The 144,179-nt window shown below is 40.6% G+C and overlaps 4 protein-coding genes across 5 annotated transcripts; 3 read left to right on the plus strand and 1 right to left on the minus strand.

Annotated features, from left to right (window-relative positions):
- Window positions 1-36,918: 36,918 nt before the first annotated feature.
- CD99 (CD99 molecule (Xg blood group)) lies at window positions 36,919-66,550 on the plus strand. Of its 2 annotated transcripts, none has more exons than XM_065626846.1 (11): window positions 36,919-37,289; window positions 57,177-57,212; window positions 57,573-57,623; window positions 58,079-58,111; window positions 59,667-59,708; window positions 59,856-59,897; window positions 61,267-61,335; window positions 62,592-62,627; window positions 63,153-63,263; window positions 64,073-64,129; window positions 66,266-66,550. In XM_065626846.1, the coding sequence occupies exons 1-11, from the start codon at window positions 36,950-36,952 to the stop codon at window positions 66,289-66,291; spliced, it is 843 nt and encodes a 280-aa protein (XP_065482918.1). In that variant the 5' UTR covers window positions 36,919-36,949; the 3' UTR covers window positions 66,292-66,550. The 2 variants fall into 2 exon arrangements, with proteins under 2 accessions (XP_065482918.1, XP_065482919.1); XM_065626847.1 differs by having other exon boundaries at window positions 64,076-64,129.
- A 5,597-nt stretch (window positions 66,551-72,147) lies between these two features.
- On the plus strand, window positions 72,148-96,855 carry XG (Xg glycoprotein (Xg blood group)). The gene is made up of 9 exons (XM_065655744.1): window positions 72,148-72,424; window positions 83,669-83,710; window positions 84,050-84,106; window positions 86,871-86,906; window positions 89,390-89,455; window positions 90,376-90,432; window positions 91,084-91,122; window positions 91,426-91,545; window positions 95,186-96,855. Exons 1-9 carry the CDS (start codon window positions 72,364-72,366, stop codon window positions 95,200-95,202), a joined length of 495 nt encoding a protein of 164 aa, XP_065511816.1. The 5' UTR covers window positions 72,148-72,363; the 3' UTR covers window positions 95,203-96,855.
- Window positions 96,856-99,489: 2,634 nt separating this feature from the next.
- Window positions 99,490-114,839, plus strand: GYG2 (glycogenin 2). Its single transcript, XM_065639727.1, has 10 exons — window positions 99,490-99,679; window positions 100,485-100,551; window positions 105,159-105,326; window positions 107,053-107,227; window positions 108,484-108,646; window positions 109,210-109,336; window positions 109,939-110,161; window positions 111,340-111,480; window positions 112,662-112,772; window positions 114,678-114,839. The coding sequence occupies exons 1-10, from the start codon at window positions 99,490-99,492 to the stop codon at window positions 114,837-114,839; spliced, it is 1,527 nt and encodes a 508-aa protein (XP_065495799.1).
- A 9,169-nt stretch (window positions 114,840-124,008) lies between these two features.
- LOC135996124 (arylsulfatase D-like) lies at window positions 124,009-142,782 on the minus strand. The gene is made up of 10 exons (XM_065647871.1): window positions 142,724-142,782; window positions 141,665-141,805; window positions 140,722-140,843; window positions 139,698-139,820; window positions 137,746-138,169; window positions 136,585-136,721; window positions 134,634-134,768; window positions 131,981-132,143; window positions 130,895-131,016; window positions 124,009-124,376 (listed from the first exon to the last, which is right to left on the minus strand). The coding sequence occupies exons 1-10, from the start codon at window positions 142,774-142,776 to the stop codon at window positions 124,009-124,011; spliced, it is 1,788 nt and encodes a 595-aa protein (XP_065503943.1). The 5' UTR covers window positions 142,777-142,782.
- Window positions 142,783-144,179: the final 1,397 nt, after the last annotated feature.

The following is a 144,179-nucleotide window of genomic DNA, read 5'->3' on the forward strand; positions in this document are numbered from 1 at the left end:
GCTATTAATGGAGGGAAATAGGCACTTTCTGGTGTACCATTCATTTCAGAGAGTAACTTTAGCATGAGCTGAGTCACTTGGTAGAAGTATCTGTTTCAGTAAATGATAAATGGAGTCTGGACAGATAGTTCAGATGTGTATGTCCACCCCTGGCCTGATGAATCACGCTCCTGGTGCCTACACTAGAGTGCCATATACACTTGGAAGAACAGCATGACCGTTTCAGGTGGCTTCACTTCTAATTGGGTATAACTGAGAAGCTAAAGGATAAAGCTGTCTCTACTCAGGAGGGAAAAAGCCACAAGATGTCTGGAGAGAAGAGATGGTGAGTAAAATTTCCTGAGATTTACTTCTCAGTTGTTCCACTTCCCAAACCCATGAATCCTGCTGGCAGTGGCAGCTGGTCCACGAGGGACTGTGGTCAGGGACCCTTTGCCCTGGCCCACAAGTTCCCTATGACCAGTGGAGCTCTCGTCCTGACTCCTCTGTGTGGTTTCCCCTCAAGTGGAAGGTGGAAAGAAGTTTTTGTGGGAAAGGCAGTGTGGTTGACTGCAGTAAGATCCTGATTCAGTGCTCTGGCTGGAGTCCCATAGGGCATACCTTAGAAGTGGCAGATGATGCAGAGCTCATTTCACGTTGATTCCTGTCATTGCTCGTACGTCAACATAGCTGATTTGTGTGGTGTTGTTTGCCTTGCTTTTCATGCATTTTCCTTCTTCTCTCCTTTTTCCTGCCCCAACTCCTCCTTCCCTCAGGGTTTGTTTTTCTCCACTGTACTGTAGGGCTGCCTGATCTATGCATCATTTATGCGGTAGCAGAGTCTTTTGGGGTTGTTCAAAGATTCATGGATCTCAGAGAAAATATGGTTTAAGGTGCACTGATCTTTTTACCTGCTTTTGTTCTACCAAGGATCTAAAATCAGTAAATGCTGTAACTGTTACTTAGAAAAGAGGAAATTAATACAAGCATGAAGTCATCTGAGTTGTAAATATTAAGCTCATTTTTTCTCCTTTGCATAGATTGTTCATCTGCTGTTAATTGACATGAAAGTTAGTTTAGCTGTACTGCTGTCCCTAAAGTTTTGCCTATGCGATAAATGAAATGTGTGGAGGAATATTCCCGGGAGAAGCCAGCTGGCACTGAGCTTGCAGACACCGAGAGCAGGGTGGTTACATGCACCTGCTGTATTTGGACCGATCTGCGGCCAGTGCTGACCTCTGAACCATGTCTGCAAATTCTTTGGGTGCCTGGTCAGGCTAAAACTGTGCCCTGAAAAGTTTTAAACATTTAACAATGTAAGTGATGCCTTGTGACATTCCCGAACTGTGTTTAATGTGAAGAGCCCAGATGTGGCCTCGATGTCCAGCCTAGTGTGACTGTCACCTGAGTGCCCTACTGCAGGGTCAGGCAGTAAAGGGGTGCTTGGCAATAAGGAGTCATGGGGAAAAGAAAACTGTGGAGAAACTATGCAGAACCCTGAAAGCAATTGTTACTGTTGCATTCTTAATCTTGCTACTCAGCTCATGAATTATCATGAATTCAAAATTTATGAAGGTTGAACCTTTATAAAAAAGTGACACTTTGAAGAAGAAATCGTAAACATTTCTTTTGTATTGATCTTATAAAACCACTCAATCTTATAATAAATTCTATAAGCATTTGGGAATGTCTGCAACAAACTATGAAAAACTGGTAGATTGTTCTGCCAATTAATTATGGAAAAGGTGGACATCTGGAATTATGTATCTGCTCAGATGAATATTCTATTTTGTATAAACTTAGAATTGGAAGGATTTTTTGATTAAACTGATTAAAAGTAACATTACTGCAACACACCTCTGTTAATTAATCTATTATTTCTTCTAAGCCAAGAGTTTTGTAAGCTGATCTTTTTAATTATTTGGGCAGCATCTACTGTGCTGAAGACAAAAATTGTCTGCTGTGAGAAGCTGAATTATTTCCCTGGCTTAAGTCCAGAGACAATAGTGTAAGTTTGAAATATGCAGAAGAGTTGATGAGATCTATGCTCCACTCCTCCATAATTGCACATTGTGAACATCTCTAGGGAGAGCTCCGAGGGGTTTTGTACGTGATAGAAGGGGAAAGGTAGTTTTACATACTATCCCATGAGGACTGAAGAGGTGTGTTTGGAGCTATTTGCTGTCTCTAACTAAAATGGACTTATAATGTATTTCAGAATGTTACCTATGAGCTTTGCTTGTCATGTATGAAAGAGTTCAAAGTAGGAAAAAGCAAACAAAACACAGTCAAAGATGACATTATTTTGGATAATCCTGAAGATTCTCTTGCTCCCTGCCAAATTAAAAGTCAAGAAGAATATAGCTGCCTGGTTGAAAGAAAGGTTTCATTAGTTTCTAGGACATTTCTGAGGAAGACAAAGGAAGTTTTACTAAAAATATAAGTAAAATTCAAAATCAGCAATTTGAGGTGCTATATTGAATGCCTATTGACATTAACTGGAACACTAAAGTCATTGAATGAATCAGGTGATTTGTCCTTGTGGGGATTATTTGAACGCATAAGGTCTAACATTCTTTCCGTGTTGCAGTGCAGATCACTTTGAAGTTTGTTAGATTTCAGGCCCACCTCCATATATTTCTTTACCAGAAGCAAATCAGTTCTTTGATGAGAACCCCTATGATTCCTGAAATCAATGGTTGTTTTCCCACCGATGTAGCACATTATAAAACACCACAGAAGATGCCATTTTATTTCCATTACTTTCAGAAGCATGTCTCCCACTGACTTCACTGATAGCAAGATGAGGTTTTGCTACAGAATACAGAATTCTCTTATGAAAGCAAGATCTGCTCTGACTTCAACGGAAAATTTTCCTGCTAATGGAGCATAGGATTGAACCCAATAAGATGCTTGCAAGAGTGGGTTTTTCACTTTGATGAAAAGAGAAGTGATGGAATAGCTTTCCTTAGCTCTTCTTTTATAAATAATTTCCTGCAGTGCAACAATATTTACTTTGGGAGTATAATTTAGTAAGCCAGAAATTGTGAAATATGAATATTAGAGCCTAACAGTCTGATTTACTTTAAATATATGATAGCAATCGCCTGAGCTCTTCCAACCTCCTAGATGCATCAGGAGTACTCTTAAATTAGACTTAGTCTCTAAAATAAAATAAACAAGTCTGTCTAGTTTTGTAGGGATATAATTTTAGTAGCTAGATTATTATTAGATATTATTCATACTGTCATTAGTATCATTCTTAACTTGGGGATAAGATCATGGCTTCATATTCTGTAGTTATGCTTGATAGTAATACTAATGTTACTGGTATGATTCTTAATACATCAGTAACAGAAGCTGCACTGTGTTTTCGGAAGAGGTTTCTGAATAGAGACATGATGCAAATATTTCTTGTTGCTGTCTGAACATTAAAAAGAACACCAGAATTTGGGGGGAAAAAAAGGCTGAGAATGAATAGACCCTGGATGGTATATGTTCCTCTATTAGAGAAGCCTGTAAAGGTGAGAATTTCTTAGGGAAACTATTGGGATTTCTCTAGTGGCTTTAATAGATTTAGAGAAAAGCCAACAGCAGGCGTCGCTGGAAGACCTGGACAGAGGAGCCCAGGGAGCTTTGACTGAGTCTGCTGTCAGGTCTCTCCCTCTGCAGAGCACTCACCCAGTTGACTCCTGAGTCTCATTCCCCAGACTCATCAGGCACAGCTCCCAGAAGCAGTTTCTTTCCCATTTCATGGCTTGATGCACCAGCTGGAAGTAGATCTTTTGATCTGTTGACCAGTCATACAGAGTGTCTCACGTCATAGAGTGAAGGGAGCACCTCAGAACCCAGCTCCCCGCTTTGGGCACATTCCCCAGTGGCAGGAGAGCTCCTTTCCCTCGCAGCGGGACATGCTGGGGTGGGAGCAGCTCCTGCAGCAGAGCCTCCCTTGTGGGACAGGAGAGCCCCTTAGGATGCAGTGGCTTCACTGCACGGAGCAGCTGCTGCGCATGTTGGAGGTAATTCAGACCTCATCTGGAATATTGTGTCCAGTTCTGGGCCCCTCAGTTCAAGAAGGATAGGGAACTGCTGGAGAGAGTCCAGCGCAGGGCCACAAAGATGCTGAAGGGAGTGGAGCATCTCCCTTATGAGGAAAGGCTGAGGGAGCTGGGTCTCTTTAGCTTGGAGAAGAGGAGACTGAGGGGTGATCTCATCAATGTTTATAAATATATAAAGGGTGGGTGTCACGAGGATGGAGCCAGGCTCTTCTCAGTGACAACCAACAGTAAGACAAGGGGTAATGGGTTCAACCTGGAACACAAGAGGTTCCACTTAAATTTGAGAAGAAACTTCTTCTCAGTGAGGGTGACGGAACACTGGAACAGGCTGCCCAGGGAGGTTGTGGATTCTCCTTCTCTGGAGACATTCAAAACCCGCCTGGACGCCTTCCTGTGTAACCTCACCTAGGTGTTCCTGCCCTGGCAGGGGGATTGGACTAGATGATCTTTCGAGGTCCAATCCCTTCCAATCCCTAACATTCTGTGATTCTGTGATTCTGTGATCTGCAGAAGACTTTAGTCTTAACCAAACTATTTTTGCAATTTGAGCACTAAATCAAAACAGAATATGGCTGTGGCTTTGATGCAGTAGGTGACAACTGTCAACACAGAGGAGGGCTTACGCTTCTGGGACTGTACTTCAGGGTCACAGGTTTTCAGCTTCAACCCAGCTGGGTATTCTAGTTTGAATGCAAAACCACTTAGATTCAATTAGGCCAAACTATAGGAAATCATTAAGAGCTTAAAGATTTCTAAATTAGATCTAGCTGAAGGATGAAACACACATTTTCACAGAGCAGGCACAGCAGCTGCTGGGGAAGTCCGGTGGGGCTGTTCCAGCTCCCTGCTAGTAACTCCCTTCTGACAGGAGGAAAAAAAGTTTAGCCAACTTGCGGCATTATATAAGATCTGAAATAGGGTTAGAATGAAATTACAATTGCAAAGTGCTAATTGAAGCATGGCCACAGTGACTGCTAGAGCTAATTAGGAAGGGACAGGATTCCTGTGTACCAGTCTCTCACTTGGGATGGGATTTGCCCCAGTTCAGGTTCTTCACATCACTTGATTTCCACTCAAAGCACCCACTGGCAGGTGGAGAGGTGTTTGGCTAATACAATTTTCCATCTTGGTATTTTAAATTAAAATACTTCAGGAAGAGGAAGGCTTACAAACATGCAGTATTCTTCTCTGATAGATTATTCAGATTGGAACACTGCTTTATTGCAATTTAGTGCCAGCTGAATGAGAAATGTCCTGCATTTGTACACAGGTGCATCAGAGCTCGAATGCGTCCAAGACAAAAGAAACACAAAGCAAAAAGGTTCCCTTGTTTTTTATATACTTTTGTATATATTAATTCTGTTCTGTATAGTATAGTATACTTTGAACAACAAAATAAAAAGCACTGCAAAACTCATTGTTACCTTCCTAAAGCTCTTTATGCTTTTATTTCTCTTATAATGTAGATACTGTAAAAGATAATCATATGCTATTATGGATGATTTATTTACATTTGTACAGTTCTTTAAAAGGGTAGGAAATGACTGTGTTATCATTGCAATTTTTAGCTATTTTTGCTATTCTACATTTGTCAGTTTAGCATGGAGTAGAGCAGCCAATGCTACTTGCTAAATAACACCACCTCTGTCTACTAAAAGCAGGAAATGGGAGGGAGGAAAGCTTGCATTAGAGGGCTAAGTACTGAGGAAAAAAATAAATCACAGCACAACTTCACCCATTAGTATTTAGTTTGAAATAAAACTAGTATCCTTTACCATTTCTGGGCTTGAGTAACATGTATATTTAGGTAAAGATTATATATACTTAGGTGTGCACAAAACTAGAGCCTGCTACTGCCTGAGAATTAGACCTATAAAAATCAATTCATATTGACACTGACTTGGAAGGAGTTGAAACTGGGAGGAGTTTGACCCACTGGCATCATTAACTGTCCAGGTTTTCCAGTTCCGTAATTTGAAAAGCATTAGAACAGAAACATACTAAATATTTGTTGACCATTTACACAATTCCTACCAACTCATTTTCTTCCCAGTATCACAAGTCTACGTAATTTTTCTTATTGTGTTACCTGTAATTGTAATTGATTTCCTTCCTCCCTCCCTTTTATAAATCATGCTTACAAAAATAAGGAACTGACTGTTGTCCTCTTGTTGAAATTATGTGATTTAGAGAGCTGAGATTGCTTGTAGAAGGACTGCTAGGAATACATGAGAGGGATGACTGAATGACAGAATGACATTGATACATTTGCCAACACAGTTTTTCTTTCCATTAGTAAATATCAACATTTGTAAATTATTAAATCAACATTGTAAGAAAAAACACTGTGCAGCTCAAGGAAAAAATAAGATAGCTTCTTCTGTCATGGGCTGATGTAACATAGCACCAGTCTGATGCAACTCTCTGCAGGAAATAAACTGAATATAATGATGCAATGATGATATCAGAGACATGAGCAGGAGGAAGTTTTTTAGATAGGTATCTTTAACGGCACCTAGGAGCCCAAGCCATATACCAAACTGTGACTAGATTAGGAGCTATATAGAGTTTAAAGACAGTTCCTTATCCAAAAAATTAGGAACTGTGGATGCTAGAGGGGATACAGCAATGATATTAGACTTGAACAGACCTTCTTATGAAATGCTTTATAAGAGAAGCATTTATAAGATACAGTTGTTTTACTCTGTTAGGCCAAAAAGAGATGACAAAGGAACAGGCAAGAGAGGGATGGTGGAAGGAACAAATGCTGCTTCTTGCAGGGGAAAGAGACCTTACCTGTATGTGGCTTCATGCCTGAAGCCTGGGGAGAGTTTGCCCTAAGAACACCGGCCCTTCTGGATGCTTCTTCAAACTTAAAAGAATTTTAGGAGTCTGGCTAAAATAATTTTTTTAAAAAGGGATTTTTTTCTTTAGCAAGTTTCTTTTAAGAAATTAAATAATGGTAGAAATTCAAGCATCATCAGAGTTTCTCAGTATAATTAATTAGCTGCCTCGAGACCTTCAGAATTTATTTGATTGCCCATCATAATTTCCAGAAAGGAGAAAAAACAGGCTTCCTTAAGCCAAGTAAAGGAAATGTTAGGCAGAAGTGTAATTATGAACTTGATCATATTACTCTAAATATCCATTGATTAATAATAAGTAAACTTAGAACAGGGGATGAAAATAGGCCAACAAAATAGAACAATAATATAGGTAAATATGGTTGCTAATGTCCTCACATGTTTGTAATAACTGTAGTTTTCCTTTTTGTCCTATTGGTAAAACAAAGAAAAACTAATTGTCTTAATTTAATCACCACATTTATGAGTTAGGATTTTAAAGCTTGTATTTTTTCTTATGCTCAAGCCAATAAACAAAAGCAACAAAAGCTGCACAGTAAGTTGACTTATGAATGTCAGTCACTTGGATGGCACAGAAGGACTTGACTGTAAACACCAGGTAGTCTGTGGAGGTGAGCGAATTATTTATTGAACCCGGTGCCTTTCTATCCTATAGTATTCTCTTGCCAAATTTTTTCTATGGTTTTAATGCCACACTATGTACTCCAAACAGTATGCTCAGTATATGTAGCAAGATCTTGGAGCATCATACAGGGGAAGCATTTTCTGGTTTGATTTTAAGGAGACGAAGCTTTCAACCTTTGATGAGGTTTTAATGAGTTACCTCTAGATGGCACTCTGTAAGGATACAAGTAAAAACACGGCAGTAAATCTTCCTCCAACTTGGCTTTATGCGTTTTGCTAACCAATTACTCCAAACTTGTAAAACGAGGACAAAATTACAATTTCCTCCTTTGGCAGCAGTAAGAGACAAAGGCAAGGAAAAAAAATAATATTCTCAGTGCTCTGTACACCAAATTAGGTTGGAAAGTTCTTCTTCCACAGTCAGTTTGGAATCATCTTTGCTCATTGTCACATGATCACTGATCACTTTTTTTTTTTTGATATCTTTGTTTATTTACAGATGATCCCCTCTGAATGGTATCGTGCTGCTGGCATAACTGCAACATTTATTGCTGAGCTGGTTTTGCTGCTGCAATCCCACAAACTGGAGGGAAAGCAACTCACTAAGTTTTCTGCCACTATATTATGTCTTATTTTCTTTGGTAAAGATAATATTAATAGAGAAGGATGCTTCATTGCTTGTTTCTGACACTTCACCAGCCCCAGGAGTTTTTTTCTTCCCAGTGTAAAAGTGTTATATTTCCATGAATCCCCTCTCCTTCATTTTTCTGTCATCCTCTGAATGCCTAACTCTCCAGTTATGCCAAACCAACAAAATTCCAGCTTAGAGGATTAAAAGAGGATGTGTATTTTTCTCTTCAGCCTGAATTTTGAGCATAACCTTGAGGACTACGCGTGGGATTGCAAGCGCATCCTCCTGCAGGCTTGGCTGCACCTCCAGGTGCCCAAGGACATGCCCGTGTATGCCGGCAGTGGGGGGACAGGCGGGCTGCAGAGGTGTGGTGCTTGCACAGGACACTCACTACTGTCCCCCGAAACCCTCGCTCAGAAAAGTGTCATCTGCAAGATGCCTTCACAGCTCATAAAATACATCTTGCTCATGAGTAAATGTATGTAGCCAGATGTGGTGTGTGAACAGCAAGATCTCCAGAAATCTAGAGTTTCTAGGCTTATTGTTATTAGCAGGTTCTGTAAACGGGAAGCTGAACGGTTATCTCCAATGGCTGCCCTATCTTTTGTGCAAGATAGTACCCAGTAATCGAAAAGAAAAGGAAGGAAACAAAGCCTACTGTTTCTAGGAAAAATCTAAACAAATCCTTATTTGCAAATACCTTCACCCAATGGGATTCTGGGGGCTAGAAAGGAACACAGCAAAACAGAAAGCAATGACTGTGTGACAATTGTTAGACATATTCTTGCAAAGAAAAGGTGTTAGAAGGAGAATCCCATTGTGAAAGTGTGAAAGGGGGACATAAGATTAATTTTTTTGGAGTTCAATTCACTGTCAACACAGCATGGGAATTTCACCCAAAACAGAAAAAAAATCCTGTCTCAAGGCCTGGGCAGGATCTCTAGTGCTCCGGAGAGCTGACCCACGTGCCTTTGACCACACTGCTGATGGTGAGGTGCCTCACTCCTTGCCCTCTGACCAGAAGTCCACATTGCCCAGAGGACTGCAGGCTATTGTGGGCTATTCTGGGATGGATTTTTCATAGTTGTTTGCATCTGGCAAGGACAAGTCTTTCTAATCTCTCAAGGAATTGCTAAATATCTTTTAAACACATTTCCACTAGCAGCTGCTGACACCAGGAACCACTAGGAATCATCAAAAGCTTTTGTCAAAATGGGGAAGAAGGAGGAAAACAAAAGACAATAAGGTTAAAGGTACACGCAGTTATACAAGCAAGACCCTTGAAATCAAACAAATGGAAAAAAACCCCACACAAACAATACTGTAATTCTAGAATCCCTCCCAGACATAAAGGTTGGCCCTCAGCTGTTCGAGTCAGTAAACAGGCTCTCAAGATCAAGCCACTGAAAGCAAAGACTAGCGCAGTGATATGTTTAAAAAATTGAAATATGCTTAAATAATGGATGTTCCAGCTCCTGTATTGCTCTTGATCAGCATTTTTTTTTCATTTTTATCACTTGCAGAAAGCCTGACTACTGTCTCTTGAGAGGCAAATAATATAGACTGTGTCTAGGAGAGCTGAGATCTAAGATAAATAGCTATCATCAGTGTGATAGAACCTAAGACAGCATGGCACAGAAGAGTTGGGGAGCTTCATGATCACAGTCTGATTATTAGTTTGGAGACTTGTTCTATCTGTGCTAGCTGTAAGAACAAGTATCTGTAAATATGTGGTAGAAAGTAACTCATTCTTCATATAATACCTGTTTTATGCTCTAGTGGAGCCAACTTAGTCACTGAAGTATCACTTACAGTGCTGGTTTTTAAAAAGTATTTCCACAGAATCTTAAATTGTGTATGCCTGTAATTATTTTATCATCAACATTTGTAAGTGTTTATTAACAACCTGCTTCTTGCAAACTGCAGTTGAAACCCAAGACCTATTCCTTGAATTGCTAATGTAAGGTGCTCTCAAAAAACAGTTGCAGAGGTTTCAGGCTGGACTTTCTGAAACAGTGGACAGGTTTTTCCGTAGTTTCAAGCAAATTTTTCAGGTGTGTTTATCCTGCAAATCCAAAAGTGATCATTTTCCTGTTTGAAAGTTGCTCACAGCTTTGCACTGAAAAAGCTGTGCACTGTCTTTTGTTGCTCTGTCAGTATTAATTTAAGTGAATGAAGACTTTTCATACTTCTAAGCCATACAAGACGCACCATTTCTTCTATTGCATTTGCTGATTAATGGCATGCGAAGCATTACTCTTATTAGATATTCTTACAAGTGGCTGTATTGAACTGTAGAGAGGGAAATATTCACACAGAGAATTTAGCATAATGCTCAATGCTGCCTGTGCTTTCCCAATGAGATTCAGAGAGAATAAGGTACTTTGTGATGCCACAGATGCCAGTGTTCAAAGTACAAACATAAAATAAGCATTTTCTGTGGGGAAATGCAGACGAGTTCCTAACTCTAAATGGAATCTGCAGATTTTTTTTTTCTTTAGCTAGAAAGGCTTTTGGTGCCTTTCAAATGTGAAGAGTAAGTGTATGGTAATGCCCTTTCTTCCTGGAGTTACTTGATCTACAGAGAACTGAAATTCAGATGTCCTCTTCACAACGCTCATATCCCAGGAGTGCATCCTGGCTAGCAAGATATACTCATGTGAGGTTCTCTCAACCTCTGTTGGTAGAACTTATTTAAAATTTCACTGGATAAGGTGGACAATCAGAGTTAGAGTGATACAGAAGCCTGCACACTGCATCTGCAGGAGGTATGGGGGCTGTCTTTTCTGAAGACAAGGAATTTCAATCATTCCATATGAAGTAAAAGAAAGAAAGAGAGAAAGAGAGAAAGAAAGAGAGGGAAAGAAAGAGAGAAAGAGAGAAAGAGAGAAAGAGAGAAAGAGAGAAAGAGAGAAAGAAAGAAAGAAAGAAAGAAAGAAAGAAAGAAAGAAAGAAAGAAAGAAAGAAAGAAAGAAAGAAAGAAAGAAAGAAAGAAAGAAAGAAAGAAAGAAAACAACAACAACAAAACATCCAAACAAACAAACAAAACCCCCCTGGGAAAAACAAACAAACAAACAAACAAAAAACCAACAACACAATTTAAAAAGATGGCAATGAGAGTGTTAGTATGAAAGGATAGCCTTCTGCACACTGGTGAGAGTTTTGCAATGCAGGTTAGAAATCTTGGTTCAGCTTCCTTTGACTGATGTTATTCTGGCTGCCTCATAAGGAAAGTCAGAGAAGGGAGAGATCACCAGCACTTTTTCTTCTCAAGTTTCCAGCATATTAAAAAGCCAATATGAAGAATGCTCCATTTCTGGTAGAAAGCATTTTTTATTTTCCTTTTCTTGGCCTATACTTCCTTTGCTTTCCTGGAATATGCTTGAAGTCCAGGACTGCCCTTCTACTTCAGTTCCTGCATCTCTCCCTGATTTCATCTAACATCTTGTAGCATTTCTATGTCTCAGTTTCTCCATGTAAAACACTATCTTGAGCTATCAGTAGCTACAAAATAATAAGAAAAGAATGAGGATACAGGAAGGTGGGAGAGTTGGTAGGGCTGTATTTCTGGAAATTTTATTTCAAAATGTTATTAAAAAATTTGCCAGTCTGTCCAACTCATTGGTAGCCCAAAGGAATACTCCAGAAAAGGGAGGTATTTTACATATGTAATATAAACTGCAAGGCCAGTTAGGAGCAGGAATTGTCATATATTCTTAGCTAAAGACAAAGAAGGGAGGGAGAAGGAGAACACTGCTGATAGACATAGCAGACAATTAGCTATGACGACACTTAGAGTAGTAAATTACATTATTTGCAGTGGCCTAGATACACTTTCTTCTGCTAGAACTAGAACTATTTTTTAAAATTCAGCATTACTCCATTCAGAAGCAGGTGGGGTTTGTAAAACTGGGAAAGCTGATTTTGGAAGAAAGAACTGTGAGTCTTTGGTATCAAGTCAGTTACAGTTTGGAAAGCAGAGGCTGAATTATGGGTTTTTCTGCTGTGATTTTTTTCATTTAATCTTCCATGCATAAAGCTGGATCAGGGCAGCTACCACTCAAAAAATGTCCCTGAAAAGATGAACAGGATTGTATAGACTGTTTTGTGTGCTGATGTCAGCTTCCCCTGCTAAGTTTCTACTTTGCAACTTCATCATAAAATTTTACACTGGGTTAAATTTTGGCATGATTCAGAAGAAGATGAGCCAGGAATTAATGAAAAGGAAGATTCAACAACATGATAATGGGAAGCTAATGTTGCTGGTGTTCCAAAAGCTGGGGTGGGGGGAAGAAGAGGAAGGGAAATGCTACCAGCAAAAGGCATTTGCTGTTCCTCACTTCTTCATAGACCTATTCCTTGCAACTCCAGTTCCCCAAAGAGATCACTTGATCACTTCCTATCTTTGACAACAAGACCAGTTGCTGCAGCAATTTCCTTACAGTCCAGATATCCAAAAACTTGCAAGGTTGTTGAATACTAACAGCTACCTGGAACCAAGTTTTGCTTATAAATTGGATTAAATTATAAGGCTGAATAGAGAAGAATTTGTATATCTGTAAGTTGAGTCCATCCATAACAAATGTTAGTAGAGCAGATCTCTTGTTTCCCTAACCAACAGAGGCATCCAACTCTGTTAAGCTCAGTCTCGCTACATCTCTGCTATAGCTGGATAGTATAAGAAAAGCTCTTATAAAAAAAAAAACAAAACAACAAAAAACAACCCACACAACAAAAAACAACAAACCCAACGCTGCCCTTGGCAATATACATTCATTACAGTGCTTGCACAGAACTCTGACTGTGTGTCCTTTTGCTCTTTACTTGTTCTCCAAGGAGTTAGGATTAGTGTTAACATGACATCTCAGCTAGCTCTGCTGCTAGTCCCTTATTATAGGTTCTATGCTGCAGCTGAGATGAGACTGCATGTCTTATTAAGCGCTGGCCATGTGAGGCATGCTAGGAAAGCCATAACTTTTGCGTTTATGAAACAAAGAACAATATCATTATCTTGTCCTAGAGTTCTCTCATAACAAGATTTTGCTGTACAAAATTGTAAGTGTTATTTCCTCCCTCCATCACTCTTCCAAAGCCTTACCTAACAGGCCACTAAAGTGATTTGTATAAAGACTTGTTAACCGTTGTTCCCTTACTATGATTTTCCCTTCAGGGCTGTGGAGTGTAATAACTTTCTGTAAAAAAAAAGCAAAGTAATCATGATTATTTTTCAGTACATCCTCACTACTCATACAAACCATAATTAATTATTTATCATGTAGACCCTACAGTCACCAATGGTGACAAATGCAAAGACAATGAAGTAATCACCTAATTTTGAGGCCTGTTTATGTCTTCAGCTCAAGGAAAAATTATCTGGCTGTAAATAGAGGTTTCTTTGATTTTAGACAGGACAGGCAGTTGTAGCTGACTTAAAAAAGCCTCAGGGAGGATACTTGGTGAGACACAAGCATGGGTCATTTGTTCCCCCTAATGATCATATAACACTTATGTATATAGTAACATGAGATAACAAGTGAACATTTCTTCATGCCCAGTGCTGAAAAAAGCATGCGTGGATAACTACTGATTTTCACCCCAGTCTTAAATACTCAGCCTCTGCCTATGCAGGTTGTTACAAACTATTCTGTAAATGGTCAAGTTATGTGACCTCTGTAGAATGGCTGGCTGCTTTTTTTCCTCAGCAGAATGTCTCTGTTATGTTCAACATTTTTAAGGGTGTTTCCTGTTTGGAAATCTAACATCACCGGCTGTGGCTTCCTGATAACCTCAGCATGCTCCAGGGTTACTGAGCAGGTCACGTATACATTTTCCATAGCCACAGCTTATAAGCAAAATTCACATATATAATGCTTTTTGCCGCACATTTTATTAACATCCATTTAATTATGGCAATGCTAATGGCGATCTCTTCAAGTTACAGAGTTCAGAGGCGGCCATGAGTACATAGTGTGACCACAAATGTGGGGGCCCTTCAAGATCTCATGTGACCTGAGGCCTCTTCCTTCTCTACCAGAGACGCAGCACACTCTCTTGCGTTCACCTAGTAGGGAGATCAGTGACTGGCTGTTGTGCAGATGTGGGGCTCCTCATGTGGGGTGGCTTAGCTTGGGGTAGAGTGTTGGGCCATAGCTGACTGCCTTCCCTCTGCTACAGCAGAGATCTGAAAGGAGGTTATAGCATGGAGGGTGTTGGTCTCTTCTCCCAAGTAGCAAGCAATAGGACAAGAGGAAATGGCCTCAAGTTGTGCCAGGGGAGGTTTAGATTGGATATTAGGAAAAAATTCTTCATGGAAAGGGTTGTCAGTCATTGGGACAGGCTGCTCAGGGAAGAGGTGGAGTCACCGTCCCCGGAGGGGTTTAAAAGGCATTTAGACGAGGTTCTTAGGGACATGGTTTAGTGCTAGAGTTAGGTTAGGTTGTGGTTGGACTCAATGATCCTGAGAGTCTCTTCCAACTGAAATGATTCTATGATTTCTATGCTCATGAGTCAGCTCCTGAGTGGCTGCAGTTTGCGGACCAGATTTTTATGTTTTAGTACCAAGGTCTGTTACAGTTTTTAGGTCTATAAAGGGCAAGACAAGTTCGAAACACCCACTACATCCAACTGCAAGATGTCTGATGAAAAACACGGGCACGAGCAGCTCACTGATCTTCTTTCTCTCAGGCTCCTGCATCCAGTTTGATTGTTTCTTCCAGTCAGGTGGAAAGAAGATGAAGCTTTGGAAGACTCAGGTGGTGTTGAATAGAGAAGCAGGGCAAGAGCACAGCCCAGAGCACAATGGGAGGTGCCCTGGAATGGGGAGGTGAAGAAGAGGAGCTTTGCTCAGCTTCCTTTCTCCTTTCCGTGGGGCTTCAGAAACCTTCCTCAAGATTGACCTCTGTTGGACTAGTGTTCTTAACAGGAAAAGTGAAGAACCCACTGCAGGAATTAGGTCACACAATCCACCTTCCTGGTAAATAACGGAAAAGGATCTGAGGGAAGGTATCAGTCAACACAGAGGGGTGTTTGCTTCCTTAAAGCCAGAAAATCCAAAGCCTATTTTTTTCTACTACCCTGCTCTTCTGATTTCAAGTATCTTGGCACCTTCAGAAACACTGGGAGGTATTCTTTTAATTCCACTTGGCAGATTACAAATTTTATTGTAAAATTTGACTATTAAAATTGAAAGTTCCTGTTTATTGATTATAACTTCTGACTTTCCCCTGTTCATTCAACTTTGACACAGCTGTGTCTTTTGATCAATATCCACTTTCTAGCAGCTAATCAGCTTCTAGTTCTTAAGTTCAGATTTTACCAACTGGTTATAATATGGTCAATTTCAGGAAAAAAAAAAAAAAAGTAAACTTTTCAACAAGCATTTATATATCAAAACCAAACACTCCAAAATCAAATCCAAATTGATCTCAGCCATCCTGGGCACCATTAAATATTAATTACTTGGTGGCCACTAGACCCATGTTGGTCTGTACTACACACCTCCGCCTCATGTTCTGGTGCTTTTACTCAGCTTAGGAGGCCTCTTGAGGTTATGTAGCTCTCCAGTACAGTCACGGATGGGAGGGCTGCAAGTACCAGTGCAAACAGAACACTCGGTGGTGCCCTGGTGCTGTAACACAGCTACAGACAAAGCCAGAATATTTGCAGATCTTTCACTTATACACCTCTCTTCTCAGTATTGTGGAACAATGAATTAGAGCAGCATGAATCTAGAGGAGTTCTGTTTGAAAAAAAGCTTCACTGAAGTCAGAAGAAAGCACAGAAATTCAGGTCTTAAAAGAGGAAACTTCTAGCTGCAAATAAGATGTCCTGTATCTACCAATGAATACAAGTAGGAACTAACCCAACAGAAGTAAACAAGTTCTTAGTGAAAAACCTCCTCTAGGTAATCTTGCAAAGTTAGATCAGGTTTACTTTAGTAAGGCATAAAAAGCCTTTCTCAAAGTCAATAACATCTGGTTGAGTAGAACCTAGTAGGAGCCTTCACTGATGCCTGCTGGCAGTTGGCAATACTATGTGAGATGAAGGAATTCATAGTAATCAAAGGAACTTTTAAAACTATGTTGTCCTTCTCAGAAATGACTAGTTATGCTTGTAGAAAAGTCAGAGGAACAAACTCCTGTAAGAATTATCTTTACTGACCCCTGCAGTCAAAGCCAAGCCCACTAGCAGATCTTGGAGGGTGGGGGGGAGGGAGTGGGGACAGAGGAGGGGGAAAAGTTTTGGGGCTTTTATCTGTTCATTTAATTCTAAGAGACCAACTCATTTGCACCCTTTCAAAAACCTAGATGCATCATGCCTGCCACATTACTCACATGAGGAGGAAAAAGTCTCCTGCCTCAAGGATCTTTATGGAATACTTAAATGAGTAGGGACAGATGTTATTTTAAAAAGCAAGCAAGCAACTTCAGGGTGTGGTATACATACACATGGGGGAAAAATTACAATTATGACAAACTGGAGATGGGTATGAATCACTGAAAGTTATGTGCTGGAATGCAGATTGCATAACCAAGAATTTGAAGCTTCCAGAAGAGGGAAGCAAAGAATAATTATCAACATTTTAAGATTTCAAAGTAATTCATCAACATTCTTCACTCCTGTGCCATTTTTTAAGCAATCGAACCATATCAACATAAGTGGAGTGACCCTCTCCTTAAAAGGTTATGATGGTGGCTGAGATTGGCTGTGGCTTCTTCCTAGAAGTAGTTGTTAGTTTTCATCACTGAGTTGAGCAAAGCCTGAGGAAATTCTTGGTTATGAGATTCATCCTCTCTGCAGTCTGGGTAGTTCATTTATAACCACTGTTCTGCTCAAGGGCTGGCTGTTAATTCTACTCCATGCAACTTTGCATGGAGTCTAGAGTCGATGTGACATATTTTTTACATAATTCAAAAATCTGTATATATTTTTTGTCTTAAACTTCAGCTTTTGGCATAATGTGGTTAAGGGACACTTTAACTTTTTTGTGAATTACAATTCTTCATTTCCGTGGTTTCAGAGAAACAGCTGAAAACAGGAACCATGAATGTCAACTACAGAATACAATAAGACAAAAAATGCACTTAGAAACATCTTATGATTTTAAGCCACTACCATGGGGGTTTTTTTGTAATCTAATACTTATCTGATGATCAGAATGAGGCTGGTCCTGAGCAGCCTGCTCTGACTAAGCCTGCTTCAGCAGAGTGGGGTGGACTAGGTGATTTCACCAGATGCCTTCCAACCTCAACTCTTCCGTGATTCTGTGTTTGCAATGTCAGACATTTTGTTATAATTTTAAAGGCGTTCGTATTATAAACACTAAAGAGACATATTGTTTTCTGTTGCTATGTGCCAGTCATTTCTCAAACGCCTTCCCCTGTGCATGAGTGCACGCACACACACTCACAAACAAACACACAGAGATGAGGCCCTTATCTTGTCTACATGAATAATGACTTGGGTATAATAAAAAGCACAACTGGAATTTCTTTTAAATGCCTGTGTCAGAATGATAATGTGAGCCAATATGAAGATGGCATTTCATTAATTGTGTTAACTGCTAGTCCACCATGTATCACTAGTTTTAGGACAACTCTTTCCAGCATTTTCTTTCTGCTCTGAGCACTGTAGGTCTAGGAAGAGTAGCCCACTTGCCTTTTATTGATCAGATTGTGCGTATTTTACAAGGAAGACTCAGATTTTTTTTTTTAAGATAATAGCATGGAGATTGTTTTGAATGCAAATACCTCGATGAAGCACACTTGAGATTGTAATGTACTTGTGGATGACAGTAGAAAGGAAATCTTATTCATATACAATTAACAAGTTTTGTTTTATTAAAAGATGTTACAGTATGTTCAAGATACTGACTGCCCAGCAAAGAAATCCTGCAGGAGAGAGAACACTAGGTCCAATTACAAAAAATTTGAAGTTCAGAATCCATAGGTATCATACTGAATGCCAAGATGATATTTTGAGAGAATATCATACATCAATTGAAGTTGTTTCCACCCTCTTTTTATAGAAATCCTAGGCTATCACAAAACTTGTCTCGTAGGTAGATCTTTTCTATTTGTAAAACAGCTGAGAGTCAAGGATATGCTAATGAAGAATTTCTCTGCCAGAACCACAAGCCTCAGGAATGAATGGCTTGCAGAGAAGGGTGAGCAGTAGTCAGGAAGCTGTGAGGAACATTTTGCATTTGTTGATCTTTGATGAATGTATTTTAACCCTTTTCCCATTCAAAACCAAGGACACTATTTCAAATTCTCAGGTTCTGCTAAATAACACAGAGAAGGAAAGGTCACAACCTGAAACCAAACGTCTTTCAGCATTTTCACTAGCGGTTCGCTTTATCTGAAAAGCTACTCAAACTGTTTAGCACAGCTGCTTGCATGAATATTACTCATTTCCTTGCTATGTAAACTTAAATGCTAATTGAAGTTGGGCATAAAGAAAATGTGCCTGTGGCGAAAGGAAATAGTCCTTAGATTATGGACTGAGTATTTGCAAACGAATGTGTATCTCAGACATCAAGACTAACATTTCCTTGATGTATTACGCTGTGCATTGCAGTGCTTCAACATCAAAAGTATACAAAACCCACTTAGCTGGTCCCTCAGCAGCAAGTCTGTGGCTGTAAATGCTACATTTGTTGAGCCTTCCAATAAACTTTTCATATTTAGCATCTGGAACTGAATCAGCTTCATCTAGCTCTTCCAATAGCAATCCAGCAATGTGAATGCAGTAAGCTTTTTGAAAACCATCATCTGTTAAATGGTAGGTTGTTTAATTTGACACATTCAATATATCCCCATGGAATGTCTTACACAATGACATCTACCTAATTTGCCACTCATCTAGTGGGAGTATTCACGTGTTATCATTTTACTGAAAAAAAACCCCAAACAAACCAAAAAACCCCAGTTCTTCTAGCTGCAAGGATACCTTTGTTGCTCGAAATTGCTTAAACTCTTTGTGTGTCCTTTTAACTTGGGAAAACAAAGCAGCATAAATGAACAAGGACCACAACATTAAACAGAGCAACCGATGTTTGTCCCTTGTCCATTCACATTAATCAAGTGTTAACAATGCATTCGTAGTAAATATTTATGGAATGCTTTCTCTTGCGCCCTGAGAACACGCTGTACTCCTTAACGCACAGCTAAAAGCCAAATGTTTCTCTCTGGCACTCTACCGTACTATTATATAGTTCTTCAATGTTTGTGTCTATGTATGAAGTGAAATTTTCTTTGTTAACCAAGAATAACTAATCATAACCAATAATAATAATTATTAATAATTACTAATTATTAATAATCATTACCAGTCCTTTTTACAAACATTTCTTTCTCCGTGCAAAACCAGCTGTAGAATCACTGTAACTTAGCTCTTCTCTCCGCTTTTACAACAGATTTATTTATATTTCTGGCATACTGACGACCTGAATACACAGGTTTCTACTGTAGTACAGGCCAGCTCCATGAAGAGGCATAAGCACTGGTCCCAGGAGTCATTCTGCATTTTACATAGTGACTGATTCGTGCAAAACACAGAAACAGGCCAAAGAGCAGGAACATATCCCCTGACCTCCCCTCCAGGCTAAAAGCTCCAAGCCCACCAACATACTCCTTCTCTATCCCTTCTGCTTCTTATACCCATGGGTGTTTTGTGGGAAGTTTTATTATAAGGCCTTGAAATGTGCTTCTCATCCATCCTACCTTCAGGTGGTGAAGACACAGACTATGAGGAACAGTAGGCATCATGCTATCTTAGTACTCCTGAATGATTTTGGAAGCAGCACAAGGGCAACTTACAGAAAAAAGCTAAAAGGTAAGAGAATACTCTACTTTCTTCCTTAACTAAACAGAAGCTCACATCCGTGTTATTTTCTCTAGAATGAAATTCTTACACAGAAATAAAAATTAAGTCTAAACCGAGGTGACTACATTCTAACTGTGAAAACCTCTTTTTCAGGACAGGAAGGAAATGGGATGATCTCCAGACATCTGTGTGAGTCATAACACACTAACGAAAGACAGATGGGCATGCTTATTCTCTGTGACTTTTTAAACTTCTCATTTGGTGTAACCATTCTCTTCGCTTTTTCCTTAATAACACTGACATGAGATGAAAACAGCAACAGGTCCCAGGGTGTTTGACTTAGATTTGCTATGATTTGTACAACTGTAACAGATAAATATTTCAGGATTTTATAGATTAGGACCAGATAAAGACAAAGACTTATATAAACCTGTGTTTAGGACTCCATTTCCTTGAATCCCGTTTTAAGAACATCATCCTGAGGAGGGGACTAGAAAAGCTTGGAGTCAGAGCTGTTCATACTGAAAATCTGCCAAAAGCTTGTCTGTCATTGTTGCTTCAAAATACATTTTTGGTAATGTGTTTCACTAGCCTCAACAATATATAACTACCAGAAAGCTACGCATGCATGGAAGAGCTGGAGGCTCAGCAATAAGGTTTAAATATTACGATTTTCCATGAACTGAAAGGAGATCTAACCAACTGCAGTGGAAATGGGCTGCTATTACCCAATCTTGCCTCAAGCACCAAGTTTCCGGCTTGCTAGTGCCACCAAGAAGCCAGGCTGTTACTTAATAACCTATTATGTAAGAGCAGCATTTTTCTATTCTGCCCAGTGTGCTGCATCCTCATCCTGGAAACACAAAACTAGCCCAGCTGCAGTTTGAGAGAAGAAAGGCTGTATCATACAACCGAGAGTCCATTGAGCAACAGATCCCCTTTCTTCAGTGGCAAGCCCACATTTGGACAGAGGTGTTTATGATTTCCTTCTAAGCCCATTATCTAAGGGAAAAACATATGAGGAGGGAAAAAAAGAAGAAGAGAGGGGAGGAGAGGAGAGGAGAGGAGAGGAGAGGAGAGGAGAGGAGAGGAGGAGGAGAGAACTGATTTTTCCACACAATCAGGTGGTGATAAATTGATTTTATTATCTGGATGATGTCTAGGAAGAACAGAAATAGAAAGCATCTCCACTGCAGCTAGGCTTGTCTTCGGCACTCCTCACAGAGGGGCTACTTGCAGCAAGGCTAGGGACTTAAATGGTCAAGATGCTTTACAAACTGTAGGGGCTGTAGGAGCTTGAGCTTTGTCATACACAAATACTGCAGCAGGGAAAGAAAGAGTACCTTCAACCTGGCAAGACTTATTTATTTGAACTTCACTGAGTGTACAGTCTTAAATGGATGGTATATGAATTCTAGTCACCTGGTCTTTTTTGGCCTCTATTAATACATAAATCATAACCCAGGAAAAGATTAGCAGCTGTTCCCAGTGCTGACAAGTGAGAATCCAGCCAATCAGGGTAGTACTCTGGGTTTCTGCTAGTTAAAAGCTTCTCAAAGGCTTACACTGATACAAAATTAAAGTCTCACAGTGGTGTAAAGCAGCAAGTCTCTTTCCAAGGGCATAATATCACAGAACCACAGAATGGTTGGGGTTGGAAGGAACCTCTGGAGATCATCTAGTCCAACCCACCTGCTAAAGCAGGTTCACCCAAAGTAGATTGCACAGGAATGTGTCCGGGCAGGTTTTGAGTGTCTCCAGAGAAGGAGACTCCACAACCTCTCTGGGCAGCCTGTTCCAGTGCTCTGGCACCCTCAAAGTAAAGAAGTTTCTCTTCATGTTTAGATGGAACCTCCTGTGCTTCAGTCTGTGCCCATTGCCCATTGTTGGGCACCACTGAAAAGAGTCTGGACCCATCCTCTTGACACCCATCCTTGAGATATTTATAACATCTATAATAATATATATATAAAATATATAATATAAACTGTTATGCTTGGCATTGTGTCATTCAACAGACATTTAGTCAATACCAGCTAGGAATATTCACTCTTATCTGAGGTTTTGAGGCTTTGGTCTGAAGTCTTCTACCAAATCCAGAGCATGCAGAAAACATATGAGAAGTTAGCTCCTCCATCTGTCAGGATAACACATACTCCAAAGTTGCTCTACTCCCAAGAGAAACTCTATGGAGGAAAGTTCAATCTTTGTTTGCCCAGCAAGTTCAGGCCCCTCCACAGCTGCGGCTGGGGGCTGTGCACTGCGCAGCGCCTGCCCCGCACAGCTGCCTCTGGCCCAAGCACACAGCCGGCATCTGCCGGGGCGTGCGGCAGGAGCACCGAAATACCGATGACTAACACTTGCCACTCACACCCTTGCATTACTTCCACTTTGATGTAGACAAGAGTGCCTCTTTCTGGTATTTTATCTTGCCGTACCCTCATTTCCAGAGGGTATTTTTTCTGACATGTTGATTTTTCTTATTTAGCATTTGGTCTTTTGACAAAAGTCAGCATTTGGTCCCCAGCAGGCAGTTTTAGGACAGCTGAAGCACTGTCTTAGCGGTCACAGATGAGCTGGTTATATCACACAAAAGCCACTTTGTGTCATGACTGATTTCAGATCCTCCCTATTTCTTATGCAGAATCCAGCCCTGCTCCCTTATAGACGCAAATAATTAAATTCTGTGCCTATATTTCCTTCTGGCTTTTCTGCTGGGACACGAACTTGTTCAGAACAAGCAGACAAGCTCAGGAGGCAACACAAAGATGTCAGGAACAGAACTTGCTACCCACCCTGCAGAGACGCTTTGCATTTCAGTGCATGACTGTCCCTGGCACTGAAGGGCCACAGGAGCCAATCTTCTTGCCATAACTGCACCCAGTCAAGGGCTCTCTTTTTTTCTCCCTTTCCCAATGAAAGTTCCCTGCTCGGACAAACCCTGGCTTGCTCTCTCCTGCCAACATTAAATTTTTAGATTTCTGTGCTTTTCTGCGTGTTTTGGCTTTGGTAGGAGAAGCGGCATCTCTATCAGGTGTGTGAGTATCTCTAACAAATCCGTGTTATCTACAAGGGTCCTGACTAATATCTGCTGAAGGATATTCCTCTTCACAAGTGCAGCAGGTGGTCTTACAGACTTTTATCTGGCTTTTGCACCGCTGTAGCCACATGCATGCAAATATGTGATAATCGTAAGGCAAACCTCAGAGGAGATAAAGGGTAAACATGATTACCTGCCCTATTTATAGGCTCGTTATTCTCTAAGGGAAACTCATGTACACACAGGTGTCCTGCTCCCAGAAAGCCATACTCGTTATGAAACACAATTCAAATATGAATAATTAACCTATTTTATTGTATCCAATTTGGGGCAAAACAAGGCTACAAATAGGAAGTAAACCCCAAACAAATACATAGAACATACTGAAACAAAGACTTCACTTCCAGATCAGTTCTGATGAGACAACCATCTTGCAGCTTCTGCTGCTATGAGTAAATCTGGCATATGTCTCCTTTCACTGACGGTGTTGCTTCTTGCTTTGGTGACAGCTTACTATTCACCTGTTTCTTTGAATATTTTATGAAAGTAAGATCAGGTGTGTCAAAAAGCATTCTTTATGGCTGCCTCTGCAATCATAAAGCAACTCTCCTGGGTACTATTTTCTCCTTGCTTGTGTAGGTGGACTCTTTACAAAATAATCATGCCTTCAGATTTTGAGCATCTGTGACTATAGTCCACGGACATAATCCACACAGGACTAGAGCATGTCTTGATTCCCAGTCACCATGATTATGGGACCTCCTGAAAAATGCTGCAACTCCCTCTCATGCCTAACTTTCCAGGACAGGTGTGTATCTGGGTCTTTACCTGACTTCAGTAACCATACTGGGATGGTGCTAAGTGGTATATCTGAAGCCAAGGAGAGGGAATCTCCCAGGCTCCCCTGGTAGAAACACAGCTTGGGAGACTGCTGACGGAATTTTTTTCATCTGTTTGAGAAGAAACTTCTATAAGTAAAGTGGGTTTAAGGAGTTGCTCACACTGCTTATCAAGAAGTGCATGTTTTCATAACAATTCAACTATGTTTCTGTTGTGCATAACTCTGTACATCTCTGCTTTCCCAAACACAGACAGCAGGACTAGCAAAGATGTACTTTTGAGTGGTGACAATGTAATCTGAATTTGAGACATTAATACTGCTTTTTTCCAGGAACACTGGAAGAAAAGTCCTTGTACTCTCTCTAGTACATATTAAAGAGCAAGTGAGAGAAGTGCTGAAAAACCTTAAGGGTGATCCCCTCTGCTACTGCCTTTTTCTGGACAGGTTTCAGTTTCAGTCCTGCTGCCATTGCTCTAAGTTTCCTCAGACTGCAGCTCCATAACATAGCTGCAGTGCCAGTGGACACTTCTGGGTTCCTGTTCCTAAAGAAAACAAAAACCCATCTTGGCTTTGCAGATGAGGATGTCAGCAAGTCTTCTTAATCCAACATGAGGGCTGGCTTCCTTCCCCGGTCCCTCAAAGGACCAAGTGCCATGACCAAACCTCTTTTAGAGCTTTCTTCCAGTGTGCACTTTAATTCAAAGAAAAGCTGGCACTGAATTTTCCTTCCTGATCTTCCTCATGACAGCAGAGGCCAACTTCACTCAGCCAATATCAGGAACCCTCCCTCAGCCCTGTCCTACTCTGAGATATATTTAAGCAACCAACCAGCTGCTTTGAACAACTGCACAATGTTAAAAGCAAACCAAATACTTTAAATTCTATGCTAAGCCTGTAGAAGTAATTAGAGAAATGTAATCAACATAAAAAGTCATGGTGAAGATGACTGTTTGCATATGTGCTAGAAAAAACAAAATGGAAATTATAGGTATTCTAGCATAGCGTTTATGAGAGAGATACAGAAACAAACCAACTAAGCACTATGGTACTGGTCTTAGAGCTAAAGATCTGAACATTTTTTGTCTTTAAACCAAAAATTTTGTAACCAACTGTTATTTGGGACTAGTTTTGTTAGTAAGATTCACAGCAGTTTAAGAACAAAGGTGCAATAGCCTGCAGCTGGAATTGCCTCATATTTTTCTAAGTTGCTTTTTCATACTGCATTTAGTCAGAAGATGACAAGTCCAATGCAAAAAAAAAAAAGTCAAAATTTTCAGCTTCAGTTGTTCACAGTACAAACTATGCTGACCTTTTCCAGACAATTACATAAAACAGCAATGATAAGCAGTAGGGATCCCTATTAAAATACAACCCACGGCTTTTGTGTGTGTGCATGCCTTCTTTTTGGCCCACAGCAATTGGCTGCACTGAAAAAGATTTTATGAAGAAAAACAACAGATATGATAAATTCCAACAGAAATCAGCTTCTAAATATGCAAGCATAACCACAGCTGATTCCAGCATTCACTTAATTCACCAGGGATGGTCTGAGACATCCTTTATCCTTTATGCTCAACTCAAACTGGGCAGGCTTGTAAAACCTCATTAATCTGTTTCATGAGTCATAGGCATCTTTGTTCTGTGTGTTTTGCTGAAGCTTTCCTTTATCTGACGCTGGAGAATGCGCTTTGTAAAAAGTTTCAAGCTGCGTGTACATTCTCTCTGGCACAGCTCATGTGCCCTACCCAAGAGACTGTGTTTTCCCTTACCACATATTGCTACAGTGAAAATCAGCTGAAAATCTCAAACAGGAAATCCCTTAACGTGACCGACCGAGTTGTGTTTGGGTAGTCCCTGCATTACAGCTTCCCAGAGATCCTATTGCTCATGCACCTTCCTATGGAAAAGCAACCTCTCCTCCACAGTTTGGAGATCAGATTTCAGCTCACTGCTACTCCTCTTGACTTCTCCAGCAAGAGCAGGCATTTCTGAGACATTCCCCAAATATCATATGAGGATGGCAACACAAATGAATGACTTTTTTTCTTGAAAACAGACTCAATGACACAATCAGTAATGTACGCACAGCCACACAGAAATGTGTCTGTCACTCCTTGCAAAAAACAAGTCCTTCTTCAGCTTCCGAAAGAATGTACTTGTAAGGATATAAAATTAATGATTTTCTTCCATTCTCCATTCTCTACTAAGGAATGTTTCTGAGCTCTTAAATAGCTCCACCCAAAATTAATGTTGCTAAGTAAATCAAGGGTCTACAAGCCAGATGCCTGAGAATTTGACCGAGTGATCAAGTGCTGATTTTTACTTTTCCATAAGATAAACTAGAAAACTTGAACAAGGATGTAAACTTAAACTTCTCATCTTTGGGTCTCAAGTGGTATTAGCTGAATAACTGACTATATAAATATATATATCATATTAGTTGTGTGTATAAGTTTCACTTTTCATACCTGAAAAATCCTTTATGTCATTATACAAGTGCCTCACTGAAGAAATGCTGATAGCTGGGGAGAAGACAATTTATGGTATACTGTGATTTACTCTGGTAATTAAACATACCTGGAAACCCACGGGAAGTAGGAATGTGCTAAATGGCAAAAGGCTTCAATGCCATTAATTTTCTAAACAAATAAATACTGCAAGTCATGCGACGATCTGCAAGAGTTGTATAAAAAGTTAAAAGAAGTTATATAAATTATTATTTGTAAATACAGATGAAGAGGCATGTGCAAGAACAGCACAAACACGACATTTAGCTGTTGCCAAGCAAGGATAATAAAACAGTAGAACTGGTGTGCTGAGCTGATGTTTTCTTTAAATCCCATTGTGTCGAGTTTAAAAAGTTCACTGCAAAAGCACTGGGCCAGAATAGAACTTGTCAGGTCTGATGCATGTTTGTCCAGTGCTTCACACTCCTTGTGCATCCTCTCCTGACCAGCACTACTTCTGAAGCAGAAAATTCATTACCGTAAGACAAAGAGATAAGCAAAGCTCGATTTTCCTTCTCATTAGCCAGCTTCAGGATGTGAACACTAAGGTTGGTGAGAAGACTTAATGCGGCAGAGAAAAATACTATGGGTCTGAAGGTGTTTCAAAACATTTCCAGCTGTGCTTAAGACAGTGAGGAAAAGTTTCTTCTACCTGCTTCTTCTCAGTGCTGTCTTCAGAGGCACAGGAGAGGAAGTGGGCAAGGAAGGCATTGCAGAGAGTGGCTGGTGGAGGGTGGGGTAGACTTGACGTCACTTTTGCACAAAGTTAAACTTCTGGAGATCAACGGACTGTTGTTGCTATGTCAGAGAAACAACACATTGTAAACATCTGGTTTTTCCAGTGGTGTCCGTTTTGTGCCACCCAGTTCCCCCAGCACTGGAACATAACGAGGCGCAGCTGAGGCTCAGTGTGCTGCACGCTCCTGCTCACTGCACAGCCTCTGCGGGGACGTTGCAAGAAAGTTTTGGTCAGGCTTTCAGCTCTGCTGACTTCAGCTGCAAAGGCTGCGACGTAGCCTTCCTGGTTCTGTATCCAGGAAGACAGAAATTATGGAACTTTCATGCCACCTGTGGTCTGCTCAGGTCATCCACTGCGTCAGTATTGGCTGCATCCAAGGATTGCACTCCAAACACTTTAGCTTGTTAAAAAAAATAGAGCTGAATTTTTATCATTTTAAGGATGTCAGTTCACTTGTAGAGCCATGGAAAGAAGTAGAGGAATCTGACAATTTCAAGATCACAAACCAGAAGTAGAAACAGGAATCTCAAACTGCTAGTCTCCCTGTGTGTATCACTACACAATCAGTATCTCTACTCAAAATGTGGAAAGTCTTCTTTCGAACTTTTACACAAACCAAAAATCATTTTGTGCATTCTGTACTCTAATATAAAAGGCAGTGGCACTTTGTAGGACTTGGCTACTTTAATTATGAAAGAACAGCTCATTCCCCACAGTCACACTCCCTAACAGAATATTGGCAGAGAGAAATTAAATGCACCTTTCTCTACTTTTCTGCTAAAGTTCATCTAAACCATAGGCCACAGCTGTGCCTAATGTCCCATTTTACAGTAGTGTCCTATAAGGACCCAAGCTGGCAGGATGCATCTGAAGAGAGGGGACTGAGGTGGCGAATGTATATTTGTCACTCAAAACAGAAATGTACACACAATTAGTTCTTGCTAATGAGCAGGAAGAAAGAAATTACACATTTCTGTAGTATTTTGTACATTTAAAAAGATTCCCCCTGGCATATAGATCAGCAGATGTCAACTGGAACTGAGGACAGTCTATAGTAAAATACATAATTGTGGTAGAAATGCCCTGGACAGATGCATAAACTTTACCTCTCTTCTGAGATTCGATATGATGAACATGATATATTCCACTTTCTTAGCTGGTTTTACAACACTGAAGTCTGTCACTGCACTCAAGAAAGTGCAGACTGAAGCATAACAAACCTCCTAAATCATGCGGGTTTGGCCTGGTCTTGCACAAGAAATGAGATACACCATAGTGAGTACCAATGCAAGATCTCATCGATACACACATTCATGCTTCTGATCCCTCCTCCACATCTGGTATCACTATGTAGTTTCAGCTTCTTTTATATCTTGGTTAGCATAAAGCTTCAGATGTCACATTACGAGGGTGTGGGGGAATGTTCTCCACATGAGTCTTATCTCAGCGTGGTCTCCCCTCTGATTCCACAGTACCAGACATAGCTGGGGGTGCCTGGAACTGAGGGCATGGCAAATTCCTTTGCTGGCTCCTGTCTAGAGCTCTCAGCAGACAGCAAGGGCAGGCTTAAATGACTTTTCCAATTACCGACATACAGAAGGAGACAAGACACCAAAATGGAACACTATATGGGGAAAAGAAGGTGAAGCAATGATAGGAAAGGCAAGCAGTAATAGCTTTGAGATTTTGAACCTGATAATAACAAGCCCTATATGTAAAAATCCGGCCCTATCAGGATCAGTGAGACCTCTCTCCAGTTCCTCGCTTCACCCCTGCCAAAAAAAGGCAGGAGTATTTGCTTTCATTTGTTTAAGCTTTCTGATACTACTCTGGGCACTTAGGAAAAGAGCAGTGTAAAAATAAATGAGTCAGAAAAATGGATGTGGGAATGACAAATCCATAAGCTACTTCTTTTCAAGTGACGCTTGCTTTCTGCCTTTCTTAAATTCTATGGAGAAGTTATTCATAGCTAGTGTTCCCAAGAAAGGTACAGTTATGCTAGCTTGTTTTACGAACTCAAATTCTGTGTGCTTAAATGGAAAATGCTGTATTGTTTGATTTAATGACTTTTCCCAAACTGCACAGACAGGAAAAGTGGGTGTTCCAGCTGTGTGGTTTGTATTTCACACACATACCATTTCTCCTTGTATTTTTTCTTTTTTTTTTTTTTATTTTGTAATGCAGTAAAAATATTAGATAATCAAGAAGATTATAAGTCTACTTCAATAAGCTGCACTTCTTTATTTTTTCCTTTAGATAATAAGAGGAAAATATTAGAAGAATCCAACATTCTGAATGTTCTTGCTCATCGTTACAGTGCAGATCTGCCTCCCCAATCCCAGTATTAGCAACAAAGTCACATACAAATAAGTAACTTTTTATTCATAAGAAGTCGTTTAAGGAAATAATAAACCAGAACTTGATTTAGGCTTGCTGTATGCCTTTCTTTTATATGTGCTTTTTTTTTTTTTTACGTGAAGGCAAAGGGCAGAAGAGGAAAGGAAACAAATTAATAGAGAATTGGAGGAAAACCTGTTTCCCTCTCTAGTGTGGAACCTGCCCCCCAATGTTACTCCTGCCCTTTGATTGACTTACTGACTTTAAATCACCAGTTTCAAAACAAAAAAAAAAAAATTCCAAGTATGAATCAACTGATTAATTTGTAAAATATAGTAGCACTCACTGTAAATTGAACCATGGAATAATTTAAACTGCTTTTGGTTTCTTCTCAGCTGGACCATGACAACAAATCAGCAACTCCTCAACTTTTCTTTTTTTTTCAACTCAGGCCAGTATCTCAACTTCCCCACCATTCCACCCTTCTCTCCACCACAGCTGCAAGGGAAAGGATTCAAACTGTCATCTTTTGGGAACCACACTCAGGAAATAACTTTGTTCACCAACAAAATCCATGAGGACAGCCACGCATTTCTGTGTCATGCTCTAAAAACAGCTCTGTGGGCCGAGGAGGGAGCCTCGTGAGCTGGCTAATCGGCATCACTGAGCACAAAGACCCAGACTGTCATCTGCTCCTAAACAGATGATGAGATAAACTGCAAGAAAGATCATAAAGCAGGAAATCCACTCTAATGCTGGAAATTATTCTTTAAAGAAGAATTATAAAGTTTTCAAAGGGAAATAAGAACAATGGTTTCCTACCCACCTTTTTAAGTACCCACCCATTAGGGAGGCATTTGCCTATTTGGATTTGTTTGTTCCAAAGACCATGCATGACCGGCAATGCTTTTAGTTCTGCTGGGTGTGAAAGAAGATTGATTCTGGGTATTCCACATATTCAAAGCATTGCAAGTTTTCTGCTACCTTTGTTTCGCATTCATTTATATAGCTCTGACTCTTTGAGAATGGGCAGTGTTTACCTGTCCTGGTGCACAGGCAACAAATTGAGCATCTTTCTGTACCCACACATGACTTAGTGACTTGAACTTCTTTGGGTCACTGAGTCCATTGCCAGGCTACACAAACACAGAGGCCGCTGTCTTTCAAACTTCCCCTGGGCCTGAAGCATTCATTTAGAAGTTTTAATCATAGAATCACAGAACGGTTTGGGTTGGAAGTGACCTTAAAGAACATCTAGTTCCAACCTCCCTACCGTGGGCAGGGACACCTTCCACTAGATCAGGTTCCACTAGACTATGTGTCATCCTCTCACTGCACTCCCTGATAAAGAGTCCCTCCTCATCTTCCCTGTAGGCCCCTTTAACGCCAAGTGTAACAACAGTACACTTCATAGCACACTGGAGCAGCTGCTGCTTTTATTGTGCAACACATGACTAAAATGGCTTACACCTGTGTGTAGATGGCTGAAGTTGCCAATGGCATTTTCCATAGCATCCCAATGAAGGATTCTTATAGTCTACAGGAGATCTAAATGAGAAATACAGAGATGGTTTTGTTTTGTCAGTGCAGCTCAAAATTTGCCCTGATGTGATGCATCTAGCATGTGTACACAAAAATCATTATGAACAAAATGCCTTCACAAATGGCTGCTAAATTCTTGCCATGTTTATCAGATCTGCTGCCTTCTTTCAAGAATCCAGCTATACACTCACTGTATTTATGAAGCCGAGCAGTCACATAACCCATGCTACGTAACAGAGGTAGACATAGAAATCACTACCACAAGTCTAATTGACAGCCTTCCTGTATCCCTGCATAGCAGAGGCTCCATATAACTGAGGAAGAACATGTTAAGGGTTGCTGTTGCAGGCCATCTTTGCTTGAAAGGGGTTATGCAGGAAATAAAACATCCCTCTGTTTCTGATAAAACAGAACAATGTTAAAAAAAAAAAAGTCATTCCGTTAATCAACAAACTGCATGTTCTATTATGGAACTAAATTTCGAATGGTATCCATGTCATATAATATACAGCTACTTTTTAAACAACATTTACCTAATGTCTTTTCAAATGTAGATTAGTGTGCAGAAAAACTATCTATAAAATCGTATTTCTTTTTATGAACTGTTATGAAAAACCATAATAGACTTTGGACATAGAAAGGTCTTTGGATAGTCTACAGGAAGTATAATCAAATTGTGTACAGATGTTACTGGAAGATTAAAAAAAAAAAAAAGAAGTATAAAGCTATCTGGAGTGAATCTGAAAAGGAAACAATAGCCAGCTGATAGTTAGAGCAGGAGAAATCTCTATAGTAGTGGAAATGGGATGACCTTTGAAGAAGTTGGGCTCTCAGTTGCCATAGACCTTGGTGCCTCACTATCCAAGCTGGTGCTTTAAGTCATGTAGGCATCCTGCAGTAATTGCTGCTACTGGAAGGGAAGAAGTGGTACCAACAGAGAGAAGGCACTTACGAAAGGAAAAGCTGAGGCTGACTAAGACCAAGTAATTGGCCTTTGCAGAGATTGTTCAGGATCTACACACTCCCCTCAGAAACTTCTTTCTGAAACAATCTTGGGGACTGAACCAGCTGTTTGTAGAGGAATCTTATTTGTTTCCTTAGGAAGAAACCCTTAGGCTGCAGTGTCTTAATGTCTCTTCTGCCCTAGAAAGCAGAGAGCATCAGTAAATAGCCTACAACAGGAGAGCCTGCAAACAAACAAACAACAAAACCTGGTGCAGTTTTTATAATCCTTAACCAAAGATCAAATGTGTGTTAACTATGTTTGTACTACATGCTTTATATTTCATCCTTTAAAAAAAAAAAATCACCACTTTTTGACTGACTGTACTATATCGGTTTGCTTGTGGCCCTAAAACTTCAGTGTGCTGCCAAAACAGTATTACGCTTATTTACAGGAAACTTTGCTGGTGGAACTAGCCTCTTCTTCTCACAGATCAAGTATGAAAACATTGGGAGAAAATAAGGTTTCACGCATTTGATTTTTATTTAAAAAATAAAGATTAAAGCAAAGCTTTATATCCTCACAGCAAGAAGAAACATGAAGATCAGAACCCATGCTTCCATAAATGCCATGACAGAAATGAGCACTGAAACTCTGCCTTTCATTTTCATTTCCAAATGATTTTAAAAAAATAAGAGAAGCTTCTGATGAAGAGCCTTCCAATACATGCTGTTAGATGAGGCCACAGCCACAACATCAACACATCCAAATATACTCCTTACATATGAGTATTCTTGGCGTCAGAAACAGTGTGCCTGAAATAAAAAGAGTCATCACAGACTATTGCCAAATTCTGGTGAACAGTAAAAGCAAAAAAGGCAACGTAATTTCCAGGGTTATTTTTGTACTCATACCAACTTCGTAACAGTAACCGAACATGTGTGTGCGTCAAAGACCAGCTTTCTACCACTGCTAATAACGCCCACCTCCTTTCTTTTTTCCCCAGTGCTGTCTATGCCCGTCTGCTTCACCATCCACTGGCAGTGGCTGTGGCCCTCTTCTTCCAAAAGGTGTCCTCGGGGATCAGAGCAGTAAGGTTTTACCTGCTCCATGAAGACTTTACTTTTAGCAAATACAAATCTATTTGTCTTTGCTTCTTTGAACATCTGGAGAGCTATGCTGTTTCTGGCAAGGTTGAAAGCTCATAGGTGAAAGGGGCAAAAAAGTTATGCAGAGGCAGGAGAAGAGCTACAAGGAATTTACTTCAGAAGAGGAATTGGAGGAAACGGAGAAGAAAGGCGCATTTATCTTCATAGCTCAGAGACAGCTGCAAAAGCAGCTCTTTAGCTGCTCACCTCACTGAGTTTGTTCAAATTTGAACAGTTTCACCTAGGTTTGCAATTTCCAGCCTTTATTGTGTTGCTATATAAGTCACATTTTTCTTCCAGCCAAACCATAGAGGCTGCATATCATTTAAAGATCCTGTTCTTTAGAATTAAGTCTTAAGGTAACCTTGTCTCTTTCCAAGGCATCTTCAGATCAGGTGAATGCCTGAACTGTTTGCAGAGGCTTCTCTATAGAGGCTATGGGCAGGACACAGACAGAAAGACCTGCTAGGACAACCATTGCAGGTTGAGTGGGGCAAAGATAGGTGCTATTGGAAGAGGTGGGTCTCCGATTATGCATATTACTCACACAATCAGATAACCAGCCCCAGTACTAAATTATTTTTATTTTTACAGATGAGTTGGCTTTACATGTGAAATGACAAAGCCTGGGTTTGTTTTCTAATCAGAGTTCCACACATAGAAGAGCTGGTAACCACAATGAAACTCATTTTCACAAGATGTCAGAGAAATCTTCAGAGCAAAAGCTTAGTAAGACTGAAAAATTAAAAAAAAAAAAAAACCAAACAAACAAAGAAAAAACCCACTGATATTCATAAATCTGGAAAATTTATTAGCCATAAAGTGGCTGGTGCCAGCAAACTGTACCCCTGCCTCAAGGACTGAACCAACTGGAAATCACTATCTCTAGTGCAAAGTGCAGTTATCTCACATCTGTTCTTACAGTAGGTTGCTTTTACTTCATCTGAAGACAGTTACTTTGACAAAGACTAATTTTTGAAACAGGAAGCTACAGGGCCCTGATCTGACATGGTAATTCCAGTGAAATAACTAGTCTCTCACTCTTAGTTCTGCAATCCTGGAAGGAAAAGAAAAAAAAAAAAAGTGGTTTGGTATGATGTGATTAAATAGTGAAGTGTGCAGTACTCTGAAGAATATTCATTCTTGGTTTTTTTGTCAAGAGAGCAACTTCTTAGATGATGCTTAACAACAGCTATAAACAAACACTGTTAAAGAACATCCTTTGAGCAACATTAATAATTTCCTGTGTTGTGCACATAGCATTAATGACTAGACCCATACTGCTGGGTTACACAATGCATGTGCTTATATTCAATCTACCTTCTAGTCTTGGAGTTCAGAAAAAAAGGAAGCTGCTTACAAAGATCAAATGTTGTCTCCTGTCATGGTTTAACCGCAGCTGGCAAGTAAGTACCAATCAGGTGCTCAGTCACTCCCCGCTGGTGTGATAGGGGAGAGAACTGGAAGGGTAAAAATGAGAAAACTCATGGATTGAGATAAAGACAGTTTAATAAGTAAAGCAAAAGCCATGTGTGCAAGTAAAGCAAAAGAAGGGATTCATTCACCACTTCCCATGGGCAGGCAGGTGTTCAGCCATCTCCAGGAAAGGTGAGCTCCATCACACGTAACGGTTACTTGGGAAGACAAACACCATCCCTCCAAACATTCCCCCTTCCTCCGTCTTCCTCCAGCTTTATATGCTGAGCATGACATCATATGGTGTGGAATATCCCTCTAGACAACTGAGGTCAGCTGTCCCGGCTGTGTCTCCTCCCAACATTTGTGCACCCCCAGCCTCCTTGCTAGTGGGGTGGGGTGAGAAGCAGAAAAGGCCTTGACTCTGTAAGCACTGCTCAGCAATAATTAAAACATCCCTGTATTATCAACAGTGTTGCCAGCACAAATCCAAACCATAGCCACATAAAAGCTGCTATGAAGAAAATTAACTCTATCCCAGCCAAAACAAGCACAACTCCATAAATGTTAATGACTGGAAAAAAACACCTCTAGCAGTTCAGGCCCTCCTGCTTACAGTCTTCAATGGACTTTCCAGTACTACTGCAGCAATACTCAGATATTTTAAGGGAAAAGCTTATCCTTAATTTAAAATGCAGCGTAATTTTAAGATTAATTATGTGTACATTTATTACTACAGTTAAGCTTTTTATTGCCTCAGGTTAAATCTAAATAATACTTGACTAGGCACTGTCAAGGATGAAGAAACATTACTATCAGTTTATGAACTGGTGACACTAATTCACAAACTCTGTGACTTTGCACTTTTCCAGCTGGCACGGTCCCACAAATGCTAGAAAAGAGGCATAGACCTCTCTGGGGAAAGTTTAGGCCTACAACCAGTGAATCTAAGTCAGCCATACATCTCCATTTACCTTCTAAATCACACGCTGCACATCACGGAACTACGGGGTGTCTCAAAAAGATGGAGATGGACCCAGTTTCAAAGTAGTTGCAGGGTCATCATCTTGCGAATGACCGAGGCTTGGGGCTGTTTGTGTGTTGGGAGAGGCATCTAGCGGTAATCATTTGAAACTCTGTGCCCCGTCCTTTCAAGTGGTAAGTTTCTTTCTTAGGTGGTTTGTGGTTGCAGAGATACAGTGATTTCAAATTGAGTCCATCTTTTTTAAACACCCTGTAGATATTGTTATTATTATTATTATTGAAAGGCTGAAGGAGCTGTGTCTCTTTAGCTTGGAGAAGAGGAGACTGAGGGGCGACCTCATTAATGTTTATAAATATGTAAAGGGTGAGTGTCACGAGGATGGAGCCAGGCTCTTCTCGGTGACAACCAATGATAAGACAAGGGGCAATGGGTATAAACTGGAACACAGGAGGTTTCATTTAAATTTCAGAAGAAAATTCTTCACAGTGAGGGTAACAGAGCCCTGGAACAGGCCGCCCAGGGAGGTTGTGGAGTCCCCTCCTCTGGAGACATTCAAACCCCGCCTGGACGCCTTCCTGTGTAACCTCACCTAGGTGTTCCTGCTCCGGCAGGGGGATTGGACTAGGTGATCTTTTGAGGTCCCTTCCAATCCCTAAGATTCTATGGTTCTGTGATTCTGTAATTATCCAGTCAATGGCAAGTGGAAACAGCATTTTGGAGAGGCATTTTTGTCATATGTGCCCCGGAGCAGCGCTCAGCACAATTGCGTTGACCTCGACCCGCAGCAGCAGCGCTTCAGGCTGCTACAACAGCACCTGGGGAACAGACTGGCCCTCGAATGACAGCATCCGACACTGGACGCAAAACGGCCATTGGAAAAGGACTTATAAGAAAACAAGATCTTTAACATCCATCTTCCCACACCTGCAAAATTAGTTAAGAAAACTGAGCACCGTACTGTGCACAGGTTTTACATTTGTAGCCTTCAGCCATGGGCCTGGGGTGGCATCGCTTGCAAATACAAGATTCAAAGCTTTTTTACGGATTTTCTGTCTGACTGGAGGAAAAGCAAGTTCGTTACGGTCAAGATTATTAAGTTTCCTGGTGTGTTTAGTGTTGGGTAACTTTTCTCCGGGAAAAGCAGGAAAAGAGAGGGCCTGGGTGAAGAGAGGGCAGCAGCGCAGGAGTGTGCGCTTCTGCTCTTGAAACCTGCGGCTGGTGTCAAAGCCCTGGGGCTCATTCCATCCAGAAAACGGGTCTCTTTGGTCCGGTGCCCCCTTTTTTTGTTACACAGGAGTGGTCAGGGCTGAGCAGCATCAACTCGCACGTCCCGCTGCCCCGCTCCTTCTCCAGCTCCCCGGAGCCGGGCGGACTCGGCGCGGCCCACACGGGAAACCCGACAGCGCGACGCCTCCGGCCCGCCGGGGAACAGGGCTCCGCCACGGCCTGCCCCTACCGAGGCGGCGGCAATGGCGGGTAACGGCCCGAGGAGAGGCCGCGGCGGGCAGGAGGGCCCGGCCCCGCACCGGGAGGAGTGTCCCCGGCGGGCCGGGCCGGGCCGGGCCTCGCCCTCCTCCCCCGGCGGCGGGCTGACAGCGCCCGGACTGACAGCGCGGGGCCGGGGCGTGTTCGGCGCGGCGCACCCAGCCCCGGGGCGCGGCGCGGCGCGGTGCTGCCCTCCGGCCAGGCGGGAGCGGCTGCCGAAAGCGGCTGTCAGGGAGCGGGCGGCGTGTGTGGGGCGGGCAGCCATGCGGCGCTGGAGGCTCCTTCCCGCGGTGGTGCTTCTCGCCGCCCTGATCCCTGTCAGAGGTGAGGAGGGGGCGGGCGGCGGGGAGCGTCCCTGCGGCGGAGCGTCGCTGCCCCGCCGAGCTTGGGGAGGGACAATTCCCCTGCCCTCCGTCCCCGGGGCGGGGGGCTCAGCGCTGCCGCTCGGCACGGAGGCGGAAAGGGGGGGTCGGGGGAGCGGCCCCGAGGGCGAGAGGAGCCCGGGAGGGAACCGGGCGGGTGCCCCGGCCCCGGCCGCCCGCGTCTGCCCGGGGCAGCGAAGCGGCGCTCTCTCTCTCCAGCCCTTTGTTTTTGTTTTTTGGTTTTTTTTTAATTATTTATTTGGCGTTTTGGTTGTTTTTCCATTTAACTGACTGGAAAAATATTGCTGAGCTTTCTGCCCGCCTCCCGCGCTGGAAACCCTGTCTCGTTTTGAATCTCTCGGGTGAATACGTGCTACCCGCCCCGGTAGGGCCCTCGGGTACAGGGCGGGGGAATCCCTGGAAGAGGCTCGGAGGGGTTTCGGGGCGGTGGGGAGCTCTGCTGGAGCTCGGCTTCCATTTTAGGAAAGAAAGCGGAGTTACGGCAATTCCAGGGCAACAGATAGTTGCTCACCAGAAAGTCTGGTCACACAATAGCCTTTAAAAGAAAAGAAAAAAAAAAAAAAAATCACTATGGCAAAACTGCAGGCTAAAACGCACCGGTGTATTTTCTGAGAAGCTTCTCACGGCTTCAGTGTGTGCCAGGGACGATTTTCTCGAACCTTGATCAAAACAGTGTGTATGGAAGAGCATGTTGGTATGTGGTATAAGGAAACAGTTTGGGCGGGGGAGAAAAGTAGCCAAGTTCGCAATATCAAGCTTTTTTTCAGGAGGAAGACTCCTAAACTAGAATATGCAGTGCAAACTGTCATTTCCCATTTATATGACTTATTTCTAAGATTTTTTTTTTTTTTTTTACCGTTAATAAGCATACCTGATGCTAAGCCTAGGTATTTTCTTTCAGGTGCTTTGTAAAAGTAACACCTCAAAACATAAATATCTATCTTTTCACTGTAAGAGAGAAGGAAAAATGCAGTAATACCCTCTCCTAGCTTTGACTGGAAGCTGTAGATACTGTGTGCAGGATGCCAGATGAGCAGAGTTTGGCATTAAGCCTGGTTTAATTCAATTCTTCTGCTGTGGCCTTATTGTGGTCTTAACTGCTAGGTTAGCAAAGCTGAGCTCTTCGAAAAATAGTACAATTTACAGTAACTGCTTTTAAAACTGACAGATGTTTCAGGCTGATAACACTGAGATATCGTCTTACTACTTATGTGGAAAACTTGCTCCTCTACCTCTGCAAGCATTCCTCACGGTCATGGACAGCAAGATCTAATAGTCTTTCTAAACTTTGTGCCAAAAAGTGTGGAAATGAAGAGAGTCTGTCCAGTTTCTGCATCACTAGAGGGAAGGTGCACAAAAACTGCCTTCAAAGGTTTTGTTTCAAATTCTGAGGAAAATGATGCTACTTTTTTAACAGATTGCTCTTAAAAAGCTGGTTAATTTGTCTGGGTACTGGTTAATGCCAATAATGTGAACCAATTAGAAAGGTTATAGTTAGTTTGGACACGTTTTCCTTAAACAAAATGTATAAGAATTTGAGAACTGTTGAGAATGTCAGCCTGGGGAGGGTGGGGCCCCCCAGGGGAATGTCAGATTTGTGGTGGTGCAATCTTAAATTAAAATAAAGGCAAAGCCTGAAATACATACTTTTGAAAATTAAAATTTCACTGTTAGTAAGCACCCTGTAGTCTGAAATTGCAGAACTGCTATAGAGAGTTAAGGACCTTACCTCACAAGCAATTTGGCTGTTGTGTGACAGTTTGGAGGTGGCTGGTTTCTCTGGCACTGCTTGCTTTCACAGTTCAAGCAGGTGAGTCTGTGCCTTGGGACTAAGAACTTCTTATGGGATCATGTATTTTAGACATGTGAAAGCTGTTAGTGTTAAAACAGTATTCAACATATCATGAGGATTTGAATGTATTATTAAGCAAGGGTGAACTTTGTTATTTGAGCTTGCTTAGAAAAAGAGTTTGCAGTTTTAACCTCAAAACTGGTATTCAAGTGTTGTCTCATTTGCCAAGTATGAGGTCTGCATGTCAGGCAAAGCTGTAATTTAGATATCATTGGGGCTGGATCCAGAGGAAGGTTGCATGTGAAATTTTATATTATCAGTTTCTTTAGGCAGTATAACAGCTTTCCTCTGCCGAGGAGTGGGATCTTTCCATTTCTGTCCTCCCGTGTTTGATCTGGTGCCCATCAGGGCCTGTGCTGAGATGATTCAGCTTGATAAGTCAGCAAGTGACTAATCTGGTGCATTGAGTTTGCTCTGATGGGTGTCAGAGCCAGCAAGAGGGAGTGGCAGGGCTGAGCATCGGAGAGTGCAAGTGAGATGGGGCAGGGGAGGAGGGGGCAGGAGCTTCTTGCTTTGCCTGGTTGGGAGGTGTGAGACCAGCTCAACCATCTTGCAGCTGCAAAGGCACCAGGTTAGCCCAGCATCTAATTTTAGGCATCTGCTTTTCGGGGGAAAAAAAAAAAAAGAAGAAAAAGAAAAAAGAGTATTAGGCAGGAGATCTTCTATATAATTTATATTAAGAGAGCGGCAGGAGAATTAAAAACAATAATACATGATGAGCAGCAGAAAACTGCTGCATGCAGACACAAGGCTCAAGAGTTTCCTTTATCTACTGTAGAAAGATCAAGGCATGAAAAACTCTGCTTGCTGAGGATCCTGAGTTTGGACTCTGGAATGTATGCTTTAAGTATCCTTTATAAGAACTGAGTAGAACTTGTTCTTTGAAACACAGTTGCCATAGGAAACAGTTGTGGTAGTAAATACCAGCAAGTGAGCAAAATGCACACTGGAAGCTGGGATATCTATGTTGTAAGATCAGTAGCCTAAAGTGATTTACAAGTGGGGAACCCTAATTCGTAAGATCGCTGTAATTACAGGGCTGTGAGCAAAGGGAAGGAAACACTTGATTTCTTGTAGAGGCAAGTCAGTGTTGAGAAAAATGACTAGTTGGGTGGAAGGTGGTGAAATGACCCTGTCTATCATTTAGTAGATGGAGCTTTCAGCTGGGGCAGAGTCGTGGCACAGGAACTCATGGAGACTGATCTCTGCTTGGTGGGCTCTTGAGTTGTTTGACTTTTAAATCTGATTTTAAAAAGCTAACAAACAAAACCCATAAAACCCCACACAACTTTCAGTTGAGCAATTCATTTTAGTAGCAGTGCATTTATGACAGCATGACCTTGAAAAGTGTAGCACGTTTCTCCATCAGTTTCTTCTAATTTGAAATGGGTAAGAGGGGTTTTTATGTGTTGGTTATTTATATAAAATGGCCACTGCACTGCTACATCAAAGTGACATCACTGCAACAATTCTTAAGCTTTCCGTAGTTACAGTGATTTAACTTGGCGAGAGTTAAGCATGACTCAGCCTACTGCCATCCAGCCAAGACCAATTTCAATATTTTCCTGATGTTACTCTGGTGCATGTGATAGGGTCACCTGCGCTTGAGAAAGGACTCTGCTTTAACTCTTGCTGTCTTGAACCTCTCACTGCAAACAACTTGTATTTCATCAGGTGATGGCTGTGTTACTGAAATGCAGCAATAATAGCAATATTCATCAGTTAAAATCACCTTGCCAGGGGCAAGCTTCTTTCTTTTAGCCAAACCGCTTTTCCACGCTCTGGCACGGGAACTTACTCTTTGGAGTCTAGTGAAAATGTTTTGAGACAATACTGTGAGCAGAACAGTCTCAACTCGGGGAATTTTTACTTAAATTAGCTTATTATCAGTTAACACAAACTTCTAATCATAGATTTGGGGATTGAGAGAAAGAAAGCAATCAATCAAACCCCTAATGTCCTCCTACTTTCTTACTTTCGGTTTAATCCAAACACCCCTACCCGCCCCATCTTGGCTTCCCTGGTGTTTGCTGCTGGTTCTGCCCAGCCCATCCCCTACTCCTTTGATGAGGTGATGGGAAGAGCAGGAAGGTCAAATGCCTAATGGTTTCTTACTGCTGCTGCTGCTTCTTGCTGATTTTCGTCTGCCTTTTTTTTTTTTTCCGCTTCTCAGTATTCCTGCCCCACTGAGGTCACTTATAGTCCCTCAGGCGTGGCTCTGCCCTGCTGTGGGTGGCCCACAGCTGCAGTCCCTCAGGAGTGTCCCTGCCCTGATGTGGATGGCTCACAACTGCTCAGGGACATACACTCTTGGCATGGAACCTCTCCCTCCCAGAGCACATCTCCAGCCACATGTCCCCTCTGCAGTCTCTCCCTCTGCAAGTCTCTCAGACCATCTCATGATGCGTCTCCTGCCCTTGCTGGCTGATGCTCTTTCTTACATGTGTGTTCAAGCAGAGACGCTCTGTGCTTCTCTGACCAGTTGAAGTTTTGGTGTCAGTGCCAACCGGACATGACTGTAAGTGGCATGGAGAAGTAAAATAAGATTATTTATCGTAAGTAACAGCACATACTTAATTTCATCGCCACTTTTCCAAAGGCTGCCATTACCTAATTCCTGGTCCTCAGGTGATAAGGACTCCTTCCTTAGGTATTCCAGTTGCTGTAGGAAGATAGACGTGAACTTGTGTCTCGATTCTAGTGTCCCCAGGGCTGGCTGCTACTTTGTCACCCAGCTGAACTTGGGGTATATAGTTTTTTGCAGGGCTGCTATGACAGGTTCCTACCTTTCTGTTACCTAGCTCCTTCTCAGCTTCACAGAGGTGAGATTCCCTTTTCCTTGAGTGCACTTTCAAATAAGCCACTGTACCATTCCACCTTTTGGATGCCTGGGGATTGGAGAGAATACAATACACCTGATTTGCTCCACAATATTCCCCTCATTCTTGGACAGCTGTAGTTTTGAAATGGCTGCTGCCATCTGAACCTAACCAAGGCTGCATTCCATCATGCCAACAAATACATTTGTTTGTTCCGTCTGTAGGCACTGCCTACATTTTCATTCCAAGCAGAAAGGTTTCTAGCAACCCATTACTACCTTTGCCACGGTGAGAACACAGCACCTGCCAATGTTGCTGAAGAGAAGAAAGCTGATCTGTTATACTTGCCAGGCTTCTCCAAACTTCCCTTTCTCCCATCGCACGTACTGGTTCATCATTCACACTTTCCATGTGTGTTGTATTATTCCACAGATCTCTCCTTGCCTAGTTCCTTGCTCTATGGCTTCCTGAGACAAGTCTAAGCTGCATTCTCTGCCCTGGTACATGAACAACGGTTTTGTGGACCCACCTGGCTAAAAATAGATTTCCTTTGTGCTTACGCCCTAAACCTATGCTGGCAAGTTGAGCTAACTGGTCAGCCTGGTTATTGTGTTTCTCAAATTCAGATGGGTTGTCAGAACAGTATGCGGTCTGGAGGCTGGGGCAGGAGAAGGCAGTGATTGAACCCAGCTCTGACTCTGCCTTGTGCTCACAGCTCCTCAGCTGTCAATGCTGCATCTCTGAAGGGCCTTCTGTTTGACTTGGTCATACCCTCTCCTTTTCTGTTCAGGAGCATCTGTAAGTGCCAGCATCTAGGACAGGTGCACGCAGAATTCCCATTCTTTCCATGCATTTTTCCCCAAGATTTACCATACTGCCGAAATCTTGGTATTATCTCTGGCCTTGCTGTTAATCCTACGGCATGCTCCCTCCAGCATGGTACATAGTAGGTCATTCCTTGGTCAACAGGGGCCCCACTAGGTTATCAGTCCCTGCTACCCACACCCTGCAAATTATTCCCAGTACAGAGAAACAGTGTTCCAGCTTGTGTATCTTGCCCTTTGCCTGTCTGTATTTATCAGATGCTGCAGGAGGTCTCTGTGCCATCTTGCAAAAGTACATAGTGGCAGCAACTTGGGACCAATACTGCAAAAGCTAGTGTTTGTAAAGTTGGTCGGTATCATAAAAAGTAGTTTTAGTTTACTTTTTTATTAAAAAAAAAGTCTTGCTTTCTCCATATGCTTGAAAATTTTAATCTGAGAAAGATCTCCCTTCTTGCTGCAGGAAAGCACATTTTTCACCTGTTGAAAATAAAAATGACTGTGGTGATACTTGTCATAAGCTCATTTTAAACTGGTTTAGTCTTTACATTTGATGTGACTGGGGAACCCAGGAGATTTTCTACAAAGAATTCCAAAAGTCATAAGGCAAATTCCTGTGACAGTCCAGAACTTAGTTCTTAGCAGTGTAAGGCCTGTTTACAATCGTTTTTCTAAATATAGAACAGTTCATTTAAAATACATAATTAACACATCAAATGCAGGAATAACTCTAACATGTTTTGGGAAAAAGGTCATTTTAAAAGAAAACATTTACATTTTAAGTCAAGTCTAATCACACAACATCATTGGCTGTATAACAAATGCAGTTGGCTTCCTTTCTACAAATTTCGGTCACCTGTGAAGAGTCCACCTGCTAAAAAACATCTAAGAAAAGGCATCGTTACCTCTACTTGTAAAAGGAAAACCTATCGACGGAGGTGACTCTTAGTTAACTGCAAATGTTACTTTTGCTCTACTTCCCTCATAGCTTGAGTCCTGTAAAAGCCTCATTGGATCTCTTGTTTCTTTGAAATTTTTCACCAGAAAAGGTATTTATTTCTTGGTGTGTGGAAAGTATCTGCAAAGCTCATTTCACTTTGAGCCAAAGAGCTTTTATCTAAGTAAAATCAAACTTTGTTTTCAGGATAGCAGTTGTTCTTTCATCAGGTGAATGTTATGACTCGGCATACAAGTTAATCTTTCCATGAAGTAAAAAGACTTTTTGATTAAACACCCATTGATTTCATCGGTAAAAATCTACTCAGCTTTTAATTATAGAACAATCTTTGTATGCTTTTTTCTTAACCATGGAAAATATTGCTTGCATCTTTTCTGCTGGTGAAAAAGACCAGTATTTTGAAGTAAAAATAAGGTGAAAATATTGTTAACATGGTATTTCCAGGACAGCAAATTCTGCAAGTCTGGTTATACTTCGCAATACCGGTACTATTATTGTTTTTATTATTGCCACAAACATACCACACTCTGAACCTTTTCTTTCTGGAAAAAAATTAGTTATGATATTTAGCCTTGTATTTTTCCACCACTTGTTTCTTCCCTGTGATTTGGAAGAAATATTAAACCTATGTGAAGACAGAAGGGGCTGGTGGTGATAGTTGTAGTAGCGTGATGTAGTGAATTAAAAATAAGTGAGGCAAATGTGTTGGATAGGAGACAGTTTTTATTAGAGCTGATGCTATTGTTGGACAAAACAGACAGCTCTGGAGGCACACGAATCCTTGTTAAATTTAGAAACAAGAAGTTTCAGGATAAGGTTTGGAGGAAGGGCTTGAGGAAGCCTATGTGGAAAGCTTTTGGATAAGCCTATCTTTTTTTCTATATTTTTGTCTTTATCTTTCAATCTTCTGCTTCTTCCCTCACCTCCAGCTATCCATGACTCTCTGTATTCTTCTTTGATGCCAGAAATCTCTGCCTGCCTCTGTATTTCTCAGTACATCTTGATGCCAGGCATCTTGCAATTGAATCCCAAATTCAGTAGTTACTTCACAAACTATTCCCTGCCCTCTCCCTCCCCAAATGTTGCAAATGGTTACACAGACATCACTTCTTTGGATCAGAGCTGTCCCTGCTTATCTTAGCCCTCCCCTTTTCATGAAAACTTGCCTTTTTCCTTTTTGCTATTTTGGCCTTCTCTAAAGGCCAGCTCTTTACTGTGCTCACTAAGCAGAGATGTGGACGTTTTCTCCCCAAAACTTCAGGCAAGAGCAGTGATTCTGAAGCTTGTGGCTGTAGTGAGCTGATGGCTTCTCTGCATTCAGACCTCTCTGCTCTCTCCTCTTCCTTTTCCCTGCCCATGGCTTCTTCTACTCCTTTCCCTTGGCTCTTTCCATTGCATCTTTGTCACTCTCTCCACTGCCAGTCCTATACCCAGGCACAGTTCCCTTCAGCTTCCAATTCTTACCTGTCCTGAGGACAATTTTTCCATCCACTCCTGCTGCTTTCTTGTGCTGTTCTACAAAATGGGTAAATTTATACTGCAGACTAAAATGTGGCATGTGTAATGGTTACCTGCAAGTGATAACGCTGGAATATAAAATCCGATTTACATTAGAAGGTGAGACAGAAACACAGTGGAGATGGTAAAACTATTTCTCAGAGTGTACATGGAGAATTCTTGCTAAAGGTTTTTGTGTAAATATAGCAGAATAGAAGTACTTTCACAAGATGCACTTGAACTAGAAATGCTCTAGGTTTCACTCTGAACGTGTTCCAGCTGTTTTACTGAGCACATGAACACATTGGAACAACTAAGAATGTAGCCTTGGTGGAAAAGGGAAGATTTATCTTGTTCTTCAAGTAACAATAATGAAGGATGGGAAGTTAAAAAAAAAAAATCTTTTTTTTTGGTGAGAAACAGAAAATAAACCCTCATCTGACAAAACGTATGCCACATTTCTGACTTGCTCTATATCTCTGTCTGCGACTTAGTTGGATTCTAACTACCCTATTAACTAATCTATTTAGTTTTTTATCTGACCGGTTTGGGCAGCTAGAACTAGTCACATTGATACTGCATGCAGTATCTGTGTGTGCATGGCTATACCTCAGAAATATCTTTTTAGGTAATAATTTCATGTACATGACACACAGTTGAAGTAGAAAAAATAAGCCTTCTCCTCCAGTGTTCCCTGTCGCCCAGGGAAGCAGGCTGCTGTCACATCACATCTTCTGTGGCTGAATCTCATCTGCATGTTTCTAAACCAATGCTGGTGTGGTGCACTGAAGCACAAGCTGTGAAATCCTGGCTTACTGAATTGTCACTTAATGCAACTTTGTCTCAATTAATCCCTTTAACAGTAAATACCTGCAGGAAGAAAAGTGTCACTGATGCTAATGGAACACATCAATGTTTGAAGTTTGAGCAGAACAATAAGTTTTGTTATAAAATGAGTTGACTAATGCCAGAACTGATTCAATCTCAGAGCAATGGATTAAAATATGAGTTGAATCATTGCAAATTGCTGTACTGGGTCTGGTTTCCTGGGTCTGGTTTCCTCTACCCCCACCTTCCCCACAGGAAACTCTCATTGTAAAACACAAAGTCTTCCTCTTCTTTCTTTTTGAAAAAGCTGTAGTAGCTATTGTTAAGTATGCAGATTGAAAAGACTGAAAAATCTTTCTAGCTGTTGCTGAACAAGCCACAATGAAAAAGACTCTAGAAAAGCAAAGGCAGTTTTACTTTTCAGTTACTCTTTCTGACTAGATTGCAGATTTTGTTTGACTTTTGCTATTAGTATACAAATTGTTTTGAACTGGTAAGATTTCTGGTGAGGAAGGTGAAAGAAACAGGCTGTGAAATGGAATTGTCAACTTAGAAGTACCAGCAGACTTAAAACAGTCCTGCCATCATTTTGGTGTACTGCTGTAAAAATAAGCATATTCTTGACTTAGCTCTGTGCACATTGCAAGTGTATACGTCAACTAAGTTTTATTTTTAAAGAAGGAATTTCTAAATGGAAAGCCAAGTTCCATTTACTTGTTCATCATAAGTTATAATTTAAATTCTTTTTCCTTGATCAGACTGAGGGTTATTTACTGCTCTAGCTGTTGAGTTTTTGGAACTTTTACTTCACTGGCTGCCAGATCACAAATCTTGGTTTCATAATACTTCTTTCTTCCTTGTGCTAAAATTTTACCATCTTTCATCTAGTGCAGACCTCCCTGACCTTTCTGCAGCTGACCCTTGCTGCTGCGTTTCCCTTTGCCTCTGAGCCCACTCTGGGAATGCTCTTCTTTCCATCCCTCCCTGCCCCAATCCAAGAAGCTGCCAGAAGATGCAGAGTGTTGTCAGCAGATAAGGATGCAGACAGAACAAAATGCTGGTGATTCTGTGGAGGGGAGCCTCCAGTTTATCATCTTACACACTCTATCTCTGTGTAAAGTATTTTACTGAATATTGAGATGAGCAGAAAAAGTGCACAACTCTTGAAGCCATGGTTCAAGAGATCAATTGCCCTAAAAACACTTCTCCCTTTCTCTGCACAAGGCCAGGCAGGGTACTGAACTGTAGAACTGCATATAGAGGTTTTCAGTGCAAAGAGAGTTTAGAATGTTATTATCTGAATAGGAATATAGATAAACTGCTGGCAATAAAATAGCATTAAGTTACTTGATGCCAGTTACAGTTACTGTCATGAGAACCAGTGAATTTATTAAATCATACAATACCAAAGAGTTTGCAACCTCCTTGGATAAAACAGGTTTCTTAAATTTGAAACTAATCTTTTAATTAACCGCCATTGTAGTCTTTCCACTGTAACTGTTAATCGTTGGTGCTGGCTGCAATTTCAGTTGTTGTCCCAGTGAGGCTTAATGTTCCTGAACCTGTTCATGAATGTGAGAACACTGAGTGTTCAAGGACTGTTGAATGTATTCCCCTTCTCAGCCCCACCATCTCCTCTGGTGTCCATCTTAGTGCAATCAGTGTGTATATTACTCCACAGTTTCCAAAGTGTGGTTTTGACAGCTTGTGATGTGCCCAGTGTTTTGAAGTACACGCTACAGAGCAAGATGTTGGTCAGCTGTGGAAGAGCTCTTGCCAAGAACTGCTGAAGCTATTGCTATTCCTACATGTCTGCTAGTGAGAGGCTAGGACCAAAATATAGAATTACAAGGGTAAATATTTATTCTTACGGATGTGGTGTAGCAGCCAAATTGAGGAACCTCGAATGCGGTTTTACACAGGGTTTTTATATCCTTCAACTGTTTATGTGCAACACTATTTGACTAGTCACTAACACCCACACCACTGATTACTAATCAGAGTAAATCTTTGCAAAGCAACTATATTTCTGCAGCATTCTTGCTGCTTGTCTGTTGATCCAGATATTCCTGGAGCCAGCCTTGCTATAGTTACTTATCTATGATGACAGCTGGTGCGGGGGGATTTCAAAGAGCATGTTAGAAGGGGTAGGATGTTGGCATTATCTTGGTTGTTCAGGAGTATCTATCTTTCATCCTTTGTGGACAGCTCTAAGCTTCCAAGAAACAAAGTCCTTATTTACAGGGCTGAGCTGTCCTTTGGTTTCTTTTACATAAGCATTAACAATACCAAAGTCTCCAGAATATTCCACTACCTGACTGCATTGCAACATATAATGTGAATAAATATATATTAACAAAGTTAATACACTTTCATACTATAAAGACAGATTGATATAGTGGTTAGGGAAGGGAGCTTTCATAACAAGAGTGAACGTGAGCTTTGTGGTAAAGATGAACCTGGTTATGGAAATTTAGACTATGTGAGCAGTAGCTGCAAGGCTTGTCAGCTTTGTGAGAGCTTAAAGTCTTATCTATAGAGCAGCTTAAACTTTGAAGCTGTGGACTGTGAGGAACATGTACTCAAAGGATTTTTGTTTCTTAGGCTTATATAAAATTAACTAGTGGCATCTCTTAAGCCAAGACAGAATTTCAAAAGCGGCTGAATGTAAAGTGGGTGCATACTGCCTGCTTGATCTTGGTGAGATTTGAGAACAGGGTTCCTTAAGACTGCTTCAGAGCTCCTGGTCCAGCTGTGGCACAGGTTTCTGAAGAGGGAATGATGGAGAGCAGAGGTGTCTTGGCCCATTGTGCCTGCTCCAGGAGCCTCTCCAGGGAAAGAGGGACCTTGCCAGCACCTGACATTTGAGAAGAGTGGCAGGGGGTGCTCCTTGCCTGCCCCAGGGGCAGAAGGATGGGGACAGCTTCTGTGAGTGCTGTGTTGAAGCAAGAGAAGGCAGTGGCAGCCATGGTCCCAGGTGTGGGGTGACACTGCACAACTGGGGACTGGTGTTGCTGACATCAAGCAACTTCATGCTTAATGCACAAAGTGACACCTCTCTGGTTTAGCGGTACTGCGAGGACGAGTACCAAGAACTCAAGAACGTTTACCTAGAAGGTTGAAAATTTCAGTGTTCCTAGCACTTGCAGGTACTAATGCCATATGCAGGCTTTAAATAATGTAAGGCTAGGCAATATTTAATCAAACATCTGTAGCCTTTGTCAAGGGTGTGCTGCACTTGGAATGCAGACAAGACTGTGCTTCTGTCTGCTGGTAGTATTTTGCCTTAGTCACTGAATTTACTGAAAAGGAAACTTACTATTTGCTTTCTAGAAAATATGTTATTAAAATACTAGCTAATTTTACTAATGCATTTATGCTTGGTAAGGCCAGCTACTTCGGTGAAATAGCAAAAAGTATAGTATATGGTATTTGTCATCTTGAAGCATGGTCAGGCCTTCCTGAAATTACAGGTAAGAAGAAATGAGCAAAAATTGCATAAATATCTCCAATATGTTTTTATTTATTGCCATTGGGATTCAGCACCTTTAATATATTTCTCAAACCCCTTTTCCTTTCTTTCTGCTTCCTATCCCAGTGTCCCCAAAACTTAATCTTGTCCTTTCCTGATGCAAGTGCCATGCTTCTCTCACCCAAATGTTCTTCTAACAGCCTATGTTAGTGTAGCTCGGGTTTCCACTTACAAACTTCATGAGACAGAGCAACGTATTTCAGGTCTCATCTGTAAAACGAATTGCAGAGAGACAGAGTGGTTTATTTCATTTGCAGCTATATGAGTTTTGTAGCACAAGTTGTTTAGTCCAGTGACTAGAACTGGCCCAAGCCACAGAACCACAGGGTGCTGAGGCTGGAGGACACCTCTGAAGACCTTCCAGTCCTACCCCCTGCTCCAGCAGAGTCAGCCACCACGACTGTGACCAGCCAGCTTTTGAATATGTGGGGGAGGTACTCTCTGCAAGAAACAGCTTCCCCTGAAGCATGGAAAATACTTTAGCTCTTTCCAAGCTGCTGGTAGTGACAGTGCTTTGGAAGCTCTTTTAAGCTTAAGGGGGAGATCTGGGATCTGTGTCTCTGCCATTTGATGTTTGATGTTCGTTTACCAGCGAAGGTGGTAACCAGAAGAGAATCCCCAAGAGTCCAAGCCATTGCTGTGGTCACATTGGTTATGGACGTGCAGAATTACGAACTGTAAGAAAACAACCACGCTGTGGTAGACACCTTGTCACTGGGCAGGTTGTGACAAAGATGCAAATATTTGCTTTTATCTTCACTGCTGGATTGAAGGGACTCACAGGAGTTCCTAGACTTTTTGAAACTATTGCATAATTCTCTTTTACCCCTTCTTGTTTCTGGAGAAGCAGCTCAGCATTTGGCAGGACTGTTGCAATCGTGTTAAATCTCTAGCTTTGTGGTTGAGTCAGTTTTTCTGTATGCTTTCTGCTGATTTAGAGCTATTCATTGTGTCTTCTTATTCCTACATCGAAGCCTCCACGGAAAACTCTGCTCATAGCTAATGTTTAGAGCCCCATTTTATTTTCTTACTTCCTACCACTCAAAGGGGCAACTAAAGTTACCCAGTGCAGGGGAAGCTTCTAGACAAGCAGAATTCTCCAAACTGTGCTTCAAAATATATTTTTTCTTCTCCAGTAAATGGCTTGTTTTGCCATGGTCTGTTAGAAATCCCTTGCATGACTACAGTTATTTACTTAAAATAGTTTTGAGTCAGAATGTGACCTTATAGGCTTTTTATTGTTTATTTAAGATATCAGATTTCCATTTTTGGGTGGAAGGAATACTTAGTAATTAAAATATTAAAATAAATCACAGATTAGGCCACATATATGCCTAGCTTTTTCTGTATTATATTTTCAAGACTGGTGCAAATAAAGTAACTTTTCAGGGAAGTAGCTTTTGGATCACGGTAATAAAAAATAAATATAATAGTTATTAGAGTAGTCTGGTGCATGTTTTTGAAGAAGAAATATATCTTTTTACTGGTTGCAGCGGAGGCGTAGCTGCCTTTATTCCCATCAGATACATGAGTGAAAGCTCCAGATGTGCAGAAAGCAGACACTCCCCACATGTAAAAAATTATCTTTGTTTTTTGGCTGATTTACAGTTGTTATTTGTGTTTGGGCCATATTTATTTTAGGTAGAAAGGGGCTTCATTCTTCTGAACAGAACTTTATGCAAAGCTTTTTGTTTTCTCTTGCTCTGCAGAGAAACTAAACTTGAAAAGCAGCATCAATAGGTGGATGCTTATAGGAGGAACGGGGTTTGAAACCAACTGTGTGGGATTTAATTTCATGAGACTCCAGGCAGGGCTAATTATAAACTGCTGCTTGGCAGTGGGAGTAAACATTCTACGTGCGTTGCCTGATGCAGAGGGATCTTGCCTGCAAACCTCTGCCCTGGCTGGGAGGAGGAGTTCAGTTTTAAGTACGTTCCTCCACCTGCAGCGAGTGGTTTTCATGTTCTGGGTTCTCCATTTAAAACTTTAGAAAAGCAGTTCTTACAGCAAGGTATAGAGAACCAACTCACCTTTCTCTCAGGTTTTATGATTAAATTGCTCCTCTTGGACATGTTGGAAAATAACTGTTTGAGTATGAGCTGAGCAGTAGAAATTTTTTATTGTGGGTAACTAATTCTGGTGGGGCAAAACCTGGATTGGAATCAAGTGTTGGTAGGCTTAAAAAAACAATTGTAATGGATGTGATGGCTTTGCTCTGTTATTTAAAGTGTTTCACAAACAAGTTTCAATGTGTTGGCCTTCCTGTATTTTCTGTAGCTTCTGTTATAGAATCATAGAATCATTTTGTTTGGAAGAGACCCTTAAGATCATCGAGTCCAACCATTACCTAACTCTAGCACTAAACCATGTCCCTAAGAGCCTCATCTACATGTCTTTTAAACCCTTCCAGAGATGGTGACTCCACCACTTCCCTGCGCAGCTTGTTCCAGTGCTTCACAACCCCTTCCGTGAAGAAATATTTCCTAATATCCAATCAGAACCTTCCCTGGCACAACTTGAGGCCACTTGTAGCTAAGCACTGAATATTACTGCTCCTTCTGTTTTCAGCAAGGGGGGCAAGTACAAGACATGGGAATATAAAATGCAATTTCCCTGCTAAGAGCTGGAGAATCTGCTTTTTGCCTGGTTGCCCAAGAGTTTATGTCTTTGTGGCTATCAACATCCTCAGCTCCTAAGAGGGCTGCCAAACCTCATGTAAACTCTACAGAGATGAAAGATCACCTTGAGATCAAGAGTTTTGCGGATTTCATGAAAATGAGTGGCTAGGCAGCCGGACAGACCCAAGTTGGGCAATCACCAACCATATGAAATTTAACAAGAGCAAGTGCTGGATTCTGCACCTGGGATAGTGTAATCCTGGTTATACACACAAACTGAGGGATGAGAGGCTGGAGAGCAGCCCCACAGAAAGAAGCCTGGGGATTTGGGTTGATGGCAAGTTGAACATGAGCCAACAGTGTGCCCCGGCAGCCAAGAGGGCCACCCGTGTCCTGGGGAGCATCCAGCACAGCGTTGCCAGCCGGGCAGGGAGGTGATTGTCCCGCTCTGCTCTGCACTGGTGCGGCCTCACCTGGAGCACTGTGTGCAGTTTTGAGCACCTCAATATAAGAACATCAGATGGTTGGACTCAATGGTCTTAAGGGTCATTTCCAACCTAAATGATTCTATGATTCTGTGAAACTTTTAGAGTGTGTCCAGGGGAGGGTGACCAAGATGGTGAAAGGCCTAGAAGGCAAGACTTATGAGGAGTGGCTGAAGTCACTTGATTTGTTTAGCGTGGAGAAGGCTGAGGGGTGACCTTATCTCAGTCTACGACTTTCTCGAGGGAGGCACTGGAGGGGGAGGTGCTGATCTCCTCTCTCTAGTGACCAGCAATAGGACACGAGGCAATGGCATGAATCTGCAACAGGGGAAGTTCAGGTTGGACATTAGCAAAAAGTTCTTCACTGAGAGGGGTGGTCAGTCACTGGGACAGGCTCCCCAGGGTAGTGGTCATGGGACCAAACCTGTCAGAGTCCAAGGAGTGTGTGAGCAATGCTGTTAGTCCTATGGTTTAGTTTTAGGTAGTCCTGGGAGGAGCAGGGAGTTGGAGTCGATGATCCTTGTGGGTCCCTTCCAACTCAAGATATGCTATGATTTTAAGTTAGTTGGGCACCGACAGAGTGGCAGATATTATCCAGCGGTGGGACAGGAACAAGTCAACCACCGTCACCTAGTCTGTAGGCCTACAACTGGAAAACCAGCTGCAGCATGCAGGCTCTGCGGCACCCTGTGGTGCACAGGGCACTGGGGAGGGAGGGGTGGAGGGAGGCAAGGAAGAGAGCGCCAGCATCTTTAGAAGAACAAAATTCAAGCAGTCTGTTTCTCAAGTCAGAAATTTATGTTTGTGGTGATTCATCACAAGTCTCCTTTCTTGGTGTGTCACCATACACGTGACTAATGGAGGAACTTTCCAAAGCTCGTGTTTGCCTCTGCAGTGGAATGTAAATGTGACTAATCTAATACTGTAGCAGTAAGTCTCTGAGGGTGGCGATGGGTCTTTGCAGAGGGCTCCTATTTGAGTAATTACTTGGCTCTCTTGGATATCCTCTAGCTCATCAGCTTTTCAAAAGCTTCTGTTTGCTCTTTTGTTTTACCTGCTGTTTTTCCCCCATCTGACACAAACTATGCAGGTTACTTGGGACAGCCTGCTGAAGATCTCTCTCTTGAGATCCTGGTATCTGAGCTACAGACATGGAAGGACAATAATATAGACACTCCTGAAATATTCTTGAATCTGCTTGTACCCATGGGAGCTAGAAATACCTGCTATATTTGACTTTATACACAATGTAATATCTGCTTTATTTGCAATTATCTTTGTTTAGACTAAGAAAATGCTCATAAGCTCAGTTACTCTCGATGTTCCTTAAACCTATAGAGAGTGCAGCATATTCTTGCTAACTTTTTCTTCTTGGATCCTGCTAGAACCTTTATTTTAGTTCTGTAGATCCATCTTTGTTGTCTGATTGTTTCTTCACTGGCAGCAGCTGAATCCCTGCTTCCAAGCCACTACTTTCAGGCTAAGTAATTGAACTTCTAGTTTAGCTGGACCCTAACCCACACTAAAACCAAGTGAGTATGGTTGTAAAAGCAAGTGCTTTAAAGATATATGAAGCTTTGTCATGAACAATGGAGAAACAACCAGTCTTTGCTGGGAAAGGACACTGCCAGCACTTCAGAGTGCATATTATCGTAATGAGTTTCATAAGCTAGATTTTGACATTTTCTGCTATCATTATTGAGATAAGGTAATGTGTTCGAAGAGCCTGACATCTTGCTGCCTGCTTGGAATCCGGAATTGTTGTTGCAGAATACTGAATAATTCCAGTCAATATAGAATGATCTTTTTCTTTTATTAACTCTCAAATTGGTTTATTGCTCTCTCAAGGCGTGTCTTATGTGAGATTGGCAGTCAGCAGTCTCATCCTGAACGATTCCTCCATGATGATCATGTGTGAAAACAATCCCTTAAAATAGCAATGTCACTGAATACACACTCTTTTACGCTGGTTTCCTCCTCTTGAGTTTCATGGTGGCACGGGGAGACTCTTCAAATAGCCTTTTTTCTGCTCCAGGTAAAATTTCAGCTGCACCAAAGCACCACATTGAGTATACGTGCTTGCTTTTCCCTCTCCCACTCCTTCTAAAAAGAAATAGTTCTCTTGAAATACACCCGCCAATGTAACATTCCTTGACCTAGTGATATATCTTTAACCTCAAGACAGATGGCGTTAACAGATGGTGGTGGTCCATCTTCTGGTTGCTTCTCTGGTAGGGTGTTTTGAGGAGCATGCATCTTTAACAGGTCCTTTTGACTGTCTTCTTACAGTTAGACTAGCAAATATCTGAGAAGGTCCTGTCTTTGGCATTCCTCCTTGGAGGACTGTAGCCTGAGAGAGGCATGTACTTGACAAAACAAACAAAACCTGAGTTCCAATTTTTGAAACAGCTATGCAAATACCTGTTTAAATGTCTCTTGAGTGTTTTGACCTTTCTTGTCTGTTAGTTTGGAGGTTTCTTGGTGCAGTCTAAACAAAGGGGTAACCTTGGAGGTAACTGAGATTTGAATCATAGCATCTGCTCATTTTACAGAAGTTTTGAATATTATATTGCAAGATGATGTAGGTTCAGATAAATGACCTGAAAATATTTTGCATATCTTCTTGCTTTCTATCCAAGATCCATGGCTAATTACTTTATCCAGGAGGTTCTAAATACACTTTGCTCATGCACCATGATAAGGCCGCGAGTTGCCTCTGTTTCCATGAAGGGACCTGTCACTGCCCAGACAGTGCTACCTCCCTACTTGGCTGTGCACAAGGGAGGACTCAGTTTGAATATTATAGTATGGGAATCACTGCTTAGACCTCAGATTTCAGTTTCTGCTGTAGCAGCTCAGTTGGCCAGACTGAAGACTAGCTTGAAGGATGTTTTCAGGAAACGCAAGCTTGCCTTTGATTTTTTTAATTCCAGTTGTCATTCCTTGCTTCCATAAAAATAAACAAACAAAACAAACAACAACAACAAAAACCCAAACAAAAACAAAACAAAAAACCCCCCACAAACCTAGTCTTATTTCTTCTCTGGAAAAAATAATGATATTATTACTGCAGTTATCCGAGAAGGAAAAGAGATTTCAATTTTTACCTCAGTTGAGATGAAAGATGTCTCCAAGTATTCGAGTGTCCATCATTCCTGGTACAAGACTTTTGAGTTGTCCTTGGATTCACTTGGCCTGTCATGTAAGCAGAAAGAACATTCTGCTTGGGATTTGATTTTTGACATTTGTTTTTTATTACTCTCTTCAAACTTTGCAGTAGCCAGTCCTGATTCCTCTTCTGCAGCAACATTCTTAGGGGAAAAGCCAGATACATCAATGCTTTATGCGTGTATCTTCTGCGTTAAGGTAGCTCTGGCTGGAATTAAGTTCTGCTCTAGCTGGCTTGATACTCAGTAGGTAGAAAAAGTCCTCCAGCCTCCTTCGGGCTGGAGCAGTATATTTGGATGTCTTTTTCTTGAATAGCTGGTATCTGCTTTCATGCCTTTTTCTTCTTCAGTGAAAGTAGGAATGATGAGCCATCAGAAGTATCCCAAGCAGATGTTATAGCTTTCCATTTATTTTACAAGCCTCTGCTGCTGAGATCACACTACTATTCTCATGCTGTGAAACCAGTTTGTATCATGAATATACTGAGTTAGTGTGTTTGCAGTTGGCTGGATAAGCAGCAGTAGCTCTAGCAACTGACCTAATTCAGCAAGAGAGAATGTTCTTCTCCTAAGGGCTGAAAATGAAACTGCCTGGAGAGCCCATAGTGGTGACAGCTGCATTTTACTGTCTTTTTAGGAGGTTGAAGAGGCTGCTCAAGATCATCTGCGCTAATAACTTAACCACCTTCATACTGTTAACCCTTTTAGGGGAAGAGATAACTCCTATAAGCCCATTAAAATTAATTTTTAATACTGTAATATTAAATCCATTACCTGATCGTATAACTTTAATACCAGCCTTTGTGCTCCAAGGCTCTTCTTCACACTTTAATCTTGTAAATTCTTCTGAATTGGATCTATGCCCCTGCTCATTTTGTGGTTCAGTGGAAAGAAGGCTGGGAAAGAATATGATGTGGATGTCACTAAGAAAGCATTGAATAGCGGTGGCAAGAATAAAGGATTAAGTGCATTATATTGACAGTAGGAATATATGTTCTGGCCCTCTGGATCCTTTCTATAGACACAATTTTTAGTGCTTCTCCTTTATTTTTCTGAAGAGATGTGTGGATGGTGGTCTGGAGAAAGAGAAAAGAATGTCTGTCTTAAAACCTGACTCAAACTATTATTCTAGTCTAATGCAGGAAGCAGAAAGCATACCTCCATAGATCACAGACATGTTTATGACTGTGATAAATATTGGTTTTAAGTAAGAAATACCAGTGTTCTTACTGTTGCATTCATCTTCTACAGGCAATTATGATGACTTCAGCTTACAAGATGCAATTGGTAAGTATTAAACTCATATAAATTTTGGGAGGTAGGTCGGAAAATAGTGGCTCTTTTGACTTTTTTTTTTTTTCTGAGTATTGCTACATGACCAAGCATGACACCATCCCCACATATGGGTTGTTTAAACCTCAGTGGAACAATTCAGCTATGGATATGTCAAAATGTTGACCACATAGAACAGAAATTTGTCTTTGGGAACACTCAGGAGTTCCTCTTAAGGGGAAAATGTCTTTCTGTATAGACTTGATCTTACACTTTTAGTGTGTAGAAATAGGCTTACACTTGACCTTCATGTATCTTCTGAACAGTGTGTTAAATAGTTGTTTTGGTTTTGTTTTTCCTAACCATCCCTGACAGAAACTACAAAGAAGCCTCCTCCATCTCGGAAGCCACCACCATCAGACCCAGGTGAGATCCAATTGTCTTGTAATGCCTTTTACTGTGAAGTCAAGTATAGTTGTACAAACTAATTTGAGACCCTGAATTTTTCCATTTAGTCGCACACAGAGCTGTGGTGTTTCTGTACAAGAAAGCAGTTCCCTAATAGCTAAAGGATTTGTGCATTTTGGGTCTTCTGCGGGTGCTTTCACAAATTTACTTTGTGACTTCACAAGCTTAAAGACTCCATGAGAATCCCTTCTGCTGGCTTTCGGTCTGCATGTTTTGAGCTTGAGTTGTACCACAATCACCAAAAGCAGCATGTAGTTTGGCAGATAATGCCTGGTAGCTCTATGGTGCTCTTCTGTGGGCCACTGTTGAGTGAGCATGCTGTTGTATTCTTGGTGAGGTGCATTTGGTGTAAAATAGTATAAAACTAGCTCAGTTTTTGCATTATATTTAGAATTCCCCTTCTTTCTTTGTAGATGATTTCAGCTTGGAGCATGGTCTTCAGCCTGGTAAGTATGTTTTCCTGGATGCTGGTCAGTGATACTTGGTGCAATGTCTAACCATTCTTTATTGCCTAAATGTAGCAAGGGGTTACATTGTTGATTAAAGTAACAGACTGCAGATAAAAATAATTGCAGTCTATTATGCTTATTTACCTTAATTTTTAAAGGGTCTGGATTACAAAAAGTGGATATACTTCACTTATTTCTTAGCCAAGTCCTACTTGTCTCATTGCTGTGTCTTCACTAGATGGCACTAATTCCATAAGCAATGGAATTAGTTTTTAAAACTGAAGTAACCTCTTCCTTTCCAGGAAATCATTTTAGTAGCACAAGGAAACTTTCATCTATTTGAAACAATGAGAGGGAAGATACTCGTTCTAATGCACTTCAGCTCTGCAGCGTGGGCAGCAGTAGAAATGGCAGTATTGTTTTCACTTGGCCAGTAAAAGCTGCATCCAGTTAGAGAGATAATGCACAGTAGCTTTTTTAGTACCACCGCTAGACCTCTTGCAGTGTAGCTGGCTTTCCTAACACAGGACATGCAGTTGTCAGACAGTAGCATCGTTTGCTGCTTCGTTTGATTTAGCCCTTTGAAGTTCTGTCTCTCTTAAAGCAGTCTGTGTCCCACTGCTGAGGTTTTTTAAACCAGAGTTGGCTAGTTGAGAAACGGTTGGCCGAATGGATCAGATGGTTCACACAGGTGAAGAGAGAGGATCCTTTATAGGATGGCAAGCCTAGGTTGGAGTCTTAGAACCATGCTCTGGGGGTGCCTGCCTCTTTACTTTGAATATAGAGAGAGCCTAAGGGGACCTGATCTGACTTGTGCTAGAGGTAGGAGGAGGCAAGACCATGCGACATCACGGAGAAGTAGCATATAGAACAAACGGGCCACTGGATTGGTTCAGCTGTTGGTGAAAACACAGTGAAAACCACTGCTAGTGTGTTAATTCAATGTGGGCAATGAAGACTGTGGCCAAATAGAATCACAGAATCATTTCAGTTGGAAGAGACCCTCAGGATCATAGAGTTCAACCATAAATATAAATAGTACAGAGCTAATTACTAAGATCTCCTATTCTCCTGTTTTGTGACAAACTAAATCAAGTGTCATTGTGGGGACCATATTTCTAGTTTCATCATGTGTATCTTGTCCTTTTTTTTTTTTTTTTTTTTAAAGCGAGGTACCAACCTTTATTTTTGGTTAAAATCTGATAGTTTTAAAAGAGGAAACAGCCAAATAATCTGTACCTGGTAGAGAAATTTTTAAAAGTTCAGTGTTTGAGATCAGATGTGCAAACTAAAGGGCTCTATAGCACTTTAGTGAGTTCTTCTGTATATGTCCAGTTATAGCAAGAGTCTGACATACAGGCTAATGCAGCAGAAACACTGTTAATTCCATTAAAGTACAATGTTTAACCTAAAATTAAAAAAACCCCTGCATTGTCTAATGAAAGGAAAGGGAAATGACATGGGGAAGGTAGTCTTTCACAGTCACTACATGCTCTGCTTTTGGTTTCTTCACACTAGTAACTTTGGTCACTTTATTCTTATTTGTCTACAGATGACCCCAAGCCAAATCCACCTTCAAATCCCAGAGACACTGGTAAGACTAACCTAACAGGAATATCTGAACAGTAGAAAAGTATTTGTTAATCTTTCCTAGTCCCTTTCAAAGTTACTGTGTTGTAGTCTGCTTTTGATGTCTTAACCTTTTTCTTTTTTTTTTCCTAAATCTCTCTTTTGTCTGTAGATAACCCGAAGCAAGGTCCACCTGCACATCCTAAAGACACTGGTAAGGTTTCTAGCACAAACTCCTGAATCGTGACATGGTTTTACTGTTTCAGTTGAATTTATAATAATTACACCTTGTTAATTGGCTGTTATGTGTGTCAGATGTTGCACTGGGTAAATACTGAGAATTGAGGAAAAATTGTCTTGCAAATAAGCTTTTCAGCAGTCTTGAAATTCCATAACAAACCTGTTGAGCCACTTTGCTTTCACTTAAAAGCGGGATGCTGTAGGGAGGAGGAAGGACAGGGCAGAGCGTGCGTGCTTCAGGCAGTGCTGCTGTTGGCTGCCTATGGTGGAGCACCTGTTTAGTGAATTGACTTGTCTTTACAAACCTGCTACTCATGCTAAAATGTCAGTCAGAACTACCTGTGAACTGTATTCTTAAAACATTGATTAATACATTAAAGGTAAAGCTCAAAGTTAAATGGTTATTTTGTTTAGTTTTGCTTTTAAAAGCAAGTTTTGCTTTTAAAGGTTAAGAAATAAAATTCTGTTGTGTTTGAAAGGAGGGCTTAAAATGCATGTCCTTCCCTGCCTATTGCGCTTTAGATGTCTTCTTTGTCTTTGCCTGACGCCAAACAAAACAGATTCAGCTGGCTGCAGCTGTGGTGATGATATTATCCAGAAATATGATGGTAAAGAGTCCTTACCTGAAATGCAAGCCCTGGTTCTTGTTCCTTCTCCTGCTTGATTTGCAGCAGGTATTTGAATTCAGGTCTTGCATGCCTCAGTACAGTGCTTTTGCCACCCAGCTAGAACATCCTCTAGTGCAGTGCTTTTAGTTTTAATGCTTGGAGCAGATCTGCTTTACATAAACTAAAGATTCATTCATCAGCAGAGGGAAGGAGGAGAACTCAGGCTCCATGAGGTGGGATCCAGTGTTTTGGTTTTTTTTTTCTTCCTCTAGCTGCTGTGCTGTACAGGTTCAAAAGATTGATTGTGACTTAGAAACCCAACTCTGAAGAAACATTCACATCTGCAGCCTTGAAAACAAATGGTCCTTTCCTGTCCACATTCTTTCTCTGCTTTAACAGGATAGTGAGACTTAGGCTGTTCCACTTAAGTAGCTAACAGGGCTTCTTGCTTGCTTAGCCTGTGACTTGTGCAGTACCACCTGCTCTTGGACACTGACTTCTCTCAGTTCAGGAAGTCCAGGGTGTTGCTATCAAACTGTATAGAGCTGAGCTGAAGGGACTTCTGGTTGACAGGGCTTTTGAAACAGGAGTGTGTTGTGACTTCGGCACTGAGCCTAAAACCACCACAAATTCAGCTGAACAATCTAGAGAAAACTTCTGTGACATTATGTGCCTTGAGGTGTCTTTTCACTGAACTTAAAACATGTAAGATAATATTGTTTTTATTTTTTATAGGCAACTTTGATGATTCAGATCTAGCTGGCAGTTTACCAAAAGGAGGAGGCGATGGTAGTGGCAGCAATGGTAAGAGAGTGGGTTGTGCTTCATACTGATCCTATGGCTACCTGAGCTTTTGACAAAAGATTGCTCACAAGCTGGTTAACATGGTCTAGCTTGTAACAACTTTGGGTTTGGTCTCTGAAACTTAAGAGCATACCTTCCAGTTCAAAAACAATGTGTTCTGTCTCTGCCCAAACCCTCAGATAATTAAGATGTAAATGTGGTCTAGGAACCTTCAGTGATTTTCACTGTTATGCTAAGAAAGCGGGATTTGAAAACTGAGATGTGAATGTGGTACTTATTTCAAAAGTTCAGAACGCCTGTGACATACTCTCAGTTTATTTTAGTTCTTGTGGTTAGGAAGCCCAGAGATGGGCCAAAGAGGGTCCACCATGTGTTCTCAAAAATTTTATCTGTCCCACAGGATGAATTGATCCTTAGACTTCCAAGTGATGTAGGTTCTATCTATTCTGAGCAGTAGAAAAACCAAACTTGTTTTGAATAATCTGTCATGTCTAGTTGTTATGGTGCGGCTCAGTACAGAGGTGGTCATTTGGAACAAGCTGCAGTAATGGTCATCATTAGGATGGGGTTAGTCATCCCTGTGTGTGTTACCGCAGGTCAGATTTAGGTTAAGTATCTTGATGTGATGTCGTGGTGTGCTGTGCATTACTGACTTCTTCAGAGGATTGTTCCAGACAGAGACTACTGATGCTAATTTTTTGGGAAGCTCTTACCATCCAAGGTTCCTTTGAGGCAGTAACCTGAAAACTGTCAAGGGCAAGAAGCATCTCTTGAGACTTCTGTGAGGTTTTTGTCTGCACAGGTTCTTTCTTCAGTGGTGCAAGTTGCATAGTGCCAAATAAGAATAGTATTTATAGACCTTCTGTCTTGTTTGTTGAGAGAATTGTAAAAATATTTAGTAAATTAGTCCAGAATTTTAGGCAAAGATCATTGGTTCCATGGAAATACAACTGAATGCTTCCCTGAAATTATATGCTGTTCTCTCCACTGAGTATTCTGTGGTGATAGGCAAGCTGATTAATCCAAATTTCACAGGTGTGCTACGCTCACTTTGTAGAAGTGCTGAGCACCCAAGGCTCAAGTTAGCATCACCATGAGCTGTGCTTTGAAAACAGGAAGTTTGAGTGCCAGAGAGCCTAGCTCTGTATGGATATAGTAGCTGGCTTTTGCATGATTAATTGACAAAAAGCTCATCAATTATTATATGACTGTTCTTTAGACATGTAAAATCTGAAACTTTTTTTTCATTTTTACAGAACGAAAGGGCCCAAGTCCAAATGAAGAAGCTGAGGGTAAATGCATAAATTTATATGTATGATGGTGTCTGCATGTCTGAAGCTTGTTTTCTGGGTTTTTCTATATTGCTAATATTCTGTTAGAATGGTCACTTCTGGTAGTGGGTTTCAGCTTAAAATCTTCTGTGGGATCTAGAATTCTTACTTGCAAGCTCCGCTTTCATAATTCTTTAAAATCTCTGTGTTGCAAATGATTCGAGTGTTCAGGTCTCAGATGTGCTGGTGCACTGATTGCATTCATATAATGATTTGGCTGTGAAAGGGTAGCTTTTTTGGTTAGTGGAACTTACAACAGGCATGCTTAAGTTGTTTAACAGTAGGCATTACTAAGAAATCAATGGTTATAAAATTAGATGGTTCACTTTTCATCATTCACAAAGACAGAGTTGATTACTACAGTTGCATGTAATTCAGTTTATTGTTTTTTGGAAGTGTTCACAACGTCTACTTTGAGACAATACAAGTTTGACATTGCTTTCAATCCTGAAAAATGTATACATACTTTTTTTTTTTTTTTTCCAGCTTCTCAGGGAGCAATAGCTGGAATTGTGAGTGCTGTGGTTGCTACTGTACTCGGAGCAGTATCTAGTTTCATTGCTTACCAGAAGAAGAAACTCTGTTTCAAACAAAGCGGTAAGAATTCTAAATTAGTTTTGTTTTCTACAGTCTAAAGAGGTGCAGTTTTGTACTTGTATGGGGGCTAGAAATTGACCTTATGCATAAGGTAGTTCTAATAGCAAATTTGTGTTCAAGGGAGTAACCTCTCTTACTAGTCCTCTAAGACAGGGTGTCTGAAGAATGGCTCACCCAAAATTTAGACTCTAAGAAGTGGACAGACCTAAGGCTTTGCATTTCTTAAAATAAAAGCACTTCCTGCTAAAGAGAGACTGCAAGAAAACATTTCATTAAGGAGACCAGGGATTAGAGACTATTTTCACGCTGAAAAATGCCTTATCGCTTCTGATTTTGTCTGTCTTGCCTTTGTTTCTTCACAAGATGCTTGCCTACATATTAGTTTTCTGACAGCTACCGGGATGTTCATCCCCAAACGATTCTTTCTTCTGCAGTCATCTGTTGCTTGCTGTCTACTTCCTTTCCACCTAAATAAGATATAACTTGGATCAGAGAACTTGAGGAGTACTGTGGTTGATAGGTGGGGCAGAGGCTTTGGTTTTGTCCTTTCTAGTCTTTCTGACTGGTTGGAGAAGGGAGATGACAGAGCAGGAATCCAGCCAGGCACTGCGGTTTTGTAATTTGGGAAGTCTGGAAACTGAGTAACATCTACCATGCACATCAAAATTAACATGCAGGCAATACAAGGGATACTGAACTACTATCAATAGCCCAGTTCCTTCAGTACTGTTTCTTCTCTCAAATTATCTTCATTAATCAATAACTTTGAAGATAAGAGAATTTGCATCCTGAATGTTTTGATTTCCCAGCAGATGAAGAGAATGTGAATATGGATAGCCATCGGGGAGCGCAATCTGAGCCACCTGGTAAGAGAAAAATCTAGATGGAAGATCAATTTTTTGCTGAGGCCCTATTAAGTGCACTTTATTGACATCTAACATAATAGAGAAAATTGCTTGCACTGTTTTCTTTTTTGTTGTTTCAAAAAAATGTAACTACCATGACAACTAACTTAGAACTGAATCAAGATTTCGGTTCTTATGAAATGGCTACTCTTCTGTCTCATATTTTTATTTTTTGAACAGACTGGTTTGTTGCCTTGAGTCCTTGAAATACAGGAGTTTTGCAAAAGTAAAGAACTGAATTTTCTTTGCGAAAGTATTATTAAAGACAATTGTGAAAACCCAAGCGTGCTCCTTTAGTGTGATACACAACTGCAATTAGCTGACAGGTGTTCTCGTAGTATGTGTTGTGTCTGATTGCAATCTGATACCATTTTCGATTGTAAACCCATATAGAACTGTGCAAGAATGTATATTAAAAATGTCAAGAGAGTTTGTGCAGAGATGAAACTACATCGGAGGCAAGGACGAGTGAACTTAGTAGCATGTTGTAACTAAAATATTCTCTGTTGTGAGTAGAGAATGATTCTTGTGTGAAAGAATCATCAAATAACAAATATTTCTACAGTGGTGACAGCTGCAGAAGGATGTCTTTTAAAGCAACAAAAACTCTAACAATACCTCAGCCTTCCAGATATGGTTGTCTAGGGTACTTAGCTGATGGAACAGGTGGTTATTTCCAGGAAAGCCATAGATAGATATGGAGGAAACAGGATAGGTGAAAACTTTGCCATCTAGCATTGGGACTGGTCAAAAAAGGAAGAAGCAGTACACTCTCCTGCTGAAGTTTGTTCAGTGTTTTTGAAACACTGAATATTAAAATTGTAAAGCAGTATAAATTTGCAATATATTCTTCTGTGAGTTTAACCTTAAGCCTGCAGAACTAATTAGATTGTGTGGGGTTTCTTGTTTGTTTGGTGGGGTTTTTGGTTGGTTGGTTGGGTTTTTTTGTTTGGTGTTTGTTTTGTTTCAGTTTTGTTGTGTTTTTTTAATAATTTAACAAATAATTTTTTATACCTTATTTCTTTCATGGATTTCAGCATTTTGATAAAAACTTCCATCTGACTCATCATCCTCTTTATAAACAGTTTTCCTTTAAACTAAAAATCTAAATATATAAATCTATATTAAGTATAGATTTATTAAATATATAAAACTCTCAAGGAGAAAACATATCTGGTGACTGGCTGTTGAAGTCAAGACTGGAGATAGGCAGGTACCCTCAATTCAGGTATGCATTAGTGAAGCCAGCAATATTTTTCAGAGACCTCTACCAAGGGCAGTTAACGTATGAGTCGGAGTCAGGGTATGCTAAAATTTTAGCCAAGGTTCACCAGAACTCAGGCGTGAAATGCATCAGATAATGGATACTTTATTTTAACCTACAAAGTCAAACTGGGCATGTTACCACAAATGATTACTTCTGCTTACATGTTGATGTCATGTTGAATCCCAAATTTCACACCTCTGTTAGATTTTGCAGACAAGCATGAGCATGCTTTGAGCCAAGAAACTGGGCAACCATGGTCTGCGTGATGCTACTCCTGATCTAAGTTCTGGGAGTCAGCAGACATTAGCTCTGCTTTTGGTAATAGAGTGTTGATGTACCTCCTTGGCTTCTAGTTAGAAGCAGCCTTGCATTAAGCCAGGTCAGATGGCATGGCAGAACAGGTTTGCGTTTTTTAAATCTTATGTAGACTTGTCTTTGATTTCCTGAAAATGTAGATAACTTAAGCTAGCACTTTCTTCCAATAATCCACTTTTTCCATCAGCTACACAGACTGTATGTACACCATTTCATTTTCACATCCGCAAAACTGCAAGTCTGAAACTACTTGTTGGGTTACACTGCAAGTCTATATAGTTACATGGATCTAGGAGGACATGGTTATTTGAGTGAGAAATCTGAGATGTAATAGCACTTGGTATGCAGGGTACTGCATACACAGAATCAAGCCTCTGCTTACCTGAATTTATCCCACAGTTTTCAAATACCTACTGGAAAAGTCTGTTGTCTACATATACTGTTACATAGTAATATGTAACTTAAAATGTGTACTAACTTAGTGTACTAATCCTGAGTTGTTTTTCACTTTTCAGTTCAGCGCACACTTCTGGAGAACTAAAGTAAAGAAAACATGATGAAGAACAGACCGTTGAAACTGGATAGACAGCCTGCATTCTGCCTGAAACAAAAGAAAAAAAAAAAAAAGAAAAGAAAAAAAAAAGCGCAGCATAATAAGTAAGCAGAGTAGCAGAGTCTGAAGTTACATGAAACACAGTTCTTGTTTGAAACCTCTGGGAGTGTGACTTAGACCTGAGTAGTCCTGTATGGTTTTAAACCTGAGCACTTCTGTATGGTTAGCCCTGTGAAGCATTTGTGCACACCAATATATGGCCTTAATGACAGGAGTGTAGAAGTATGTTGTGCCTTCACATTCTTTCCTGTACTCCTGTGACAAATGGGTGTGTCTCAAATGCATTCAGTATGTTTAACTTTTCCTTACCTCTCCAAAAACAATAAGCAACTAATTAATCGTTACACCATTGCTTTCAGGCAGTACAAACATATTTTTTAATATTCTGCACACAGTGAATGTACCAACCAAACAGCTTGGTATATGGTGTGGGCACCTGAAAGCAAATGGCTCACTGTGTGTAGATAATGGACCTGGGTGCGGGTGCTGCTGATACAATCTGTGTAGCTGCCTGTCTCAGCCACCAGTGAAGAGATACTTGTTCTTCAGCATCCAAGAGACAAAAATTCAGTTTTGTTTTTGCATTTTTTTCATTGCATCTGTCTGGTACAGATTCAGAACACCCAAACTAGTGCACACAGACCCTTCATCCTTTCTAGCTCTTCCTGCTTAGCAAGTACTGACCTGGTCAGATGTGGAAAAGCTTGATTTGCAAATCAGAACCACAACTGGATTTTGAACATCTGGTGAGATTGATTTTTGGCTGTTGTCGGAATAGTTGTGGACGAAGTATTGGGGAGTGAGGATTAACATCTTCAGACTTCCATAACCAATAACTTAACAGAAAATAATGTGATACTTTGAATTTGGAAGGCTTATCACACGCACTTAAAAGATAGAAACAGTACTACAGTTTCAAAGTACATAATAGCAAGACTGACCAGAACAACCCAGCTTCACTCCACAAGCACCCATTGAACAGTATGAACAGCATACATGAGAAGAATGCTTTTGGACTTGTGAAGGATTGCCATTGGGATTGCATCCTCACCTGAAAGGACTTGTGAGCTTTGCTGTGGCTCTTCAAAGCCACGGGAAGGTTTCAAGGATCTGTGGAAACATGGAAAACTGCAACTCATCACAGTTAAAGGACTAAGTCTGAGATAATAACTACTTCTGTCTGGAAGGAATAGTCTGACCAGTTCTGTTGGCTTTCATTCTAATTGTTTCCAATTTTCATGCAGTTTTACAATATGCCTTACTAATGTGCTTCAGCCACCTGACAAAATTCTATAGAAAGATGGCATTTCATCTTAAAAGTCATTATGTATTTGGATATTAAACATGTAAATATATCTGTGCATTCAAATATGAATGTATACCAAGGATAATTCATTTAAGAATTTCTTGTACATGTTGCTTAGCTTGCAACAAAGCCTTACATAGATTTTAGTATTTTGTTATGAAATTGATTTGTAAACCTCTTTTTGCCTCACATCCACTTTTAGAATGAAAGTGCTAAAAACTTTAAGTGTGTTTGAGGGTGGAAAACTGATTTTTATATAAACATTTGATCTATGTAAATACAAAGAAATGTATTATTAAAGTACTTGTTATCTGCATGAATAAAGAGGTATCTCATATCAATGCCAAGTGTAGAAAAAACAGAAATAAGCCAGTGATTGTTAGGGATAGAATGGCAGGGGAAGCTCAAACTAGCTTTTAGCTAACCAGACTCTTGAATCCTTCTTCAGCTTTTGCAAGCCTAAAAATTACTTATTAAAACCTCCTATCAACATTGTGATTTTTCTAAAAATAAATTAAAAATAAAGAAATAAAAAATGTTTATGTATTTTCCTTCTTAGTACCTCTAGAAATAGAAAAATTTTGGTGCTCTACCAGAGGAGCAGTCTTCAAAGGGAGTTTGTCTTCCTGCTCCAACAGCAATTCGGGTTTCTTTTTTACAGACTTTTTAACCATTTTAGAAAGAAGTTGGCCAGTAGCAAGAAAGCTGTGAGCTGCTTCTGCAGAGTGCTTACCAGTGCTAAGGGCAGAGAAGACATCTGTCTCTGTGAAGGACAGGCATAGCTTTTGATGGAGAACACTCCAATTTGGTAATACAGAATCTATTGAAAATCTGCACAGCAATGGAAGGCTTAGTATGGGCAAACTTAATGGTGTTTGTGCTCGGAAGGAAGGAAGACTGGCTGCTGCCACCTAGGAAGAGAATGTTAAAGTTCAAAATTTCAGGCTGTTCTTCTGTGAGCAACAAACTGCCAATTAATGGGTTTCTGTTACTTATCTGTGGATAAAATGTAGCACTTCACTGATTTTTCAGTTATCAGGGTATTACATTTGCCTCACCACTCATTGAGACTTTGATCTTGGGCCTTCCCAGCTCAACTGTTCTTGCATTGTGCAACTAACTATCCTAATACATAAGTTCTAATAGTCATTGTGTCAAGAAACATGACAGTTGACAATTAGCCATCCCCTTACTGAAGCGTTTCCATGGTTGTCTCCTACAGATCATCTGCTGCCCTTGTGGCCTTATGGGCTCTCAGTGACTTTCAGCTCCCGATTCAGAAATCAACATTCTAGTTTCCCTACAGGTTCCAATCAACTGTGCAAAGGGATCAAAAATTGCTGTCCTGTCCAGGCCCAAACTGCAAGTTCACTCCTGGTGAGGCACCTTCACCATTAAACTGAGTTTAAATGGATGGCAACAAAGAGCTCTGTCCCGTTCCTGTGGCACAACCTCTTCAGTTCTGGTTTTTCTCCAGTCTACCTCCTTAGAGGACGAGAAGTTACCTTCAGTAACACGAGCAGGAAAGCAAAGCAGGACCTTCTTGTAGAATATCATGTCTAAATGTATCCAGACAAATTAATCCGACTGTGGAAATGAAAGCAGGTGACTCTTGAGCATAAAATTTGTCAGTTTTTTACTGTAGCTCCTATTCATGCTCATTTCAACATCTGTGCCAAATTTTGAATGCTAAGGAAAACTGCTTTTTAGTGCACTCAACCTTCAGTGTACCTTGGGCTGAATTAGACTCCCAGTTGTGCATTTTTGGTATTTTTTCTTCCTGTACTATTCTCTGTGTGTTTTACACTTGACAAGATTATGAAAAGATTATTTTCTTCTTGCTCTTTTCTGTTATACAGATACAAAAGCCATAGTTGAAAGAAAGTGAAGAGATGATTAGGCATAGGAAAAGGATTTGAATGGAGCAAAAATAAAGCTTTTTTCAAGCCCCTGCATTTGGAGTACTTTAAGAACCACAAAGATAACATGCTAAAATGCATGTTCCTCCATCTGCTTGTGAAAAACCAATGAAGTTCTAGCTAGTGTGCAGTAATTGTATTCTTCCATTGCCGAGGAATTGTATCACTGATTCACTTGTGTGTTTGGCTTATATTTAAATTAATGTCTAATATTACCAGACATTTCAATATTTTAATTAAAATACTTCCATTTTTATGACAAATGATTAATACTGCAGGATATTAGTGGCTTTCCCCGATAGTTCTAGTGTATACTTTGGTTCTTTCATCTCCGATAGACTCACACAGCAGGTCACCCGTGCCAAAGAGAGCAGTGTCTAACCTCTGCCCACAGGAAGGATGGGGCTGCAATTGTGGTGAGTTGTGACTGGGCTCTTCTTTTTTAGCTTGTCTCATGTAAAAGAGGCCTAATGGGCTAAAAGTATATGGTGTAGAGAATAGACTCACTGGCTCCATTTCTCCACCCACTTCCTATTTCTTAAATGTGTTGTTTTTTCTTGAAAGAACAAATAAAAAACATCAAGCAAGTTATCCACCTTGTCAGGTGAATATTAGGCAGAATTTTTTCCCCTTTAAATAGAAAAGGATGTCAACGATTTCTCAAAGTGCTAAAACTACAATTTATGATCAGGTGTAAGGCCTTATATTTGTTTATTTGATGTCTTGGGCAATCACTTTCGTATCTTCGACAGAGAGAGATGAGATTAAGAAGTTCCTGCAATCCCCCAAGAACAAAAGTGGGACAAGTTTTAGAGACATTCCAACTTCAGCACTAGATCCACTCCTCAGTTTGCCCTTCCTGTGCCTTCTTCATATTGTTTTTATTCAGCTAGACAGAGCAGTTGCTGGCTTCAGAGGAGCTAGACAAGGGGTGCATCATCTTCAAACTTAATTTGAGAATCTTCGATACCTTCATGAGCTAGCATCAGCAAACAGGTGAGATAAAGCATTTTGTGAAGACATCACTTACAAGAACAACTGTTCTGAAGTAAAGCGACTAAATGTTTGAGAGCTGCTTGGACTTGCCTGAGACTAGAGCACCCAGAGCATGTAGCCACACTAAATTTCCTGTTTCCCTCAGGCAGATTCATCACTGATACAAAGATTAGCCCGTGTGTGCTTGCTTTTTTTATTCTGGAAAAAAATAAACAGCGGACTTATGGGATTGCTTGTGTCATGGTATAATTCTGGTTTTCACTGGTTGACAAAGTCAACTTTCAAACCTAAACATCCTTTACTCTTCTGAGATTAGGCAATTGGCCCTGACAAGGAGAATGATGATACATAAATTGAGCTTTAGAGCTTCTACTACTAGCTTAAAAATAGTTAAGCCGTGTGATGCAACAAGCTGTGCTTTCATAAACCATTCTGCTGGTTCAAATTTGGGGTGGGGGGTAGCCGACCTACTTGAACATCAAGCTTCTTGAAGATCCAATATAACTGGGTTTTATCAGTTCAGTTTATGTTGTTGCACTGGTTTATTTGCAGTTAGCATAAGAGCATGACTCCAGTGCACACAGCGTATCATATGTTCTAGGTAACTCAACAGAAATGTACTTGGGGCCAGCCTGTGCCCCACATCAGACTGGATCACCCAGCAACACCAGGAGCCTACAAATCAGCCACTCATGGTAGCAGAGTCTCGAGTGGTCAAAAGAGCGCTGACAAAACTGTCTGCACCTTACCCCCCACAAGCAAAAGGGAGGACACACACCAGTCTCCTGGCTGCTGCCGGGTGCCAGTGTGACAGTGGCAGCCCAGTTCAATGGACAAGTCTGCTGGCATGTGTGTTTGCTAGAGAGAGGCTGATAAAATGGGATTTAAATCACATCACTTTAACATATGTTCATGTATGGATGGATCCATGGGTTTTGTTCGTTGTCCAAGCTTTGTGTTCTCATACTTGGACCGTGGTGAGGCACTATCTGAGATGCCCCTTCATGTAGGATATTTATATTTTAAAACATATTTAAATCAATAGAAAATATGACAGACCAAATTTGCTTTGTGAAGATAAGCATCTGCCAGGGAGCTGAGAGTGCTTAACATATTCGGTGGTCTGACACCACATTATAAGTTTCTAAAATTAGATTTTTTTGTCATCCTCTGTAGACAATTCCCAAGCCTCTGAAAAGTAGATTCTTGCCTCCACTTCCCTAACTCAGTGGCTTGGGTTAGCGATTAGGACTCTGCCAGGATCGCCCTTATCAACAGTCACTGCTCAGCCGAAAACTGAGCAGGGAAGCAGCACTTTGGGGGCAGAGACATTTTTTGCAAGTATGCTTCAGAGAAGGCCGGTCTCCTCTCAGAAGTTACTGAGCTCCCACAGCACCACACCCTCCTTTGGAGGTGAGGATGTCAAACAGGTTGGCTTTCCCTCTGGGAAGGGGGTGGATTCAAGATGCACTGGCTCCCTCCTCATTGGCTGCTGCTGCTGGTTCCCCAGCTCTCCAGGCTCCCTGTCTGGGTGATAAATACATTTCTTAGGGGCCAGTGGCACCTACGCTGCTGCTCACGGCTTGGCCGTAGAGGGGTCATCTGCTTTCTTTACTTGTCTGGTTCCAGAAGAGGTTTTTAGGGACTTCTCTCTCTTCCTTAGTGCTTGAGGGTGGTAGTGGGGGAAGCGTCTCCCTCAAACTTGGCACTAGTTGCAACATCTACTCTCTTCGCTTGGAAAAAAATAACCAGTGCAATCAAGGTACTGCACAGGAGACCATGGGAAAATTCAGAAGTATCCTTCTTTTGTGCCTTGGCTTTCTTCTAGTCCATGTAAGAGGTAAGTGACCTTTGTCTTGGCTTATTTCTAGGATGAGATTATTAAAAATGAAAACAAACAAAACACTTAAAACCCAAGGTCTAAAAAAATACAGTTGTTTATTTAGAAATACTTGCTGGTGTTATTTTTGTTGCTACTGTTCATGAGAAGCATTAAAGAGTGTTTAGATAAGTACTTCTGCAGCCTCTAAAGAGATAGCTATCTTTTGGATGATCGCTCGTAATAGCTATGCTAGTCAGAGTTTGCTTGTTATAATTTCTTATTTTCTCTTTAGTGTTGCTTGGACTTGAGTATAAACTTTTTAAATGGAAGCTGTAAAATGACATCTTCCAGGGGAACTTAAAGTTTCCAAAGAGATCCTTAGTCAAATACTAACTTCATGCTTTTAGAGCTTTTCTTGATTATTGATTCTTTGAAATAGATTAGTCATATCATAACAAAAAAATCTGATTCAGTTTAAAGATGCTTATGTTGTCATATTGGTGCTCATGCCTTAATAATTACAAATGAATAATTAATTAACCTTACCCGACATATTCCTGAATTTATAAAATTCACACACAAGCATACATATTCTTTTCTCATGCAGGATTAACAAAGAATTGAATATATTTTGTATATATTTTTTGACAAATCAAAAGCAGTTGGGAAAATGTAGTCCTTTCATATTGCATTGTTTTTCTATATTCTAACATAATTTTCTTCTAGCAAAATGTTGCATAAAACTTTCTTTGACATCAAACCAAGTAGGATCATCCTTGTGGGCATGTGCCATGTAGTGTATTTGTAACCTTTTCTTGTTTGTATATTAGGATTACTTCAAAAACTTGTAGTGTGGTGTTTGACTGCAGGAAGAAATCAATCATTAACCATGAGTTCCAAAATAGCTACTGCTGCTCATCCTCCCACCTCCCCTGATTTAGAGGGAGTCCTTAAGAGATCTTGCAATGATGGGCAGTGAAAAAACCTTGCCTGAAATTAGTGCCATAGTTCCATTTTAACAAATAAGGAATTGTTTGGAGGTCTTCAGCAAGTACAATGGCATAGAAACAGCAGGAATGTGCTGGCCTGCCCCTGCCTGCCCCATAGTATGTTGTGAGCAGGGATGATTCACACAGTCTCTCATCACTGGCATGCAGACTTTCTTGTTCTGAAGGAATCTCTTTTGTTGAATATTTCTGTTTAAACAATCTGAGCATGAGCAAGCCAATTTCCATATGCTCTATTATTTTAGATACAATGATAGTCAGCCTAACCTTTCTTGCTTTATACACGTGCTAATTTAGAGCCAGTTCAAGTCCTGCTTTGGGGAAGTCATTGCTGAAAGCTGCTGTGGGGTCTGGGCACAGTATTGTGACCACAGAAACTATTTAATCCACTTGGAAAAGCAAAATGAATTATTCCAAACCTATGGCAGCAGCCATTGAATTTTATCATCAAAGTATTCACCATGTTCCAGGAGACATTTATGGGAGTCACTTCTCAGTCCTAATCAAGACGTGATATGAGAAAGGCTTGGCCATGCTGGTGAAAAGCTGGTCTAAGTCCTTATGATAGGAATGCCTATGGCATGATTCACCTTTTTCTATGCAGCCTTAATTCTTATCTAAACTGTAACCATCCACAACATCTTCTAGAAACTACTGTGCCACCAAGGCCAGGCCAGATCATATCACTTCCCTTCACATCTAGCATTTCCTTTATGTCCAGCTATCTTCAGTTAGTTGGTTAGACTACCTTGATGGACACATCTCAACAGAAGTGTGATGTAGCCAAGGACCACACTGCCCAAGGAAGGTGAGACCTGATATACTTCAGAAACTTACTTGCTTACTGCAGTCTTGTGTACTTTTATCTACACTCCTGGCTTTTGTTATATCCAAGCTTAGGCGGGTTACATGAGGTCTCCCATGTAAGCTGAGCTGTAATAACTAATTGTCTGAGTGGTTTTTAGCCCAACCCAAATGAAAGAAACTTCATCAAAACTTCTTCCACTGAAGTTCATGTTAATGTCCCACACCGGTTACTGTGGCTCAGCTGACCTGTGGTAATTCAGCTTTGGCTGTGTCTCCACTGCCTACTTAAGGTATGGTAAGATGCTGCTCAGCTCCTAGTCCCCCAGTAACTGAGATCACACACCTGTTTGAAATGTATTCTATGTCCCATTTGAACCGTACAGCTCATTTTTGAAACATACCGCAGGTCCCATTTGGGCTGTTTGCTTGTATGTGTACCTGTAGTGGGGAAGCTCTGCAACCTGAGGATTCTCTCAGGTTGGAGCTGGAAATCATCTGAGACTCTCACTTAGACTTTACTATTTAGAAATGCTCCTCAGGTTCCCAATACAGATATAATCCACATATCCACAGTCATTAAGACCAGCTGATAGATCCTGTTTAGTTAGTAACAAAGGCAGTACAAATGTTGATGATGTTTAAGACACGTTAACTACTGCATCAAGTGTTGTATGTTATGCAGGTAAAAGGAATAGCATTTATTACTAGCCTGTAAGCCATGTATCACTGTTCAGCTAAGGCTTACAAAGATGATGACTCAAAACTAATTGTATTCTCGGTTAATTAGGTAGGCACTTTATGGGGAGAAAATTACAGACTTGTTTGGATTTCAGACACTATATGACTTGGTTTTATGAATAATGTAGTTTTCACTGGAGTTAAAAGACAGAATGGGAGAGATAAAAAGCACAGTCCTGTTGTTCTTATACTGCTCCATCAAGATCCAGTCCTCTCTGTCGCTGTGTGAGGTCCCTGTGTATGTGCTGAAGCACTCACGGTATCAGCAGGGATACATCAGCCAATTAATTCTCTCAAGTCTGGATGCCAAAACTATTTCTCTCCCAATACCAGAGCTGCTATCACCTGTAGGCGTGTAAGTGCTGTCACACAAGGGTGTGATTGCAGTTGGATAAATAGACATACCTGAACTGGTTGAAACACTAACAACAGCAGAGGTGTTGCAACATCAGAGCTTGGGAAGAGCCAACAACGTGTGGTTACTCAGCTTCTCAGATTCACTTTTCAAACATTGCTACCACATTGTAAACCCGGTAGCAGAGCCCAAACTGCCTGTTTTCAGTATGTATTTTTCACTCATTTGCATCAGCGATTGTCAGTCCCGTTCCATCTCACCAAGGGTAACTAATAAAAATAACAATAACAATAATGTCATAATTATTGTAAGATCATAAATAAATAAAAATATGTCTTTCTGTGGCATTTTGCCTCATAGTTAGGAGAAGTGAAATTCAGATTGCTTTGATCTTTTTTAATATCAGAGTCTTCCCTATTTTTGACAGAAGGGCTGACACCTATGAATGTTATGGGGAAATACCATCTAAAATCTGTTCTGTCATACAATAACTCATGAAAGCAAATAAGCCATCCCAATTGAAAGCAAGAGCTTGAATGGGTTATAAAAATATAACAGCCACACTTCCACTGTATAAGCTTTTCCTGTCATCAATGCATTTTTTAATTCCTGAGGAATTTATTTTAAAAGCTAAATCACAACAATATATTTTCAAAAGGCAACAATGCTCCAGATTAAATGAAAACAAACTCCAGAGTAGGCAGTAAGATTAGCAGACAAATTAAAGTCAGTCCATCCTAATGTTCCTCATCTTATAAGATCAGTATTGCAGGAACCAGGGGCATATACTCCATACCAGGAACTGTCCTGAGTTAACAGCAACAAAGCCTCCCGGATCACAGATGTCTTGCATCAAAACTGCAGCTCTGCCTTGCAGGTTAACATCTGCAAAGAACAGAAATTGAGATATGAGCCAGATATTTCTATTCACAAAGATCTTGCAGACCATTTTGTTGCCTGAGCATAGCGGTAACAAGAAGAAGGCTGTCTCTTTGTTCAGAAATCCAACCCAGATTTGCAGAGCATTTTACATGCTAAGACTCTTGATTTCTGTTCCTTCCAAAGGCTAAGCTGCCAGATCCTCTTCTGAGTCTCCTGCTTTTGAAGTTCACATACCAACTGATGCTCCATCGCCCTTTGCCCAGGGTCGTTCAGAGAGGCTTCTCTGTGTGCTCTGGCAGCATCTGCAGAGGCTTCTTCAGCTCTGCAAAGGGAACCTAATTGCTTTTCTCATTTAGCAACTCTTTTCAGCATTATTCTCTTCCAGAAAACACATTCTTAATGGGATGAAACAGAGAAAACACAGGCCTTGCTTCTTTGCTCTCTTGCATCTTATACATGCAAGCAAAGAATGTGTAGGAAACCCTCTGATCATCGATTTTGACTCAGCAGTATTACTAACTCCCTTGGAAGCAATTTAAATAATTATGTTGATGGGTTGCTGTGAATTGACCAAGACAACAAAGGAAACCTTGTGGTTCACGCTAGACATGACAAAGACATTTTTTTACTATGAGGGTGGTGAAACACTGGCCCAGGCTGCCCAGAGAGGTGGTAGATGCCCCATCCCTGGAGACATTCCAGGCCAGGCTGGACGGGGCTCTGAGCAACCTGATCTAGTTGAAGATGTTCCTTCTCATGGGAGTTGGACTAGATGACCTTTGAAGGTCCCTTCCAACCCAAACTATTCTGCGACTCTATGGTTCTAATTCAGGGGGCACAGGATAAGTTATACACTAGAATTTCTGAAATAAATTCAACTCAATATTGGTTACAGAACAGCACTACTGAGATCTGTGCTACCCATATTGAAGAGCTAAAGGTATTTTGCGTGTATTTTACCACCATGTTTGGGATAAAGGTGGGAGGAGGAACATTAAAAGACACACTGCAAGCAACAGAAAAACCCTGGTACCTTCCTGACCTCCCACATTGTCTCCAGCTCCCATTCTCTCTGAACTCCCAGCTGGGGAAAGCGTGGATCAGACAGCTGGTACTTGGGCAGTGAATGGTCGCCCAGAGAATCCACCACAGCTGTTGCTTGTGCCACACTACACGGTTTCAGTAGGAACACTCATATAGGTCACTTATTTGAGCCTATCTATGTGTATAGTTCTTATGTAACGTGACCATCATTAAGCCTGACGCCCTCAAACCAAATGGCTGAAAAAGGCTGACAGCTTCACAAACCACACAGGGACAGGACAGAGAGAAGCTTTGGCTGAACAGCCCACGCTGTGGTCTAAGATCTGCTTCCTGGTGACACAAAGCTGAAAACCTGAGTTTCAGTAAGAGGTGCAGACAAATAGTGCTGCTTCATCAGACATTCCAACACCATTGTTCTGCTTGCAGTTTTACAGCGCACACCAGCTTCTTCCGTACTCACTCTGAAGGAAAATATAGAAAATTCTGTATATTTTACTTTGTGTAAGTAGGACATATCACGTCATAAAGATCAGCAGCTACCTTTGAACAGCTGTTGTTTGTCCCCAGCAAAGCAAACACCATCAAACTAGAAGATTTTCTTTCATGTTTTATGAGACCATACTGCACAGACCTAGAGCACTATTGTCACTCTTGCTTTATTAGTGCATCTTATTTGCTGGTAATTATTTAAATGCGTTCTTGTGTGAACAAGTGAGAGAGACCTTTTAATTTCCCTTGAATTCTAACTATAAACAGAAGCAGCCTAGAAATAAACATGAAGCCAATAATCAGGTCCATATGCTGCCATCTATAGAATGGAACTTAGATCTTAATTACAGATTTTAAAGTATGCTCATTTTCCACCCCAACATCAAGGAGTTGCAATGGCAATTGTTTATAGAATGCAAGGGCCATGATGGAAAAAGAAGCTACAGTAACCTCGTCAGGAAATATGGATCATGAGGGTATTACACAGAAGAAATTGTACCTGCTCATCGAGACTTTGTCCAAAGTGTCTACTCTGGAGTGTAAACCTTCATGTTCTCCCACAACATTTCTTATATGAGTAATCTCCTTTAAACAAACATAATTGTTTCCTAAATAAAGTTGGACCAGTAAATGGGTATGTTTTGAATCCCATACCTGAGAGAATACATCATGTTTTCTTGTTACGTGGAAAATATGTCTCATGATTGTATAATAATCAGAAATGATCTGTACAAAGAATAACTTACCATTTCAGTTAAAAAGAATATAAAATGGGTCCCATGAGCAACTTCAGTAACATATTGTTCCTTTTTAGAAATTTTTTTTTGTTTGTGAGTCATCCACTTCTTCCTCAGTCTCTGCCAGCTTCATAATGTTTTAATCTCATTGTATTCATAAAACAATTCTTATTTAATTACACTGAAGAAATAATTTTTGTTCTTACTTTTAAATAATGTAAAATCAACTTATTTTCCCTTTCTATCTAGCCGACATTTCTAAGTTAGCTGCTTCTAATTTATTTGTAACACGGCTAATCTCATCCCAATCATATGACTGCTAGCAAGGCACTCAAAGCCCATTAATTTAATCATATTAATGGCAAAAGGATTTATCTAACACACATATGCATGTATACATTTAAGATGTATGTCCACACATGTATATACACGTATAAATGCATTTTCTTATGGATCTCATCTTCATCTTTAATACTAGACTACACATATTAAATACCTGAGAATTTAATTTCATATGCTGCATCAGCTGCTCTCATTTAGCAATATTCATGCTGTCTTATTTAAATGTGCATCATTTTAATGACCACAAGCTGTGTTCATATGGATCCAGTGCAGGACTGAGCCTACTTATGGAGGTTAAAAACTGCAGATTGATGCCATGGTAGCCTTTTGTCAGAAAACTTCTAACTACAGTCACTAATGATGCATAGGCAACACTGACCTGCAGAATCCAGCCTTCTTCCTCATAAACACTCCTCAAAACCTGTGGGACCTCAGACCTTTGTGATCAATCAGCTAAAGAGTGATGAATCCATTTAACATTTAGGTCACAAATCCAACCATAGGCAAAAGACGCATTGCTTTCTCTGTTTTAGGGACTGTATATTTTGGTCACATTTTCAGAAAACTAATATGAACAAAAGTTTGCAAACATTAAATTCATATGTGCATGAGGACACCACTTTGCAGGGGACTGCCTTAGTGGGGTAAGATGACCTCAGCTCTGTCATGCTTCAGCAGGAGGTGTCTTATATTCAAGGGAGCTTACTAAAAGATGGCCCAGAATCTCTGTAGCCAACAGCAACTATAACAGTCTCTACAGTTGAGCAAGTGGGCTAACAAGGATTTTATATCACCAGCCTTCCACATATTATATTTAAAATGCTCATAGAAAGTATGGGTATTAGTGAAAGCAAATGTCCTACACAAAAGAATCATGCCTGTAAAAACAAATCTAGTAACTTTGAAATTTAAGCTACTATGTTTTGATGCTTGGCTTTATGGACTCTATTCTCCCCTGTTTGGCTGCTACAGAGAAGTCTACTCTTAGCTCTTGAGGCCAGGTCTATGCTTCAGATTTTTACTGCCACAGCTTCATGTGTTGGGTGGGGATGAGGGAATTACCTCCCAAATAAGGCTGGCAGTGCCAGCAAAAGTCCTGCTGTTGGTGTAGTTCATTGTGTTTGAGCAGCTAGTATAAACATAATTAAAACAGATCCTTTCATGATACAAACTGTATATCCATCTGGAAGGCTGGCTTTCTTAGCTGAGCATTTTCTCATTTGCGGATAAGGACTGCTCTGTGGTGTCAGGCAGGAGCTTATAAGCACTTTCTTAAATTATCTGTTATGAGTCATTGTGGACCACCCAACAAAAATCACTATTACAATCATCTTATTTCTATGTAAACACCAGGATACTCCTAGAAGAAAGGCTAGAAGTGATGCCAAGAAATAGTATATTAGCCCAAAGCAGTAATAACAGAAATATCTCTGAGATAATATCTCCTGAATAGCTAAATCTCTTCATAACTTCATCCAGGTTAAAAAAAAAACCAACACACCAACAAAAAACCACCACCAAAACCACCCCCCCGCCCCCCAAAACCCAAACCAAATAAAAAATCCTGAAGGAACAGAGCTGTTTTCTCCCCACTAAAATTTCTTTCATGCTCATTTTCATCAGTATACTTCCAGCTGTTTCTATAATGGAAGCTGGTTCAAAAATAAGGCCATTTTTGTATGTGGAAAATTAATTTTTTTCAGTCTGTTCATTCTGTAAAGAAGCTTGACTAATTTATTTCCATTCTAATTTATCTTCAGAGTTCCCTGAAGTAACTGCAGTTCCTATTGAGCTAAATATTCTCCAAGTCTCTAATATGTTTTTGTTTTCAGACCCACCATTTTGCACATGAAATCTGGGTTGTTCAGATATTTTACCATCTGTTACCCTTCCAAATTAGATTCTTAAAATGTCTAAGTGCAGTCTAGAAGTAGTAATGAGCATTTAAAATTCTGGTCCACAAAATCTTACTCCTTGCAGTCATTTCATGTTGTTAGCAGAGGAAGTTGGGATGGAAGTCCAAACAGTCTTTCATTCTATTGGAATATAATTTACCATGCTGGACATCCACATACAATCTGCCCATCTGTCAAGGTTTACATTTACACAGCCAAAGAGATTTCAGTATAGATTTCTGTCTTATTCCCAATCATTCATTCTGTGTTGGTGTCTGCTCATTTCATTACTTGGTTTATCATCAGAAATAATTTTTTAAAAAATCAACCTGAATAATTTCTGCAGGGGATTTTTTTGGGCTTCTTTTATCTCTCTTTAAAATTTCTGTAGTTGTCTTCTATTTCTCCCTTGTTTCAAAACAATACCTCTTGCTTTTTCCCACTTTTTCAATAACAGAGCAGACATACAACGGGAGAGAGAAATGTCGGTATTTTCCCGGACAAAGACAGATGTTAGTAACGGTTTCAGTCTGCTGTTTTGCTTTGTTTCTCATGGAATTGGAAGCCTCCGATTCATCTCGTTTGAATTCCATAATCTCTTTTGATTAGATTCCTCTTTTTATTATTTATTTTTGTTTTTAATTTTCCCTCACTTCAAAGAAATATTGTAGCTGGAAGTTTTCCAGAGTCTTCCCTCACAAGACGATTTTGTCACATTCTCTTTACAGCATTAGGACCTTGGTAGCTGCTTTCCATATTGTTAGTTTCTGTATGTCAGGACCTGTAACAAAGGAGCTGATGGGGCCAACAGCTCTTTGGCATTACAGAACTATTTCTGATGACTCACTCTGATGAGAACTGGTTTGAAACCTGCTGGCAGAATCCTGCAGCAGCAGGACCTAGGTCAGACGGTCTCCTTCAGCATCCAGGATGCCCATCAAGAATTAAGATTTATCCAGAGGACAAAATCAAAGGACAGTCAAACTTAAGTTGCTTGTATTGTTGTCACTGAAAAAATGCTTCAGAAAAATACAATTTGACCATATAAGTTGAAGCAAGGCCAGCATGTCATCCTGTAGGGGTCTGCATGGGGATCAGATGGTCCCATGGCTGGCCAGCAGGATGGCCAGTAAGGGCTGGTGATGTCCTCAGGTCTCTGGCAGGGAATATCTTCTGAGGAATTCACTTGTCAATTTCATGTATTTTAATGGATTCTTTAAAAACCAACCAACCAACCAACCAACCAACCAACTAACCAACCAACCAACCAACCAACCAACCAACACCACCTGTCAGGTTTTGGAATGTTATGTATCCAAGGACTCAGTCCAAAGGTTTCTGGACTTACCTAGGTTGGCTGAGTGGCCAGGGCGGGTGAAAGAAAGGTGTTTGGACAAGGTGATACTCCAAGATCAGTTCAAATAAGAGATAAAATGCTACACTAATAACGTGAGTGGGAAAGCTTTATGTTGTCATCTGTTTTTTCTTTCCAAACACAGGTTTGTAATAAAAATTTTTATACGGACAGTTTTACTTTAGAAACCGTTCACTATTTTTCATTCCAGCTGTGTTTTATCTTTTCCGTCAGACACCAGCTATAATTAGGTTCACAGACTTATGTGAAAATCCTCATGGGAATCAAAACATTTCTACTTTATGTTCCTGTGCTGATTTTTATCTGAGGATCACACAGTGTTTTACCACTGATAATTAATCTTTGCAGGAGCTCTTTGACACAGGTGAGAACTATTATTCAGGAACAGTAATTAATATGTAGAATGCCACAAAGATGGGCAGGACCTGTTGAGAAGAAAGGCCTGAGATGAACTCAGAACACGGTCACACTGAAGAACCTTTGACAACCTCTCTTTGTTCTTCAGTTTCCCTGCTTGAACAACAATGCTTTTCTTGCTGTGAAGTGTTCAAGACTTACCAAAAAATAACACTTCACTGAACAGTTAGGCATTAAGCGTTTTAGACAGAATAATAAATAGAAGCAGATCAAGAGGCTCACTTGATAGGGCACAGTAAAACATTTCTGCCATGACACGTAGTGACTTTTTGTGGTTTGTGCAGGCTGATCTTGTATTTGGTGTGCAAACACAAGGACAGTTAAGTTTCAGTCTGGATGAAAACTAATGGATACATACTCTGCAAAAAGGTGTTTCATGAAGACTATGTATTAAAAGGAAAGTGGCAGATTGTAGAGAGTGGAAAGTAAAACCCACGTGAATAACTGTTCAGTTCAAAGTTGTATGCTTCAGTTTATACATTTTAAATATTTTCCAGTTCTATTGTCTGCTGACTTCAAAGGTCAGGATGCTAATTGCCCTGCTGTGACATTTAATGACATCATTGCCACCTAACACAGAACAGGAAGGGTTCTTTTATCCCCTTTCAGATTTTTTAAGGTACAGCGGAAACTAAATTAGAATCTTTTACTGCTAGCATGTGTTACAGGAAGAATTAAAAAACAAAAAGTTGATTCATGTTACAGGTGATCACAAGATGGGCTTGCCAGTAAAGTTGCTCTCTGCAGCTGGGCTAGTAAAATAATAATGAAGATATTAAAAGTTTTCACCTAATGATTCTGGTTTGCAAGTACCATGCTGAATACTACTTTCAGCCACCTTCTGGCAATAGACCTTGTGTCATACAACAGGCAACCTGTGTTCTTCAAAGGTGTGTTTGCACCGCGGCTGAAAATGGATAACGTGAGAGGCTTCTCTTTGCATCTCCTGAATGAGTAGCTTCTCTGAATTAACTGAGCCCATCTTGCATGGTCATTCAGGACTGCATGGTGCAGGGACAGCAGGTGACAGCTTGCCGGGTGCCTGCTCCTGTTTGAATGGATTTTCCTTTTGCCTCTGACTGGTATTTTGGCTTTGTCCAGAGCCCTCAGACCTGGAGGTCGTGGAAACCTACCCACTGACTTCGTCTCTTTCCTTCTGCCACCTTCTTTCTAGGTCAACGTGATTTTGATTTAGCTGATGCTCTTGATCACCCAGGTACGTAAATCTGTTGTCCTTATTTTACTATGGCATTTAGAGCCAATAATAAATCTTAAGTCCTTTTCCTTGAGGACTGGAACAGGAAGTGTTTAGTACTTCGGCTGAAGCTATACAGAACTGAGAAATGCTAGATTTCAATATTTCTGTCATAAAAATAAAATTTTCTTTAAAAACAAAAAATAATAGCTTTGAAAACATATCACTTTGTTTTTAGCTTCTGTCATGATACATAAAGTTTTCTTGACTGCAGCTGTCTAGATTTGCAGATACCTTCATTTGTTAAATTGAAAAAGTTTAACCTGTTATTATTTATTGGTATGTCATTGTGACCCACAGACGACATAATTACCAGGAGGCCTACAGTGATCAGAAGACCAACAAGGCCTGTGCTGAGTAAGTAACGAAGACAACAGGTCATAACTGGTTTCAGATATGTAGAAATTGTCTCCCATGAGGTTCTTTATAATATTTGCTGATATACCATAGCTGAGATCATTTGGATGAATACTAGCTGTCTTCTGTATGTAAAGTAAGTATTTTTTTAAGAGTTACCAATTATACGTCTTTACTGCTTCCAGTAAGGCTTAAGAGCATGAATGGCCACTGATGACATCTGTTAGGAATACGACCATCAGATGATTATCTGCCCTACCTGAATCAACTTCACTAATTCTTGAGAATGAAGAACTCCATATTTTCCAGATCATTTTGGAATCTCTTTCAGTACTGAAGACAATTGCAGAGGGTTTAAAAGCAGTTAAAACTATTTGTAAAGACAGTGTTCAAAATTGATTACTGGATTTGGAAATGTGCAGAAAGATGTTACAAAAGTATGTCCTAAGATCTGCCTGCTGTGTCATCTTAACCTCAGGGTTTCCTCTTTGCCCCATTCAGCCCGTATCATTGAGAAATGAGGCTGGCTGAGATTATGATTTTGGTTGAGCTGGATCCAATTATTGTACAGGCCATGTCCTCTGGGCATCACTTCCCACATAGAAACCTCTGCCTGAGATGAACCTCTCCTGTAGGCAACCCCCATCTAGTGTAACAAAGTTCAACACAAAACTTAGTAGAAGGAGAAGGTGATGTTTATTTACAAAATCTCTAAATAAGTTGGTTTTACCCACTCATGTTTATCCTGCCATTGATTTAAATCACCCATACACTCAAATCCATGTACTCATGACCACTGAGATGTGGTGAGCTCAGGTGGTCTGGTGAGCATCATGTGCAAAACAGGACAAGGTACATCAGCTACTGAGTCCTTATCGTGTGTCTGTGGTTCTTGTTCAGAAATGACTGGCTAGTTTATGTACAGATCTGTCTTTAGGAGTCATCAGCTATTATAGAGAGGTCCTTTGCCTGAAAGTCTTGCTTACTTCAGCATCTCTGAGCCATAGGTCAGGTTGTTGCCCACTGCCTGGTTTTGCTTCTCTGAGGTACAGAGGCTATGGTTACAGTCTATTTTCTGGGTGAGCGAACAAGAAAAGTAATGGACCAGGTGATCTGCTGCAGCTCTTTGCTTTAGAGTGTCCTGCTTTTCCTCTGATGACAAGTCATCAGTGCTGTCATCTTATCAAAGTGCAGACCTGCTGGTTTTGACAGAAACAGCACATTCCTCGATTTTACTGCTGGGAACAGTTCTTTTAACTCTCTGCTCTGCTGTTTCTTCTGATCCCTACAGATACACACATTTCCATTTTTATTTCATTCGGATCAACTTGAGCATTTCTGCAACAAATATCTGCACGAACCCTCCAGAGGGGAACCCTGTGTTTTAACTGAATTCTTCATATCATTAATAAATTTGATCCAATCTGCAATTTATTGCTTCTTACAGTGCTAGTATTTGACACATAAAGGTATTTTTGAAATGCAACACTGCTGGACAGACAGACAGTATCAACACCTGGCTTGACAAGAACAAACTGAGTCATGAATTTGATTATTTTCCTGCCAGATTTCCTGGCGACATCAAAACATTTCTGAGTTGTTACACAAATGAGACTAGATACTGTGCAAAACCAGCTTCCCACTCCCTCTGGATATAAAGAACATATAAAGGCAGACTTCTGCACAGTGATGTATTTGGATGGATTTTCCTGGGTTTCAGGGATTCTGACACAATTATAATGAAAAAAAAAAAGAGCATCTATATAATTTTCTCTGACAATAAGCGTCAGTATCAAAATTTAGGTAGATTTTGCTGTCCCTTCTGATTTGTTCCAGCACTCTGTATTTATAAGGAGCAAGAAAGAGATCCTTGGAGTTATGACAACCAGCTAATGGATTTCTGCCTGCTACTCAGTGATGTTTCAGAGCTCACCGTCACTCCACGAACACCCTAAAATATAACCCACTTATCACCACTCATATCCACACCTGCACATTGGAAGCGGAGTTCCTCCTTTTTATGCATCCATAGCTTATTGACAAATTGTTTATTGAAAGGAAAATACCATCCCAGGCACAGCAAGACACAGTCCTCGTGGAATGGCAATAGCCTGTTGATTCACTGCATAACATGCGCATGTAGACATTTAAGTATATTTAAAAACCTTTGTAGCTCAGCCACGGAAAGAATCACCCAACCCCAGACAGGCACATATGATCACTTGAAGCAAAAATTTTTATGTCACCATGACCCTTACATAAATTAGTTGACTCAATTCTCTCTCCCTAAGTAGGTTTATTATTTCCCAGTATTTGTTCTTGAAATGGGTATTCAGTTTTTGCAGTTCAACGAATTACACAAGCCAAACATGCATATACTAGTTTTAACCATAGACATGTATTTTTAAAATAGGTACATTTTAATATCTTAACATAGCTAATTTTGTTTATGTACTTGCAAATATATTAAAAGGGTATTGATCTTGATTCCATTATGAGATTTATTCTGGGCTTTTTAAAAGCAGGAATAAATCTTCCATATTTTCAGTAGAAAATGCTGTATCATTTGTCGATTACTGTGTGGGCAAATATTAAATTCTATAACAGTTTTCAAGAAAAGTGTAATACCTTATTTGAATTTGTGGGACTGACCTGAAAAAGTTGCTTGTCAAACATGCAGTTGCACATTTTTCTATTAAAACTAACATCTCATTGCCCAGAAGAATTGTGTGTAGCTCTTAATCTTCCTCCTTTTCATTTTTAGACAATGATCTGCATTTAGGAGATGCTCTTGGTGGGGGTGAGTACTCTCTTCTCAAATATAATGGTTGTGTGTTTTCATAGTCTTTTCCCAAAGTCTGCTTAATTTGTGAAAAGAGATTTCAAGACTATAAGAGGAACTGCAGTCACGAGAGTCATAACAACTCATGTCCACACAGCTGCTTTGCCAGAGGCCACCATGTAGAGTAGGGACAGCAGGATGGGCTGTGTCTGGTTGCCAGTGGTGGGAGCTTGCAGGCTGGTCTACCTGCAAGAGCTCGGTTAGCTATGGTTTATGTTACCATGCCAGCCTACCACATCCATGGCTGAGGAGAGGATGTACTGCCCATTCAGCCCTGGTGGGTTGGGGTGGTGGCCTCTGGCAGAAGGTTGAAGACAACAGGTGATGGCAATATTTTCTTCAGCTACCAAAAATGTGTAAGATTAGGAATGAGAGGTAATAGTGGATAGAGAGAGGTGTGAGCTTGTTGTAGCTCCGCTGATCCCAAATCAAAAATGCAGGAAGGAGTGTTTCAGAGATGAGCACTGATGGACAAGAGATAGCTTAAACTTGGAGCTGTCAAGCTGTTGTAACCTGCTATAACTTCCAGGTATTTATAGAAATTCCAGAACTGACCCAGGAAGTACTCACCACACTGTGCTGAGCTGTGTGGATATATGAAATCCTTGACTTTGGCAATTTTTGCACTACACTTTGTTCAGTGTGTTTAGAGGCATATCAAGGATGTGAAGTACTCTAGAAAGGTTCTTATACATTGAAATTATAAAAAATGCAAGTAGTATTGAATCAAAGCCTAAAATTCCACTTGAATCAAGGCTACTCAAAAGAAAAATTACTTCTCAGCCCATTGCACAGAACCTCTGAATTATGACTCCAGTCACAGTGGTCTGGTTTACCTACGTTCCAGTCTTAGAGAATCATAACTTTTATATTATTCTTTCCCATTTCCAGGGTTTTCCACATTTAAAGGTTCCCCTGTGGCATTTCATGCCTGTATTTGAATGACATGCTGGCCCACACTTCATAAAGCTCAATCTAATTTTGTTTATAATTCCCATGTTTATACTGTCACTTCTTCCTGCCCATACTAACTGTTCTGTTCCTGCAAGTTTTTAATGCATCCTGTTATGAGAGGGTGGGCTTACTATGATGATTAAATTATTAATAAATAGCTTAAGTATCTTCACTAAAACCTGCCATTTTATTCAGAGGATAGCAAATAATGTTTCCCTCGGTTTTTCTTTCTTTGCTCCATTTTCAGTTCAGGTTCTTAATTGACATTCATACAGGCTAGAATGGGATTAATGATATATACCTCATTATCAGTAGTTCTGAAGACATTATTTTTTCACTAGCTATGCCATAGAATATATCTTCTTATGCTTAGAGAAGACTGAATAAGTGCTGCATCATACTAGAAATTAATAATGGTATCAGTAGTTTTCTGCTTTTGTGCCATGGTGAGTCTTAGTTCATTATACACAGTTCTGGAACAGAACTAGTCTCCTCTTTTATTGAATAATAGAATCAAATTATAGAATTGAATTATTTAGATATATGCTTAACTTCAGGTGGTTTTAGCCTACTGCAGTCAGTGGATTTTAGGTAGAGTCTTAAAGCTTTGCCGAATCAGACCCTAAATGTTACTCACAATCAGAAACATTATATTTAGCAGCTTGGCAAGAAGAAAATATGACAAAAGACCATCTGGCAGGTATTGATGGCGAACAAAATATTTAAGGAGAAGGAAGTTGGTATTTATTTCTGTGGCCTAACTTTGATTTATTCAGAGCTAAATTCACTGTCTGGCTATGAGAACAGGTTTTGACCTGAGTCAGCTCTTGCTACTCCAGCACTGTATGTGCAGTTTGGAAACTGCTATTAGTCACCAGATCTCCTGCTCTGTCCAATGCATCTATTCCTAACACTTTGGCAAAAATTAAGGCCAAATACCTGCTCAAAGTCCTAAACAACAAAGCTGAGGTCTGAGTTAATTTTGTACTGTTCAAAAGTAGGAAATTCATCATGCCTTAGATGAATTCAGCATCTGTTAGATGAAACTAATCTCCAGATCTTAGCCATACCTGCTGATGGCACAAAGATAAGCTGTCACCTCCTGCCCAGCCCAGAACACCAACTTCTCTGTTGGCTCTATGTAGCTGCACCACTAACGCCTACAGTAACACACTGGACTGCCCAGCTGTCAGCATTAAACAATATTAGCACTTGCCATAAACAAATGAAATATATTCCTCTACATTTGTGTGAATTCTTCTCTCATTTTAATTTTGAAAATATTCCCTTTTCACTTTCTAATTAGTTTTAGTAGCAAGCTACTTGTTGATATAGTGCTTGAGACTTTTTAGCTAGTGACAAGGTCCTTTTCTTAATTCACCAGGGGACAGATTAGAAATACATATAAAATCTCAGGTTATCATATTTTTTGTTTACAACTCTCAGTTTTGCCTGTCCAACCATCTAACAATATTAATTATCAACAGGTGACATCCCAAGAAAACCTTTATACCCACCTCTTCCACCACGACCAGGAAGCCATATTAATTCTGGTAAGAATATTTTCTCCTAAGAAAATCTAATGCTATGAGGTATTCAGAGCAGATATTTTGAATACATTATTCTCTTATTTCTTTATTAATAGTTTTTATCATTCCTTCCCTCTATCTCCCTTTTGTAATCACCATTCCTGACCCAGTGTTTGGAAATAGTTTCTGAGTTTTAATGTTGGTACCGTAAAGCTTTTCTGTCTGCCCAAAAGTGGGACGTTGACTCCTAAATGGCATAAGCCTAACACTCATCTTGTTTGCACTTTAATTTTGGGTATGTATACACTGAACCATGCTAAAGTGCAAATTTGACATCTAGCCACAGGGTCTGGATAAGCATATGTTCAAATCCATACTGAGATGTGCATCCAAGGTGGCCTTGGGGCATACAACATGTGGGACTGGAGACATGGATGTAAGCCTGTATTGCTTTTGAGTGAGGTCCCAGGCACCCAGTTAAATAAAGTGGAAGTGGCACATCTATCCCAGCTGCCACCATGTATCCCATATTTACTTCTGATATGATTGTAGTGGTGAGATGTGGACAGGTCCTTCTGGAGTCCTTTTGGAGTCTTTCCTGGAAGGGACTCACTGGCTTCCTGCTCCAGGAACTGCTGGCATTTGAGATGTCCATACTACATAAGGATTTGTGCTACTGACAGCTCAAGCCCGCACATCCTACAAGTGCCAATACAGATGCAGAACAGGCAGACACCAACAGTTTTACTACTCCAGCTTCCAGGTGAATTTGAATAGATGACCATTCAGTGCAAGATGCCAGAGCCCTCCACCACGTCCATGCTGGGATTTCAGAGGTCACTCACGCCTCTCCAGCACATTACAAAAAGACTGGACAAGGGAGTTGAAGGAGTTACCCCTGATCAGATAATTTCGCAACAGAAATCCTAATCTTTATCTTGCAGGAGGTTTTGATGACTCAGATCTCCTTGATGGGAAGCCTTTACCACCACACATAGCAGGTAGTGTTTGACAATTCTCCTTGCAGCTTCTCTCTCATACTTGTAACTTGTAGCTGACTGGTTTTGTTTTGTTTTGTCACTGAATAGAACAAAACTCTGCTATTTTTATTTAGATCAGTCATCCTTCTCCACAAAACATGGCTTTGAGCCTGAAGCTCAAACTTGAAACATATTCCTAAACATTTTGTAGCATTCTGGCATGTGCCAGAATCTTACAGGATTAATCCCTTTGAATTCAGCTAGGACAGTCCCAAGCCAAGAGGCTTCTGCTGAGAACTGAAAGTAGATGCAGCGGGCCTATCATCTTGACTTAAATTATTGATATATCATCTGATTGACTGGCAGTAGAGAAAAGCCAGACTATACTGACCGCCCACTCCCTGTCAAATCAGCTTGATGTAGACTGCTAACTATTACTCTTCTTTTGGAAGATGATATTCTTCTCCAAAAACGAAGTGTCGGGAGGATGGACAGTTACTCCTCTGGCCACCACAGCTGTCAGCCAGGATGGGAAAGGGAGCTCCTCTCTCATAGTACTGCCGAGCCACCCCCTTTTCCCTTCTGCATGAAATCACACTTTGCTGAGTAAAGACGTTGTTCTCAAAACAAGATGAAAAACATTTATTGATGAAACTTCATCCTCTATTCCAGGAGAAGAGGAGAAGCATTTCAATCATGGGGGAAACACAGGTATAGTAAATAATTTATTCTGTAATTTGTTTCTGATCATCATAAAATAGTAAGAAAATAGTAAGAAAATGTTAGTCTTATAAAAGACTTTGGTCTTATATACCAAATTAGGCTTTAAGACACCATTTTCACATCGGCTATAATGTAACATAATTTCTAGTCTTCTGCTGAATCTACTTAATGAATTTCCAATGTTTCACCAAACAAGTCTCATAGTTTGGCAAAAGCACACCTTAGTAAAGAATATACTTAAGTCAAACTGTTTCAGTACCTCTGAAAAAAAATCTCTCTCTTTTTCCACAGATTCAGGATTAATAGCTGGAGTTACATCTCCTATAATTTCTTCTTTTGTAATATTAGTTGTTGGATCGATAGCAGCCTACACCGCTTATAAGAACAAGAAACTTTGTTTCAAACCACAGGGTAAGACCCAATTTGTTTCCAGCTTTCCAAGTTGATTTAGCACTGGAGCAGACAGAAATTTTACAAATAATTTCAGTGGGGACAGAAATAGGTCAGGGATGAAGGCACTTGAAAATCTTGTCCTAGGCAACCTCACCGGTCTGTAAGAGATAATGGTAATTAATGTTCTTCATTAAGGACAAGTATAGGAAGCAATAACATGCCTAGAAGATGGATGTACATCACAGAATAACAGAATAGTTGGGTTTGGAAGGGACCTCTGGAGATCATCTAGTTCAACCCACCTGCTAAAGCAGGTTCACCTAGAGCAGATCACACAGGAATGAGTCCAGAGGGGGTTTGAATGTCTCCAGAAAAGGAGACTCCACAACCTCTGTGGGCAGCCTGTTCCAGTGCTCTGGCACCCTCAAAGTAAAGAAGTTTCCCCTCATGTTTAGACATGTGCCTGACATGTTATCCTGTCATTGGGCACCACTGAAAAGACTCTGGTCCCATCCTCTTGACATCCACCCTTGAGATATTTATAAGCATAAATAGGGTCCCCTCTCAGCCTTCTCTTTTCCAGGCTGAACAGACCCAGCTCTCTCAGTCTTTCCTCATAAAAAAGATGTTCCAGATCCTTAATCATCTTTGTAGCTCTCTGCTGGACTCCCTCCAGTAATTCCTTGTCCTTCTTAAGCTGGGGAGCCAAGAACTGGACGCAGTACTACAGATGCGGCTTCACCAGGGCAGAGTAGACCTGAGTAGAACCTTCCCTGATCTGCTGGTCACACTTTTCCTCAGGAAGGACCTTCTATGCAGTGCTGCTTTCCAGCAGGTCCAGCCCTAACCTGTACTGGCGCATGGGGTTATTCCTCCCCAGGTGCAGGACCCTACACTTGCCCTTGTTGAATTTCATCAGGTTCTTCTCTGCCCAGTCCTCCGAGTTTGGTATCATCAGCAAACTTGCTGAGAGTGCACTCAGTCTCTTCATCCAGGTCATTGATTAATAGGTTGAACAAGACTGGAGCCAGTACTGACCCCTGGGGAACCCCACTAACTACAGGCCTCCAACCAGACTCTGCACCATTGATCACAGCCCTCTGAGCTCTGCCATCCAGACAGTTCTCAATCCGTGTCACCGTGAACTCATCCAACACAAAATTCCTGAGCTTACCTATGAGGATGTTGTGAGAGACAGTGTCAGAAACCTTGCTGAAGTCAAGGTAGACAACATCAACTACTCTCTGCTTGTCTACCCAGCCAATCATACCATCACAGAAGACTATCAGGTTGGTCAAACATGATTTCCGCTTAGTGAATCCATGACTACTCCCGATAACCTTCTTTTCCTCCACATGCTTGGACATGACATCCGGAATGAGTTGTTCCATCACCTTTCCAGGGATGGAGGTGAGGCTGACTGTTCTGTAGTTTCCTGGGTTGTCCTTCTTGCCCTTTCTAAAGACTAGAGTGACACTGGCTTTCTTCCAGTCCTCAGGCGTCTCTCCTCTTCTCCAGGACCTTTCAAAGATGATGGAAAGCAGCTTAGCAATAGCATCTGCTCTCAGCATTTGTTGGTGCATCTCATTGGGACCCACGGATTTGTGCATGTCCAGTTTGCCTAAATGGTATCTAACCTGATCCACTCTATCCAAGGGAAAGTCTTCCTTTTGCCATACTTTCTCTCCTGTCTCTAGGGTCTGAGATACCTGGGGGCTGGTATTAGCAGTAAAGACAGAAGCAAAGAAGGCATTCAGTAACTCTGCCTTGTCTGTATCTTCCATCACCAGGGCACCCACCTCATTCAGCAGCTGACCTAAATTTTCCCTAGTCTTCCTTTTGCTGCTGATGTACTTGAAGAAGCCCTTCTTGTTGTCCTTGACATTCCTGGATAGATTTACTTCCAAGTGGACCTTGGCCTTCCTCATCACACCCCTGCATACCCTAACAGCCACCTTATATTCCCCCCAGGTGGCATGTCCCTTTTTCAACATTACATAAACATCCTTCTTCCATCTGAGTTTTGCCAGGAGCTCCTTTCTCATCCATGCTGGCCTCCTACACCCTTTACTTGATTTCTTGCTCATAGAGATGCATCGGTCTTGAGTTTGGAGGAAGTGATCTTTGAATATTAGCCAGCTGTCTTGGACTCCCCTACCTTCTAGAGCTGTAACCCATGGGAGTCTTCCAAGCAGGACCTTGAAGAGGCCAAAGTTCACCCTGCTGAAGTCTATGGTTTTAGTCCTACTTATTGCCCTGCTTCCTCCATGCAGGATCCTGAACTCCACCATGGAATCACAGAATCACAGAACGTTAGGGATTGGAAGGGACGGACCTCAAAAAATCCTCTAGTCCAATCCCCCCGCTGGAGCAGGAACACCTAGATGAGGTTACACAGGAATGCGTCCAGGTGGGTTTTGAATGTCTCCAGAGAAGGAGACTCCACAACCTCCCTGGGTAGCCTGTTCCAGTGTTCTGTCATCCTCACATCTCATGGTCGCTGCAGCCAAGGCTGCCCCCAATCCTCACATCTTCAACCAATTCTTTTTGGTTTGTTAGGACAAGGTCCGGCAGCACACCTCTCCTCATTGGCTCCTGTACCACCTGTGTCAAGAAGCTGTCATCAATGATCTGTAGGAACCTCCTGGAGTGTGCATGCTTAGCTATTTTGTCTTCCCAGCAGATGCCAGGGTGATTGAAGTTGCCCATAACAACCAGGGCATGAGATGTCACTTTATGCAGGACGTGAGTTCTCTGCTACCATAGAGGTGACTGACTGTCATGGCCCTGTACATGGAAAACAGTCTATGCGACCCAGATCAGCCTTGCCTGGGGCATCCCTATGCAACCTGTGCTGGGGCCACCATTTCATCTCTGGCCTGGGTGAGCCTCCTGCCTTGTCCTGCACCACGTCCCTGGCACACCAGACCTGGCCAAGGCAGGTGGTGGATTTCCTGGCTTGGCCTTGGGTGGACTGGTTGCCTTGTCTGCATCTGACAGTGACTGGCCCATCCATTTGCCATCACCACCCCGCTGTGCATGCCCACTGCTGAGGAGGAGACAGCCTGTGGCTGCCCTCAGCTCCCTGCACTTTGGGCACAGCCTGGCCCTGGCCCTTCACTGCCACAGAGGTCAATTTAAATCTCTAATTCATGTTATTTGTTCCATAATGTGAACAATGAGTAAGACAGGAGCAAAACGCAGGGAGTGTGTGGATAAGCTTCACAGGCATTTCTGAGAGATCTGGGATCCCCTGGCACTTCGGAAGCCCCATAGCAGGCTCAGGGGTGGCTGCGTCTGGCCCAGCACCGGGGAAGGCTTGGGCAGGGTTACACAGGGGAGATCCACCTGGAGGACAGGCCGAGATGCCCCCAGGGAGGCCGGTCAGGGCCATGAAGGCTGTTCATGCCATCGGGGTCTGACAGTCACTTGTTTTCCTCTGTGTCTGTGGCCAAGGTGTAACTAAAGCATCAGGTCAGTGATGCTGCGGCCCTCTGAAAATGGGGAGTGAGGCAATTGGGAGGGTTTTCTGTACATCTCTGGGGATATGATGTTTCCACCTGCTACCACAAAAGGACTGGAGCAAATAAGCCCCAGAAGTGCTGGCAAAGAGCACACCTGTGGTGGAAATGATGAATGTTCAATCTTCATTTTTCAGGTGGGGCTACAGTATAAACCGGTGAAAGAAGAATTGTCCTCTGACGACAGCCTCCTTTGGTTGGTGACATTCAGCCCACAGATCCCACAATTTATTCTACTTCATCATTCTGACAAAAGAAAATCTTCCTCTAACGAATGTTTTGTTGAGACATTGCAATCCTACTCTCTTTTACATGATGGCCCTCTTGCACCTTGATATGCCTAAAACATCTGGGCATGGTATTGAACTATCCGACCTGCGTTCATAAAGGCTGGATACACATTTTGATTCAGAAGTTACTGTAAACAACAAAGAAAGCAAGTTTAATAAAAGCCAAAAAATTGAAAGGTTTTGGTTTGTGAGCATTTGAATCGCTGGATTTTTTTTTCCTGTTTTCAAAATTGGCCAAAATATTTATTCCTTCTGATAGAATGGGAATAAGGAAATCGTCATTTCCACTCATACATGTTGGGTTTCTTTACTATGTTTCTGTATTGTCCATGAAGTTTAAGGAAAACTTGAAGTTGTACAAAGGATTAAAAAATTTAATGCCTTTACTTTTTATTTATATCTGAATTCTAGCAGAGTGAAAGGAGCTATAAATAGAAAATTCATTCTTAATTTTAAAATACAGCATGAAAAGCATATGTACATTGACAAACCACTGTTTTTAAAAAAAGAATGAGAGGAACACACACTGATTTTATTTATTTATTTATTTATTGCTGGAATGGTATTTCTCTCTTCTCAGGAACTGGAACTTGATGTAAATTTAGTTTCTCTTCTTGACAATTTAGGTCCTGCTCTAGGAGCCTTTAAAGGCATTAATCTGGTGGGCTTTGGTTTTTTTGTTTGTTGTTTGTGTTTTTAAGAACCATATTATTCATAATTCCTGTAAAGTAGGTACAAAGTTTTCAGAATCATTTAGAACAAGTCTGTGACACTTCATTCTATAAAATCTATGTCATGCCAACTGTTAAACTGCATACATACATGAAGGTATGGTTGATACAGTTTTGATAGCAAGGCTGTTTCACCTTTTTCCCTTGTTCCTCATCAACCTTTCTGTGCTAACAAACATCCTTATGTAGATAAATCTACCAACAAAAACTAGTGCTTTTGCAGCCTGCCTTAATTTACCTAACTGAATAAAAATACCAGCACATGAATGAAATGCAGATGAAAGCTGGCAGAACTAGTAGTTTACTGACATAATTCTGCAATACAGCCATTGTAGCTAACTCCTTAAAGCACAGAGAAAATGTGTGTTTTTATCTTCATCTTATATGTGTGGAGCACGCTTTATCATACTGAAATTCCATGTAGATGGAGGTAAACATGATTTTGTGTTTATTAAATTGTTGAGAGAAAGACATAATCTGAAAAAGTGCTCTTTCAGTAAAATAAAATACTCTTCTATCTAAATTAAATTTGAAACATTTATATATCTGTTGCTGAGTTTACTATAATATTTCTTTTGATCCTGAAAGTGAAAAATGATAATGTACGTGAGTTTAAATACAGAAACATCTTGACAACACACAAATGGATGAGCACTTTCGTGGCTATCACCTTCAACTTACGAATGATAACGTATTTTTAATATGTTTTTCAAGGACCCTTGACATTCCTTTAAAAAAACTAGATTTCCATGTTAATAGTTAAAACAGATTGATATATATTTTGCCTGGTAGACAAAAAGTTTTGATTCATAAAATGTTAAAGTGTTTTGTGGTCACCACTTCAATTGTTAGTTTAGCAATGAAAATAAATATTTTGGTTCTTTCTCTTGAAAATTTTCAATAAACACATACCGTGTTTTATCTAAGATGATCTGAGTTTTGTTTGTTTTGTTTGTTTCTTTCTGGGACATATGCAGCTGATACCTTTCATATACAAATTTATCTGTGTCCCACTAGGGAAGTGAAAGAAAAGAAATGCTTCAAATTAAGACTTTAGAGAAAAAAAAAGAAACATAAACAAGTAAACAGCTTAAGAATATATTCCGCCTCCCCCCTCTCAGGAGCAGTGTCCAGAGAAGGATCTATGCGCTTTATTAACATTTTTACTTTTGACGTTTTGACATATTATTACAATTCATTATATTTGCTCATAGTATTTTCAAAATAATTTCTTATTTGTGTGAATATTAGTAGCCAAAAAGCAGATTTTGTTATGGAGAATTTGAGCAAAACCCATGAACCTGAATTAGTAACCCCCACGTATCCAAGTGTTTAACTCTTTGAAAATTTTTGGTCTAATCATATCAACATGCGACCAACATACTGGTGTGCATGCACACTTTTTAGTATTAATTGCCCTCTTAACTAGGATGGTGATGATTATAACAATAATAACAATTGTTTATAATTATTGTAATAAATGTTTATGTAGGGAAGCTTGTGTTTAAACCTGGAGCGGAAGGAAGTAATATAAGCTGGCTGTTAGCCCATCAGAACTCTAGCTTGTGTTACAGGTTCTGACATTTAAAATCTGTTCTATACCATAAAAATTGCAGGCACACAAGTAAAACAGACATCACTTTTATTACCAAGAAAATGCTGCTGTTGGTTATAGTCCCTCAACTGAAACAGATCTGCCAAGTAAAATTATCTACAACAGTGATCTTGCTACTCATAAGCATATTGTTTAGTTGGCCTGTCTATACAAGCAGACGATGAACACATTTCCTGAGAATTTTGTTCCTGTGGGATAAATAAAGCTTAATTTCCTATGCATTTATGTCCTTCTTTCCTCAAACACCTCGCCACCACCAGAGCAATGGCATCCTCTTTTCTATTGGATCTTTAGGATACTCCCCGTATATGGGAGAACAAATGTTGCAGCTTGAAGTGGCAACACTGACCACTTGCAAAGGTTTAAATAGTCCAGTGGTCTGTGCATTTTCACTGGTGGCACACTGTGTTAAATCCTGTCCTCTGCTAAGTAGTACTGAAGTTCACAGAAGAGTTTCATGCAAAAATGCCTCGGCTGAACCATGTCAGCCTAAAACTACCTTGCAGAGACATAGTATGGCTGAATTACATGTAACGGTTACCTCAATTCTGTGCTACTGGCAAAAAACCACTGTGCAAATATATGTGCATTTATAGATATTAACGAAAATACATATAGCACTCTAAATACCACAAGCTCTCTGAAAACTAGCACTCTGAATAGCTCACTGAAAACACTGGTTTATTTCTCTGAGTGACAAGTTAGCACACTGTGAGTATCCGTAGGGGTTATGATGGCTCCAGAGAAGTCACTGGTTAGACTCAACTCGCAGTGAATCCCATGTCTCTGGGTTACCGTCAGCCACACTGGAGCAATCTCACTCCTGTTCTGAGATCTTTTTCCCACCCTCTGCAACTTTTCACCGCCGAAGACATTGATGTTTTGCCTCAAAGGGCTGCACAGTAGAGTTTCCCCCAGTTTATCTTCCTTCCCCTCCATTTCCGCACCGGCGTGTGCGCGGCGAGGAGACTGCGTTGCAACCGCAGGAGCGCGGGTGGCGGGACGCGGCCCACACCCCCCGCTTTTGCCGGGCGGCCGCCGCGATCGACCCTCCCGCAGCTCCCGCAGCTCCCGCAGCTCCCGCAGCTGCGCTCGGGCCGGGCGCTCCCGGCGGGTGCGCAGCCACGGCGCGGGGCGTTCCGTCCCTCTCGCAGGGATTTCTCGTCTCTTTAATGTCCGCCTGAGCCACCGCGCAGCTCCGCAGGGGCCGGCGCTCTTCGTCCGGGAGCCTCGAAACGACGCCGAGAGGTGGGGCCGAGGTGGTCCCTCTCCTTCCCCAGCGCCCCCGGGCGCTTCGCAGGCAGCCTGCCGGGCGGGTGGCCCGAGAGCAGCCACCTTAGGGAGGCTCTCCGGAGGTCCCGCTGATACCCACATCCCCGAGAGCGGTGCGCAGGGGACCGGACCGGAGGGGAGAGGAGGAGGCGGCGGGAGACAAGACCCCCAACCCCGCCATGCCGGGAGGGCTCCCCCGGGCGCAGCCGGGGCGGGGTGGGCGCTCCGCCAGGGGGCGCCGCGGTGCCGCCGCCACGCATGGAGGAGTAGGGGGCACTGGGCGGGCGTAGGGGGCACTGGGCGGGCGTGGGGGGCACCCGGCGGGCGGGCCGGCAGCAGCGGGCAGGTGCGGAGCCCCTGTCAGGTCGGCGGCTGGCGGGGCCGAAGTCCGGGCTGTGCTCTGCCCCGGGGGGCAGGGAGCTGCCGGGGCGCACGGCGGGGCAGGGGGCGAAAGGAGGGTGGTCCCCGTACAGTAAAGCGCGGGTGGGGGCGGAGCGGGTCGTGCCAACCCTCCCAAATGGTCTCTGCCGCTAATGCCGCTTCTCTGCTGCTGCGCAGGAGTCTCTGCGAATATAATTCACCTACCACTGTCTTCAGCAGGAAAGAGGCTAATCCCATTTCGCGATTTACCGGCCCCGCTGCGAGCAGGTGAGGCGGCGGCAGAGGTGGGCAGCGTGGGCCGTGCCCCTGCCCGGCTGGGCCCCGCCGGCCGCAGCATGTCCGGTGAGTACCGCGGCTCTGCCCCGGGGGGCTGCCCTCGCCATTCGCAGCATCCCGCTTCGCGTGTCTTCAGCCGCCCCTCCGGGGCGCAGGCCAGGTCCCCCCAGGGCTGCCTCCCGCCTCGCACCGCGGTGCGGGTTAGGGTCTCTCTCTGCTGCGTCGCGCTGTGCTGTAATGAGTGGTCTCAGATGAGGATTTAAATTGGCTGGCTGGTGGGATGAAAGCGCTAAACTCGTTTATGTATTCTGCTTGTGCGGACAGATTGGCCTGCCCAGGCCTCTCGGCGCCTTCCTGCAGGGTGACAGGCTGGGGTGTGCTCCTTCGGCCTGATCCAGAGATCCAGAAAAACCTTCCTTGTGTCTGTTCTTATGGGGCAGCGATTGTCATTTATTCAAAGTCATCCGTAAAGCCATGAGGGACTGGTTTAGGGCTAACTGCATGGGGTGGGTGCAGGTGGTGTTTCATTTCTTCAGTGTTCTCACAGAACTGAGGAAAAACTTGGGTGACGGCCCCCCGAAGTTGGGTTCGTTGAACCATTTGAAGGGTGTCACAGACACACCTTCCTCGGACGTTTGGCCTGGTGAGTCCCAAGTTTGAATTCATGTACATGACACCTCAGTACTGGGGGAAGACACAGAAAGGGAGTCTTCAAATTAGAGGATTAAAGGATCCTGCGTCCTGCGTCTCCTTTTTCCTTTTTCCTTTTTCCTTTTTCCTTTTTCCTTTTTCCTTTTTCCTTTTTCCTTTTTCCTTTTTCCTTTTTCCTTTTTCCTTTTTCCTTTTTCCTTTTTCCTTTTTTTTTTCGTAGAAAGACTAGAAACATCTAACAATGTATCATATCAAGTCCTCTGTGCTGTCTTTGGATTGTTTAAGCAGTTAGTGTTTTTTTTTTTTTTTTCTATCTAGTATGTTACTATTTTGGGACCAGCTTTGGGTGCTATGCATTATGCTTATTTGCATATTATAATATTGCTGCATTCTATTTTTCATAAAGATAGTTTTCTATCTGTCGAATAACAAAATTGTAGGTTCTTGAAGCAAAATGTAACTGTTCTCAACTGAAATATACATGGTAAAAGGTACATGAAATGACAAACAAGACCTCTTTCTGTAGCTGCCAAGACAACAGTTGTAATACTGTCTAGTAAAATTCAGTGTTGTTTTAATAAAGGATAAGATAGAATCTGGTTTTGGATAAGGCAGAACTTCAGTAGACCAAGGGAAATATTGCATGCCGTCAAATGGCAATTCATATTCTGTTATAAAAAGGTCTGCATAAAGGTGTTGGTTGTGCCATCTTCATCAGTAATATAAATGTTTCTACTATTGGACCCAGACTGAAGAAACATGGGAATTCTGTTCCAAGTGCTTCCAAAGCAGTTGCACTAGGTCAGAAAAATGAGAAGGCCTGTAGTTTGCTTTATCTTTGCCTTACTCTAACACATCTTCACTGAGATGTGGTTTTGGGGGATGATGTGTAGGAACCTATGTGTGGGGAGGGGGAGTAACAAAATTGCTGCTAGAATGCATGATGTGAATTGGGGCTGTGTTATGTCATTGTTGCTCAGGCTCTCAGAAAGGTGCTTTGGGCTCAGAGGGCACAGGTCCGAACCGCAGCCTGCCCCTCCTGCAGGTTGTGTCTATAGTAGAAGGGAGGAGGTGGCAAAAGTGCAACAGACGGTACCAGGGAGGAATTTAAGAAAACAATGAGATGACATTTGTTCGTACGAGTGGCAGTACATAGTGGGAACCTAACCTGCCTGTTGGAGGATTTTAGCTGTTGGTTTATATAGGATATCAATGGTTACATGCTTGTAGGAAATTTGTAGCATATGTCTTTGGTCTCCTATTGCAATTTTGAAGTGAGCATCTTGACAAATTACTCTAGGAGCCATATCTAGAGCACATTTATCCTTCCTCTTTCTCTCAGAAGGGAGATTGAAATATGTTTAAAAAGCTATGTCTAGTGGATTGTGGAGGAAAAAAGACCCTACTTAAACTTGCCTTGAAGCTGGCAGGTGCATGCGTTTCATTCAGTGTTTGTAATTATGAGTCACTCCTGATTCTCAGTGGGTACCTGGTGTTTGTTCATTCCCTCTCTCTTTTTTCTTTGAACATCAAAGTGAGCACCACCCTGTCTGCTTGCCGGTGTGGATTCTAAGTAAGGCTTATAGCTTCCCTAGAACTGGTTTTTAGGCCTGTTGAAGAATTCTGCCTCTGGCAGTGTTAGAGGTACTACAGCTATGAGTGAGTAGCATGAGCAGTTGGTGATCTTGGCTAAGAAAACTGTAACTAGTTTCACATAAAATCATGCTGACTGTGGTGATTCACATTACTTTTGCTGTCTTTTCTATGTGGCTACCTGTAGGTGCAGAGCAGGCTCTAAAATAAAAAAGTTACTTGCTTGAAAATCCTTGGTTTGTTCTGAGAAACTATTGTTAGGTATTAAAACTGAGGAGCTGCTGCTAACGATAATGGTTTCTAAATGTGCATCTTCATGTGCAGTGTGGTAATCCAGACAAGAGAAATTAGCAGATTTATAGTTTTAATGTGATTCTAATCATACAATTACTTTTCTCCTAATTTACTGAGAGTCAATGCTATTAGCCATAGGGTTCCACAGCTTGAAAACAATTTGCTTGAAAACTTAATAGTGTTCACACTAGGTGTTTTCCATGAAAAAACCTATTGTCATTCAGCACAAAAAAAATTGAAAGTGCACTTGACACTTAAAAATCCAGTTGCAATGAATTTCAAATACCTACACCTTTGGCTTTCAAATATAAAAGATCGAATCTTCTTTTGCAGCTTAAAGTCAGTGAATGAAACCCTGTATAGATTGGAATTAATGTAGCATTGTTCTTGATTTCATTTAGATGGGAATTTACAGATAAACAGTTTATCTTCACAAGTTTATATGAAAATATGATCCTTAGTTTTGAGTTATAAAAATTAAATATTTATTTATAGTGACAGAGTTCCAAAGAACATTATAAACAAATCAAGTCAAGTAACACTTCTTCCTCAACAACAGGGATTAGATGAAAGAACAAGTAACTGTAAAATCTTTTGATTTTTAAACCCCTTGTGGATCCTTAATCCTGTAGGATTTAAAAATAGCTAGGACATGCTTCTCTCTTTGCACTAGAAATATTTTAATATTGCACGGCTTCAGTCAATATTGATTATATGTTTAATTATCTCTGATGATTAACTCTATTTAGAAGGCCATAATATGTATCCCACCCCTCATTCTCAAAAGAGACAATGAGTTTATTTTCTGCGTGAAATATTAGCAAGAGTTTCTTAGAAGCTATATTGTTCAGCAGTTTGCTTCCTTGTGGTTCTGACCACTTTAGCCCAAGAGGTGTAGGGCATGAAAGTATATGTAGGATGTGGTAATTTGCTGAAGTATTTGATGAGTAACTTCTGTATTTTTAGATGTACTACTTATGTGGAAATTCAGCTTCTGTAGCTAAAAGAATTTGCAGAAGCAATAAGAAGATTATGTGTTCAGTTTTGTGGTTGTTATTTAAAACAGTGTTTTAAGATTTAAACTCCCACTCATTTCAGTTTGCTTTTTTTATTAACCTACCCCCCCATTCCTCTCAGTAGTTGTTTTATTACCTTTGTTTGGCTAAAGATGCCTGTTGCCTAACACGAAAATGCTTTTCTTTGCTGACTCTTTGTGTCTTTTGAAATAATTTTATTGCTAAAGTAGCCTTCAGCGCTTTTTTTTTAAATGTATGCTTATATTTATTCATTTAACCTTTTGGAAAATTGCAGTAGGAGCAGTTCAGTTGCACAACTTTCCTTCTAAACCACTCCATGTAAGCAACTCCTTAGTCATTATTTTCTGGAACACCCTTAACTTGCTCGAGTTCTTATGAAGACGGGAGATTTGAAAGCTCCTTTTTTCATTTGCTTCTTCTGGAAATAGTGATTGGAGTTTGCTTAGCTGAGGCATCTGCAAACTATTTTAAGTTTGGCTAGATTATTCAGGTTTTTTGGCCAAGTTTAACACTACTTGGATTCTCCTGAGGTGCAGGGACCCCTTGCAATGTCAGCAAATGTAGGGTGTATGTGCTCGATTTGAACCCGGGTCTGGCTGGAGGTGAGTGGGAGGTAGGGCAAAAAAGGAGGAAGATGACTGCATGCTAGTGTGTCTTTGCTTTGCTCTGGATTTGGAAGACATGAAAAATGAAAACACTTAGTACCTGAGAACTTGTCACTGGAACCAACCACACTTCATTGCATACCTCAATGTCAGGCTGGAGGTTTAAATTCATTTGGTTTGGCAGCCTCTGGCTGAGCCAGCCATGAGAGCATTTGTTGAGTTCTCTGCAACTAGTTCTGTGAGATTCTTTCTAGTGTCTCTCACAGAGCCTGGAAACTGTATGACAGGATGTTTTCGTTGTTGTTATGGTTTAGTTGTTTTAATTTATGCAGCACAATTGCTTGTCCCTTAAGATGATGGTGCTTTTAAACAAGTAGTTCAAAACAAGTGTTTATTGAAGATCTGTAGGATTCATTGGAATTTCCCTCAAATGTGTGACCCGCTCATCTTGTTCTGGTTAATTTTTACAGCCTAGAAAGTCGGGCTCTTCCTTCTCCTCTGAGAAGGCTGCTCACCTTGCTGAATCGTAGGTTCTGGGTCTCCTCAGGAGAACCCTGATAACAGTGGTTCTGTCAGAGGACTGAGCTGAAGAAGCAGCCCCTGGTGATACTGCCACAGGCCTGGTATCTCTACCAAACACATGATGTCTGCTATTGTGCAGGAGTGTACATTGCTTGCTTTTTCTTTGTAACTTTTTTCCCCTGTGTGTTTCCTGACAATGAAGAACACTCCTAATTTTCTTGGAGTTACTTGAGGTAGGAATCCTTAGCTTCTGAGAGGTGTACCAACCTTCATAACAATTTCTCTGCATTTGTTCAGGCAGCAACAGCTATGCCAGTATAAAGAGAACACAGCAAAGAATAATGCCTGTTGGATTAATTCAGTGGGTTTATGGAAAGAAATACATTTTTATGTATTTCTGGCTAGTACTTAGCATCCTGTGTATGTTTGTTGTTTGTGGTGTTTTTTTTTTTTTCTTTTGCCACTGTATAAATGGAAACACTTTCCTTATCTGTTGTATTATACTTAGTTCAATGTAAAATCTAAGTATTTACACATCATCTTTTTTGATTGGCATTATGTTTAGGCAATAAGACTCAGGGAATTATTTGTTTAAGGCTAGTCCAAAAACTTCATACCTGTAATTAAGTCAGTCAGACAAACAAAAAATAACAAATTTCAGAAACCTACATTCTGCGATCACATTCACTGGATTTCCTATTCAGATGTCTCTTTTGGGGGAGTTTAAGATAGGAAAGAGCTTATCATAGGAACTGCAGGTTGTTATAAGCCACAGCCTGTTGGCTAGCTGGAGGAGGGAGATTGTAGGAACCTGCCAAAAGAGCTTATGTTAAAGCTGTAAAGTGACTCTTCTGAATATTTGCTCACAGTAACAGATCAAGCCTTTGTGACCCTCGCTACCGACGATGTGTACTGCCAAGGCGCTCTGGTTCTCGGACAGTCCTTGAGGAACCATATGACATCTAGAAAACTGGCAGTACTAATTACACCAGAGGTTTCCACTGGGATGAGGTAAGGACTCATCTGGTTTTGGAGGTTGATAATGTGGAACAATAAACAACAGCATGAAAGATTTTAATAGGCTTCCTGAGGATTTCACAGCATTATGTCTAGAAGTTCCCCCTTGGCTAGCAATTTCTGAGAGGAGTCCCAAATAACATCCATGACAAGATCACAAGCCTCATAAGAATTTACTTGCAGAACTAGTGCTTGTGGCTGGGAGTTTTCTTAAGCCCATAATTGGAAACATAAGCTGATAGTTTGGGAACTAAGGTATTAGTGTCTTGCTTTTGAGATGAAATAAGGGCACTACTGTTTTTTTTCCCCAAACTGTTTGTCTTTTAGAAAGAACGAGATACATAGCCACCTGTGACATCAGAACTCTCCAAAAACCTTAGAGGCTCAGTTTCAGATGACTAATATTTTTAAAATATTGGTGCATGGCTATTCTGATGAGAAATAAATTTATTTTCACCTTTTTTTTTAAACCATTTTCCAATTTGGGTTGTGATTCTAGAGGCACTACAGAATTGCATGTACAGAAATATCATCAGATCTGCTGAACTCAAGCCTTGTTATTTGGAGGACTGTGTTCCTTGTTAAAAGGAACATGAGATGTCATAGCTGCTTAAATTCTTAGCTCTGCCGTGGCTTAAGAAATGTGCAAGCTCCTGATTTCTGTATGCCATGTGGAAGTATTTGCATTGCATCTGTCTCAAGAAACGTTTTCTCATTTTTGCTGTGATTAGGTGTACAAAAACCTGGTTTTAGAGGTTTTTTGAAGTACGCATTTTGTCACAACACTGTAGCCTTCCTGAGGGAACACTGTATATATTTGACATGTGGGTGGCTACTAAGTTCATCAGTTTTTTCATGCCCATTCAGTGGGAGAAAAATCTTTAATATATTTTTTAATCAAGGATGGCATTTTAAAAAAAGTACATCACTGAACTATACTTCTAAAATTCTATACCTACTCTTAATTCTTTCCCAGTTAACACCTACCCCTTGAAGATCAGTCAAGCAGAAGCTGATGACTGAAGTCTAGGTAATCAGTACAGGCTCTTTTTCTGTGTATGTATGACATCCAGGACTTTTTAGTTAATAGTGTGATGGAAATAAATAAGCTGTATTTAAAAGACATTTTTTCTTCTGTCTTGAAGGAAAATTACCTACTGTGGTATTACCTATAAAGTTCCCATGAAAGATTTGCATAGAAAAAAAAGATGTCTTCCTAAAAGTCTCATTTGAGACGATTTGTAGTAGTGAGCAAGTATATATTGCTGGTTTTAAACGGTGCAGTTTTCAAGCTGCGTTTACTTGAGCATAATAGGAGCAAATGACTGTGCTGTCAGTGTGTGCCACATCCTGTGCAAGGCACAGGGAACGCAGGGTGGTGCTGGGCCCAGAAACAGTTGTGCAGGATGAAAGCTGCTTTAATTTCTGTTGGTGTTTCCATAGGAGATAAAGTAACTGAAATAAGGATTAGTTTCTCCTCCATACGACAGCTGTTGCTTTTGAGATGTGCTGGCCCTGTAGTTGAGGAAGCAATGGTTTGTGGCCTGATTGACAGCTGTCACTTCAGCAAACTGTTTACAAGGCCTTTTCACTTCTGACTTCTCAGTCTAACCAGTCGATCTTGCCTTTGTCATAATAAATGTGCTGCTGTGTGTCACTGTTTTCATGCCAAAAGTGACCTCTGTTGTGCCTCTCTCAATCCCCCTGCTTGCTCTGGTAGGTCTGTCCTCCGCAGCGTGTTTGACGAAGTAATTGAGGTGGATGCCCTTGACAGCGCTGACTCGGTCCATCTGGCTCTGATGCAGAGGCCAGAACTGGGTGTAACCTTCACGAAGCTTCACTGTTGGACTCTTACTCATTATAGTAAATGTGTCTTCATGGATGCGGACACTTTGGTGAGCAGAACGGGAGCTGTGGAAACATTTGTGTCTGTCTCAAAGACTTTGAGCGTGGGATACTTCCTTGTCAGGCAGCCTACAGGCCTATGAAGTGACCAGATTTGCTGGCGGTCACAAGGTCGCAAGACCTCCAGCTGGCAGGTTTTGGCAATACTCGCAGTTTGCTGGCTGCATAGAAAGAAATGCTGTTTTGAGAGTAGGCTTAGGACTGTCCTAAAAAGTGATCACAAACACACTTTATGCAAATAAGCTTATGACAGGTGTTTAAAATACGTCTCTCTCATATACTTTTGCTTGGACTTACTCTGGTCAGGAAGGCAGGCCACTTTAAAAAGAGGAAAAAAAAGAAGCTCCAGAAACTTTTTTTTTTTTTAGGAGGCGTAGAGATAAACATGGCCATAATTTTGACACGGACAATAATGTCAGCCTTCCCCTGCCCTTACATAGCTCATTTTAGAAGAATAGGATGCGTTTTAATTTAATAGGGTTGTATTTGAATTAGAAAGCAAATTAAGTTATTCTTCTCAGGGGATGAGGGGAGAAGCTTATTATTATGATTTCCTGTTTAACATTGAAGTTAAAGAAGGAAAGCAAATATTTATTTATTTAATTCAATTAAGTAATATATCGCCTAAAAAAAAATTCTTCTTCTGCTTTGGCTTAATTACAGATTGGGTCCAGACTTTCAGTGACAGAACAGCAGTCTTTCCACCAACTTTAAAAGTGACCAGGGTCTTAACCTGATTGATTTTTTCCCACTTCCTTGTGAAGCTTAAAAACCAAACCAAACCTCTCAGCTAAACTTATATTAGACTACTGGTAACAAGAGACAGTTTTTCTGCTACCCGTTTGGTCAGACTGTTGCAAACTCAAATTGTTTGGATTCCCAGCTTTCATTCATCTCTTTTGCAGTTACTGAGAATACTGGACTATGGGAAGGTGAGCTAAGAAAGAAGGAAATGTTGTGTTTTCTTGGTACATTATAACATTTAAAGGGAAATTCTGGAGAGTCTCTGAGGTTCATGAAGTAATTTCACAGGGCTTGTGCTTTTATCAGAGAAATTAATGTTACCTTATTATATTAAAAATAGAAGTCCTGACCTCAAGCATATTTTGCATTGCCACTGCTTTTATGCTCTACAAGCTATATACTTCGCTAAACTAGCAATTTACTCCATTGATACTGATTTATCTACTCATGTTCTAGAAAACATTTGCTCTGATTTTTTTCTTTTTGTTCTACTGTCTCTAAGGTGCTTTGCAATGTCGATGAGTTGTTTGATCGAGAAGAGTTTTCAGCAGCTCCTGATTCTGGCTGGCCTGACTGCTTTAACAGTGGTGTATTTGTGTTCCGACCTTCTTTGAAAACCTACAATCTGCTGCTCCGGTTTGCTGCCGAACATGGCAGCTTTGATGGTAAGGGGTGAGGTGTAAGGGATGAAGAGCAAGATGTTAGATTCCTTCTCAGTAAGCTGGTTTTCTGTAGCTTCCATGCAATCTGGCAGAGTGGAGGAAGGCAGGAGTTCTCTGAGTTTTATGGAATTGTGCTCCCACAAAAATATAAGGTGCAGACCTTTGCCTCTTACGCTGTACTTAGGACTCATTGACTTATTGTGGATGGTAATTCCCAGAAAAATGCAATGAAGGGACGTCGTGTCCAAGTCTTGCTCAGTAACTTTTAATTTTGCTGTCTGGTTTAGGAGAGAGAAATACCCTGATCTTAAGTCTTCTGCTCTGAGGGAGACCAAAACCCTTTCCTACTCCTTTCTTCATATATTACAATAGGACTCAATTTCCCCGAACTTTCATCGGAGTGGATCAGGTATTATTCGCTTGTACCTGCTCATGTGGCCATGTTGTCAAGTCCAAGTTGCAGTCCCATGAACACACCAGTCTCGCTCCCATCTTTGGATGTGAAATTTTGAGGTAAACGTGAGTGTATGCATACTTATGGTAATACTGTTTTATCTCTTCTTTAGGAGGTGATCAAGGCTTGTTGAATAGCTTCTTTAGCAACTGGGCAACAGCAGACATTGGCAAACACTTACCCTTCCTCTATAACTTAAGCAGCAGTGCTGTATATACCTATGTTCCTGCTTTCAATCAGTAAGTAGTAACACTCCTGACTGACTGTAAACCCCTGTAGTTTGTTAACAAACATTCTATTATGAGAGAATAATAATGGCATATTCTGTTGATCATACATTATGGTAGTCACAAACGGCATTATGTACAAATCATGTAGTAGAATCTTAAATGCAATATGAATGTCTTGCATCTGGACACAGAGAAAGTCCCAGAGTTGGCTACATTTGATAATATGTTGGCTACATATGATAATATGTTGTTTCAGAGAAGCTTTTTCTCATATTTGTAAAGATGTACATTACTCCAGCATTAGGTTCTGACAGCTTTACTTTGAAAGTTGTTCCCTTCTTTTCCAGTCAGTTCTATGGGAAACAGGTGTGTGGGGTTTTGTGTGTTTGTTTGTTTTTCTTTTTTTTTTCCTTATTTATTTATTTAAAATCATTTCTTCCATAAAACAAAATTTGTGCTAGTCATTATATGACTTCAGACAATGCAGTTAGAGACTGGCAGAAGGCAAGTTGGATTTAAGGTGTTATGACGTAGTGTTCCAGTTGCACAAAACTGTCTTACTGGAAGGTGAAAAAATTTAACATCTAGACCTGCATGTTTAACCTCTACAGTTTTGGCAGAGATGCTAAAGTTGTTCACTTCTTGGGAGCGACAAAGCCCTGGAACTACAAATACAACCTTCAAACAAAGAGAGTTATGCAGGATGGTACCACCGCTGGATCTTTTCATCAGCTGTCGTTTCTGGCCCTCTGGTGGAATATATACAGTGCCAGTATATTGCCTTTGTTAGAAAAATTCCAAAAGATGGAAGAATCAGAAACTGAGGAATGCAAGGTAAACTAATAAGGAGTTAATGGGAATATGCTGAGATAGCAAGAAAAATTCGGAAAATTATGAATTCGCTAGAGGAAGGAGTTACACGGGCAAACATTATATCTGTTGGTTGGTAGGAGCAGGGATTACTTCTAGAAATATCTAAATTAGCAGTTTAGGAAAAATTTTTAGTACTACTGGCTTACCAAACACTCCCCACAGCCTCCTTAATTGATGCAAAGTTTGTATGGGAATGTATGTGTATTAGATTCTGCAAATTAAACATGAAGTATGATACAAATTATCCAGAGATGGTGATAATCTGGCTATGAAACAAATAGACTTTTGACTTTTTGAAGCTAAGTTGATGTAGACCATCAAACTAGCTCTTGAGCTATAGTAAAATTTACCTTTTTGGAACTGCATTATAACTTGTTTTATGAGGGTCATAGCAAATAAATCAATTTTGCAAGGCAGTGTTAATTATGTTTAGGATGTTATATTCAGTACTTGTATGTCATCGAGTATTATTTACTGAGCTCTTTTTTTTTTTTTTTCTTCAAAGGAAGTGAAGAGATGTATGGTTTCCATGAATATAATTAAAAATCTGTTGATAAATAGATGACTTCTTGGAGAGCAGGAGCATAAAGTTATGAGTAGAACAAGTCTGATTTTTTTTTAAAAGTTTCTATCCAGACATGACCATTTAGATCACTTTTATGTATATGTAAATATTTTCTCTTTTTTTTTTTTTTTTTTTATATTAGACTATTACCATAACTGAACTAATTGCATAGTCTGGTAAGATCAGTTGGACAATTACCATCAACACCAGAGAGGAATTTTGTTTGTTAACCTCATGACAAATTGGAAAGCAGAGGAAGGAATGGGTAGTTTTTGATCTCGTACTTTTACCACGTTTTGATTTTTGAAAAATTATGCAGTAAACAAATATTTCAGCTATATAACATGAAGGTAGAAATACCTGTTAGATTTGTTTCCTGATGACGCTGGCATACTCATGAGTGAAAAAATACAAATTGTAAAATGCTCTGAATCTGCAGCTACAACAGTTTTTGAATTTATTATCGTCTTACTTCAATGCTGAAATCCCTGTAAGAAAGCAAAACCGTTGTAAATAAGATATTAATTTCCTGCAAAATTATATTGCAGTGCTGAGATGTTCTTGTTTTTGTTAGCACACTTTCAGTGGAGTTGAAATTACACTGAAAAAGGTCAGTCCTCCTGTGGCCAATTCACTGCAAATGCCTGAGCTTCCAGAGCAGACATATGAAATATATCCCACAGCATGCTCACCTGAGGAACTCGCTTTCACAGCTGTAAGTATGTTAAGTTACTATATGCAGTAACAAATGGTATACTAAAATGAGATTTTTAAAATTATGCTTCTAATCTATGAGGTTCTATCTTCTTCAATTTAGCTGTAGCTGCTGAATTTTCTTGCTAGCATCAGAAATAGTCTAAAGAGTATTTATTTTCCTTAACCTTTAGTCACACATGCATGATGTGTCTGGAGGTTTAAAGGGTTTTCATTGAATTTTACAAAGAGATTGCTTATTGAAACTTGTTATATACTTAATAAAGTGTAATATAAAAATATATGTTACCGAAGGAATCTTTGGAGTATTAATACTCTTGTGAATTAATATATTTAAACCAAAAATCTCTTCCATCTATCCTCTGTAGAAATTATTTGGTTTATTTCCAGAACTGTTGGCTGGGAAACCTGTTCCTCAAATTTCTCTGATTTGGGCAATAAAAATCATAAGGTTCACTTAAGGTAGTGTCATTCAAAGTTAAATTTGTTCTTTTAATTATTAGGATTGGTATATCAGAATATCATATTGATTAGAAATTAATAGCCTGATTCTCTTCTTACTTAGGAACACAATAATTCCACTTTTCATTGCTTAGCTTCAGTAATCTTGTGGGATTGTTTTGGTTTTTGTATAAGAGACTTCAGAATGGGGTCTGTCTCCTCATTAATGTTTGGTGTCCGGCTAAGGTGAATATTTGGGACACCATTTTTGGCGCAATCTATTTTACCTCTGTTTTGAAGTGCTTTGTTCTGTTCTCATTCTATGCATATAAAAAGCTCCTGAGTTACAGAGCAAGCTATCATCCTAAAATGAATTTTTTCTCATTAAATTTTTGCCTCATGAATGATAGGCATCTACTGTAAGCCAGCTTTCCAGGCTGTTTCTGTAGTTGCTGAAGACTGACAGCCACTTTGAAACTATTTTAGGATGAGATGAGCTGCCCTCTGGAGGTACTTATCCTAGGTTGATTATAGTCGGAGCTTAGATTCAATGCCGTTTTGATAGCTAAAGCCGGGAGAGATGAATTTTGTCCTTGGTGATAATGTGTTTTGTTCCTTTTCCTCTCATCCACTGCTTTCCCCTACCCCAAGCCTGGAATCGATTTGTATTGTATGAATTCTCATGATAAGGAAACTATGAAAAAATATTCTCCTAATAAAACCTCAGTGACTGTATTTTAGCAACCTGTGTGTGAAGTTGAGCAAAGCGGTTCTAGCGTCCATCTCTCTGAGCCTGACAGACCTTCAGAACAACTTGTATTTCATCCTGTGGCTCAGGAAACCTCAGAACTGGTACATGTAGCTTTCTGCACGGTACATCTATTGATAATTGCATGAATTTCTTTGCTATCAACATAATCTTGGGAAATCTCAACTAATTGTGAGAGAATGTTCCAATAAATTCTCTAATCTTTTAGCTATGTAATCCCTTAACTGTTACCAATACTGGGGTATGATGCCTTTCTAGTTTTCTTTTAAAAATTTCTAGTTTTTAAATGTATATTTTCCTGCGCTAACTCCCAAGTAATAAATGCATGGTGTTAATTTTAGGTCTCTAGTACTACTACAAGCAAAGCTGTTTTGGGGTTTTTTGTTCTGGTTGTGATTTGGTTTTGTTTTTTACCTGCTAAAGTGATCTTTCCAAGCAAGTGGAAAATGAATGTGCAGTGAGTCAGGCATGGAGCCTAAGCCACTAGGCTTTCCTTTATGATCTGGCACTGCGTTTATCTGGGGACAGTTTGACAGCTTTGCCAGACTTGTCATCAATGGGGGTGACAGGGTGTCAAGGGGCTGTATCTTGTACACAACACAGCCATGTTCCTAATGAGGCCTTTTGTGTGATTGTGAAGCACTACAGTGAAATACTGTAAGACTGAGAAACAAAACTGTAGCTCTCGTACAGCCAAGGGTGTATGGGCCCTAGCTAAAATTCTTAATTTCTAAAAACATGATGATTCCTGTCTTGTTGCTAATGGCACCCTAAGCTGCTGCTAAAGTTTGCCAGTGGTTAAAGCATCTTCAGGCATTACTGCAGTTTTGTGTATACAAAGCCTGAAAAGTAAATACCAAGTATTGTTGCATATTTGCATATAGAGGGAGGAAGCATGCCCTTCAGAGTGTTGATTCATGTTTAAAGTCATGTACAGAGTGGGACTCAGGTGGAGATACGTAAGGAAGGATGCAGTTCCCTAAGCATATCCTGTCATGTTGGCTGTTTGAAATACTGTACCTGGTCTGCAGGTGCAGGTCTTGTGCAAGTCCTGTGTATTATCTGCCCCAAACTGGCAGATGTAATGGTTATTCCAGGACACTTAGGCAGTTTAAGCCACTAATTCCTGCCCACTAAATCATATTCTGAAACATCTTTATATTGAATTTGCGAGGGCTTCACTGGAAGGTCATTCTGGTTGGTATCAATTTTGTTTATAACACAAGATGAGTTGTTTACCTTGCAGCCTCTTGGAGTAGTACTGAAAGCAGGTTTTCAGTAGCTTCCTTGATTAGTCCTTGTTATATTTCATCTCTGCTACTGGTTATAATTGTTTGGATGTTTCAGTTTAACTGGCATTGGTCAATCATGGACACAGTTTTCCTGCTACATGGTTGATCACTAATAATGTCTCTTGCATTCGTGCACCTATGATAACTTGGTCTTGAACCAGGATTCACAATTTTGGACTGTCATTCAAAATTAATTTGGTGGTGGTGTAATGAATAGTGTCAATCTTTATAAGTAATTCATATGGGTTAATGTGTCTCACATCTGCTAAATAATACTGATCTCACTGGAGATCAGATAAAACAAGTGACCAAAAATTGTAGGAACTTGTGTTCACATGAAAGCCTGTTGAAGACAGAATTTGCACAGATACATGGTTACAATTTATTGTAGGATATATTCTACTCTAAACAGGCCCTATTTGTAATATTCTCATAGTGTTGTTGCTGAGTATGCCAAGGCTTGAGTTAAGACAAGGAAAGGAAATGTTTGCTATGTTCAAACATGTTATGGCAAGTAGTAAAAGCATGGGAAAATGGGATCACATTATTAAAACAAGAACGAATGTTTGGATACTGTTTTCTTATTGTTTTAACTGGGACTATACAAAGCAAAAGTTTAACATTTAAGGTTTAACTTCACAGCACTGAAATGAGAACCAAATGGCTGCTTTCCCACTCTTCTGCTTCTTCCCACAGAATGAGGTTGCGAATTCTGTTTCGGAGCTGTCTATTCGCTTCAAACCAGACGAACCAAGTCCAGAAGATGAACGGAGAAAATGGGAGGAAGGGCGCATGGACTATATGGGGAAAGATGCTTTTGAACATATAAAAAAGAAATTGGATGCATTTTTACATTAAGATGGAGTATACTGTAATGGCCGCCTCAATCTGTTTCTTCTATAAATGCAATCCTTGAATACTTGGCTGTCTTCATAGTTTATTTGACACCAAAGTTAGAGGTAGATATAGATCCCTGTATATTTTGCAGGAAGATTAACAGATACAGGCTCTTGTTTTTTAACTATTAAGTGTGCCTCATCTTTATTGTTATGTGGGTCTCATCTTCATTATTCTCCCATAGTGCCTTCTGAACTATAATGAATGGTACCCTCTGAGTTTGAACTCTCATATTTATCACTCTTCCCTGCTCCTCCTCATAGTATTCTGCAGAAACGCGCGTTGAGTGTGAAACATTGTCGGAAGTTGAGATTATTTCACAAATTGAAATTATTTCAAAAGTACTTTTACCTTTTAGAAGATGCTGTGAAACTGTTTAAATGAAAACCTTGTCCTTGAAAGCAAGTTAACACTTTCAAGGGCAACCATAGTGTAGACTTCAGTATGAGAAAAAAGTGAGGAGATGAAATCCTGGCCTTACAGGAGTCTGTGACGAAACGTTTTCTTTTAAGTATACTTAGGATTAGAAGAAATTCAGACTTTGTCTTGGATCACTGGTGTATGTTCTCTCTATTTATAGGAAGCTGCTCATCTGCATCACCAGCATGAAGAAAAGTGATGGAAAAATCTTAAAATAGACTAATAATGTATGATAACCTTTTATATTGTTGCTATAGGATACCTTTTGGTTTTTTTTCCATTATTGTTAGCTTTACTTGCATATTCGGAGTTGCTTAGAGGAAAAAATGCTGACACTATGGTGTAAACCTTCTGGTGCTTTATATCAATTTGTTTACAGTACTTCAAACTGCCATTGACAATGGCATTCTTCTCCTTTAGCATGGTTGCCCTCGATTGCAGGCAGTTTGAGTGCAACTGAATACACAATTAGCACTTGTTTTAGTAAACAGGCCCTTTGAAGATCTTTTAAACAATAGCTGTGTGTGGGAGCTAATAAATCTGAGTGTAGCTCCAGAAAAATTTACTGATGAGACTCCATCATGTTAAGGATACTTATGGGGGACTGCTTTGTGAATCTGGGTATTTAGGCTAGTCTTGGCAAGTTTGTTTTAGCAAACAAGGAAAAATAAACACTTTGAAAAAAAGAAACTTGACAGGCATGCTAATATGGTAACAGATTTGACACAGTTATGCATAACAACACTGAATATTAAAGAAGAATTCTGCAGTGCTGATGCAGGACTTGAAATACGTTTCAGTCTTAATATGTCACCAATTTTGGTACAGATATACCTAATGCAATAACTTGGGAATTCTGTTTAAAAAGAAGTGATGTAACATTATGCATCAGAGGGATTGCTGTGGATGCTAGTGGAGAAAAAGGCAGAGTAGAAGAGAAAGAAATTTTGTTTATTTTTTTTCTATCAAAAAGGAGGTGGGGGGGGAATAACTTGCACAAATTAGGAAATGAATGAACTACTCAAATGGTCCCTTAAAGGAAGAAAAATTATCTTTGAGTATTTTAGAAATAATTTCTAATATTCACAATAGTGGATTTCCTTTTACTTTTGTTGGGTATTTCTGATTTTATCTAGTTCTTTATTTCTCATTTATTCTAAGCACTCTCAAAATGGGAATCTCTTTGGTGGGTCTGCTGAGTTCAAGCTTCTACTTCAAGTCAGATGTTTAGGGTCTCTGAAGTCGGAGAGAGGTGTCCAGAAGATGATTCTTCTCAACTTCTCCATTGATCGAAAAGGGACCCTGGGTCACCTGCCTCTCCTGGGCAGGCAACCTTCCCACCTTAACGCAGGTAGGCGAGTTCTGCCTCTGGGGGTGTGTGGCCCAGTGCAGCACTGTGTGGAGGTCACAGCAGCTGCAGTGTCACTCTTAGACATGTGGCATTTGATCTGCTGATTTATCCTCGTTTTTTAATGAACTCGTGCACTTCTGAGAAAGTTCTCTGTTTTATAAGCGTTATTGCTGATGTAATTCAAACAGTTTTTGAAGACTATATAAAACTGTAGTCAGCAATGTGAACTCATGCTTCATGCAGCTGTACTTTTTACTGTAACGACTAGATTTTAATTGGCACATTAATTAGATTATGGGAGAAAAAATACTGATGTGAAATCACTAACTAAAAGGTTTTTAAATGGACATATGAATGTAGTAAAAGGAGCTGTCATGGAATACACTTGAAAGTGCTAATATGTAAAATGGTACTGAGTGTGGATTATACAATGTTTTGCAAAGAAATGTAGTACATTAATGGAAATAAAATTGAAATGGAAAGGACATATGAAGTCATGTGCTTATCAGATGGTGCAGAGTTACAGGTTATGTTGTACCAGGGAGTATTATTTGTGAGTGACTAGTTAGTTTAATGCTTTTTAATTTTATTAAATTGCATTTGAGACATTAGCACTAGCTTCTGAGCAGAATTAAAATGTGTGAGCTATAATTATTTCTACAGACATACATAATTATAAGCTTTAGGATCTCTTGAATTAACACAACAATAGTTGGCTTATTGTATTTTGTGGAAAAGTACGGCTGTTGTTAAAAGCCCTGCCTGAGTTTTTAGGTGCTGTCTTCACACATAAAAATGTTGAACCGGTTACAAGTGATGTAGTGTCGTAGTGGATTCTAGCACAATATTGTTGTCACCGGGGTGTGAGAAGGGAGAAGAATCTTGGGGGTGAATCCAGAATCTGCAAGTGCTGTACTTGGGCCAGCACTCTTTGCTCTCACAGACACTTCAGAAATTTCAGGGCCACAAGCAGCTCTGGGGGGTGTTATGTGCTGCATGTTGCCATGAACCACAAGGCTGAGGTTTGCTAAGTTGAAACATAGCTTGGGAGAAAAACCTCACAATCTTCACCTAGAACTTCTTCCACGTTAAAGTGTGGTAGGGCCGCAGGTATTTTTAGGGCAAAGCAAGTTAAGAAACGAGGGCTTTTGGCAGCACTGTTCCTCCTTAACCAAGGCATATTTTCACTTTGGCAGTTTGGAAGGCACTGTAGAATAATAACCTCAATGAAATGTAAAGGGGAAAAATTGCACAGTAAAATGAGAACCACTGAAGGTCTTTTACCCACTGGTCTGTGTGTGTGTGCGACTGTGGGATTCGTCAGTGTTGTCTAAGCCCCAGTGACCTGAGAAGCAGCTGTAAGGATTTGGAAAGGCCAGACTGTGACCTGTTGCTGTGTGACAGGCTCTGTGTTTAAAGATGGCAGCTTGTGTTTAAAACAAAACGTGCTGATTCTTCTCCTGTCATGTGCTTAAAGTTATTCACAGCTAGACTTAGAGAGTGATTTTATTTGCCATACAACAATTTTATTGGGTGCTCTTTGTGTATAAACAGGAGATAGGGTGGGTATACCACAGGGAAAATTCTTGAAAATTTTAGACATGTGGGTTAATGTGCTTTCCTAGTCTACAGGAAAAGGAGATTGTTGTTCTTGAAATACCACTTTACTTACTGCCTGGTGTCTTGCAAGGACCTTTCCGACAGGGTTGTTTTTTGGGAAATAAGTTTTCTTTGTCTCTCTAGTTCATTCAGCTTGTATCAGTTGTTTTGTAAGGCTGGTATTTGAAAAAATGTCTGTCTTTTTTTTTTTTAACCTTGATTTTTCTATCCATGAATGGGAGGCTGGTTTAGTAGGAGGTGGCTTTACATGTTTACATGCTCCTAAGTGTCTATTTGTTCAACAGAAACAAATCTGCAGCATGTCCTTTTATTCCTTAATAGTTCTGATTCTGTTGTTTTGCTAATCTAAACTATTTTGACTCATATGACTTTGAAAATAACATGAGATGGGCCTGTTTTCTTAATTCACATCTCTAATATTTTTACCATTGTGTAAAGGTATTTAGGTCAGTCTACAAAAAAATGTTTTATATATTTGATTCCTCCCCTCCCAGCTCTTCCCCCCACCCAGTTTTCTCTTCATCATTTTGGGATTTTATTTGTCTGGATTTGGTTTATTTGTTTTCTATAAATAAGCTTAAATGCACAGCATAGCAGTCAATTCTTAAACAGCCTGCAAAAATACATGTCAGTTAATACTGGCCATTGAAATAGTCTGCATTTTCAATCTATTGGTTGCAAAATGCTTCGGCTGAAATTTTGTTCATCCTGAGTTGGCTGGCTCCTAAGTAACGGTTTATTTTGTGTTCACAGTTAAAAGCAGTGACACTCAAGCAATGCATTGCATCCTGGTGTAAACTTGTAATAACAGCATACCATAATCTTAGGAAAGGTAGTTAAAAAAATTAACATGATATAATGTTTTAAAGTAAATTATATAAAAACTGTTTGTCAGAAGACTGGCAATGATATACTATGAATACAGGAAAAAACTCCACAGTTGCAAGCATTTTTTCTGAGTTTCACTTTGACTGTTTTCAGAACCCTTTCAGCTTTGAGAAAGTGGAGCGGGGAAAAAAAATAAAATACCAAGAGACCCAGGCTCCAGCTTGTGATTATTTCGATGCTTTTCCCACTTCAGGATGTTATGATGTGAACTGCCTTGGAAAAGCGTTTGATCCCTTTACTGTACAAGTTTCTGAACTATGATAAATATAGGTGATTTTCCTTTAGATGTGTAATATTTGAAACAGGTGATTTGTTTCATTTTAGAGAACTCTGTCTTTCAATGTCTTCTCACAGTATTAAATACTTGGAAAAAATCTGATGGCGTGTGATGGGAGGGTACCTGGTTTATGTTTTGTTTAATCTAAAGATTTATTTTTTAAACCTCCTTAAATCCTTTATCTTTCCAAACCTTTAACTTACAGCTTTTAGACAAATGGCAGAGCAGAAACCAGGGTCGTCTGGAACCTGTAATATCCCCATTTATCTCAGAAATATAAGAAATGTGGGGTTGGGTTTTTTTGTTTGGTTTGTGGTTTTTGTTTTGTGTTTTTGTTTGTTTGTTTGTTTTTTCCCCAAAACCTTGGTAATGCAGTAGTATGGTGACTCAAAGAAAAACTAGGTTTTTAATAAGTTTGATTTTTACAGAGTCGTTTAGATGTAGCATTAGAATCAAAGCTTTCTACAAAAATGCTACAATATGTTATTCACACTATGTATCTCTGTGTATTTTAAACTACAGTCTGACAGCAAGCAAATGTTTTTTGATATTTACTCCTCCTTTTTGGTGATTCATGTAAATGCTTCTCAAATACACTCAGAGTCCCCAGGAGTTTCAAGCTGGATAAACTCTGAGCTCCAGTTGCTTTTCTCAGTTTATCTGTTACACAGTAACTTTGCATCCTCAAAGGATGGGATCTCATGCTGCATGCACTGGCATTCCCCTGGGTCCCAGCAGAGCGCAAAGTGACGTGTCTGATATTTAAACACAGTGAAGTGAGGTCTCTTAGAAGCTTATTGTGTCACTACCCTGAGACTCAACGATTATTTTGTTGAGTCACTCTAATGCAGTGACTTCAAATGTCATTTAATAATGATCAAATTATTTAGATTGAAGTCAGCTTCATACAATATGCATGTCAAACATTTATACAGTACAGACACAGCTCTTTCAGTAAAACCAAGCTTCATTTGTTAGAGTAATTCTTCCCTTTCTATGGTGTCTATATTTAACCATGTGTAGACACATTCTCCTATGGTTAACACTGGCTTGGAGATTTTCCAGTTGCTTCAGGTTTTCCCAACGGGTCATTTTATGTGGTGCTGGCTGCCTTCTCTGAAGGGAGAGACCATGAGAAAATAAAGGAGAAAGCATACAATTTAGCTTTTATTCTTATAGTCATGTATTTTTTCAAAATATCATTACAGATAATTTTTCAAGCAAACCTAGGTGATGTAAGAGTTTATTTCTTTCAGTATTATTCAAATGCAAACAGGTTTTGTAACAGCTTTTTACCTAGTAATGTATTTTATGTGGAAGTGTGCACCAGTATGACTCTTGAGAGCAGGCCTGCAGAGAAGGACTTGGGTGTACTGGTAGATGAAGAATTGGACATGAACCAATAATGTGTGTTTGCAGCCCAGAAGGCCAATGGTATCTTGGGCTGCATCAAAAGTAGTGTGGCCAGCAGGTCGAGGGAGGTGATTCTGCCCCTGTGCTCTGCTCTGGTGAGACCCCACCTGGAGTCCTGTGTCCAGCTCTGGAGCCCTCAGCACAGGAAAGACATGGACCTGTTGGAGAGGGGACAGAGGAACAACACAAAAATGAGGGCTGGAACAGCTCTGCTGTGAGAACAGGCTGTGAGAGTTGGGGTTGTTCAGCTTGGAGAAGAGAAGGGTCTGGGGACACCTTATGGCAGCCTTTTAGTACTTAAAAGGAGCCTATAAGAAAGATGAGGAGAGACTTTTTAGCAGGGCCTGTTATGACAGCACAAGGGGTAATGGTTTTAAACTAAAGGATGGGAGATTCAGACTAGACATGAGGAAGAAATGTTTTACAATGAGGATGGAAAAGCACTGACACAGGCTGCCCAGAGAGGTGGTGGTTGCCCCATCCCTGAAGGCATTCCAGACCAGGCTGGATGGGGCTCTGAGCAACCTGATCTAGTTGAAGATGTCCCTGCTCATTGTAGGGAGTTGGACTAGATGACCTTTGAAGGTCCCTTCCAACCCAAACTATTCTATGATTCTATAATGTCTGCTTTTATACAGGCTGACTTTTCCTGTGAGGTGTAGGGCAGGTGTGAAAGATGGACATGGTATAAGCCAATCCAAATGCTCTCTGCTCAGTTTCTAGCTCTTAGTCTAGCTTTAAACTTGGGTCAAAAGCATTCACACTGTGCTCAGAGATGGAGTTCAGGGTTTTTGTTGATGTACTGCGCTTCCCAGTCTGTCAGTAGGAGGCTGGACCTGTGCTTACATGTTGTGTGAGTGCTTGAACACCTTCCCATCCCCTGGTAAACACTCTAATCCTGGCCTAGTCTGGGACTGGGAACGCTCTTGTGTGTAAACCAGCTGGGCGGGTGTAGCGGGCAGTTAGGTGAAGAGAGAAAAAGCTTATCTTCATGCTTAGCTGACAGTGTAGGTGTTGCTGAACCAATTGGCTTGACTCTAGAGAACAGCTTTTGAGTTTGTTCCCCACTGAGCAATAAGATTTCTCCTCCATCTCTGAATTGGCCAAACTGGTTTTGAAAATGCATGGTTTTTTATGCTCTTTTTTTTCTGTATGAATCCAGTGAAATGCAACTGCTCTGGTTTCAACCCTTGTCAGCCACAGAATAATGTCAAATCTTCTGACAAGTTCTTAGCAATGCTGATATGGATTTAAATGCTATCAGGCAGTAAGAACAACTGTATTTTTAGATACTTCTGTCAAGTCTGACATTGATGTGTCCTACCAGTTCATTGTCAGATTAGCCCTTTGACTTATGTGGAATAATTTCCACATAACTTGCCTGGTGACCTTTTAGAGGAAAGGTAGAACAGAGAAAATAACCTGAAGAAATGTCCTGTCAGCTTTTTGGAGACTTTCATTTGGTGCTGCATCATGGTCACAACCTGTGATGTTTAGAGCAAAATAACAGTGACTTATCACATGGGTGACATACCACATTGGCGGTGTGAGTCAGGAGCTTGCTTGAAAACACTGTGAAAGGTGCATAGTCCAGGCACGCACACCCTGCTGTCCTGGGGCTGGTGGAAGGGCTGGGATGGGCCACTGCAGCTCAAGAGCTGAGAGAGCAGCACACTGCTGTGGAATTATCAACTGCCCTGGGCCACCTTATCTCCTCTCCTTTCTAAAAGGCAAAAAATGACAGACGGACAACCTTGGTATAGAACAGGGCTGCACTGGTGTGGGTCTGCGAGGTGGCTAGCCTTAAAGAAACAGGTCACCTGAAGCACCTGCTGTGCTGCTCTTACTGCACCTTGTTACTTTTAAAATCTTGGTGACCTTTAGCTGTGTGGTAGGAGTGAATATATAGTGTTCAGGAAGGCTTAGAAGTTTGAATCTGAGACTCTGGCACATAATCTACTTTTTTAGAAGCAGAAAATGCAGGAACCTCGGTTTAAAAATTGGATTTGACACAGAAACTCTGCAAGAACATGGTTAGGATTATATGTTGAGAGATGAATTTATTTAACCTGAGGGCAGCAAGAGAGGATTAGATATTTTAATTCCCTCCCTTTCCCTAATGACTGTACAGAGTGCTGACACTTGTTTGGCTTGGAGATGACCTGTGTACTTGAAGTGTTTAGTACGTGCAGTGAATTTTTAACACCTTTTACTGAGAACAAAGTGCTGTCTCACAAAACAAAGCACATTTTTCATGGGGTATAGTAGCAGTCTCATGAAATCAAGAGCATTATCGCTCAAGTGGGACATGCAGCTTATGAATTGGCCTCACAGATCGTGAAATTTGGGACCTATCTTGTCAAGGCAGCTAGGTGATGATTTTCAATGCTCTCTCAATGAGAGATGACTTAACAATGTGGAAAATGTATGTCAGTAGGAATTGCTGTGGTTTAGCATTTAGGAATAGCCAGATACTTTGCTGCTGCACTTGAGATGATAACGTTAGCTACCTCATTTTTAAAACATACTTGTCAGTTTACTTTTTCCTGAGAATACTTACATGATAGGTAAATGAATGTACAGATGAGGCAAAAAATTGCTGTACATTACCAGGTGTTTATTTCTTAGAGGCCAATGTGTTTTGGTATGTTTCCAAATTAAATATGCAATTGTGCTTTTAAACTCAGGAGAGTGTTTTTTCATCAAAAAGAGAAGGCCTGAATAGAAATTGCCTCTTGAGCACAGTTCTGTTGCCTTAACAAGCACATTACTTGTACAAACAGCTGCAATTAATGTTTGCTCTCTTATAATTCATCATTTACTCAAATTGGAAATCAACAAGGAACAAAATTTCATTTCATTTATTTGGGTTTTTGATCCAGAATTACGCACTTGAGGGATAAATTATTCAGGTGACCCATAGGTGGAATATGTTTAGAGTGTTTTTAATATATATATATATGTGTATGTGTATATATATATATTTTTTAGCTACAGGCTTATTGAATTTCTGTGGGTAAGGGAAAGGTTGAATAAAAATCATAAATAATGCTCCTTTTAGTTATTCCAGTGTAATTTGACCTATATCTCTATATGACTGTAGTCATGTGAATGTGAAAACTATCAGCTTTTTTAAAGCTACCTGTACTTAGATTTTGGTTTTAAACTATGCCATCTGCTTTGTTTTCTTCATCACACCAACAGAATGGGAATGTGCCACAGCATGGTTGCAGCCATGGCTTCCATATATTATTGTAAGGAGACAGCTGCTGTGGGACCGGAGTCAGTGTCTTGCGATGCTCTTCTACAGCTTCTCTTATTCTCCTTGTTACAGCATCAAACAAGGGCTCAGTGTCGGCTGATAGAGGATTCTCCTCAGAAGGATCTTGCGAGAGATCAAACAGCAGTGGAGGGTCATGATGGGTTACACCATCCCCAAAACATGGGCAAATTCCTCTTCCAAAACAGGCCCCAGAAACTTTTGGTTGGAATACCGGAGTAGCATAATGAGCTTTCCATATGGTGCCACCTGTCAGAGAAGAAGCACATTTGAACAGCTTAATGGCATTAGGAGTCAGGGGAGACCCCTGAAAGATTTGTCGTTCCTAGGACAAGCTTTTGTCACGGTTGTCACATATGGGTGAACAGCCTTTTGGGAGCTGGCAGCGATTCAGAATGGTTTTTTTGGCTCACAGGCACATGTGAGCTCTGGGTCATACACACTGTGTGGATGGTCGGGCATAATATTTTGGGTGCAGAGGCAGTCTCTGCCACTTTCTTGCATCTCTTTAAAACTCTATATGCCTCTTGTGGGGAAAAATGTAGAATGTAGCCCACGATTTCTAGGTGCAGGTACTGGTAGGTGGCTCTTCTGTTGGCTCTGTACATGTGAGACAAGAAGAGCATCTGGGCAGAAACTGGTCACAGCTTCTTTCCATGCTCATGTTCCAGCACGCTTTCAAATAGGGTAGAAATCGCAGGCCATCAAAACCGTAAAATCTGGAGTCTAGTTTTTAAGTTAACATGATGAAGGCAATTAGTCTGCAGCTTTAGAGCTTGTACTTCATCAAGCTCTTGTACTGACCACTGGATAAGTGCAGGTCTGTAACTTGTAATGGAGAAATGACAAATGTCTAGGACTAAATCTGAATGCAGTTCAACAGGAGCTTTTCCTTCTTTCTCCCTCCTCCTTTTCCCCTGTTCCTCACCCTGCATTTAGAAAGCACTACATTGAACTCAGAGGCAGGGACATGCCCAACAAGAAGGCAGCAATTAGATGTCTGAAAAAGGGAAAGGAGAAGAAAGGGGACATTCAGCACTTGGAGCCACTTCTGTAATGTATTGAGCACAAGTAGCTGACAACTGCATTGTCCCTTGTGGCATGTTCTTTTTGATTCAATGGAATCAGCTGAACTGTCCTTCCGCCTCTTGTCCCTGGAGCTGCTCTTCATGACTGGGAGTCTGCAGCTTGATTCTTTTGTCTCTGTCACGTCACTACTGCTAGAACATATTTTGTTAATAAATAAAATTTCAAAGCTTCTTAAGAGGCGAGAATAAACAAATAACAGATATATTAAGGCTCAGGTAATCTTTTAGCTTAAATTGTCCAGTTGTTGGCTGGCTGGCTATGTATCTATTTATTTCTGCCCCATAGTTTCCATATCCTACTAAGCTAGCTATACTTCTGCTCTTCTGTGGAAGCATGATGTCTCAATGGTTCTGAAATGGTTTTGCACAACACATTTAGAAATGTTGAGATTTTAGATATTTCTGAAATTATTTCTGAAATTATGGGAGAAAGAATGCAGTAGGTGGATTTCTCAAAAGAAATGGGCTTACTTCCTGCTGGCTAACTAAGGCCAGATATTCCTTAGCTCTTTTTGGGTGTGTGCTTCACTACTGGCTGGGGTGTGCTCTAGGTCCTTCCACTTTTCCCTGTCTTGTGACAAAAATAGAAACATCCACTGTCATATCAGGGTTCCCCAAGTATGGGATTTGGGTCTTACATCTGTGGTCAGGTAGCATAGATATGTGTTAGAAGGAGTTAAACAGGTCCTCACATGCCTCTGATTAGCTGGCTCTAGTCAGAGAGCTATTGTGATTTTGCTGAAATAACCATTTAATAGATAAATATGCCATGGACAGGTGGCTACACATAGGAATTTGTGACCAATGTTCAGAAAAAAGCCCACAAAATAAGTAGTTATTTTCCATATATAGTTCAGCTGAATTCCTCATAACTTACACACTGTAGGGCAGTTTGGAGAAGTAAGTGTAGAGAGTCTGAGGAGAATTGTTCTGATTCTGCAAAATTTTAATATTCACTTTTCACAGCTGCAAATAATTACTGCAGTTGCAGCGTGGGAGAGAGCCAGGTCCTTGTTAGTTCATTCTGAAGGATACAGTGAGGCTGATTGTAATTAACCTGTGTTGGTGAGCTGAGCAGACAGCTGGCTTACAGCAGGATAAAAGAAAAAAAAAAAAAAGGTGGTAGAAATCAGTGCTGATGAAAGCAGCAGGGGTTTCAGTCATCTCCAGGAGGCAAAGAGGGATATGCAATTTGCTACTGAAGTAGCTCTGACAGAATTTGAAGGATGTGTGTGAATTTTAGGGCAACATGTTAATATAATATCTCCAAGGGAAAGGAAGCCTGCTTCTTCAATCCAAACATCTCTCAAACCCATCTGGTAACCATCAGTCAGTTTAACGAGCAGAAAGAAATGAACTGTCACTAATAAGCCTTATTGTGCTGTGGTAGAGGAAAGGACTGTTTAACATATAGACAAAGGATTCTTCTGGCTTTGCTGAAGGGCTTAATTGATGAGTCCTGCTGGGGAGACATCAAGACAAAATGGCTTCATATCTAGCCTGTCCAACAGATAGAAGTAAACAGGCAATAAATATGTAATATGAACGTGATATATTTGTAAATGAGCTAAAACAGAGTAAAAAGTCTGTCAGCTCAGTCAGAAGTAATGGCAGATGGAGCAAAGAATCAGAATTTCTGGCTTGGCTTTAAGTTGAGCCCCATGGTAATATTTGGTTAGCCAGTCTTTCCTATGCAGAACATTGCATTGTTTTCAACCCCCTTGTCACAAGCATTTGTGGCTCAATGGGAGAAATTGCAGAAAGGCATGCACGGGAGATCTAGCTGTGTTTGTGGTTTCATGAGAACACAAACTACATCTTGCATCTGCACATTGTATCTGTGTTCATGTTACAGGTAGTGTGGCCTCTATTAGAAACTGACCTGTAGAGAAGAACAGTTTTTGATGGCTTGACATCCAGGCTGTAGCTGTCCGAGAATGTTTTACTGGGGTCTAACTCTTTACTGGTCCCACCTATACAACATCTTTTAGTGATTAGAGCATATTAGGTATGATCCTGGAGCCTATACTATGGTTTAATTTAAGCTAAAATCGTGATCTCTGAGCCCATTCCACAGTGAGGGGGTAGGCTCAAGAAGGACCTGCTTCTGAAGCACACTTCTGATCTGAACTAATATTGCAATGCAGACAAACCTTCTACGACCTAAGAGAACAAGAGGTGGAGGTGAGGTGGAGATCAGCAATCCTTAAATCTGAAAAGCAGTTCTTCAAACTCATCCCTTGATGGAGTATGCATTTAGTGTTTCACTGAAATGCAGTATGACTCCTAGCAGGAATTTTCTCCAGGAATTGCTGCAGTCAGAAGCAGCTTTCTCTGTCTGGAAAGAATATACATTACAATGAAATAAAGAGACGTCTCTAAGAATAGTGATGGCGTAATAGAGATGAGTTTCTGACTGCTGTTCTGCTTTAGCTAATGGAGAGAGGCGAATGGGCTCAGAGTTAGATGTGATCAAGCCTGGAGCTACTGCCAGTTCTGGTGTGGGACTGGCTGGCCACCAGCCTGTGTCAGGTGAACCGATCTCTCACTTCTCCAGTGGCAGCTCTAAGAGCTGTACTCTCTGCTGCCTCAAGCTCCCCCGTGTGCTGGGTATTAGATACAGGGGGAGGGAGATTCAAAGTGGTGACTCTCACGCTTCTGCCAAGTGTAGGCTGTTGTGGGCTCCACGGGCGGAAGAGCCAGGGAGTTTTTATTTTATCTTGTGGGGTTTTTTTAATAACCTCCCCGTTTGAAACAACCATTGACGACCGGCTGCTGCCCCCTGCCGGGCGGCCGTTGTGACCGTTGGCGGTGCCGTGCTGCCCCCTGGCGGCGCCTTCCTCTCAGCGCGCTGCCGGCTGAGGGGAGCGCGGCCACCGCGGCCCCGCTCCGGAACCAGCCCCTCATGCCCCCACCCCGGTGTCATAGAATCATTTCGATTGGAAGAGATCCCCAGGATCATCGAGTCCAACCATAACCTAACTCTAGCACTAAACCATGTCCCTAAGAACCTCGTCTAAACGCCTTTTAAACACCTCCAGGGATGGTGACTCCACCACTTCCCTGGGCAGCCTGTTCCAAGGCTTGACAACACTTTCTGTGAAGAATTTTTTCCTAATATCCAATCTAAACCTCCCCTGGTGCAACTTGAGGCCATTTCCCCTTGTCCTATCACTTACTACTTGGGAGTAGAGACCAACACCCTCCAGAGGGAAGCGGTGGATTTGGGGAGGTGGGTGCTGCACAGCACCCCACCTGCGGTGTTCCCCTGCTAGCTGTTTCTCTCTGTTACTGGGCTATTGGCTCCTTCTCTTTTTTCCCCTCTCTTTTTTAGTCATGTTAATGTGCTTAATAAAAAAAATGAGACTGCCACAGCAATGGAAGGACACAACCCCTTAACAAAACTGAGTGCTTAAAGTGTTAGGTGATAAGATTTGTTCAAGTAATCTTGATTTACAATTACTGCAGAAGCTGAATTTCCACACAAAGAGCAAAGATAAAGCGTGGCCATTTACACACCACTTAGAAATGATATCTTTCGATTGTGCCCAAACAGAGGAAAGAACTGAGTCCTGGTATCCTTAGATAAGTAATTAGTTGAAACAGCTGAAATGTTGGCCTTGAGCATTTTGTGGTTCCCTCACTGAAATCACCCGGTTTCACAGCCGTGGTGGTATCAGGTCACCCAAACCCCCAACTTGGGAGAGAGGCCCAGTCAGCCTGATAGGGTTGTGAAGGCTTCACCACTCAGCTGCAATGCAGAAGACAGGCAATTGCAGCACTCTTCCTTAAATGATCCCTTTCCTACTTTTTAGATAAAAATGATATCAGCATCTTCTCTCCAGAGAAAACAGACTGAGGATTCCCAAGAGAAAAAAAACCCAACCACCTAAACCAAACAACCAACCACACAAAACAACCAACCACGAAAAACAAACTGAAATACTAACTTCACTCCCTGGAAGAACTGTATTTATGAAACATCCTTGCACTTGGCCTTTTTTACCATGCAACTCCTTCAGCAGTGCGCGGGTTGCTCTGGATCTCTCCCTGAAAGGATGAGCTCCTCAAGTACTGTATGGCTCATACAGCTTACAAGTTTTTCCTTGAATGAAGTACCCATGTTAATCTTTGGGAATCAAGAACCTAAAAATAAAATTTCACTGCAGCACCTGGCATCAACATCTTTACGTTTAGTCCTTAGACTCTTTTCTTTGTATTTCCTGTCACCTGAGTGCAGTGACTCTCTGTCAAAGAGCCATGTTTCTGTCAAACGTGGTGTGATGACAAGGGCACTGACCTCCAAGTTAAACTGGCAGCATGACTGGAAGGTCAGTGTTGCAACTTTGTTATGTGTTTGCTCATGCCAAGAAAGAGGACAGCAAAGTTCTCAGCCATTGCCCTGATACTCTTGTGTCTGTGTGTCTAGGGGAACAGATAAGTCTATTTCGAAAGATTTGCAAGTACCAGTAAGTGTTGTAGTTTTCAAGTGTCCACTGAGCAAGTAGATTCTTAGCTTGCTACTTTCTATATCTGATACTGTCATTGCATCATAAAGGATATGTAAATGGGAATGAGAAAGATCATCCAGTTAGCACTGTGATGTAAGAAGGATTTCATGCAGAGCTGGAAAAGGTTGTCTCACCCCACAGTCAGCACTCAAAGTGCTTCTTCGAACAGCTGACTCCTTGTCAAAACACCAACTGAATGTGAGCAGCTGCTGATGGTGGAATCCCCCAGCATTCATAGCTGTTATCTAATTGCAGTCTCTCAAGAACTCTGTAATTCTTCTCTCTCTTCACAGATAGGGAAAGCAAAACAAAAATTAAAGGGGCTCATTCAAGTTTCTAAAGGATGAGAGGATGAGTAGGCATAGCCTACTCCCTCAGCTTCTGCATTTCTCTAGCTGTGCAGAAAGAAAAAAAAAATTAGGACTGCATTGCCACAAATTCATCCACTTTACACTGACATCCAGTCATAGAAGTCACAGTTCATCACAACCAACTTTAATATCAGATGTGGTCAGGTGTGACTGATCTAGCCCAGGTGTGCTAATCAGAAGGAGGTGAATCAGCCTGTAAACATCTGTGCCTCTTCAGTGACTACAAAACAACAAGCTCAGATCCAGGCACCTGTGTTTCATCACACTAATGCCATCCTCTGCTCTGAGCAGGAATAAGAACACAGCTACCAGTCACTGGCCTGTTTTCTTTCACGCTGTAATGGAGGGTGACAACACCAAAGATGGGGTGCTTGTTGAAAGCTCAGGAAAGCATTACAGCTGCAGTCAGCTTCTCTAATGCCACAGACAAAAAAATGAGACAAATAAGATAGGGCTATTGAAATCAAAGAAACTACAGCTTAAGATAAAGACCTTATGCGTGCAGTTTTTCCTCAGTCTTACGCTAAAGCTGATGCCAAATGCTTTTGCAGCAAAAGCAATAGAAACGCTGCAATAACAGGGAGATTTTTGAAGCAATGCTGCCCAGGAAGCAAAATTTTCATCTCAGGAAAGGCAGCAAAACTACGAGGCCTCTCTGCACCATGCAGAAGAACCGAAAGTTTGAGGCATTAAACTTATTCCAGATACATATACGTATGTTTTTTTGTTGTAGTCTATTGGAAGCTGAAGGTCAATAAGTCATCTCTGATATGCAGGAGGGGGTTGTTTATACTCACTGTCCTTTTGGTGCCACCGCACCGCATGCAGAAACACACCGCAGTAGTGAAACATGAACTCATGCCCGGAGTGCTGAGCTGTCCCCTGCAGCAAAGGCAGCAAGGAGCGCCCGTCGATTGTCCTGATGGGGAGGACAGGAGTCACCAGACTGCTTAAGAATTTCAGTCTGCAGCTGGAGCAAGAGCAGTATTCAAGCTACTGTTTAGCTAATGAGCCCTGAGATTTTTAATTGTGTGGATGGGTGGAGACCAGTGATTAGCAGTTACTAGCAGTTTTTGCAATTACGGCTAGTTCATACATCCTGCCTGAGGAGATAAGTTACCATTACTGTAATTTTCCTGGGAGCAAGTGATAACCATAGCAAAGGCATGGCTCATAGCCTTTAATTTTGCTTCCTGAAATAGAAGTCACTGATAACTCCATGAGCTCCAGGCCTCGTAAGCACCACTTACTGAATTGACTAACAGTTGGTTTAGTTACACACCACCTGTACTTCTATGTTTTTTGCTCAAATGTCTTAGCCACTCACACTTTCTAACATAGATGCTACATAGGTCTAACATAGGTGCTACAAATTGTTTACTATTGAAGAAGCTACTTCTCCAGTACTTGCAGCCAAATGCAGGCCATATGCCATTTGCTCCACCTTCTCTATTAATGAAGAACCAGGTTTTCTAGTCTTGGACATGGCTTGTCCTAGTATTCTAACAGGACTGAATAGCTTTGTAAATATCTGTGGATTTTTCATAAAAAGAGAAATTAAACGGGGCAACTTTGGTTGTGCGCCTTTTTATTTTTATTTTTTTTTTAATACATATATAGTCATTCCAGTGTCTCAAATCAACCAGGTTGCCTTTCAGTGATCAAAAAACTGAGTTAGCTAAATGACCCTTGATAAAACATACTGTGTTTTCTTTTGTCTGTTCCATATAAGCAGGCAAGATGGGGAAAGCTACACAGAAAGAAAGCTACAGAATTGCTGGGTTTAGAAACAAACAGAATTTAGCCTGTGGCTGTTAGGATGCATGGCATTTATAGTCAGCTTCTATCTAAATCAAGAAAGGGGAGGAAGTATGGTTATGTACCTGTCCTGAGGCACTTCTCCTCCAGCCAGGTGAACCACTGTTGGGAAGATGTCCATAAGGCTTGTCGGTTCGTTGATAACTGTCCCTGCAGGCAACACTCCTGGCCATCTAACTATTCCTGGGACACGGATCCCTCCTTCCCAGCCTCCCATTCCTTTTCCACCTGTTAGAGAGGGGGGAAAAGTACCCCAAAAGATGAAAGAATGAAAGATATTACATGTTGATTATGCATATATAATAAAAGGCTTTAAAACTTTTAGAATATTCTAATCCTGGAAAACAGTAGAATGACTGCAGTGCAAATTCCTTTTTCAAAAATAAATATTCTTAATCTCTCTATTTTACAGTACTTTCTTGGGTGGCACCTATAGTAACCCACTACGTAAGCAGTATTTTTGGCAGAAGAGGAACAATTCCATGCTCTGACAGTCTGACCCGTAATCTTAATTGAATGTCATGTCTGAGAATAATCTCCACACTCCCTAAAAACATGTACAAGAAAAAATTCCGTTATTAATAAAAAGCAAAACCTGATCTGGTGTCAACAGAATATAGGTTGCAGCCCCACTTGGTGCCTGAGGAAGGGGGATTAACACAGGGCCAGCCTGGTTGTCAGGCAGTTCATAGTCAGAGGCAGTGGGAACACTAGAAACTGATTTGCAGTCCTGGAGAGCAGTGAGGGGAATTAGGATCACATCTGATTGCCCTCCAAGAGTTTAAGGTCCCAGGGATGCTCTGAGTTGGTCTCAGATGGAAGAGCACGGAACCCGTGCAGTAAATAGGGGAGTGCTCTGACTATACTGCAGTGATGAAGACTTTCCACCTATATTTTTGTTGAAGTTGTCTTGAGATAATCCAAAGAGTCTTTTTTAACTTGGTTTCTCTTGCATTCTTCTAGTCTTCTTCTAAATTCTCTCCTCCGTGCATTGGTTCTCTTATAAGTCAAAATATTCATTGGAATTATAATTCCCATTCATGGGAATTATAGATATCAAGGATGGGGATAATAATGAAACAATGTCATTTAAAGCCAGAACTCCCAAGTTGAAGGCCCAGTTAGAAAACAAAAATTGGAAAATGTTGAAGCTCAGGTACCTGTATGACCTTTGCTCTGTTACTCCTCCCATCAAGAGCAGAAATCAGAAGTCATTGCTGGAAAATGTTGTAGGAAAATTGGCAAACAAAATTTGAGGCTAACTTATTAGCTCAGCTAATAAATCAACAGTTGAATGGTAGTTTATTCTAACCTCTGGCTTTGCTAAATAATGCCAGACTTCAGTATTGTGGAGGTGTGCTCATAGTTATGGGGAGAGGCAAGGTTCCCAGAGCTTGGTTTTAGAGGCTGACAGGGTGGCATGATGGATTATAAACTGCTGCTTGTGCAATAACCTTTATGCCATGTAAGATAATGGTATCTCATGCTTTGTTATTCACTAGCAGCTGTTCTCATTATTCATGTGTGGCTTATTTGTGTACTTGGTTTTAACATCTTGGTAACAATAGCAGCAGTGAGTTCTACAGATATTTATGAATTAATTTTTTAAAATATTTTTTTAGTTTGTTGCTAGTTAGTCTCAAGGGGATGTCCCCTGTTCTGCTGTATGTGGAGATAAATGGGAATGCCTGTTATTAATATCTACACTGATACTATATCTCCTTTTGTCTCCTCTCTAAGCAGCCATGATTTCATGATTGTACTCTCATACTGAAATCTCTGCCTGATCACATTCACTTTTCCTCTCCAGACTCTCCTGCTACTAATATACTTGTATTAGGCTAGTAGAAGTGAATGCCCTTAGGTTCTGAGCTATTCAAGTGACACCATTGGCTTTTTTGCACCTGTTACTAGTATGGAAACTTCATATCCAGAATTGAATGCTAACTTAGCATTTAGGATTGTTCCTGGATGAGATCTCAGCTATATCAAATATTGCTTGTGTGGCTTATAAAGTAAATTACTACCAGACAATGTGCATTTTGATGCTGAGCAAGGTCAAGACACCTGAATCTTCTTTAGGGAAATCAGTGATGGGAGCAGTTTTCAGGCCTCATGATATGGTAAGTGTCAAGCTGCCCAAGTTATCACAGTGGCTTTTGGAGGCTTGGCAGCCTGGAGGGAGCACGTATAAGAGATACCATAGATCTTAATTTCCATAGATATCTGCCAGTGTTGACACAGATAATTGTCTACTGTGAAAAACAGAAAGATGTTTGAAGTGAGACTCCAAACAGCATGTTCTGGATCAGAGGAAGTTCTGGCTGGACATTAGGGAAATGTTCTTCACTGAGAGGGTAATTGATCACTGGAACAGGCTCCTCAGGGAAATGGTCACAGCACCAAGCCTGTCAGAGTTCAAGGAGCATCTGGGTGACACTCTTTGTCCTGTGGTTTAGTTTTAGGTAGTCCTGCATGGAGCAGGGAGTTGGACTTGGTTGTCCTTATGGTTTCCTTCCAACTTGAGATATTCTATGATCCTATGATACTACATTTTCAGGCAGTGCATTGGGTTATCGATTAGATAGTATGCTTACAATACTTAAAATACTACATCCAGCCCTGTAGATTAGTAAATATAGTCTATCTGGATGTATTTTATTCTATCATTTTCTTTAAGAGGAAGTCTTGTGCATATACACACTACCCAAATTTTACCTTTATAAATCTCATTCCATCCACCCAACTGAGTATTTCCTCTGCGAGCCTCTAAGGATCCTCCATGATCAGATGCAAAATAAATGAATGTGGTGTTCTTCAAGCTCTCTTTGTCAATAGCATCCAGAAGCCTGCCTACAAATGAAGAAAACATCATAATTATGTCCTGAGATGCAGTCAGATTTTTTTTAGGTCTTGAATCAAAATTCAGTGAAGATCAAGTCTTTCCATTTACCTGAATGAATTCTGTTACGATCTACCACAAGCAATGCAAAGAGTGATCCTGCATTACAGAAATAATAAGAGCCTGATGGAAAGCTGCTGAATGTGTCCAAAAATTGTTTGTGGTGTCCATAAAAACAGAAAAATAAAAAACAAACCCAATTGGAAAAATTATTTAAATGAATGACTCTTTATTCAAGCTACTCAGAACACTGTCAGCTTTATGCTGTAAATTCTCCAAGTCAAGGATCATCTTCATTGTGTAGCCTCAAGCATCTTGAAAAGCATAAATAATAGTGCTGCCTAGACTCCTAATCATAGCCACTGCTGTGTCTCACTGTGAGCTGAATAAGGAGTCTGAGATGCGGCTGCTTATTATCAACCAAAATCTTCTCCTGATGCCCATGGGAAAACTCCACAGAGCACAATTCAACCCTAACTTCATAAGGAATGTTTTCAGTACTGAGAGCATAAAATGTTTATACATAATATGATTTGTCTTTGATTGCTTCTCCTCATCACCTACTGCATCAAATATATTTGCCAAGAACAGCTTCCACAGCTACAAAGGCAGCAGCAAAAGCTAAAGTAAGCAAGGAAAAAGCATAAGGCAGTGGTTGGCTCTTTGAATCAATCTCTTCTCCTTTACAGACTTCCTTGGTCAAACTACTCATTGAACTTACCTAAAAACAGACACCTTCCCCCAAAAAGAGAATTTAAATTGAGTCTAGGCATATTGGTTCTGAATTAGACCCCAAATCTCTTACTTAGTTGTCCAACCCTTACACCATTAGACTTCTGGTATCCAGCTCTGCTTGAATAGCCTGTGCCCAAAGGCAACTGGTACCAAAAATTGAGAGAGAAGTACGGCAGAGTCCTCTGATTCAACTGGGTCTTGCCAGTTCCCAGCCTACCCATCAGAAGCAATGGGGCCTCTCTCAAAATGCAATTGTTGCAAACATGATTACCAGAGGAAGAAAATGTTCAGGCATTGAATCTTAGTCTGGACAGAAGGTGAATACTTTGCCAATAGGGTCTTCACTTTTGACTAAATACAAACAGGAGCTACGTCCCTCCCATTGAAGCAGAAAGGAACTACTAAGTGAGACTTATGTCTAAATCTAGGTTCTGAGTGCCAATTAAGTAAACAAACAAACAAAACCAAGTTATTTTAAGCTTAGTTTTTATACCTAGTTGGCATTCAGAGCCTATATTTAGACCTAAGTGAGTCTTCACAATGTACTGACCACACAATTTATTAAGTGAAACTCCATACTGGCTTTTTGGCTAGTAGGGGGATCTTGTTTCTGCTCCAAGGATTATTCTTCAACAAAAATAACCAAGCACACAAAATAACCACTGTATAATGTAATATTCAGCAGCAGTACTACTTATATCTTCTGAGACTAGATAGAACTGGAGAAACATCATACATTTTGATTAACAACATGATCAAGCATATATTTGATTGACTGTATCTAACACTGCAGCACAGAAATGTGTCAATTAAGAAAATAAAAAAATCAAATCGTAACAAGAAAAATTTGGGCTTTCATCTTAAGAAGATAAAAATGAGCTGTGGTAACAGAACAACAATCTCTGGAGCTGTGTATCCAAGGCAAGTTCACTGATTTTTGTCATATGCAAAAAAGGCAGTTCTGTGACCACTCCTTCAACTTCATTTCCACGTTCAAATAAATTAAGGATTTCCTTCAAGAAGACCACTTACCCACCATCCAGTCCATCTCCTCTACATTATCTCCATATGGGCCATGTCTGCTTCTTCCCTGAAACTTCTCTGTGGTGATGAGAGGGGTGTGAACATGTAAAAGGGAAACAAAGAGCAGGAACGGCCTATGCTTGTTTCTGAAATAAAAGAAAACAATAGTCATTTCTCGGAAAACTGTCACTCAACTCAAAATATAACAGTGGTATTGTAGTGACTATCTCAATAAAAATTATTATTGTGTCAAAACAAAAAAAAATTGATTTCGACATCTTTGTAGTTTTGAGGGTTTGGGAGGCAGGGGATTAAAACACCAAAATAGTAATAAACCCTTTCTCCTTCTGGTTCCAAATGAAACGTGTAGAACATTAAATGAATAACTTGGAAAGTTCATAGCTAAAAGACTAACACACTCTCAGAGTCAAGGAGAATAGGACTTGCTTGCTTAAACATGGATGTCACTGAGCATCTGAGACATCCTCATGGAAGAGCCAGATATGACACTGCACACGCAGGGGAACCATATCCCTTTAAAATTAGACCAGACGGGATATTCTAAGAACCTAAGATTATATATGCTGGAAGTTTTACAGGTGGATTTATATTACTTCCAACTTCCCTTAAAAAAACAAACAACCAACCCCTAAGCCCTGACGGAAATAGTACAATCTTATTCAAGGATATGCCCAGCCTTGACACATGAATACTTTTAAACACTTAGTGGTTTGTTCAATACCAGTCGAGGTTTCTGATAGTATTGTAAAAGAAGGACACCTTTGGAAAATAAACCAAAACTCCCTATCACTCTCCTGTTTGTAAAATATTAACTTCATATGACACTTTGTATAGCAGTTCATTCATCAGGCTACAATAATTTTTCTGTTCCTACTGGCGGAAGGCCCAGTCCTTGGGTGGGACCCCTTTTATTAGGTGAAGAAATCATAAACACGCACGCAAAAATCATCTTCGTTTTCCTAAGGAGCCGACAAGCTCTATGTAAGATGAAGGACAGTAGCTGGATACTGACAGGTAGAGGGATGTCAGAAAACAACAAATTAGTGGCCTGCATCAGGATGGGTAGTGTGCCAGCTGCCTAACCTGCAGGACACATCAATCACATTACTTTTAAAAGCTTTAAAACATGATACAATTTTTGTTGGTTACCTTTCAATGAATGAAACTGCCTCCTTCAGCATATTAGAAGAAGTTTTTTCTAGATTCATTGGTTGTTCAGTGATATCATGGTTTCTCATCAGGATACAGTTCCAGTACTTGGTGAAACCATAGCTGGAGAACCAGGAGAGAAAATACAGGAGACCACAGATGGCCAGACAAATTATTATTTTCCAATTTACTGGGAATAAATTGGTAAGTTTTCCAAACAAAAGAGTAAGCACTGCAAGGATGATCATCTGTGTGTAAAGCCAGTAAGTATCTTGCAAAGACTTGGCCAGTTGAGGATCATCTGTGCCTTGACACTCATTCAAGAGTGTAAAAGGCATGCCGTAAAAATAATCAAAGCCATGATTTAAAGGATGGTGGCAGTGATCATGGCGGGATTTGCAGTTTACACCCATATGCCACTTCCCTGAAAATAAAAAAACAAAGATCTTAAATCCATCATTGTTACTCCTGGGCATGTCTGCCTGTATTTCTAATAGGTTGGCTGGACTTCTCTGTTAAGGTGCAGCCAAGGACAGAGCTGGTGTGGAACAGGAGCAGAAACTCAGGAAAAAATTATGCATTGGTGCTTTATCTGCCTAGAACAATGGGTTTTGCTCACCTATCGGTTAAAATTCCATGCAGGGCAATGGTCCAGCTCAGATGCCTCTCTGAATAAGAATGAACAGGGTTGCAATAGTTGATGCTTATTTTTTACATGATAAAGTAGTCATTCATTAGTGGGTAGTCTGGTGTGGAGAAACCCTTGTGCCAAAGGAAACAGCCGAGCGCAAAAATATGAACTAATTGACACACGAGTTCTATGTGACCTTCACAGTCCAGGAACAAATTTCAGGAAGAAGATGTACATATTGGCTCTGTGTGTCTATATTTGTCTTAACATGAACAACAAAAATAGGCCATTCCAATTATCCAGTATGATTGGCCATATCAGAATGTGTCACACACTGGTAACAAACCTTAAAGAAGTCATATTGCAGAGCAGTGTGAATATCCAGACACTGAAGGACAAACAGTCTATAACTGTGGGCTTAGGGGCAATTAGCTAAACAAATAACTTCTGAGAACTGCTTACCAGCTCTGTCCTTGTGTTTATGAGTGTAGTTTACAGTATAAGCTATACTAGACTGCAGTGAGCTAGGGAAAGTTCACCCCTTTGCACACGCTTGTGTGCAGTCAGCACATCATGAAGACTCACTTCAGTTTAGGAACTAAATGACACCTCAGTGTGCCAGAGCATAGCAAAGGTGCGAAAATCACAGTAATTACAATTAAGCACATGATACCTTTGACTACATGAAAGAGAGTTTAAAAATGAGAAGTTCTTGAAAGACAAAGCCTTTAATTGCTGTTCAGGCAAGACTAGCATAGACTTCATAGGTTTTTCTTACTTTGGACATCTATTCTGATCCAAAACACACTGAAATCAATAGGAATTTTCAGCTTTTTTTTTTTTTTTGATAGAGTTTCTTCTTGCAGAAAATAAGGCACTTTTGGAGTCTTGACTGTGATAATAATCAGCATGCATAAATAACAGAAAATCTAGCCAGCAAATATAACTAAGATCACTGTGGTGTCTGGGCACCTACTGGTAGACAACATTTTTCTGCTCTAATAGATCAGTGAATGTCTCTGTTGGTTCTTCCTAAAGCAATCTGTACTGGGCAAACAAGATTCTTTCCATTGCATTCACTTCTGTTTGCAGTGTACATCTATGTATTCCATACATCCTCATTTCAGATTTATCAGATACATTGTGCTGACACTGGAGCTTGTGGATGGCATTCTAAAAGCCCTGCTGATTTTGAAAGTTATGCATATAAGAAACTCTACTTTAACTGATACTAGACATTTTGGAAAAGAAAAATTTTTACAGAAGCAGCCTCATTTGAATAACAAGCAATTAAAAGGTGACAAGTTGCTATGTCTCATACCTACAAGTGCTGTGGAATAACCTTGCTGGTGCAGTATTCTGGCAAAAGTAGTTTCATTCGGTGGGAGCCCACCAGAACACCCGTTCCAAAAGATAATCCGCTGTCGAGTGCTGGATGCCATGCCTGGGGAGGAATAACAGTCTTTTAAATAAAACAAGCCAGATTTCAGATTTTCAGCCTTCTCAGCTTGCTCTTTCTAATGAATGGGACGTAGTTGCTTAAGCCTAATACCTTCTTATAAGACATTTCTTACACCCTGGGATATTCTGATTGATCCTCCAAGTCCCCTGTCATTATCTGCTAGGCCAGTGCAGGTGCCTCAGCTGTGCTGCAGTGTCTGCAAATGACACTAGGATGCCTATGTTTGGACATCAGGCAACCTCTTACAACCAAACTTCTATCAAAATATAATGTTAAAAAAAAAGGAAAAAAAAAAGAAAAAAAATAGGAAAGATTCATATAGAATAAAAGGCTTACAGAGTCAGGGGTTCACACTTCTGAAATGTACAGCTCATGATTACACTTCTTTAGCAAGTCAGAATCGCATCAGAGGAGCTACGTTGATTATTACTGCCATATGTGGTGGCTGAACTTTTCTGTCATGAATTTAAATGACTGAAGTAAATCTGCTTTAAAATAAAATTGTTGAGAACTATTCCACAATCTGGCACATTTCACTATAAAAAAGTTTGCCAGGATATTCAAAATATGACACTTAACATCATCTTAATACCACTGAACATACAGTGTTAAGACAATTTTCTTCTTCACGTTTCTACCTCTGGGTGCTTGGTGCTGTTTAGATTTTCATCCATTTCTGTGTTGTCATTTAAGCATAGTGAATGTGCTTTATGTAGCGATTTTCCCATAGAAATCAATCACTAAATCTAGCCATCTTTATTTTTGCCCGTCTCACTGAGACCCCAAATCCCTAGATTAACTAGTCTTTAAAGTTATTTATTTAAGGGGATTTTTAATAGTAACAATGGCTAGACAAACTGCAGCAAATCATTAGAGGCCCAACCTGATCTGATGGGGTATCTGCCAGTCAGGAAAGCTGCTCTGCTTGGAGTACAGAGAGCAGCTGCAGCGATGTGCTGAGTAAGTTTCACTCCATCCTTTGCCAGATCATCAATGTTAGGGGTCCTAAAGAGAAAAAATCCCATCTCTGATAAAAATGTATTACACAGAAATTCTTGGTATCCTGCTCCTCCTAGTTTTGTTGAGGACATCACCATCACTTTTACAAAATTGTTTCTTTATCTACAACTCAACTAGGAAAGCTACGTTATATATATTTTTTGAGATACCTTGACTCCTTAGAAATGAATTTTCCATGGATACATGCATTTTTATTAATTACTAAGATGAGGAAAAAAAAAAGAAAGAAAAAGAAGAAAGGTATTTCAGGTCTATCCCATAACAAAAGCTCATGCAGCATAATGAAAAAGATTCCATTAATACATACAGTGCAACACAAATTCTAAGACTATAATAGATGTGAGTAAACATAGAAAAATATATATAATCACCCTATCAATAAATCTATATATAGATTGATAACTGCACTAGGGATAAATATATCACAGACTGACCTGTCATTTCATAATGAAGCTCCTAGAGTTGTTAACTCATTATATCCTAATTTCAATCCTTCATATTTTAACCCTGGAGTTGTGGAAATGTATGACTTATACACATGCCTGACAAATACAGCATGCGGACACATTCACAATGTTCTGACTGTCTATGCTGAAAATTAGAAGTGCAAGGAGGTTGCTCAAGCATACATGTACAATTATTATTCCAGTAGGAATTACTGTAGAACATTTTTTGTACATGGTTTGAAAGCAAATGTATCTACAGAAACTAATCCATTAAGAATGAACTTTCTAATACTGTCATCAGTGTTTTTTCTCTGAAATTCACCAGAAAGGGATATCTTATTTTCTAGAATACAATCTTACCTTATTGTATCATTGCCATAGCAACCCACATCTCCAATACCAAGATCATCAACCAGTATCAGTAAAAAATTAGGTTTTGGAGGATCTGATACACAGGTTATTGGAAACAAGCATAAAATTAGCCAAATGTTTAGGCAGCTCCTGAAATTAAAAGTAAAGAGGTAGTATTACCGCAACATTTGTAAGCTTTCCAATAGACTTTATTCGTAAAGTTTTTTTAGGACTCAGTGTAGATGCATTCACCAAATATTGCCAGCAGATGGAGCTCCTGAATAGTTACAAAACTTGAGTTTTTTTAAGCCCAGTAAATTTTTTTTTTTTTTTTTGCACAGGAATTTTGTGTGTGCATTTCTTTATTGAGATTTGCACTGATCTCAGCAAATGTTTCCAGTAGAATGAGGGGCTGGATGCTTGCATGTCTCCTGAGATACCCCTTGTATAGGGGTGTAGGACACCCCTGTTAGGGCTGCTGGAATGAGTGAGACAGGAGCGTGGAGGTGGTTGGTGTGGAGACGTGGTTGGTGTGGAGACATTGTCTCCAGGTCATGCCAGGTCATGATGGCAATGGCTTGAGTACTGCATCCACTGCACTCAGCGCTACACACAGCATCTGGAAAGGGCTCCTTCAGCCATAAGACCATCTGCAAAATCAAGGTTGCAGCAACAGACTTAAACTTGATTATCTTCCTAGAAGACCCTAAGAATATCTCAGCATGTCTTAGTCACTAAAGGCATTTGCAAGAGGCAGCTTACAGATTTTCACTGGAAGTAAAATACATATGCTAGAACATCTCTACTGATGGCTAGTTCATTAAGAGATACTGCAAAGTGATAAATGCATAGTAAATATACTATACATGATATATATTCCTAAACCTCCTTGCCCTACAAAACTAGGGTAAAAGACTTTGAAATACCAATAGATCAAAACTGATATTAGCTACTCTTGGATTCTCAATGAGTTTTAAGGGGAGGCTGGGAAAAGAGAGATCTGTTTCTATTTTCTTAAGCGGAAAACTTAAAAGCCAGGAAAGACCCTCAGCAAATGTCTTTTCTTACCATTGCTTTCCCTGGTAAACGTCATGGTTTCCACTTGTATAAAACAGGTACATAGTCACACAAACTCTGGAGAAAAAAAAAAAACAACAAAATTCAAAGCCAAAGTATGTCTGGTGATCTTGGCTGTGAGGTTAGTCATTAACTGGCCTGCATTACCGCAGTCACACCGCCCCTGCCTGCGGCTGGCTACAGCAGAGGTGGGCTGGGCTACCAGGGCTTGATGGCGCAGGCCCTACCTTCCTGGACATGTTGTTGCAGAGCCTGTTGAACAGTCATTGCAAGGCAGAAAGAGCACGTCTGAGGGCAGGTGAGGCTGGATAGCACAGCGTGCAGTTCTGTGAGATCTGGCCTGTTTCCAATAACTCCAGGAGGGCTTGTGAACTTTTGGAAAGAAGGCTAAATGCCCACGGCTTTAAAAAAGTGTTAAAGGTGCCGGTTACTCAATATACGCAAAGAACAATCGGCGTTCACTGAAAGGAAGGTTTTTACCATTTTACAAACAATAAGTAAAACTAGTATCTCACTTTTACTTAACCTGAAGTTATCTTTAAGGTCCAGAAAAATAACCTATCCCTTACTCTAAGCTTAGAAACTACAAAATATGCCTCAAAGAAAAGCCATCCTGGAAACTACTATTTGCACGTTCTTAGGTTTGGAGGCCATCTAGTACATTCAAGGAGGAGTTTCTATCTGAAGGTTAGAATCATAGAATCATTTTGTTTGGAAAAGACCTTTAAAATCATTGAATCCAACTGCTAACCTAACACTGCGAAGTCCACCACTAAACTATGTCCATAAGAACTTCATCTACACAACTTTTAAACACCTCCAGGGACAGTGACTCCACCACTTCCTTGGGCAGCCTGTTCCAATGCCTGAGAGCCCTTTCTGTGAAAGATTTTTTCCTAATATCCAATCTAAACCTCCCCTGGCACAACTCGAGGCTGTTTCCTCTTGTCCCATCACTCGTTACTTGGGAGAAGAGACCAACCCCCTCCTTGCTACAACCTCCTTTCAGGTAGTTGCAGACAGCGATAAGGTCTCCCCTCAGCCTCCTTTTCTCCAGGCTGAACAGCCTCAGTTCCCTCAGCTGCTCCTCATCAGACTGGTGCTCTAGTTGCTGAAAACCATTCAGAAACAAACATCACTATGTTTATTTCCTTAAAGGACTTCAAAGCTTAATGCCATTTATAAATTTAACAAGCCAGTTTTTCTACTTATCAACTCTGAACTTAACCTGGACTTTAAAAACCTAGAACTAACTTTTTGGTTTCTAAATATTTATTTTTATCTGGCAAGTCAGATTTTAAGAGTGAAAGCAATTTCCTATGCTTGCTGAAATACAGAGCACATCTAGCTGCTTTGGACAAAGAATGGCTTGGGAAATACATTCCTTTTCCTTGTGAATGGCCACAGCCTAAGGGATCTTCAGAAAATATTGCACCGGAATCGTGCA

Source organism: Caloenas nicobarica, chromosome 1 (assembly GCF_036013445.1).
Source record: "Caloenas nicobarica isolate bCalNic1 chromosome 1, bCalNic1.hap1, whole genome shotgun sequence".
Lineage (NCBI taxonomy): Eukaryota > Metazoa > Chordata > Aves > Columbiformes > Columbidae > Caloenas > Caloenas nicobarica.

Coding starts and splice junctions, on each gene's coding strand:
- CD99 (XM_065626846.1), top strand. CDS start 36,950: ATGGCGGGTAACGGCCCGAGGAGAGGCCGCGGCGGGCAGGAGGGCCCG. Junction 59,709..59,855: donor TTCAAATCCCAGAGACACTG/GTAAGACTAACC, acceptor TTTTGTCTGTAG/ATAACCCGAAGCAAGGTCCA. Junction 64,130..66,265: donor AGCGCAATCTGAGCCACCTG/GTAAGAGAAAAA, acceptor TTCACTTTTCAG/TTCAGCGCACACTTCTGGAG.
- LOC135996124 (XM_065647871.1), bottom strand. CDS start 142,776: ATGTACCTGTTTTATACAAGTGGAAACCATGACGTTTACCAGGGAAAG. Junction 139,821..140,721: donor CAGATACCCCATCAGATCAG/GTTGGGCCTCTA, acceptor ATTCCTCCCCAG/GCATGGCATCCAGCACTCGA. Junction 136,722..137,745: donor GCAGTTTCATTCATTGAAAG/GTAACCAACAAA, acceptor CTTTTATTTCAG/AAACAAGCATAGGCCGTTCC.
- GYG2 (XM_065639727.1), top strand. CDS start 99,490: ATGCCGCTTCTCTGCTGCTGCGCAGGAGTCTCTGCGAATATAATTCAC. Junction 107,228..108,483: donor TCATGGATGCGGACACTTTG/GTGAGCAGAACG, acceptor ACTGTCTCTAAG/GTGCTTTGCAATGTCGATGA. Junction 111,481..112,661: donor AGGAACTCGCTTTCACAGCT/GTAAGTATGTTA, acceptor ACTGTATTTTAG/CAACCTGTGTGTGAAGTTGA.
- XG (XM_065655744.1), top strand. CDS start 72,364: ATGGGAAAATTCAGAAGTATCCTTCTTTTGTGCCTTGGCTTTCTTCTA. Junction 83,711..84,049: donor TGATGCTCTTGATCACCCAG/GTACGTAAATCT, acceptor TGTGACCCACAG/ACGACATAATTACCAGGAGG. Junction 84,107..86,870: donor ACCAACAAGGCCTGTGCTGA/GTAAGTAACGAA, acceptor TTTCATTTTTAG/ACAATGATCTGCATTTAGGA.